Source organism: Lissotriton vulgaris, chromosome 2_1, assembly GCF_964263255.1.
Source record: "Lissotriton vulgaris chromosome 2_1, aLisVul1.2, whole genome shotgun sequence".
NCBI classification, from domain to species: Eukaryota; Metazoa; Chordata; class Amphibia; order Caudata; family Salamandridae; genus Lissotriton; species Lissotriton vulgaris.
Window position 1 is genome coordinate 1,424,562,293 of NC_141687.1, and position 144,179 is coordinate 1,424,706,471.

A 144,179-nucleotide genomic window follows, 5' to 3' on the forward strand; every position below is an offset into this window, starting at 1 on the left:
ATTAAGTGTCCCTGCGGAATGGGCTATGTAGGAGAAACATGCAGATCCATTCACACACGCCTTACAGAGCACAGATCTGCCATCCACACCAAGAAACTCAATGCTCCGCTTGTTAAACATTTTCTAGAAGCTCAGCACAAACCTGATGACATCCAATGGAGAGTGCTAGAAAAAATCAAACTTGCTGACAATAAAGGTGGATGTGCCATCCGCAAGAAACGTGAAGTTTTTTGGATTTTTGTTTTGAATACCTTTAAAAAGGGTTTAAATAATGAAATCCCGTGGGAGAATGCCATTTTTTAATGCTTCATTCCCTACCGCTTTGCAGGTTGCGGGTTTTACTCAGGTGCCCTCTTCTAGTTAATTTCCACACACTGTATCTAAATGCACCTCCTGAAATAGATAGCGAGTTAGTTCAACTCCCATTGAATGTTGAATTCATTTTTCAACATCCATAGGATTATATCATTTATCCACTGTTTCTTGAATTAGTTGGTATATGCATACGAACTAGTCATGACCTATACTTGTATTCTACCGGTCAAGACTAAACTCACTTGCCCTTTAAGAATTTCAGAACGGCAATAGCTCCTTGCCCTTTAATAATTTCAGAACGGCAATAGCTCCTTGCCCTTTAAGGTCCACACCCATGTATTTATAGGGGGACCGCCCACTATTCAGGTAATACATCCTATTCCAACGGCTGCGGGACGCCGATCGACACCTCGTGCGCGGCTCCCACAGGTTGAAGGCACGGACCGAATTCTAACGTTTTTCGGTAAGCATCGCATCTGTCCTTCAGGAACTTCAGTACAGCAACAGCTATTTGCCTCTAATGCCTATATTCGTGCATTTACAGGGAGACCGCACATCAAGCTGGTCACCCGTCGATTCACCACGGCTGCAGGACGCCGATTGTATTCTTCTGCACGGCGCTCAGATTTCTAATACACGGACCTATTTTTATCATTCTCGGTAAGCGCTTCACTGAGTTAGGCCTCTCCGCCTGTCACTTTAACAGCTCCAAGAGCACGGCGCTTTATCTTGATTAATTAAGGCTTGTATATATTTTTTAGGAAAATAAACGTGTACCTCAGCAGCAGTGAGACGCCATATTATCCTTAAAGAGACAAGCGTTTCCCTGGCGATATTTAGAACACACGGACCGAATTGTTTTCGGTAAGCAACCTTCTCGGTCCTATCATACCACTTTGCGATTGCGCTATCATGATGTGCTAGCATCGCATTTTTTGAATAATTTTTCCGGCTATTTATTCTAGGGGTAAAAATACACGTGCATATCAGTATTTACAACACATGGATAGAAAAGGAATTGTGCTTTCATAGCGGATTGAAGGCCGAAAATGCAAGTTGTATCCCTCTAATCTTAGGTAAGCGAGATAGCATGTAATAGAAAATGCAGCAGAGTTGTTAATTTTAAAGGTGACTTATAGAACTACTAATGTTGACCGTGTTCTAAATAAACCCTCCTAGGTACAGAGACTAACGCTTGCGGGATGCCATTACAATATCAGAGTTTGTGATTAAATGCAGCTCTCGTTAAGTTGAAGCCACGGCTCGCTCTCACGGGTTTCTCTGGTAAGCAATAATTGAGGTTGCTTGTACCTTATCTTATAGGATAGAAGCTGTTACTCACTCTGATACTAACATCGTTGTACATAGATTTTTTGATACCCCCATCCTTAGTTGAAGTTATTTACCTTATTTAAAGGAATCGTGCAAAATGAAAAATTGAATTTATTTGTTTCCTGATAAATTAGCGTTTCAAAAATAATAAGCTTTGATATTACATGAGTAAACTTCTACTTAGGAGTGCAATAAATTGATCCATATCTCGCCCTCCTAAAACAACGCCCTGAGCATAAGAATTTATTTGTTTGATCAACATGTTTTTCAGACTTAAAGCATCCTAAAACCAGGTGACTTGTATTTCCGCTAAGAAAACAGACGTTGAAATATTTCCAGAATTAACAGAGAACACTCATCTTGTGTCCTCCAGGTAGGAACATACTAAAGATAGTAGATTTATTTTAGCAACACCTTATGTATGTAACTACCTTCACTATGGTAGATTGCATACACTTAATACTCATTAGAGGATGACAAATATACATGTCTAATATCATCCAGACTGTGAATACCCCGGTCCTTCCCCCCTCTCCTGTCCCACCCCCCTCTTTTATTACAAACTGTGGGGCCCCATTACTGCTCAAATATACATCGATTAGTCTGTATCTGTTGCAGCTACATACTGTAACTGCTTCATTAGGGTTTTCCTCTGTATGTAAGCACAATGAGATGTTTTTAACAATTTGTTATTGGCTATGAATTTTCCAAATTAGAGTTGTGTCTAACTCTTTCTTAAAACATGTTTTGCAGATTGAATGTGGCTCCTGATGAAGGCGTTCTGATAACGCCGAAACGCGCGTCGATAAACTCTATTGTTTGCCACTGAATTTTTATGTACTCTGTATGTTTAATTGTGTGTATAATTGTTGATCCAATAGTTTCTTAGTACCTTTTGTGCATATTTTAACTATACTGTATTGACCCTGCCTTTTTTAAGATAACATTTGAATGTGTAACTTTTTTAATAAATTGAATTTGTTTAACTCTTAATTGATTTGTGTGCTTTACATACTGGTCTGCTCCCTAGTTTTATTATTGAATGTGGTTATTTCTTCACACACTAAATTAATCTGGGACCAGCCAGAGGACACTGATGGCCGTCAGGCAATGCTACGCACAACACAACATGTTGGGTGCTTTCTTGCGTTAAGTCTCCAACAAAAGCACATGAAGTGCTCTTTAACAGTAGCAAGCTGGAACCTGTCCATTCTAAGGCTTTCCTGTTGGAGAATCTTATGTAGTCCTTTTCTGGCATGAGTTCATGTAGGTGTTTCACTCTGACAAGTAGTGACTGGCTACAGCCTCTTCCTAGGACTACATCAGTAGTGTAAAGGCAGGCCTGTTGTGGCTTCATGTTTTGAAAAATATCAGCCAATCCAGAGCACTCCCGAGAAGCCTCCTGTCCCGGGGCACCTTATTTCTGTTACCTCTGCAGCCCTTTTGTCATTCATGAACTGCAATAATAACTCCTTCATGTACTGTTAACCATTTATGATCTAAACTTCATGTGTTCTATAGAGATGGGTTCCGAAGAACTAATTAACCTTAGCATGAATCTAATACTAACCCCTTCTCTGGGAAGCTACCTCTACTTGAAGGAGCTATCTTAGCATAATGCGCTACAGACATTAATAAATATTAGCGGCACAAATCACATGAGAGAGCTTATCTTGTTCTATACCATTATCTTTCCACAGTGCTTAGCGCTGCACTTGAATGTCTGTATGGTGGAATTTACTGAAAGATCATGGAGTAAAGGACTAGCCTGCAAGCCATGTTCCTGATGACTGGAAGGCATTGCAGTGATGTCAGTTGCTTGTGTCCTGGCTGAGGGATAGCTCCACTCTTGTTGTACGAAGAAACCTTGGAAGCATGAAATACTTCAGCTACCTCTGCTTGTTGTGCCATCGTTCAGGGGTGCAAGAATAGGTGATGAGCTGGCTAGCCATGACCCTACAACATTTGTGAGGCAGCAGGGAACCCATTCTAGCGGTGCATCATTGTTGGCAGTACGCGGACAAACCTCTGCGGAGGGTGGTCTGCAACTCCACCACTGCTACTGCCACAGGACCTGTGATTGTAATTTTGACCAAAATTGCTGCAAAAGCACGAGGGAAGTCGTTTATTGTGAGCGATACTGTGAGTGGGACAGTGCGCACATGCTCACGGCCATGATGGAGGAAACCTTGGAAGAAATAAATACTTAAACTAACCCTGTTTGTTGTGCCATCATTCAGGGGTACAGATTAACTTGGGCCAGTGGTTGCAGGTATGGCCCAACCACACTTATTTTTCCTTATAAGATTCTGGCTCATAGAAAAAGAGTGAAAAACACAGAAGGATGAAAGAACGAGGAAGAAAAGATTGGAAAATATCACATAGGAAGAAAGCAGAAATCTGCAACAGAGAGATAAGAGGGAGTGTCTTTTGGGAGTGTCTTGTGGTGCATTAAAGAGGCATGAGATGGAATCAAGACAAGGCAGCCTGGGTATTTGGTAGATCAACGTACAATTATGCCGCCACAGGCTTCTGAGCAAAACTTTGGGCCATGGCAGTAATTATTTTACAAATTAATCTCTGCCTTCCCATGATGCTGAGTCCTCAACTCTTTGCCTACCTCAACTGTGATCGGCTGCCTTATACTAAAATAAAAATATTTACTCTGTTAAGTGAGGTGCATCTACGAGCCTTACGCTGCTAATTCGAAAGCAATACAATCAGTGTCTGGCTATCACTCACTCAATCATTCATTTTTTTGGGAAGTATTCTGCCACCAAATAAAGGATTTTTTTATCGCACATGTTGATCCCATTTTCTACATAAGTTGTCAACATGTTTCACTGTAAAAGAGGAGTTTTCTGCAGATTCATCATCCCCAAAATGACTGATAAGGACTCACCTTTACTCAGATATACTGTGTTCCCGTTGTCAGAGCAAAGTGTTTTTTTGCCTAAATGTTAAAACTACGACTTTATTTTTGTGGTAAACAGTGACCAGGGGTGGTGTGTAATATGTGAGGATGCCAAAGCAAATGTTCAGGGTCACGATCCCCCAAATAATCACCATATCTTTATTACAACGTTCCACTGTTTGCAACTGAAATATGGCGTGCAGAGTGAAGGAGACTGTCGATGACTACTGTGTCCAAATGGGCCCCTTTTTAAGAAAAAAAGTGACACCGAGTTTGTCACCAACACCGTAGAGTCTAAAAGTGAATAGTGCTAAATGTTACAAGGATAATAGTATCAATACAGAGATATGGCCTGAGAGTGAGTTCTAAGGCTCTGTGGTCGTCAGCTCACTCTCCAGGTGATGCAGGTTCCCAAGCATCAGCAGGTGCAGAAGGAGGCCTGGTTCAACATCAGCCTCCATCCCAGTGTTTGAGGCCCATGGCCCATGCTCCACAGAGGCTTCACCCAAAATGGACCCGTCCCTCCCCGATTGTCTCTGCGACGAGGGTGGTCCTCCATGTGCCTTACTGGCCTGCAGATTTTGCAGAGCTGGCAGAGGCGTGAGTACGTAAAACAGTGTTAGCTGGTGCAAGAGGGGTGCTGGTGGCTAAAGTAATTGCAGGAGCGGTGGTAGTGTGTGTAGTGGCCGCAGCAACAGCAGGATAAGTGATGCTGGGTGCAACGGGAGTAGCAGTGACAGCGGAAGTTGATAGTGGTGCAAGAGTGATAGGTGAGATCGCATGAATCAGAGAAAATCACCCGCTTGCACTTGGATATCTCCCTCTTCATCCAGCCAACCACTTCTTGGTCATACTCACTTTTTAGGTGAGGTATTCAGCAGTACAATGCCATGGTGCATTCATGGGCCACACCTTATATCACACCGTGCAGGGATGAGGGGATATGTGGTGAGTTCATGTTTCTTCCTATGTTCCATTGAAATTGAAACACCTGGAGTGCACAGAGATTGCATGATCCTAATATTACCTACCATCGCATTTAAGCTAATTTAGTATCAAGGGCCATATGACAATGTGGGCTAGCGAGTGATTGTGCCAGCGGACTCGCAAACTATTGTGCTGGTGGCAGGGCTGTATACATTTCACAAACTGCCCATACCCCGCTACCTTCAAGGGTCTCCTAGAAGTGCAGTGTTCCACCCAGTGCATGGTATCCAATCATAGTATCATTTTATACCTGTATTGGGTCTAATTTGGCCCTCAGGGATTATGATGACTGGGAAGGTGGAGTTATGGTGCATGTTCACACCAGTCGCCTACTAATGGCTCATGGCGAAGGCGTGGAGCTTCCGTACCCATTGCAGATCTTCGAGAAACCTTCAGATGGCACCTATTTGCCACCGCTCGCTGTAATGGACAGCTTGCGCTCTAACTGACCTCTCATTGTCAGGGTTGAACCTTTGGTAGAGGATTGGTGGAAGTGTGCATGGTGCACTCACTCACCTGGCTCTTCTGCGGCTCCCCCCTCAGCATCTCCAGCAAAGCCCACAATGCAGAACAAGGCGGTCATTGCCTGGACGGTTTCCTCCCATGTCCCTTACCCTAGTTCAGGAGCTGGGCCCCTCCAGCGGTCATTCTCTTCCTCCAGTGTTTGGACAGAAGATCCCACACTTTCCTCCTGAGGACTTCTCAATGGTAGTGAGCTGTATGAAAACTCCACTCACTTAGATGGCCATACATTTCCAAATTTTGTATCTTTCTAGGTCTCATTTTCACAGTCATGCAGTGCTTAATTTGTGTTCGAAAAAATTAGGGCAATTGTGTTTTTGTAAGGAGACAACTAACTATTTCCACCACTGGTGCCCATGCCAGGGAGGCATTTGTTGGGGATTTATTAGTGAAGATCACAAAAATCCTAATGACCAGAGGTGTAGTTTCATGGGTTAGGTGGGGGGAGTTGTTACACCCCCTGAAAAATGTATTTTACAGTAAATAGTTGGATACAGGTGCTTACAGTGGGGTATGGTGAGGTATCTGTCGGATTCACCCTCGATTTTTACATGGCCACACTGACAAAGCACACACACAAACCCACACGTGTCTCTGCCTTAAAACTTGGGGGCATATTATCAAAACAACGTTAAAATGATGCTGCTTTAGTGGCAGGAAACTGCCGCTAAAGTGCTGATAACAGGCGCAATATTATGCTCTTGTGAATTCCCATAGAAGCCCAGGTTCATACCAGAACATGGGCTTCTATGGGAATTTACAAGGGCATATCAACAAGCCTATTATCGCCGCTTTAGCGGCAGTTTCCTGCAGCTAAAGTGGCGATAATTTTAACGCCGTTCTTGAGAATATGCCCCATGGTTAGTTTGAAAACTATTGCGAACCCCTAATAATCTGCACCCTCTCTCTTTCTACTGCCTCTTCAGCCCCCCTCGTGTCCTGCTTCTCATAATGTATTTTGACATATAGGCCTGCGTGATTGTTGGGAAATCTGAACCTTACACCCCCAGTCCTAATGACTAGGCTACGCCCCTGCTGATGACTGTGAGACTAGTCTTCCGAGCATGTGCGTGCACACCCACCTTCACCCATAGACTGCTATGGTGTGTGTGCACCGCTCTTCGCTGCTCTCAGGCTTCAGGTGTTTCAAGGTCTGACTCAGACTCATTTGGGAGCGTCAGAGAGAAGGTGCTTCCGGTGCTCCGTGTCCACTGGAGAGCAGAGTTGTGTTGGTGGATGACACCCATGATATTCACCTATGATTAGAACACAGCAGATCGCTTGTGTAAAAGAAAAGACAATGCACTGATATTATGCCCCCTCTGAAGAGCGAACATGGACAGAAAACTATAGGTTAATAATTGGGATTACCCCATCCCCTTGTGGGCCTCGTGGTTAATAAAACAGATCCGATCCCCAGTAACAAGTGACCGGCACAAGTTAACCACTGCCATCAGGTGACGCGTAGTTCTTGGTTCTTCTCCGGATACCTTGTCAGTCACACATGTGGCTCCTAATGTTTCATCGGGTGCTTAGAGGCCATGGCGTCAAATATCGGGGGCTGTTTATTGGGTGTGGGTTGCCCTTGGCACTGGATGCTAAGCAATTGACTTCCCAACTTGTTCCAAGGTAGGAAGTACCCCCCCCACTCAACACCCCCCGCTTGCGACCAATCTGTTTTAAAAAAAATATATCAATCAAGTGACCTCTGTCATACAGATGCATGAACACTTTAGTCAACAAATTAGATCCAATGTACAATCAGCACTCTCCCCGCAGGGATGCCAACGGTGCACACGATGGTCCTGCAAAACCTGCAAAGAAAATGCATATTAACCCTCTGGATCCCATTACGAGGTACCCACCGGGGTGGGTCCACGGTGGTAAAAAACACTCAAGTGCGGAGGTACAGAGGCCGCGTGTAGAGGCACAGCCTGCACCTAGCCTACGGTATTCTTTCATTAATCTGAAATTCTATTCTAGCCTGTTGGTAGGGTATCAGAACACAGCAGCAGTCCTCCCAGGTCCGCTGCCGGGACACCAGACCTTGCTTAGAATAGCACGGACTGGACAGAGAAGGGGCAAAGACATTGTTATTTAGGGCATCATAGGGACAGCATGGTGCTAGACAGGTTAAAATAATTTTTTATCAGAAGGGTACGTGCCCCCTTTTCACGTTTTTCGCATTTCTTTTCCTGTTTTCTTGTGCCTTGGTTCTACCGAGGCACAAGATGGCTGCCAACACTGCCTGGTTTGGAGTGTTGACAGCCAATTAGCATAAAGCTCGTGCTCGGGAAGGTACGCGTACTGTACGCGTATGGTACTTCGTCTATAGATATATATATGATTTTACTTTTGAATTTCTACCATTTAACAAAAAGCGTAATCTGCGAACCAACCTCTACCTTTTTGCCAAATTTGGTGTAATTCCATTCAGCAGTTCGGGCTGTAGCCTCACTTAAAGGTCCCTATGGAAAATTGCAAGGGGAAAACACGTTTTGGGACCCCCCTTTTTTCTCAGGCCCTGCTTCACGAATCACCCCGAAACTTTCAGGGAAGGAGCGGAGCAGAGCAGGCCATTTTCTTGGACGTAGCCTACTGTAGGTATGGACAATAATATGCAACATTGTTCAGAATTCTCGACTTTACTTAAAAGTGAATGTTTGAAATGTGCATCTTAATGGACTACAAGTCCCAGTAAACAGGGTGTGATGGTGCACTTAACACACGCCCACCGGTGGACTTGCATGAATAAATGGCCCAGAAATAAAAGGTGCATTCTCGAGTCTTTCTGAAAGCAGCCCATGAGGAAGCGGGTGGTTCCCTGAAACGCGTCGGGCACATGAAAGAAATGTGAAGTGGGACGGCGCGCTGATGTGAAGCCCGGAGGACAAAGGAATGTTGTGTGCCTCCCGAATGCTACAGGCACTTTGTGTTTTCATACTGCTGCAGCACAGCCTGGCAGTGGGGGGAGCACCATCATCTGCTGGGAGATGAACTGCAGCCAGCAGAATGAGGCTTACACTTCCAAACTGTTTGGATGGCGAGCAGAGGACTCTTTTGTGAAATTAACAGCGGGCCAAACCGCAATGCAGCCTACTATAGGTATGGACAATAAGATGCAGCATTGTTCAGAATTCTCGACTTTACTTAAAAGTGAATGTTTGAAATGTGCATCTTAATGGACTACGAGTCCCAGTAAACAGGGTGTGACGGTGCACTTAGCACACGCCCACCGGTGGACTTGCATGAATAAATGGCCCGGAAATAAAAGGTGCATTCCCGAGTCTTTCTGAAAGCAGCCCATGAGGAAGGGGGTGGTTCCCTGAAACGCGTCGTGCACATGAAAGAATTGTGAAGTGGAACGGCGTGCTGATGTGAGCCCGGAGGGCAGAGGACTGTCGTGTGCCTCCCGAATGCTACAGGCACTTTGTGTTTATATATATATATATATATATATATATATATATTCACTGAAAAAACCAAAGGTTTCACACCAGTTATAGTTAGGAATTTGCATTTAAAAAACCTATTAAATTCACATAAAAAACCATAGGTTTCACACCAGTTATAGTTAGCTGGAAATTTTACTGACAAAAAACCATTGAAATTCCCACGTTATAGTTAGTTGGACTCACTATAACTTGCACGTGCAATGCACTGCTGATGACGTCACATATTACATCACTCATGACATGGTCAGTGACATCACTCATGACATCACTAATGATACCATTCTTGTGACTTAGTGACAGATCTCCTTTCACTGTAATTTTACCCATTTCAGTTACAACAACCAATTCAGTAATTCCACCATCTATATACACATCCACTCATTCACCAACAGTTCTCTGTAGTCACTCATACATATACTCACCCATCATACGAAGTGATACACCTATACATCCTGTTACACACCGACAGTCATCCAAAAGTTACTCACACACATACTCACACATGCAAATAAACTATTGATCATCCATTTATTTGCATATAGAGCAATACACACACTACCACCTTACTTCTAATGAAAATTACAAATATTTATTCTCTTAAACAATCACTTTTCGAAACACATACTTATTTAAACAGGAACTCTTACATTCTCTTACTCTCACATATACTCACTGATATGCATCAATATTCACATATTCTATATTAAAACATATGTAGTTACTGTTAAAAACACTAGTGAGACAGTCATTTACTCACTAACATACACTTATCCACACTATTCAACCATGCAGTCCTGCACATATGCAGTCTTTAAAATACATACAAAAAAAGAGTCAGTGTAGTAAGTAATTCCCACACTAAACAAAACAGTCACTCATACTGATACTAAAAAAACATCTAATAACCCATACAGACACACACATGAGTTACTCACCAACCCATGCAGCCACTTATACACAAAGTGAAACACTGATACATATTTTTTAATTTTTAAACATTACTCCCTAATATATGTATTCACTAAAATACACTTTATAGGCCAGTTAACCAATCATTTTTTTTTAAAAAAACATCCTTTAAGACACTTTTTTAAAAATGTATTGTTCCATCGACCTTTCCAAATACATATGTAAAACATATTTATTTTTCATAAAGTCACACATTCACTGGATGGTGTCATCAGTGATCTCATGAGTGATGTCACTGACCATGTCATGAGTGATGTAATATGTGACGTCATCAGCAGTGCATTGCACGCACAAGTTATAGTGAGTCCAACTAACTATAACGTGGGAATTTCAATGGTTTTTTGTCAGTAAAATTTCCAGCTAACTATAACTGGTGTGAAACCTATGGTTTTTTATGTGAATTTAATAGGTTTTTTAAATGCAAATTCCTAACTATAACTGGTGTGAAACCTATGGTTTTTTCAGTGAATTTCATAGGTTTTTAAAATGCTAATTCCTAACTATAACTGGTGTTAAACCTATGGTTTTTCCGTGAATTTCAAAGGTTTTTTAAATGCTAATTCCTAACTATAAATCTCAGTTTATAAGTAAGACTGTTAGCGCACTAGTTGTTCTCTGGGACATTCTGTTATTGAGCTATATTTTGACTTTTTTTGGCTGTTTTTTTGGCTACGTTTTTTTTGTTTTTTGTCTCTGGTGGCCATCTTTGGGCTACATTGGGCTACATTGGGCTACATTGGACTACATTGGGCTACATTTTGGCTCTAATATATATATAGCCCAATGTAGCCCAATATATATTTTTCGAAGTTCATTTTCGTAAAAACAACGCGAGCATATATCTTGAGACATAGCAAAGACACATTGGGCTACCAGTCCCTACAATTTTGCCTATTTTTAAAAAAAATATATATAAATATATTATTATTATTATTATTATATTTTTTTGCCTTGGTGCGCTCCCGGATCCCTTTTCATTGGATCTAACTTTTTTTTTTCCTTCTGATGAAAGACCCCACCTTTTTCTTTCTTCTGACTTTGTCCTTTGACTGAGGAAGACCTGCTTGTACCTCTCTGTACAATTTTCATCTTCATAATGGCTTCAGTAGCAGCAGCAGCTGGTGCATCTGCACCACCACCACCACCACAACAACCAAAAAGACCACCACAAGTGTTCATTGGTGGTCAAGAAGAGGAGGAAGAGGAGGAGGAGGAGGAGGAGGAAGAAAGGACGAGTACATTTCTCCAAGAACACAATACCCCATACCAGCCTAGACCACACATTATTTGGGAGTTTTTTTCTCTTCCACAGGGGAAGAAAAAGGTAAATGCAGCCAAGGTGACTTGCCTAATCTGTGGCATGGAACTCTCCAGAGGGAACCCTCTCAAAAAATATTCCTTTGGAAATCACACAATGAGCCGCCACATGCAGCGCAAGCATCCTATAAACTATTCTGCTGCAGAAATGAAGGAACTGGCCAGTAACCCTTCCCCATCAACAAGAACCAGCTCAAAAAGAAAGCAACCCACTCCCTCAACACCAGAAGTAAATGAAACGATGCGTTGCGTTCTGCCACGATTTGCAGATTTCAGAATCACATGCAAATATTGTGGGAAGACCATCTCCTACGGAGAACAGAGCGTAAAGCTCATCGTCCTTGCTGGGGACAACCACAAATGCCCCAATCTACCCTAATAATTTCTTTTCTTTTTTTTCGCTCCAGTTGAGCCATTACCAATTCCCTATTTTTTCATTTCTCCCCATGAAAAATACAAAAAAAATATAAAAGTGTTCTGAAAAGCCAAAAAAAGTTCAAAATGTTCATAAAACATAAAAAAATATAAAACAACAACAAGAAGAAAAAAAACAGTTCTTTTCAGAACCACCTCCAATTTCTAATAAAAGGCTACTTCTTTTTAAAAACTGTCATTCTTTTTTCCCCATGGTAAGCTTTCCGGTACGCTCCCCGGTGCGCGTACCGGGCGCTGCCCCCACGCAAATCAAAAAAAATAAAATAATCTTTTGCCCCGCAGGGCCCTTTTTTGGCACAAACATCAAACCTAGGGGGTCAGGGGGGTCTATCCCTGCCCCCTTATTGTCATTTCCCCCTTTGTTTTAGCCACCTCTTGTGTCTCGATTTTACCGAGACACAAGATGGCGGCCGCTCCGGACTGTTTCGAATGTTTACAGACACCCGAGAGCCAATCAGCTTTCCATGCGCAAGTCGCTTAGCACGCCCGCTGCGCTCCCCGGGGCGCGTACCGGGGCGCTGCCATAGATATATATATTTTTTTGAACCTAAATTACTCAAAATCCACTGGAGCACATATCTTGAGACATAGCAAAGGCACATCGGGCTACCAGTCCCTACAATTTTGCAAAATTTGGTCGAAATCCATTCAGCCGTTTGGGCTAAAAGTGAAATCGACCGCCCTATGGAAATTAACATGGGAAAACGCATTTTGGGACCCCCTTTTATCTCGGCCCCCGCTTGACGAATCCCCCCCAAACTTTCAGGGAAGGGCCGGAACGCCGCGAGGCCATTTTTGAGGAAATTTTCAGTCAGATTCGACAACCGGCGCCAAAGTTATTCCAAATAGAATTTTGAGATTTAACATTAAAAAAAATCCTAACTATAACTACCTACTGGCGACCGCCAGTAGGTAATATATATATATATATATATATATATATATATATATATATATATATATATATATATATATATATATATATATATATGGATCCACAAATGTCCGCCAGTCTCCCGGCCACACACGGCGGCGGGCTCGAGTGAGGAGGCGATCCTCGTAATATCCAAAGAAACAACTTTTGAATCACAAAGTTGACTCGAGCCCAGGTCCTTTTTAGCGTGTTATTTATTCACACACAGAATGCCAAACAACACCCGACGCGTTTCGGTGCAGCCGCACCTTGGTCACGTGACCAAGGTGCGGCTGCACCGAAACGCGTCGGGTGTTGTTTGGCATTCTGTGTGTGAATAAATAACACGCTAAAAAGGACCTGGGCTCGAGTCAACTTTGTGATTCAAAAGTTGTTTCTTTGGATATATATATATATATATATATATATATGATCCCGTATAAAGCCAGCAGAACTTTACGCTCGGACCAGCAACACCTGACCGTTGTCCCCAGGGTCAAAAAGTCCCGATCAGGAGGAAGGAGATTCTCCGTTAATGTCGCTACCCTTTGGAATGCTCTCCCACTAGGTCTTCGCGCAGAACCTTGTCTTTTGCGTTTTCGAAAACATTTGAAAACTTTTCTCTTCTGCTAATCTTCTTTGCTTCCGCTCTGTTTGTAGTAATACTCTGTCTGGAAAAGTGCTGGGATGCTCCAGGGTAACCGTGCGCTGTACAAAACCGATTTAATAATAATAATATTAATATATATATATATATTTTCAGTCGTAAGTTTGCCACGATAAGAGAGGACCACCCATGCTGATGTGAACCCGGAGGGCAGAGGACTGTTGTGTGCCTCCCGAATGCTACAGGCACTTTATGTTTATATATATATATATATATATATATACACTCAAAGACCACGCGCAGACCTCAGCAGCGTGAAGAACCGGCCACACCAGCATACTTCAGATTCCTTTATTTGCGGCAAAATAGCATAACGCGTTTCGAGGTAACACACCTCTTCCTCAAATGCACAGCTTCAGGGGTGGGTTTGTTAGTTATTTGAAACGTAACTAGTCATTGAAGAAGGACCAATGTCCATTTGCTTAAAGAGGCAGTCTGTTTCAAAAGAGATAAAGTGTTGCGTTTTAAGGTTTAACAGTACTAATTTTACTCTTTGAACTGTTAAATACGATAGTCTCACTATAGTCACTTTAAAGTTCACCTTAATGCGCAGTACACCTTCTTCACATGATATTCGGACTTCATGCCCCACAATGCCTCTTGTTGATACTCCAATTTTCCAGCATTCCTCAATGTAGATTATGGAAATCTTTTCACGACGCTTCTCTGACACTATCCCAGCCTTTTCACGGTATAGTACCATCTTCCGGCTCCATATGATGGTCAGAGTAGCGTGGAAAAATTCGCAACCATCCCGATTTCCGCTGGTTTTTGCCTGCCTTTGAAAGGATCATCTGTGTGCAGCGCTGGGGAGAAAAACCTTCCGCAAACTCTGGCAAATTCAAAAGTTCAATTCAGTAGGTGAGGCGGGCTTCTCACCGATGCCTCTTCCATTCAGCCCTTTCCTTGACAATTGTTTCAGCCGGCGGGCGCTCAATGTTTGTTTGGCACAACTTTGCAGGAAACTTGACAAGCGAAGCGCCCTTCCAAGCGAGTTGGGGCCGGTGTCAGGTGTGTCAAGCACCTCATTAATCCACTCAAAGACCACGCGCAGACCTCAGCAGTGTGAAGAACCGGCCACACCAGCATACTTCAGATTCCTTTATTTGCGGCAATATATATATATATATTACCTACTGGCGGTCGCCAGTAGGTATATATAGTTAGGATTTTTTCTCTATGGGACTTTTGAAAATTCTATGTCTAATAACTTTGGCGTTTGTGGACGGAATCGGCTGATATTTTCAGGAAAATGGCACATTTTGTTTCTGAGCAGCCCCTGAAAATTTGGGGGGGTTTCGTCAAGGGGGGGCCGAGAAAAAAGAGGGGTCCCAAAACGCATTTTTCCCATTCATTTTTCCGTAGGGCGTTTGGCCTCACTTTTAGCTCGAACTGCTGAATGGATTTGCACAAAACTTGGCAAAATTGTAGGGACTGTTAGCCCGATGTGCCTTTGCTAGGTCTCAATATATGTGCTCCAGTGGATTTTGAGAAATTAACGTTTTAAAAAACAGATATATCTGTGACAGCGTCCCGGGTAGCGCTCCGGTTCGCGTACTTTTCGCGTAACGGAACTTTGCGAAGCGAAGCTGATTGGCTCTCCGGTGTCTGTCAACATTCTAAACAGTCCGGAGCGGCCGCCATCTTGTCTCTCGGTAGGATCGAGAGACAAGAGGAGGCCAAAACGAAGGGGGAAATTACCATAAGGGGGCATAGTAGATCCTCCCTGACCCCCTAAGTTTGATGTGGAGGCTTTAAAAGGGCCCCGCAGGGCAAAAAAAAAAATCATATTTTTTCCGTGGGGTGCGCCCGGTACGCACACTGGAAAGCGGTCCGGGGAGCGTACTATAAGGAAACAAGAATGATAGACTTTTAAAATATTGTATGTTTATTGATTGTTCGTTTTGTTGTTTTTTTTTGTTTATTTTTATTTACGTAGCAACATGTAGGTACCAATGCAGAGTCTAAAAATAAATAAACGCCGTCTCCTTTGTAGATATCTTGCAAGTTGTTTCAGAAGTTATTGTGGTATATGGAATTCATACCATAGTCTGTCTGGAAAGCAGAAACAATATGGAGGCAGGAGATGATAAAGAGATGTTAAATACACATTGGAGATAATATAGTTGGAGAAAGGAAGTAACTATGAGCAAACTTACTATGTAACACAAAAAAGTTGTACAGTATATTTTAAGTCTCACTTTATATTATATCTATTTTGGTACTATTTCATAATTTACATATAAAAAAGAATAATGTCTCAAACAATTTTTAATTTTAAAATTTAAATTTATTGTTCAGATTTTTCAAAATCTAAAAGAATTTGTAACATCAATTCATCAGGTATGTCCTCCTTTTCATTCCATGATTCATATTCTTCTACACATTCAATTAATTCTTCGTCTAATGTGTCATCCAAAAAGTCATTTTCATCCTTTTCTTCATTTGGATTGTTTTCAATATTTATTTGAAAGGAAATATTATTTTCTTTCTGTTGTGCTTCCATTTTCTTGCTGTAAATTGCATTAAAAAAAATATCAGTAGAGATAGGTTACTGTTGGGTTAAAGTTCAGGCAGGTACTATTAAAAAGTGCCTGTGATGAAGACTAAGTAAATTCATAATTATACCATAGAAGCCTAACTCAATCCATAATTATAACAGAGAAGCCTATCTCAATCTCTAACTCTTACAGCGGGACAATATATAACTATCTGAAAACGTTTTCACAAATTACCATAACATAGTTCTCATTTCAAATTTTAAAAATAACTTCTTACCTTTCAAAAACAAGTTTAAGTTGTTAATGAAAATTTTCTGGAAATGTACTTCAGGAAGTAGTAGTCAAAATGGCTGTGTTTTTCTCTCTTTCTTTATATATATTCAGGTAATAATCAATCAAATGTTAGGTTAAAAAAGTAGAAAATGAAAGTAACATTTTAATTGGTTGTCAATTCCCACACTTCCGATGTGTTTTGTGAAGTAATTTACCTCAGGGAATTTAGAGAGGTCTACATGCTAAATGGCTAAATGGAATTCCAACCAAATTTGTGAAAATGGTAGGGATTGGTATGTAGTATGAGCTAATGTATATTTGGTGAAAGTGTCTCCAGTGGCTTTTCTGTAAATTACTTTCCCACCTTTTTTGAGCGAGTGCTTGTCAGTGCGTGTCCCGGTACGCGAACCTGCAGCGTTACGGGAGTCCTCCATTTTGTGTTTCGGTAGAATTGAGATACAAGATGGAGGGTAAATAATGTTCAGAATGGGTAGAAGGGGGCACAGTAGACGTATCCTGAACCCCTAGGTTTTCTGAGGGTGGCTGAGGAGGCTCATATATGTCGAAAAAAAAATGTGAATTTTTCGCGTGGTTAGCTGCCGGTACGCGAACCGGGTAGCGAACCGGGAAGCGAACATAAGTGAAAATTAGTGAAAAAAGGTACATTCGAAATTTTAAAAGAGTAATTAAAGTTAAGGTAGCTCTGAAAAGAGCTTTTGGGTTCTGTGTAAGTTCTAGGTACTTATAAGTAGGTACCAATACACAGTCTTAAATTTTGTATGAAAACTCTGTTCCCCTCATCTGAGAAGTGCACGCCATCTCCTCTGTAGATATCTTGCATGTAGTAACGCAAGTCATTGTTGTAGATGCAGCCCATTCCATGGTCTATCATGTAAGCTGAAACAGACTTATTTACATGCTTCCTCGATTTCTCAATTTGTGGACAAAATTGATTGGACCACCTCCATTTTTGTCTTTGGCATATATTGGAATATACCAAGGCAGTTTGAGGAAAAAGTGCCATCAATTGCTCAAAGGTGTCCTTTAAGAGCATTTCCAGACCTACCCCAGTCAAAGTGCCCAAATCATTTCCTCCACAGTGCACTATTATGAGGTCAGGGTTTGGCAAATGTAAAAAGGTTTTCACCAATGGTATCAATTGGTGACATTTCAATCCTCTTTGGCCAATCCATTTGATTTCCATATTTTGTAAATTGAGGTTGTGTACATTTCTGTTATCAGCATACCTGTGAGCCCAGTGGATATAGATATGTCCAAGAATCCAGACAGAAAACATGGCGAGAGGAGGTTCTGCTGCAGTCAGATGAAGTGTGGGAATGAAATGGCAGTTGAAACAGTGGAGTTTGTAAAGAAAAAGAACTGTGGAGTTTGAGTGCTAATGATTCATTAGCAGTGATTGGAGGATTTCCATTGCTGAAAACAGAAAGTTAGGGTGCATGGATGTGTTCTTTGAAAGATGTAATTTGAATGGTTAATAAAAAATGATGTTATGAAAGATTGCAGTGGATTAGCAGGTGTACTGAGAGTTCAGAGTTCATTTGAAACATTGTTGTGTGAACTTGTAAACATGAGAGGTCTGGCAGGAGGTAGTTGCTATGGAAAAAGGGCAGAAAGGGCAGAGGGGGAAGGGTGTTGATTTGAAAAAAGTGAGGGAAGAGTTTTGATTGGCTGACATGAGAGATATGTGTGATGAATATCAGCATTTCAGTGCCTTTGTTGGTTCCAGCCTCTGGAGTGCATACCTTTTGTTCTGCTAAAGAAAAATTGGTGTGTTTCTGAGACTGTTTTGAAATTCAAAAAGCATTTGTTAAGGTGAGATATCGTTTCTTTATTTTAGATAGAGACTAGTATGCTTTTTTGAGAAAATAAGAAAGCCAGCTGTGCATTTAAAATGATGTTTTGAGTCAAGTGTTTGCATTATGTTTTCAAAGAAGATTTTGCATTCTTTTACCGATTGTAATTGCAGATAATGTAAAGTATTAGTACTGACAAGGTGTGGTTGTACATAGGAGCTGTGCTGTGTTTTCAAATTATGATCAGAAAATCGTTTTTAAGGAAAAAGGAATGCTTTTAAAATTTATGAGAATTTATTTTCTTGAGATGTGACTCCTGCAATGCGTCGCTTTTGTGGAACAGATGCATGATGCATCTGTGTTGTTTTTGCCCCTTGGTGCTCCACAGTGTACATGTTAAAAGTGATGCATAAGTGATGCAAGGGCCTTGTAAATACACCCCTATGTGTGCTTGGCCATTTCAAGTCACTTCCCCCTGGTTCAAGGGCCTTGTAAATACGTCCCCATGTGTGTTTGGTCATTTGTAGTCACTTTCCCCATGGTGCAAGGTCCTTGTAAATACGCCCCTATGTGTGCTTGGCAAATTTTGATTTTGATTGTTTGAGTTACATAGCCATGTTAAAAGTGATGGGAAAAAAGGTGCAAGGACCTTAAAAAAACGTTCTCATGTGTATTAGGGCATTTTAAGTCAGTTCCCCATGAATGTAGGTACATCATTGTTTTACATAAAAGGTTTAAAAACGTTTTTTGAAATCAATTAGGTTTCTTGATATGTACTGCTAGTGTTTCATAGGTTGTTTGGGGCATATTTACAAGGCCTTTGAGTCCCTTTGATGTAACTTTTCCAATTTTAATTTAAGACATTTCCCCTGGAGCAAGGTCCTTGTAAATACGCTCCCATGTGTGCTTGGGTAATTTAAGTATTGATAGGGTGTGCTTCTACATAGGACATAGACTACATCTGCACAATGAGATAACTAAGCTGAAGAAATACAGGTGATGTGATTGTTAAATGTGCAAAAATATTTGCACGTTTTTCAAATATATCACTTGTGTTTCCTAACATTACGAATCACATTGTGCAGATGATGTTTAGGCGTGTTCAGGGAGATAGAGGAGGTCTGGCCTTTGTTCAAGAGTGCAGTGGACATGATTCACTTCATTGGTAGGTCTGTACATGTATTATCACCTCTGTACTCTTTAACAAGCCTAAATTTCATCTGCAACCCTGAGTAGGCCTCACCTGAAACAAACTTCTAGATAGTCCACACCTTATCGTCATCCTGAATCAATCATTTAAAGTGTTAGGGGCAGATTTATGATGGCTGTGCGCCTATTTTGTGCTGCTGTTGCGTCACTTTTATAATGCAGGAGAGATTTACAAGATGCACCATGTTGCAAGATAGCAGCCGCGGGTCATGGAGGGAGTTACGGTGGGGCAGGGAGGCGGGGAGGGGGAGGGGCAGGGTGGAGGGACCTAAACACTGGCATATGGATTATTGCCGGTAAGTACAGAATTTAATGTGCGTCAAGTTTCATGTGGGCTTTTTGTTGCAGGGTGGGCAGTCATTTGCATGAAAGCCCTGTAAAACTATCACAGTACAATTAAGAAGATTTCACTGAATCATCTTTATGGCATTGCTTAATCAAATCCTTACTGTTATTGATTTACTGTTTGGTAATAGTGGTTAGTAACATTTCTTATTATATTTTACCACAGATTCAACAGCAGATTATTTAGAAATTAGACAATGCCGTCTAAGGATAGAATCCGAAAGGCTACGAAACGTCAAAGACAGCAGATTACTAAATGCTTGCAGCAGTCCTCTACATTAAAATCTCGTCAACGCACGAAGAAAGCTCCGGGTAAGAGAAAAAGAATCATTCCTTAGAAACATTTGTGGAAACAAAAGTATAACTATAGAACAAGTTTTAGTCCTGAAAAAGAGAGCCAATATAAATGGAAAGGAAAGGCCCGTCAAAAAAGTTTCTGCTAGAGCAGGAGATAACTCTGTGCATGGCAGTAGAAGGGAAAATACATTCAGGGACATTCATAAGCGAATGTTCCGCAACAGGGTAATTGTCAATTTGCTAAAACAATTTAAGTAAGGCCAACAGAAAGTGGCATTTTATAAGAAAAATGTAGAGAAAATTATTGATCAGGCTTTCGAAATTAAGCGAAAGTTATTTATTTTGGTAATTAATAGAATTAGGAAACTAAACAAGGTAATTTATGTTTTCAAATCAAATAGTAGATGGAAGAGAGTAGTTAATCGAAGTAATTTTTGTGAAGTTTTCTCAGGAGAATGGATGCATAGTTCAAATAGTGACATTACAAAGGGGGGTAGAACCCATGCAGTCGCGGGGACCTGGGCGTTATGTAGTAAATGTAAGGGGGGTCCCCGTGGAAGGAGAATACAAACAATACCAATTAAAAATTACAAAAGAAACTGAGGTGATGGTTCAAGAGCAAGAGAATGTTGTCATTTATTCAACAACATAACATGAAAATTCGTGAAACATCATTGCAAACGTTACAAGAAAAAATGAAGAAATCAGAAAGATGAAAAGGCCCCAATATGGGAAGGGGAAAGGGAAGAGTGCTCAAAAGTCGTGAAAAGGTTAGGAGTAATACACAGATTTGTAGATAACGTATGTCAATACATAAATCCAAAAGGAATTAGGAATTATCCAAAACCCAAACAGGCCCATATAAATTAAGGCCAATCTTGCAAAAGCACTTCAAGTAAGGACGTTCAACGGTCACAAAAGTAATTTAATGTGAAACAGGGATGTGCCGGACGTCCAAAAGTGAAGAGGCGTCGACGTTTCGACCCCTTTGTGTAGGCTAAATTCAGTCCTTTGCCGGGGTCTTCATCAGGACCGTTGTAAGAAGGGGAGGGACGAAAGGGGGCCGTCCTGTCTAAAAATTAAAACCAATATTAGGAATCGGTAGTTAAGGGTAAGAGCTAACACAGTCACTGTCCTGTACACCCTAAGGGTAGCTTAATTAAAGATAAACTGTTACCATGTAGTCTGGGTCAGAAGGACCTCCAGACTTAAAGGACCACGAGTTGAGTAAGTAACAAATCAAACTCAAACCCATCCAAATGCATGTGAATGCACAACTTGTTAAAAAGAGGGAGACATTAGCCAACTATGTTCGCTTAAAAGGGTGATTCACAACAGTACTCAGTTAGGGGAACCGGTACACTACCATAATGAGCAATTGTAAAAAATTGTGATTGGTTACCTTGAGTCAAAGTAACCACACGTCGTCAAAATAAACGTCAGCAGAACAGATTAACAGCGTGCTGGTGTTATAAAAACAGCTGGGCAATTCTAAATCAAAACAAATACTGTAGGTTATCAATAATTGGGACACTTATGTTACAGCCTGCCAAATCTTAGAGGATATAAAAATTACCTAAGTAGCAGTTAACCACCTTTCATCAATGAGGGAAAGTGGACATCACACTTGTGAATTGGCGAAATGGCCGAAGGATCTATAACAAGCCAAACGTGTCAAAGTATTAATTAAAGGCAATTTCTCACCAATACCGAACATGGCGGTATTTCCAAAGGGCCACATATGCAGGGATCCCTACCTTTCAGTAAACCAGGTCAAGTCTGGATGTATGCGGCGGTCATCAATTGGCTGTTACATCTAAATCAAGCCAAATGTGCAGGATATTAGATTCGGAAAGTGTGTCTAAACTACACATCGTAGTGACATTTTGGTAATTAGCCGCTCCGGCGATAATCCGTACCTTATTTGAAGTCCAAACACAGTCCGAGTGGGACGGGAATGGGTACACTCAAAAATCGCAAAAAAAAAAAAAAAAAAACAAGGTCGGCAGGGTGCCTTCACCGTTATCTAAAATGTAAAATACGGAAGGCGTTTAACTCGCTGACGTTATGGGAACGTGTACACACGCGTTAGATTACAAAATGCACAAGAGCGTGTCAGGATTACACACTTACACGGTACGCCGAGATCAAGGCAACAGAGCTTCTTGCTGCTTCGTGAGACTGCCAATCCTACTGGTATGATATTCTCTTGTAGGTATTTGGTGAATAGGTGTCCGTGTAATCTAGTTCTAATAAGTTTCTTTTCTAATCTCTCTAGCCGAGATATTTTGTCGTTCAAAGTGACATCAATTATTGGTGCAGTGGTAGATAAAAAAGTGGTTGATAAGTCTTTAGTGAGTTGGCTAATGTATGCCTCTGTATAAGATAGGATCTCGGGATCCGCCATGGTATAGTAGAGTTAATCTACAAAAACTTCGCAGGTAGGCACCTGCTCAGAAGACATTACAAAGGGGGGTAGAACCCATGCAGTCGCGGGGACCTGGGCGTTATGTAGTAAATGTAAGGGGGGTCCCCGTGGAAGGAGAATACAAACAATACCAATTAAAAATTACAAAAGAAACTGAGGTGATGGTTCAAGAGCAAGAGAATGTTGTCATTTATTCAACAACATAACATGAAAATTCGTGAAACATCATTGCAAACGTTACAAGAAAAAATGAAGAAATCAGAAAGATGAAAAGGCCCCAATATGGGAAGGGGAAAGGGAAGAGTGCTCAAAAGTCGTGAAAAGGTTAGGAGTAATACACAGATTTGTAGATAACGTATGTCAATACATAAATCCAAAAGGAATTAGGAATTATTCCAAAACCCAAACAGGCCCATATAAATTAAGGCCAATCTTGCAAAAGCACTTCAAGTAAGGACGTTCAACGGTCACAAAAGTAATTTAATGTGAAACAGGGATGTGCCGGACGTCCAAAAATGACGCCTCTTCACTTTTGGACGTCCGGCACATCCCTGTTTCACATTAAATTACTTTTGCAATGATGTTTCACGAATTTTCATGTTATGTTGTTGAATAAATGACAACATTCTCTTGCTCTTGAACCATCACCTCAGTTTCTTTTGTAATTTTTAATTGGTATTGTTTGTATTCTCCTTCCACGGGGACCCCCCTTACATTTACTACATAACGCCCAGGTCCCCGCGACTGCATGGGTTCTACCCCCCTTTGTAATGTCTTCTGAGCAGGTGCCTACCTGCAAGGTTTTTGTAGATTAACTCTACTATACCATGGCGGATCCCGAGATCCTATCTTATACAGAGGCATACATTAGCCAACTCACTAAAGACTTATCAACCACTTTTTTATCTACCACTGCACCAATAATTGATGTCACTTTGAACGACAAAATATCTCGGCTAGAGAGATTAGAAAAGAAACTTATTAGAACTAGATTACACGGACACCTATTCACCAAATACCTACAAGAGAATATCATACCAGTAGGATTGGCAGTCTCACGAAGCAGCAAGAAGCTCTGTTGCCTTGATCTCGGCGTACCGTGTAAGTGTGTAATCCTGACACGCTCTTGTGCATTTTGTAATCTAACGCGTGTGTACACGTTCCCATAACGTCAGCGAGTTAAACGCCTTCCGTATTTTACATTTTAGATAACGGTGAAGGCACCCTGCCGACCTTGTTTTTTTTTTTTTTTTTGGCGATTTTCGAGTGTACCCTTTCCCGTCCCACTCGGACTGTGTTTGGACTTCAAATAAGGTACGGATTATCGCCGGAGCGGCTAATTACCAAAATGTCACTACGATGTGTAGTTTAGACACACTTTCCGAATCTAATATCCTGCACATTTGGCTTGATTTAGATGTAACAGCCAATTGATGACCGCCGCATACATCCAGACTTGACCTGGTTTACTGAAAGGTAGGGATCCCTGCATATGTGGCCCTTTGGAAATACCGCCATGTTCGGTATTGGTGAGAAATTGCCTTTAATTAATACTTTGACACGTTTGGCTTGTTATAGATCCTTCGGCCATTTCGCCAATTCACAAGTGTGATGTCCACTTTCCCTCATTGATGAAAGGTGGTTAACTGCTACTTAGGTAATTTTTATATCCTCTAAGATTTGGCAGGCTGTAACATAAGTGTCCCAATTATTGATAACCTACAGTATTTGTTTTGATTTAGAATTGCCCAGCTGTTTTTATAACACCAGCACGCTGTTAATCTGTTCTGCTGACGTTTATTTTGACGACGTGTGGTTACTTTGACTCAAGGTAACCAATCACAATTTTTTACAATTGCTCATTATGGTAGTGTACCGGTTCCCCTAACTGAGTACTGTTGTGAATCACCCTTTTAAGCGAACATAGTTGGCTAATGTCTCCCTCTTTTTAACAAGTTGTGCATTCACATGCATTTGGATGGGTTTGAGTTTGATTTGTTACTTACTCAACTCGTGGTCCTTTCAGTCTGGAGGTCCTTCTGACCCAGACTACATGGTAACAGTTTATCTTTAATTAAGCTACCCTTAGGGTGTACAGGACAGTGACTGTGTTAGCTCTTACCCTTAACTACTGATTCCTAATATTGGTTTTAATTTTTAGACAGGACGGCCCCCTTTCGTCCCTCCCCTTCTTACAACGGTCCTGATGAAGACCCCGGCAAAGGACTGAATTTAGCCTACACAAAGGGGTCGAAACGTCGACGCCTCTTCACTTTTGGACGTCCGGCACATCCCTGTTTCACATTAAATTACTTTTGTGACCGTTGAACGTCCTTACTTGAAGTGCTTTTGCAAGATTGGCCTTAATTTATATGGGCCTGTTTGGGTTTTGGAATAATTCCTAAATCCTTTTGGATTTATGTATTGACATACGTTATCTACAAATCTGTGTATTACTCCTAACCTTTTCACGACTTTTGAGCACTCTTCCCTTTCCCCTTCCCATATTGGGGCCTTTTCATCTATCTGATTTCTTCATTTTTTCTTGTAACGTTTGCAATGATGTTTCACGAATTTTCATGTTATGTTGTTGAATAAATGACAACATTCTCTTGCTCTTGAACCATCACCTCAGTTTCTTTTGTAATTTTTAATTGGTATTGTTTGTATTCTCCTTCCACGGGGACCCCCCTTACATTTACTAGTTCAAATAGTGAGGCATTTTTTTTAATGAGGAGAGTTATTTTCAGGACAATGATTTGGTGCATGCAGTTGACAGCAGTGGTCGAGCATATGAGGTAAAAGATGGTCGTCCGGTTGAAAAAGAGAAACTTGTGTATGCAGATGCAGAAGAGGTGTTAAGTGATGAGGTTTTAGGGAGACGTCCTAAGGGACCAGTGTTCACCGGGAAGTGTAGTTCTATTTGCAGTGTGAAACAGGATTCCATCAATTTGCTTTGTGATTTTGTGCGGACATTTAATAAGAAAAGTTTAAAACAAAAAATAAAGTTGTTGCAAGAATTAGATCCTTGCAGAGTGAGACAAGTGACAGGTTTGCATGGTCATTCACTGGCTTGTCTTTCCAGGAGAGTATGCCAGAGTGTTTTTCATCATTTCAGGATGCTAGCAGTGCATCATAATAAAGTGAGGAAATTAGTTAGAATGTAGTATTATGCTAGGAGTCCGGCAATTATGCTTAAACAATTAAGCAGTGCTCTTTTGCCTGGTACTGAAGTAGATGTGAAGAATATTTGTCAAGAAATTGAGTTCTGTTACTTTGCTGGTAAAGAGAACAATGTTGAAATTGACCCACTAGAAGAAGGTAATGTGGAAGAGAGTGTACAGATTTGCAGTACACATAAGTTTCACAAGGAAATTTCCACGTTTATGGTGAAATCAAGTGAGAGGCCTAATTTCACTTGTGTGTGTTGTCGATGGACTTATTATAAGAATCAGACTAAGTTAGTGGATTTATATGCAAAAAGTGATATGGAAAACAATAGTGAATGGAAGGATTTTGTCACATACTTGATGGTAGAAAATTGTTTTGATTTGGGAGCGGACCAACGTATGTGTACTTATTGTTTTAACAAATTAAACCAAAACCAGATGCCTGCTAGAGCGGTTTATAATAATCTGGAATTGGTTGACATTCCTTCTGAATTGAAGGATTTAAATACGTATGAATTTATTTTGATTCAAAGTGTCCATCCCTTCCAGGCTATTGTACGAATGGAGCCAAAGACAGGGAAATTGCCTCCATCAGATTTACAGAGAGGATTAAAGGGAAGAGTTGTTTATTTGCCTTTAGATTTGAAGAAAAACATTAATACAATTGGAGTAGAGAAAGTGGAAGAGGAACCTCTGGTTATCATAGTTAATGGGGTTCCGACAAAGAGTAAGAAAATCTGGCAAGATTTAGTGGATGTTAGGAAAGTCAAAAAGGCAACATTGTATTTGATAAAAAACAATGAGTACTACAAGAATGTATGTGTTGCAGAAGAGGAAGTAAGTGAAGAAGAGGACAGCGATTTGTGTGCTGGACAAATTGAGAAAGTAGAAGCCTCTAAAAATGAAGAAATATTTGAACATTATAGTGTTCATCCTTTACATTCCAAGGAAGTCATGGGGAATGCTATTGAGTTGTTTCAAATGAAACAAGCCAAAGGGAGTCCCATTAGTGTTTGGGAGGAAAGTTTGGAAGCTCGATGTTTCCCACAGTTATTTCCCACAGGTCAAGGAGGAAGATATGATGAGCGACCTGTTCAAATTCCTGCTTCAGAATACCGGACTTTACGATTGTATGCAGAAGATCCTAGGTTTCGTCAATGCATTCCCTATTTGTTTCATCTACTGTTTGAAAGTGATCTCTCTGGATTGTCTTATGCAGTGAACCACATCTTGAAAAGTGGTGTACAACTGCGAAATATCTCGGCAAGGGACTTTATGGATAAAGTCAATGTGCAAGACAGTATTTTGGATTCTCATCTGATTAATCTCATGGCTTGTCAGCGTGGTACTAATGAGTATTGGTACCGCCGTCATGGTGACTTAAAATGTATGCTGAGGAACTTAGGAACTCCCACATGGTTCCTCACTCTCAGCTGTGCTGAGTACGGCTGGGAAGACTTACTTGAATTTCTACGAGAGGCAAATGGAAACATTGAAAATATCGAATTCAAGACACTAGGAGAACTGTGCTCTTTGGATCCAGTGAATGTATGCAGATACTTCAATCATAGATTTGAAGCTATGATGTCTTTCATCACGAACAAGAAAAATCCACCTCTTGGAGAGGTGTTGGATTTCTTCTGGAGAAAGGAGTATCAAGCAAGAGGTGCTCCTCATATACATATGCTGCTATGGATCAAAGATGCACCCAAATTTGGAACAGATCCGGATGACTTAGTGATGAGTTTCATAGAACAGTATGCTACATGTGCTGTTCCAAAGACAAACGAAGATAAAAGTCTAGGAGAACAAGTTTTACGGTTTCAAAGCCATCGTTGTGGAAAGTACTGTCATCGTAAATTCAGAAACAAGGACAAGTACTACACCAAATGTTGTTTTGCATTTCCACGGTCGGTGATATCTAAAGGAAGATTGAACAATTTGATGTCTTCTCTGCGACATAATGTGACGAGGAAATCACCCAAAAACACATACAATTTGAAAAGGAACGAAGAGTCCAAGTACATCAATGACTACAACCCAGTGATTTTGTCCATGTGGAATGCTAACATGGATATACAGTTTGTGGCTGACAACTGTATGGCTGTGGCTCGGTATGTGACGTCTTACATCACCAAAAAAGAAAAGACAGAACTGAAGGATATGTGGGAGGATATTTCACATGAAAAGAGCCTCAGTAAGAAGTTGTACAGTTTCAGTCTGAAGATGTTGTTGCATCGAGAAATCGGAGCTTACGAATGTTCTGACCGGTTATCTTCAGCAAGTCTCTATGCCAAATCTAGGAGTATCATTTGGGCGAGTCTTGGTCTTGCTGTAACGCGTAATCGAGTTCTGAAACCTGTACGGGAAATTGAGTATTTGGCGGAGAAGGAGCCAAGCAGTACAGATATTTTGAAGACCAACATGTTGGATACATATTATCCAAATAGAAGCAGTCACCTGGAGAATGTTTGTCTGTATGATGTTCTATAAAATTACATTTTCAAGAGGAACATCAAAGAAGATATTGATAAAGGAGTGTATTCTGTAATTGGAAGTGAGGGATGTCTGGTCAAGCAAAGAAAATGTCATTTGGTAAATCATCGAAAATTGAATTGCGAATCTCCAGAAAAAAAAGAGTTTTTCTATTTAGCTCTTTTGCAACTTTTCAAGCCTTGGCGTGCAGAAGAGGAACTGCTTGGAGATTTCCTCTGTTACGAAGACTCTTTTAATGCAGCCAAGGAGTCCATAGAATGTCCTGTTTTTCCAAAATATCTAGAAATGTTGAATGCAGAAATCGAGCAGGAAGCAACAATTGCAGCTGAGATTGCTAGAGACAGTTCTCAGGACAGTCAGAGTTCTGTTTCATTGAGTCAGGATCCACTAGGAGAACCAGTTATCGAAAATGAATCTGCCACTGCTATGATTGAAGTGGAAAGAGCCATGGCACATGCTCAGAAGGATGCGGTTAACTTAGAAGATTTGAAAAGACAACTCAACGTTGAGCAGAGGAAAATATAAGACGAAGTTACCAACCAAATTGATCATGGATTAAGTCATGAGAAGAAAGAGTGCTCATGTACGTCGTTGAAGCCTGTCCGACTGCACGTGAGTGGAGAAGCAGGAACTGGAAAAAGTTTCCTCATTAAAGCAATTTCATGTTATCTGCAGAAAAGGACTGAGTTATCGCTGTCTTGTGTTGTCACCGCTCCAACTGGACCGGCAGCACATAACATTAAAGGGATTACTTTGCATCGGCTACTGATGCTGCCAGTGGAGCATGATAACAAATTACAATACCACAAGTTATCTGGGGATGCTTGTTGTGAAGTATCTAGAGTCCTGAAGAAGATGAAACTTCTTATCATTGACGAAGTAAGCATGGTTTCCAATGTCATGCTTGCCTTTGTGCATTTGAGAATGCAGGAAGTTCTTAAAACAGAGTATGATGTGTTATTCAGTGGCAAACACATCATTGCTTTCGGTGATCTTCTGCAGCTGACACCAGTGAAAGAACAACCAGTGTTTAAACTGCTTACGCATGAAGATACCAGGAAGTGCCTAGGGAGCATTGGCAACGTTAACATATGGTTAAACTTCAATTATGCTGAGCTGCGTGAAAATATGCGTCAGGCGAAGGACGAAGTTTACAAGAATATTCTACAAGATGTTAGAATCGGGAAAGTGACTGAGCGTGGGAAAGAAGCTTTACTTGCACGATTACTGTCAAATTTGTATCCAGAAGAAGACGTTCTGCCAGAGGATATTTTGCAGAAAATTACTGAGAAGAAATCTGGGATATGTTTGATGCCAACTCTTGCAGAATGTTCCATCTTCAACAACAAAATGTTGAATTTAGAGAACCAAGAGATTGTGAAACTGGAAGCTATTGACAGAATAGAGCATATGGGAGCAACAATTATTTTGTCTGAGAATTTGAAATCTAAATTGGATTCATTAGAGAAGACTATATCTAAAACTGCGGGTTTTGAAAAGACTCTGAATGTGTGCTTAAATTGCCGTATCATTTTGGGAAGGAATTTACATGTTGAAAGAGGTCTGGTAAATGGATCAATGGGTAATGTTGTTGATTTTGAGAAATACAGAAGTAGAGATGGAATTGAATTTTTAAAAATTAAATTTGATGGTATTGAGGAAGTACAGCTAATTGGTCATTGCACAGCTACGTTTTTGCTTGTAAAAGACTTATATGTTTGCCGTAAGCAGTTTCCTGTTTGCTTGGCATATGCGGTGACAATTCATAAATCGCAAGGTTTAAGTGTAGACACTGCTTTAGTGAATATTGGCAGTTCTGTGTTCAAAGAGGGTATGGCTTATGTAGCATTGTCACGAGTCAGAACTTTATCGGGATTGTACTTGATTGACTGTGATGTCACAAACATTTGTGCGGATCTAGATTGTGTTAAGGAATACAATAGGTTAAAAAGAGAGTATGCACCACATTTGCCTCAATATCCTTTGTTTGAGAAATGTGTGGTAGGCCGGAAACAAAGAAATATCAGTAATAGTAGGGAGGTTGTAGCAAAAAGACCAAAAGTCAATGAACCGAAAATTGTAAGCAGAAATAAAATGAATTCTGTTGAAGATGTTGTTGGTTTTCAATTTGAAAATAGTTCTGGTGTCTACTGCTATGCTAATGTAGTGGTTAATGTTCTCTTTTCACTAGAGACTTTAAAAGAACAGATTGTGATCAATTCTGAAGTTTATGCTGTTTGTTGAATTCTGTGTTAGAGAAATGTAGCGCTGATAGAACAAGAGTAGAAAGTGTGTCTGAAATTTGTTATCTGTTAGACGAATGTTCAGGTCAAACACAATTCTCTCAAAATATTCAGCAGGATTGTCAGGAGTTTTTAATGTATATGCTTGATGTATTGCAAGATAAAGGTGTAGATGTAGATTATCTGTTTGGCCTTTCTTATCAATGGCAGCATGATTGCGAGAACTGTAGGCTATCAAGTACTACTAGTGTAGACTCAGAAAGATTTATATATTTAACTTTGCCTGACAGTAAATCAGTATCCTTCAATAAGCTAGTAAAGGCAGCCGATCAAAACATGGCGTGTAGCCAATGTAAGTCTGCAATGCTGTCCACGTTAATTATACAAAGTTATGGCCAGTATGTCATTTTAATGTTTCAACGATGTAGGCCTGATGGAACTAAATTGACAACTTTAATTAATAATTTTGTGGCTTCGCAGTTGTCAATATCAGGAAGGACTTTTGTAACTACAGCAATTATATATCATGATGGTCCTTCAAATACTTCAGGACATTACACAGCTTATTTAAAATCTGGAAACGGCTGGTCATTCTGCAATGATTCTGTTTTAACTTTTTAAAAAAGATTGCCTTTCCACCTTCAAAATTCTTACCTGGTGTTCTTACAACCAAAATTTTAGGAAAGGAATCTTGGGATTTCTTCTGAGGAATTTCAAGAGGTTCTAATGGCTCCTACTCTATATGGCCTTGTGGATAAGTGTAGTACAGAGCGAAAACTGTTTGTGTTTATAAGCTAATTCAAGCAGCAGATCAAAACAAGGATTAGAGGAAATGTAAGTCTGCAATGCTGTCCATATTACTTATGGAAACTTAAGGGTGAAATGTCATTTTACAATTTCAATTACATAAACTGGATGAAAAAAAGTTGTTAAGTCTAATTAAAAATGTTTTGGCTACACAGTCATCGATTTCAGGAAGAACATTTGCAACTGCAGCTATTATATATTAAGATGGTCCTTTGACAACATCAGGATATTACACAGCTTATTTGAAATAAAAAAAGGCTAGTCTTTCAGCAAACATTACCAATTGAGTATGAAGCAATGTTGCCTTTTGACTTGTTTTCTGAAGTGAGAATTTAGGGTAGGTAACTGGACTATAATGATTCTAGGTGTTGCTGTAATTTAGTGTGCTGTTTTAAATTGCTTTGTATGTCTCATTTTCCTTAAAACGATGGAGTTTATCTTTCAGAAAGTGGCGGGCAGAAAATAGTAACAGCACAACAGAGTATAAGCTGTTCATAGGACATCCTTTGATGTCATAGAAAGTAAGTTACTTTTGAGGAGTTCCTATTTCTGATTGATTATATTTTAAGGGTTTTTTAAACACAATCAATTTGATTGTGTTTTTTTTTCCCTGCTGTTATATGATGAATACCTTCAACTCACTGTTTTCAGTGAAATTTGATATATTCTGAGAACAGCAAAAATAAACCATTAAATATGTATAATTAATTTTGTACTTTGAATTGTGATTTATAATATGTATTCATCTTGTCTCATGCTCACTCTTTTTTTACTACCTTCTATTAATTTAAAAAATTTTGTTCTTTCTTACACAGATTAAAAGTATAAAAATTACAATTGACTAAATTAACGACAATTATAAGGTAAGTGTTTAGTACTCTTTACGTTACATCTCTATCAAATTTAACTTTTATTAGTTCCACTGCTTCATTTCTTTAACCTTCAGTTTCCTGCCTTTGCTACTTCCCTCATTTCTTTTTCTATTACTTACTTATACTACTCTTTCCACTCCTTTTCTCAGTCCCTCTTTCAACAGTAACTGTGTGTTACTCCCTCTATTTGTCTTTCTTTTAACATTACTCTCTGTTTACTTACTCTTCTTTTTAAAAAAAAAAAATTTTTTAGTTCGCTTCCGGTTCGCGTACCGGCGCGCGAACCGGGAAGCGAATCAAGAGAAATAGAGGTTGCTAGAGTGCTAAACATTCTAGCAATTTTTCATAAAGGGAAGGTAGTTCTGAAAAGAACTTTTTTTATTATTTTTGTTGTTTTATATTTTTTTGTTTTTTTGGGGGGGAAACAAAAATGATTCATTAGAAAGGGCTCAACACGAGCAACAAAAAAAAAAGAAAATTTATTTTCTGGGACGTTTTGTACATTGATGATGTTCAAAAGCTCTATTGATTAGAGTTACACTCCTCTCTCCACAGGAAATTAATTTGCCGCAAGTTATAGACCATATATAGTTAGGAATTACCATTTACAAAACCTTATTTTACTCACACAAAACCATTGAAATTCGCATATATAGTTAGTTGCACTAACTATATATCGCGCACCCGCAATCCACTGCTGATGATGTCACATATTACATCATTCATGACATGGTCAGTGACATCACTGATGACATCACTGATGACAACTCAAATGACATCATTGATGACAACATCCAGTGACTGTATGTTTCTGTAAAGTTAAAATATGTCTTACATATTGAAGAATGAGTGGATGTATAAGTGTCTGGATGAAGGATTTAGTAGGTGCATGTCTGATTGTATGAAAGAGTGATTAAATGTGTCTCACTGAGTGCATAGGTTAGTGACTAAACTGTCTAAATTTGTGCATCATTATATCTGTTGTTCTGTAAACTGCTGCATGTGTTGATCAGTAGCTATATGAGTAACTATATGGGTTATTGATTGGTTGCCCAAGTATTTGTATGGGAGAGTGAGTGTGTGTGTGTGGGTGGCTGGGAGGTGTGTGACTCTGTGCATAGATGTGTAAACAGTTGATTCACTAGATGTATGGGTTCAAAACTGCATGTGGAAACAGCTGTATGGGTGGTTGACTGTGTGCATGAGTGTATTGGTGAGTGAATGGATATCTCAGTGCTACATGTCAAAGTAAGTGCATTTGTAAAACACAGTACATGTGAGAGTTGACATATATAAATTACTGTGTATAAGAGCCAGTGAATGTGTGAGTGGCTGCATGGATCATTGAAAACTTGTATCAGTGATAGTATAAGAGAGTAAATATGTGTTAGAATATGTTTGAATAAGTAAGGTGTGTATAACTGTATAGCTAAGGAAATGGAGGTGTGATTGGTTCTTTGCATGACTGACTAGGTGTATGAGTAACTCCATGGATGAGTGACAATCTGTGAGTGTCTGTTTACACTGAGTGTATCTAAGGTTATATTAGAGTCTGAAGAGGTTCATCGTATTATCACATGAATGATGTCATCAGTGATGTGATCAGTAATGTTAAATGAGATGTCATCAGTGATGTCATCAGTGATGTCATTTGAGATGTCATCAGTGATGTCATCAGTGATGTCATTTGAGATGTCATCAGTGATGTCATTTGAGATGTCATCAGTGATGTCATTTGAGATGTCATCAGTGATGTGATCAGTAATGTCAAATGAGATGTTATTAGTGATGTCATCAGTGATGTCATTTGAGATGTTATCAGTGATATCATCAGTGATGTCATTTGAGGTGTCATCAGTGATGCCATCAGTGATGTCATTTGAGATGTCATCAGTGATGTCATCAGTGATGTCACTGACCATGTCATGAATGATGTAATATGTGACATCATCAGCAGTGGATTGCGGGTGCGCTATATATAGTTAGTGCAACTAACTATATATGCGAATTTCAATGGTTTTGTGTGAGTAAAATAAGGTTTAGTAAATGCTAATCCCTATATATGGTCTATTATCTATGGTTTTTTCAGTGAATTTTCAAGGTTTTGTAAATGCTAATTCCTTACTATATATGGTCTATAACCTATGGTTTTTTCAGTGAATTTCAATGGTTTTTTAATAGTAAATATCAAAAGCTGTAAAATGTATTCTTAGTTTAAAGGAAAAATATATTTTTTATGTTTTTAATATAATTTTTTTATGCATCTGACAAACCCTTACCTCCTAATAGTGCACTGTGGTGGAAATGATTTGGGCACTATGACTAGGGTTGGTCTGGAAATGCTTTTAAAGGACACCTTTCATCAATTGATGACACTTTTTCCCCAAACTGCCTTGGTATACTCCAATATATGCCAAAGACAGAAATGGAACTGGTCCAACCAATTTTGTCCACAATTTGAGAAAGCACGGAAACGTGTGAATAAATCTGTTTCTGCTTACATGAGAGACTTTAGAATGGGTTCAATATACAACAACAACTTGCGTTACAACATGCAAGACATCTACAGAGGAGATGGTGTGCACTTCACAGATGAGGGGAATACAATATTCCTCCTGAATTTAAGGCTGTGCATTTGAACCTACTTGTAGGTACCTAAATCAGCCACAGAACCAAAAAGCTCTTTTCTGAGCTACCCTACCTCTGATCATTCAAAACGTTTATCTTTTTCTAACTTTTTCACTATTTTTCACCAAAGTACGCTCCCCGGTACGCTTACCGGTGCGCGTACCGGGGGCTCCCCGCGCGAATTGTTTTCTTTTTTTGCCTATATGAGCGTCATAAGCCCCCCTCCGAAAACCTAGAGGGTCAGGAAGTGTCTTCCCTGCCCCCTTCTACCCATTCCGAACATTGTTTTCCCTCCATCTTGTGTCTCAATTCTACCGAAACACAAAATGGAGGACTCCCGTAACGCTGCCGGTACGCGTACCGGGGCGCACACCGGTAAGCGCTCGATAAAAAAAGGTGGGAAAGTAATTTACAGAAAAACCACTGGAGACACTTTCATCAAATATAGAATAGGCCCTACTACATAGCAGTCCCTACCATTTACCCAAATTTGGTGGTATTCCATTGAGCCATTTGGGCTGTAGCCCTGTCTAAATATCCTGAGGTAAATTACATGACAAAAACACATATGAAACTGTTTGAATTTTTAACCAATTAAAATGTTACTTACATTTTGTACTTTTATGTGCTGACATTTGATTGGTTAAGTACATGAATATATATAAAAGATGAGAGGGAAACACAGCCATTTTGACTAACACTACCTAAGGTACATTTGGAAAGGAATTTGACAGAAAACTTCAACTACTTTGAAGAAGGTAAGTTGTTAATTTGAAAGGAGAACTATGTTATCCACTTTAAGTTAATTTTGTAAAACGTTTTCAGATAGTTATATACTGTTCCTCTATAAGAGTTAGACATTGAGAAAGGCTTTATTTATTTAAATTATCGATTGAGTTAGGCTTCTGTGGTATAATTATGAATTTACTTAGGCTTCATCACAGGCACGTTTTAATAGTTCTACTTCCTGCCTGAAACCATACACTGCCCAAAGATAACTTCACTGTTCAATAATCACAAGTACCTGTCTGAACTTAAACCCAACAGTTCCCTATCTCTACTGATATATTTATTTTTTATGCAATTTACAGCAAGAAAATGGAAGCACAACAGAATGAAAATAATATTTCATTTCAAATTAATATTGAAAACAATCCTAAAGAAGACAAAGAAGAAATAGACTTTTTGGATGACACTGTAGACCAAGAATTAATTAAATGTGTTGAAGAATGTGAATCATGGAATGAAAAGGAGGACATAGCAGATGAATTAATGTTGCAAATTGTTTTAGATTTTGAAAAATCAGAACAATACATTTAAATTGTAAAAGTTAACATTTTTTGAGACATTATTCTTTTTTATATGAAAATTATGAAATAGTACCCAAAAAGATGTAATATAAAGTGAGACTTAAAATATACTGTGCAACTTTTTTGTGTTACATAGTAAGTTTGCTCATAGTTACTTCCTTTCTCCAACTATATTATCTCCAATGTGTATTTAACATCTCTTTATCATATCCTGCCTCCATATTGTTTCTGTTTTCCTGACAGACTATGGTATGAATTCCATATACCACAATAACTTCTGAAACAACATGCAAGATATCTACAAAGGAGACGTGCATATTAAATTTTAGACTCTGCATTGGTACCTACATGTTGCTACTTAAATTTAAAAAAAATAAAAAAAAACAACAAAAGAACAATCAATAAACATACAATATTTGAAAAGTCTATCATTCTTTTTTCCCCATAGTACGCTCCCCGGACCGCTTCCCGGTGCGCGTACCGGCCCACACCACCCCGCGCGCAAAAAAATGATTTTTTTTTTTTTGCCACGTGGGGCCCTTTTAAGGCCACCACATCAAACCTAGGGGGTCAGGGAGGATCTACTCTGCCCCCTTATGGTAATTTCCCCCTTTGTTTTGGCCACCTCTTGTGCCTCAGCCGAGGCTTGATCTCATGTCATGCAGAGAAGAAAGGAAGTGACATAAATAGTGTAAGTGATCACATGATCAGTAGTACATCCTACTCAAATTAAAGTGATATTCACCAATTCATAATAAAGGGCACAGTGCCCTGCCATCACATTGTTCATATCCCGAGCTGTCAGCTCGAATCATTTCATATCAACATTACATGTATAAATTCACTGCCGTTGTTATAATGTTATGTGCAAAAAGAGGCAAGCCTATATAAAATCTCGGAACAGTTCTAAAAAAAGTAGTTTTTTAAGAAAAAATCCTTAATTCATATATTTACAATAAATAAATAATTGGATGTTGTTTTCAATAAATATTGTTTATAAAAAACCATGAAGCAAGCCTCATGAATCCCAGAAAAAACTGACATGCATTTGAGTTTTTCATAAGACTAGGATTCTACTATTCATAACTATTGATGCAGTTTTTGAGAATTGAATATATGTGACAGTTTAATAAGAATCATACCCCAGTGGGTAATGGCAAAATCTACCATCAACAGACAAATCTATATCATGTATACTTGTTACTTGTTACTTCCTTAGGGGTCGTTAATATAACGTAAATTAAAGTGACCGTGCAACAGAACTTAAACTATTTCTCATATACTTTCATTAAAATGCAGGCTGCCGAATGAGTTCATATAGATCTTATGGCAGCTTATCGAATACACTTTCGTCAACAAGGTACATTGAAAATTCCCTCACAGAATCATAGACATGTGTACAGGTCTTCACTGCTATTTAGTCTACCAGGCTGCTTGCTATTAAGCTCGAGGATATACGGGGTTTCCAAGAGACGCAGTTTGCCATCTCTGTCTCCCCCCCCCTCCTCAATGGTAGACAGAGTCCACCAAGTAATATTGCAGCAAGTCTGGGTTACTCTGATGGCATTTCTCGAAATGTCTCGCTACTGGATAGGACTGATCCTTTCCTGAGATTGCACGCAAATGCTGTAGGATGCGCTTGTGGGCAGGAAGACGAGTACTTCCAACATATTGTAAGCCACATGGGCACAGTAGTATATACACCACGAATTCGGTTTTACACCCCAGCTGTTGTTTGATAGCAATCGGTTTGTCTTGAAAGGGACTTACATAATGGGTCTTATTAATAGCATGCTTACAGGCCTTGCAGAGCTGGCATTTCTTAAATCCTGTAATACGTTCCCACCATTTCTTGGGAACGTCCAAAGTATTACTGACAATCGCACTGCCTAGTGAAGGTTACTTCCAAAAGGTGATCTCTGGTCTATTCTTCACTAGGTCACCAATCACTGGATCCCCTTGTACAAGGTTCCAGTTTTTAGAAAAAATCCTGCGAATCTCAGCATGTTGCTGACTATATGTGACAATCGCCCTGCACTGCATTTTCTCATTGGTTTCAGCTGTAGTTTCAACTGCAGTAGTAGTGTCAGGACAACTTCCCAATATCTGTTCTCGTGTCAATTTAGTTGTTTTTCTTATGGCATCATCTATCATTTTATGACTATATCCTCTTTCCAAGAAGCGCACTTTGCATAGATTCTGGGCCAGCTTACATTCATTTTCTGTACTGCAAATGCGCTTTATTCGCAACATCTCCCCATAGGGGATGCTACGAATAAGATGGCGAGGATGGTGGCTGGAGGCATGTAACAGGGTGTTACCAGCGGTTGCCTTTCTGTGTAGTTTAGTCTCTATTTTATTCTTTTCAACATAAACTTCCACATACAGAAAATGTACTGAGTGATCACTCATAGTCGAGGTAAACTGTAGGTTTAAATCATTCACATTCAGTTTTGCAACAAAGTCGACAGCACTTTCCATCGAACCCCTCCAGATAAAAAACAAGTCGTCTATATACCTGAGGTACAGTATTACATGTTGTTCGACGATTGTTCTGTGCTGTCTCATAAGAGTCTGCTCCTCCCACAGCCCCATGTGTAAGCACACGAAGCTGGGGGAGAAGCAGGACCCCATGGCCACCCCCCTCAGTTGCTGATAGGCCTGGCCCCCGAATGTAAAGAAATTCTGTTGTAGACATATTTTCAACATTCCCATAAGCATTTTGTTGTGCTGTGTGTTGTGTATGGGACGTTTGTCCAGGAAAAACTGCACCGCCTTTAAGCCATCCGTGTGCCTGATAGATGTATACAAAGAACATATGTCCAATGTCATCAGTAGATAGTCTTCATTCCAACATAGCTGAGATAGTTTACACAAAAAGTCAGTCGTGTATTTATATATGAGTTCAATCCTTTAACCCACTCCTGTAAAAAGAAATCAATGTACCTTGATAAACTCTTGGTCGCGCTGTCAATCGCCGATATTATTGGCCTCCCAGGTGGAACAAGTGAGTCTTTGTGGACCTTTGGCAAAAGGTAAAAGGTGGGTATCACTGGAAATTCTTTTTTAAGAAATTTAAACTCATCCAATGTGATTAGTCCACTACTGCGCCAGCCCATAAGTTTGGCATTGAGATCATTCCTGGCCATTTTAATTGTAGTGATGTTCGTTTTACGGTAACAGGCCGTGTCGCTCAGCTGTTTTTCAGCTTCCCCCGTGTATTGATCACGTCCCCATAGGACAATGTTGCCCCCCTTGTCCGCCTGTTTCAGTACCAAATTATCATCCGATCTTAGTTTCTTAATCAGGAGATTATAGCACTGGTTCTGTCTTGCAATGGCTTGGCTCCTTTTGTTGGTACTGATATATAGTTTTTTAAGGTCCTCCACCATTAGATCCTGGTAAATGTCCAAATTGTCATGAACAGAGATGGGGTTAAAGGTGGATTTGGGCTTGAATGGTGTTCGGGCCGTGCTTATCCCAGTAGTGGTATTGGGCAAAGCACCAGTAGCAGTCCCATGTTGTTCATTTTGTAGCTCCCAGATATCATCGAACAATGGAGGGTCTCCTGCCGTTAGTAAAGTAGGACTCAGTGGTGTCTTTTCAGTGTCCTTTTTGTGTGGTCGAAGGTGGTGGAATTTGGTTAGTTTGAGTTTCCTCACAAATCTGTAAGCATCCATGCGTGTGCCTGCATAGTCAAAGGTTCGTGGTGGACAGAAGGAGAGCCCTAAACCCAGAATTTTCGTTTCTTTAGGGCTCAAGAGAGTGCTAGTCAAGTTTATTATTGAGGGGGTCCCTGTTGTTTGCCCCGCTTCTAGAGCCAACTATTCCACGGAATCTGCTGTTTTGTATTCCACGGAATATATCCGCATGATGGTGGACGAGGGAGAGACAGCAGCGTTGGTCATGTTAGACTTAAGCGCAGCTTTTGATACTGTGCTACATGCCACGCTGCTGTCCCGACTCTCAGACATCGGAGTGAAAGACCATGCTCTGGCGTGGATTAAATCTTTCCTTACGAAAAGATCTTTTCAGATACACTGCCCACCCTTTAAATCATCTTCTCGTGATGTGAGCCATGGGGTTCCACAGGGCTCCAGTTTGAGCCCCACCCTGTTCAATATCTATATGGAGCCCCTGGCGCAGGTCGTTGAGAACTTCGGGGTGGGCATTGTCAGCTACGCCGATGACACCCAGCTCATGTTTAAGCTCACTCCTGACACCGAGAAATACGCCTCCAATTTCTCGGACTGCATGGCTGCTGTAGCCAGGTGGATGGATAACAACTGCCTCCGGCTGAATGGAGAGAAAACAGAGGTGTTGGTGGTAGGAAATAAAACCTCTCTATGGTCGCAGGCATGGTGGCCCACAACATTGGGCGACTGTCCCCACCCTGTTGAAAAAGTGAAAAACCTTGGAATTATTATCGACTCTGATTTGTCAGGAAAATCCCAAGTCAACAAAATAATAGGCAAATGCATCGGTACGCTAAAAATTTTAAGAAAAATCATTGATCTCATTCCTACTGAAGCTAGAAAGACCATCATACATGCGCTAATCACACCTCATTTGGACTATGGAAATGTTCTCCTATTAGGACTGAACCAAAAACTTCTTCACCAGCTTCAATGCTTACAAAATGCAGCCGCTCGCATGGTACTGGGCTTACCCAAAAGAACATCCGCCAAGGCGGCCTTGTCCAAATTGCACTGGCTCCCTGTTAGGGAAAGAATCAAATTTAAGAGCCTTTGCTATGCCCATAAGATAGCCCACAACAAAGGTCCCACCTATCTAAGAGATCTTTTGACCATCCACCGCCCAACCAGAGACCTTAGGTCCTCAGGAATGTCGCAATTCAAAATCCCACGTGTCCACAAAGCGAAAATAGGCGGCCGCTCTTTTCGCTACCTTGGAGCAAAACACTGGAATGCTCTACCTATTCATCTGAGAATGGAACCCTCGGAGACTCTTTTTAGAGCTAGACTGAAAACTCACCTCTTTCCTTAATAGCTGTCTTCTCTGACCGTCCCTTATCTTTTCTCGGTGAGTTTTGTAGGCAATTAGTGCGGGGATACACAGTTGTGCAGCCAGGCGCTTTACAAATCTCTTATTATTATTATTATTATTTCTTGCTCGACCACTTCCGTTGGTTTTTCTTTGTTGCGCCATTTTTCTTTGTGGCGTATATATATATATTTTTTTTTCAGTCGTAAGTTTGCCACGCTAAGAGAGGACCACACCCAGGTGCGTATATCCAGCCACTTTAATGATAGAGGAAAGCAATATCAAACCGCTACGTTGTCATGCACTCTTTACATCTCCTTCCCGACGCGTTTCATGCAACAGCATTTTTTCAGGGGCACAGGGCATTGGTACACAGCAAAGACTCGGCTGTTCATTGATATTGACTGTTCTCCCCGCCCCGATGGGCGTGGCCACCCCCGTGGTCTCATGGAACATGTAGTGTCATTATTTTCCTCATGTGAGTCGCCGAGAAATCGTTGAATTAGACCATAGTTAAAATCCCAAGTGGGTTTGCAGTATCCAAGGTCGAAGTTTGTCATGCTGATACCATACTCCACCGGCAATTCCTGGCCAGTTTCCCTGACGTCGTTTGGCACCAAAGCTGGGCTGCAACAGCAGCGGGATTCTCCTTACGGCTCAGGCTGCACCGTACATATTCAGTCGTAAGTTTGCCACGCTAATAAAGGACCACACCCAGGTACGTATATCCAGCCACTTTGATGATGGAGGAAAGAAATATCAAACCACTACGTTGTCATGCACTCTTTAAATGTCCTTCCCGACGCGTTTCATGCAACAGCATTTCTTCAGGGGCTCAGGGCATTGGTACACAGCGAAGACTCGGCTGTTCATTGATATTGACAGTTTTTCCCGCCCCGATGGGCGTGGTCACCCGTGTGGCCTCATGGAACATGTAGTGTCATTTTTTTCCTCATGTGAGTCGCCGAGAAATCGCTGAATTAGACCATAATTAAAATCCCAAGTAGGTTTGCAGTATCCAAGGTCGAAGTTTGTCATGTTGATACCAACCTCCACCGGCAGTTCCTGGCCAGTTTCCCTGACGTCGTTTGGCGCCAAAGCTGGGCTGCAACAGCAGCGGGATTCCCCTCATGGCTCAGGCTGCGCCATAAATATTCAGTCGTAAGTATGCCACGCTAAGAGAGGACCACACCCAGGTACGTATATCCAGCCACTTTAATGATGGAGGAAAGCAATATCAAACCGCTACGTTGTCATGCACTCTTTAAATGTCCTTCCCGACGCGTTTCATGCAACAGCATTTCTTCAGGGACTCAGGCATTGGTACACAGTGAAGACTCGGCTGTTCATTGATATTGACAGTTCTCCCCGCCCCGATGGGCGTGGCCACCCGAGTGGCCTCATGGAACATGTAGTGTCATTATTTTCCTCATGTGAGTCGCCGAGAAATCGCTGAATTAGACCATAATTAAAATCCCAAGTGGGTTTGCAGTATTCAAGGTCGAAGTTTGTCATGCTGATACCAACCTCCACCGGCAGTTCCTGGCCAGTTTCCCCTATGTAGTTGACCTCACAATCAAATATATATGATGTGATATATGATAAAAACTACCTAAAAGTTATCGTTTGTGATGATGATTATCTATCTCAGGTATACATTTAATCAAATATGGCGCTTGGATTGTCAATTATACATATTTGATAGATGCATAAAGAACGTACAGTTACGCACTGAATTAAATATTCTAAAAACAAAGGACACGCAGGTAAGTGGGGTGTTATTGGTATATTTCTAATATGCAGAAGAAGTGAAATTGCACTATACGTTCCGACTTACTAAATATATGTTAGAAGTTGAAAGAATGAACACTCCTGAGAGTGTTACAGTTGAATACACGATTGTAGCGAGGATAATGTGGTATTTTCTTCGATCATGGAGTGGGTGAGAGCTTATTGAAAAAAATCCCTCCTTGCTGTAATAATAAACTGGAATGCAGGCAGAAATGAGTCACGCCCGCTTCAAGAATGCCTCGTCTGGAGTTCGTTTTCTATCTCCGTGCAGGATTTCACTGTAGACAACGTGTATACATGAAACCTTGGACTGCATTCCTTAAACATCTCAGTGTGAAAGGCGGTGATCTAATATGCACTGATCTCAGTTTGACCTACTTACCCACAACTATGGGCATCTGATACGTTTTAGGAGTTCATTTTGTGGAATGCATGTCCATGTCATGTCGGTTTTAATTACAAACCAGGTTGCTGGTAACAAATATTCTCACCTTAGTCTCAGAGTATTTATTTTACATTTCCTTAACCAGACGGTTACTTGTATAAAATAAAAACAATTGCTACAGGTGGTGACAGAGACAGGTCTGTATTCTCGTTTGCTCATATGCAACACTCCTCTTATCTTTGTCCATTCATTTTTATTCTTTCCAATGTTTTCTTTGACACGCTGGAAGGATTACAGACCACGGAAATAAATCACGCCTACAACCACAATAAAAAGGCGTGAAGCATTGTGAATTGCAGATGTTGAGAAATGTGTTCTGCATTATAAAATGATTATTTCTAGAATGGCTCCCAAAGAGAATAGTGAAAGTGTAGCAGCAGGGTATACCCTGGAACAACGCCGCTGTCATTAAATATATCAGAGAATTATAGCATTCATTTATTTTATTTATTTATGTTATTTATTTTATTTATGCAATTTTATATAGCGCGGACTTTACCCGAAGGGGTCAGAGCGCTTCACAGAAGGACCAATAATGATATACAGGAACAAAATACAAAAGGAACAAACTACAAAAGCAAACAATAAGTTACATGGATCAAAAGTGACACTGGTGAGCAACCAAAATACCTGAGGTAGCAATCGGTGCATTATAGGAGAAAAAAGTGATAAGGGTGCAGGTTACAAAAACGTACAAAATACAAGTAGAGGTATAATACTGCAATAGAAGGCAGACACTCCAGCACAATAACAAACGTTACGTAGGCAATGGTGGCACTTGTGCAAGTATCTAAAACAAATAAAATGTGCGAGGTAGCAAACAGTGTGTTACAAATCAAAAGTGACGTGTGCAAGTTCCAAAAGGGTACCATACACAGGTATTGGGATGTTACTAAACATTTAAACTACCTAAACACCCTGGGGAGGAAGTACCAAAAGCCTGGCCAATAGACTTTCCAGTAATGGGAGGTCTTCCTTCAGACGAAGGCAAGGGTGTGAGTTAGACTTGGAGGTGTCTTTGGAGGAGGAGAGCTTTAAGGTCTCGTTTGAATGCCTGAGAGGAGGAGGTGGTCCGGAGCTGAGGCGGCAGTGAGTTCCAGATTCTCACTGCGTTGCCTGAAAAGGATTGGGCCATCGATCTTTCCTTCTTGAAAGTGGGGGGTTCAAGCAAAAGATTTTCCGCATTCCGAGATGGTCTAGAGCCTCCAGAGAGTTTCAGTTTATTAGACAGGTAGCGAGGAGAGGAGGAGTGCAAGGCTTTGTGGGTGATACAGGCAGTCTTGTAGATAGCTCTAGCCTCGATGGGAAGCCAACGAAGGGAGGATAGCAGTGGTGTGATGTGGTCGCTTCTTTTAGCCCCACAGATGAAACGGGCTGCTGAGTGTAAGACCGATTTCAGAGGGACAGGTGGGATTTGGGGAGGCCATTAAGAAGAGAATTGCAGTAGTCCAGTCTGGAGAGGACCAGCGATTGCATTGCTTTGGAAGAGGGTTACGCACCCCCCCCCCTCCCTCCTGCTCTCCCAAACTTTTTGGCTGCACATGAGCATAAAAGGTTTTCTGAACACACTCTCACCCACAGAAAGACCACTCTCTATTATGTTATGTTATGTTATGTTATTAAAAATGTATAAAGCGCACATACGCCCGAAGGCTTCTTGGCGCTGGAAAGAGATAAAAAACATAACAAGGGGTGAGTCTGCAGGAATCTTTATTTCAAGTAAGCCTGTGTGAAGAGGTGAGTCTTAAATGCCTTTCTAAAGGCAAGGAGGTCCTTACTCTGTCTGAGGGCTAGTGGCAGAGAGTTCCATAGGGTAGCTGCTAAGAAGTGGAAACTGCTGCCACCTTGTCGTTTTTTCTTAAAGCGTGGTACTTCAAGTAGGTCTTTGTGGGCTGATCTCAGGTTGCGTGAGGGAACATATCTTCCAATCAGCTGCCTGATGAATAGAGGTACCTTGCCTTGCAAAGCCTTAAAGATGATGCACCCAGCTTTGAATTCGGCTCTTTGAGCCACGGGTAGCCAGTGCAGGGTCTCTAGGCCTGATTTGATCGATTCCCATTTGGGTACATTGCAGATCAGCCTGGCGGCCTGATTCTGCAAGTACTGCAGTCTTCTAAGTTGTCCTACAGGTAGGCCAAGGTATAGACTGTTTGAGAAGTCGATGTGGGAGAGGACTAGAGCCATGACCACCTGAATTAAGGCGGAAGGAGTGAGGAAATGGGCGATTTTCCTAATTTTCCTCAATTGGAAAAATCCAGAGGAAACCACGGTTCCAATATGGGATTTTAGCGAGAGGTCCTCATTGATGGTTATCCCCAGACTTTTTACAGTCAGAGATTTCTTAGGGGGGAGGCCCATATCAGCAGGCCAGAAGTTAGGGCTCCAACTGATTTCGCTCTTGCCGGGCAGGATCAACTCAGTTTTCCCTGGGTTTAATTTAAGGTGATTTGAGGACATCCAACTCTGGATTAAAGTCATAGTGGCTTGGAAGTCCTCCACAGCATTTGGGGAATTAAGAACGAAAACTAGCTGCAAGTCATCTGCATAATTGTATACAGTGACTTTGTGCTTTCTCAGGGCAAAAAGAAGGGGCCGCATATACAAGTTAAACAATAGGGGAGATAACGAAGAGCCTTGGGGCACCCCACAGAAAGACTTGACTTTGGCAGCAGAAAAGGAGCCTAAGCGGACAGACTGAGTACGTTAAAAAATGAACGATTTCAACCAGGCTAGGGCAGAGTCTCTAAGGCCTGCCTGTTCGACACGGTTGACCAGGATAGAATAGTCAACCGTGTCGAATGCGGCGGACAAGTCAAGAAGTACCAGGGCTTGGTGAAGGTTTTTGTCAGCGTTGGACCTCAAGGTGTTCTGGACGGCCAATATTACTGCCTCAGTGGAGTGACCATGCCGGAATCCTGCTTGGTTGGGTTGGAAATAGTCCGATTCCTCCACGAAATTAGAGAGGCAGTTGGTGACATGCGCCTCCAACATTTTGGATAGGAAGGGCAGCAAGGATATAGGCCGGTAGTTCGTGAGGTCCAGCGGGTCAATACCAGGTTTCTTGGTGAGGGGAATCAGTAAGGCCTGCTTAAAGCTACTAGGCACTATCCCTGAAGTGAGAGAGTCGTTGAGCAAGGGTATCATGCTGTTGGGCATGGATGGCTCGACCGATTTCTTTCATGATTTGGGGGGGGGCAGACATCCATAGGGGAGCCTGATTTGACTCTAGACAGTAGTTCCAAGAAAGTTTTCAAATCAATAAGGGGAAAAGAATGTAAAGTTGAGGGATTGAAATAGATGTCATCCACTGGGGCACAAGCTGGAAGTGTGGAGATGTTCTGTTTAATCAATAAAATCTTATCACGGAAAAAGTCATTCAGGGAATTGCATAGCGCTTGTGTGGGAACTACCGGAGGGGAAGTTCTATCGTCATTGCAAAGATCGTTTACTATCCTGAAAATTTCTTTTGACTTATTGGTGGAGTTTAGGATTTTGGATGAGTAATAGGTAGTTTTATGGTTTTGTAGAGTTTTTTGGTATGTCTTCCTAGCTAAACAATATGTGGCCCTGGCTAAAGGGCAGTACTGGGAGCGCCATGTTCTTTCCTTTTGCCTTACTTCCAATTTCAGTTTTTTTAGCTCAGGTGTAAACCATTTATGTGCGTCCGGACTCCTAGAGCTGCAGAGACGCGTAGGAGGAGCATAGATGTTAATCGCTGCAGTAAGCCATTCATTGAACCGACCATCGGCCTCCTCCACATTAGTGCTGTCAAGGGGAAGGGAGTCACCTAAAAAGTTAAGAAAGGCTGGCATATCCATAGAAGTCCATTTCCTAATGGTTTTACTAGTTTGTAACTTGAAATGGGTAGTCTTGTCTAACTGGAAGGAGAAACTTATGCTGTGGTGATCAGACCAACAGCAAGGTTTTATATCTATTGAGGATAGTGGCAAGTTCAGAGACCAGATTTGGTCAAGACTATGGCCCTTCTGGTGAGTCTCAGTGTGGATGTGTTGTGTCAGGTTGAGATCACATAAAAGTTCACTCATCTCTGCAGCTTGGGGATCCAATGATATGTTGTCAAACCAGAAGTTTAAATCCCCAACCAAAAGTAGTTTAGGGTGATTTGTGACCAACGGAGCCAGTAGCTGAGCTAGAGTGGAAGGGAATGTGGCCATGGTTTGGGGAGGGCGATATAGTAGGACCAGTACAAGTGAGCCATTGGGAGTATCTATTTTGGCGACTATGTTTTCAGTATTAGGTAGAGGCAGAGATGGAAGCTGTCTAAGTTGGAATTTCTTATTGACAATTATAGCTGCTCCTCCCCCGATTTTTCCTCCTGGGCGTAATGCTGATAGAATGTAGTAGTCTGCAGGTAGGGCAGCTAAAATGTCCGGTAATGAGTCCGGAGTGAGCCAGGTCTCTGTCAATAGCAACATATCAGGTTGTTTATCCATAAGTAGCAGAAAAATATCTGACTGGTGTTTAATCACTCTCTGTGAGTTGGTGGTGATTGTCTGGTTCCTCTGAATATCTGATTGACCCCTCTGTATATATTCTGTTTTAAGCGCATTACAACAAGGGTGTTTAAACAGAATATCGGAAACAGAAATATTGTAAGGTAAATTTCTATAGGTAAGCAAAGTTTTACTATATACAAATGCATATATATGTACCTTGATCACACACACACACATATATATATATATATATATATATATATATATATATAATCGATTTATTCTACTTTGCCCGTAAGTTGAAATTGAAGAAATGGTTCGCAACGCACCCGATTAAAGCGACAACTATTGGGATGGCACCTTCCACCAATAATCTGGACTTGAATGATGTGGAACTTATGGAGATCATTTCCTCAGGGGTGGTGGATGGTAGCAGCTACCTTTCTGATGATAGTGTTGATACCAATGTGAATCCGGGGGAGCACTTTCAAGATTAAATCCAAATTCATTCCCCAGATAGTTTGTGAGGCTGTTGAAGTATTTGAAAAGGGCGTTCTTTCTGACCTTAAAAAATTGAGATCAGAACAAACACCCCACAACAGAAAAAATCTCACGTTCGAACAACACAATGCCATCAGGAATTTAAAAACAGATGAGAGCATTGTCATCCGCAATGCGGATAAAGGTGGAAACGTGGTGGTTTTAGATAAAAATAAATACCTAGCTGAGGGACATAGGCAGCTGGGGGACACAAACTGTTACGAACGCAGCTCATTCTCAGATTTTCGAACCACTAAAGCTCTCTTCGAAGCCAAAATACAAGACTATTTAGACAAAGGCTCACTTACATGGGATGAGTATTTTTGTATCTTCTCCCGAAGATACACAAAAATGCCACTGACCCACCAGGGAGGCCCATAGTATCTTCTATGGGCTCTTTACTTGAAAATACTTCCCAGTATATAGATCACTTCTTGAGACCTTTTGTGATTGCTCTACCAACATATCTAAAAGATACTACACATTTCCTCAAAAGCATAGAGGGTATTGTGTGGGAGGATACCTACATGCTGGTCACATTGGATGTGTGCAGTTTGTACACGTGCATTAAACACAATCTTGGGCTACAGGCAGTAGGGCACTTTTTGAAGGCTAGATCCATTGCGTTTCTTGACCACTCTAACATGTTACTTGACTTGATTGATTTTTGTCTTACACATAATCATTTCATTTTTGATGAATCTATCTACCGCCAGTCACAGGGCACGGCGATGGGCACCTGCTTCGCCCCCAGCTATGCTAACATCTTCATGGGGTGGTGGGAGGAGCAGGTGTCCACTGAAATCCACGCCTTCAACAACCAAGTTGTCCTGTGGCTCAGGTTCATCGATGATATTTTTATGATTTGGAACGGTTCGGAGGAATCGGTCAGACAATTTGTGGCTCAGCTCAACAAAAACTCTATGAACCTGCAATTCACAGCTGGAATACATTCTTCCAGAATAGAGTTTTTGGATGTGCTAGTTGAAATACAAGGGACAAAAATGACCACCAGTCTCTATAGAAAAAGCACTGCGGGCAATGGTCTTCTGAATGCAAGAAGTGCGCATCCAAGAAGACTTGTGGACAGTATCCCCTATGGGGAACTTTTACGTGCCAAACGTAACTGTAGCACGAGTGAGTCATTTGAGGTCGAGAAAAAGAGAATGGTCACACGCTTCAAAGAGAGAGGTTACAACAAGAAGACCATACAGGGGGCAGTTATGAAAGCAGATACTAGAACAAGAAGGGAACTTCTTAACACCAATGCGGGAACAGAAACCGAATCCACAATCAGGTTTATAACCACATTCTCAGGCCAATCTGGGGAATTGAGGAGTATTCTTAACAAACACTGGCATATGTTACTTACAGATCCACACCTCAAACCACATGTTAAAGAGTACCCCCAGGTGACCTTTAGAAAAGGTATATCACTCAGGGATGAGCTCAGTCCTAATGCTGTGACTGGATCGAGCAAACCTAAAGAAACACCAGGATTCAGGTGCTGTAAATCCTGCAAAGCGTGCCGGAATAGCACCAACTGCAAAGAAATAACGATACCCAGTACAGGCAAGATCTTCAAGATACGTAAAACATTGACATGCAATACCATATATTGTGTATATTTGTTAATTTGCCCATGCAATAAATGGTACGTAGGGAGCACAACCCTAAAGGCTAAGGATAGGGTGCTTCAGCACATGAGGGCGATAAAAAACCACAACACACAATACCCTGTGGCCAGACATTTCTTCGAGCAGCATTACCAGAACGAGAATCTTCTCAAAATGGTGGTGCTGGACAAAGTAGATCTAGGGACTCGAGGAGGAGATAGAACTGCATGTTTACGTAAACTTGAATCAAAAATGATTATTGATTTTGAATGTACATACCCGGAGGGGCTCAATAATCATGAAGAATTGTCTGTTCATTTGGAGAAGTAGTCTCAAGAATTGAATATGGGTCAAAAGAATGGGCCATCTGACGTGTGAAATGATTAGGTACCATTTTAGATCTTTGTAAATTTTGCAAATTCTGCATGTTGAACAAAGTCTTGTCTGCATAGTCCGTTATAATATTGCGCCTTGATTTTAAAACATTCTTGTTTTTAATTAATTCACAGATACTTTGCACTTGGGGACTATTGGATATCAAATATTCCAGGATAGGATACAACAGTGAAAATTAAGATGATCTTTCGATATGATAGATGAGGAACATGAATTGCTGAAGACATTTTCTATGACGATCATACTGGTACTATGTTTATTGGGCTGCCTTGGATGAACTATTATCTGTGTAGTAGGATCAAAATATGCCCACTTGGGCGGTACTGAGAGATAAAGAGAGAATTAACACTCTATCATTAATTTGGAACATGGACTGTCCATTTGGATTACCTGTTACCACAATTTATTGTATACACTGATGAGGTCTAATAAGCTTTGTTGGAAAGTGACCATGCCCACTTGGGCGGTATTATGAGACATAATGACAATCATTTAATACCTTGTGAATACATGAGAACAGGGTTTATCCATGTGGATTTGCTGGTTAAGATGGTTAATCTTTGATCTTACACGTTTGTGCAGCCTTATTTGATTTGATTTGATTTGACTTATTGTGTCATTGACAACCAAACATCTTTTGTATCTATCCTTTTTTGAGGTATTAACTGCATATTATATTGCTTTTTGCTTTAGATACTACACCTCTCCAATATGTCTGCCATGTATTTTACACTGGGGGGTGAGTGCACTGTAGTCCTTTTTCAATGTCATTATTTGTTTTTTGTAAATAGGACTATCGTTTTGCAATCCATTACAAACGTGAGCAAGCCGTAAGGTGAAACGCGTTGTTTGTTTTTGCTGCCTGAAATAAATCTTTGAAGCACAGCAACCTTGTGTGTCGTCGTGCATTTCCTGTGAACTGGGAAATTCTTCGTAGTGATATATATATATATATATATATATATATATATATATATATATATATATATATATATATATATATATATATATATACATATATATATATACATATATATATATATTACCAACTGGCGGTCGCCAGTAGGTATATATAGTTAGGACCTAGTTTCCATAGGAAATCCGCAACATTCTATTGGGAATAACTTTGGCGCCGGTTAATGAATGTACGCGATTTTCTCAAAGAAGATGGCCCGTTACGCTCCGCTCCTTCCCTGAAAGATTCGGGGGGATTCATCAAGCGGGGGCCGAGAAAAAAGGGGGTCCCAAAACGTGTTTTCCCCCATGCAATTTTCCATAGGACGATTAGACACGGCTACAGCCCGAACCGCTGAACGGAATTACACCAAACTTGACAAAATTGTAGGGTCTGGTAAGCAGTACGCCCTTTTGGTAAAATTGTGTAAATCCTTCCAGTAGTTTTTGAGAAAATCGAATTAGAAATAATATATATCTGTAGGCGGGGCACTGTTCGCACACCGTGCGAGCACCCTGGCATGCGCGAGCGCGCCCCTGATTGGCTGGCAGTCGTCTGTCAACATTCCAAACTGTCCAAACTAGGAAGTGTTGGCCACCATCTTGTTTCTCAGGAGAACTGAGGCACAAGAGAGCCCAAAACAAGAGTGGGAAACGCGAAAAGGGGGCAGGTTATAGACCCCCTGACCCCCTAGCCCTTCTCAGGGGGTCCCAAAAGGACCCCCAAGGGCAAAATCGCGGGGTGCGTGCACCCCTTGATTTCACCCCTTGACATCAGTGATGTCATCAGTGATGTCATTTGAGATGTCATCAGTGATGTCACTGACCATGTCTTGAATGATGTATTATGTGACATCATCAGCAGTGGATTGCGGGTGCGCGAAATATAGTTAGTACTACTAACTATATAGGAGCAATTTCAAGGGTTGTGTATGAGTGAAATGTGCAGCTAACTATAACACCCCTAAAACGTATAGTTTTTTGAGTGAATTTCAAAGGTTTTTTAAATGCTGATTTCTAACTATATAAGGCCTGAAACCTATGTTTTTTTCAGTGAATATATATATATATATATATATATACGATAGCCAGTAGGTATATATAGTTAGGATTGGCTACCATAGGAAATCCGCAACATTCTATTGGGAATAACTTTGGCGCCGGTTGAGGAATTTGCGTGTAATTTTCAAACGTTTTGGCCAGCTCTGCTGCGCTCCTTCCCTGAAAGTTTCGGGGGGATTCGTGAAGTGGGGGCTGAGAAAAAAGGGGGGTCCCAAAACGTGTTTTCCCCATGTTAATTTCCATAGGACTTTTTGACAAGTCTACAGCCCGAACCGCTGAACGGAATTACACCAAACTTGGCAAAATTGTAGGGACTGGTACGCAGACGTGCCTTTACTATATTTGGTGAAAATTGCTCCAGTAGTTTTTATGAAAATTAACTTAAAAAACACATATATATCTGGGCGGAGCCTAACCGCACATCTCATGGTGAAATCTGATTGGCTGTCAGCACTTCATCCAAGAAGTGTTGGCAGCCATCTTGGGACCAATATACATGATAGCACCTCATTAAAAACATTGGAGTTAATAGAGGGTTTAAGGACTTTAGTTACATTATAAATCATTTGTTGATGGTCCCATACTCATTTTAGGAATTTTGGTGTGTTCTAAGGTGATTTTACCATGTGAAAAAGCCTTCTGCTGGGATATCATGAATCATGTTTGAAAGAAAACTATTATCTCATGCTTTTCCCACAGTGGTTTGGAAGGGGATCTAAAAGCTAAACTGAAAGCATATTTTCTGTAAATTTACAGTATCTTTCTCAGTCATGTGAGAATGAAGTCTGACATTCTCAGTAAAACGTGTACATCCAACAAGGACAGAGACTGTCAGTTGATTCCTTCGTGTTCTACTGCAGCCTCCTAGAGTGTTCTGAAGAACAACTAGAGCGCTAACAGTCCTACTTATTACAAAGGTATGGCACACCTGAAGCCATCTTGATTGGAATAAAGTGGTAACTCTTAAAACCTTTAATTTAAAAAGGAACAAAATGAGGGGGTATGCTTTGCCATAAAAAGTATGATTAGTGCTGCAGAAAGAAAAATTAGGGCACATTTTGAGTGACTTCTCTAATCCTCTTCAATTTCATTAAAAAATTCTGACATGCAATCTCCCAAGATGGCCACCAGAGACAAAACAGCCCAAATGTAGCCCAAATATCACCAGATGTAGCCCAAGTATAGCCCAATGACAGAATGTCCCAGAGTGTTCTAAAGAACAACTAGAGTGCTAACACTCCTACTTATTACAAAGGTATGGCACACCTGAAGCCATCTTGATTGGAATAAAGTGGTAACTCTTAAAAAGGAACAAAATGAGGGGGTATCTTTTGCCATAGAAAGTATGATTAGTGCTGCAGAAAGAAAAATTAGGGCACATTTTGAGTGACTGCTCAAATCCTCTTCTATTTCATTAAAAAATTCTGACATGCAGTCTCCCAAGATGGCCACCAGAGACAAAAGAGCCCAAATGTAGCAAAAATATCAGCCAGATGTAGCCCAAGTATAGCCCAATGACAGAATGTCACAGAGTGTTCGAAAGAACAACTAGAGCGCTAACAGTCCTACTTATTACAAAGGTATGGCACACCGGAAGCCATCTTGATTGGAATAAAGTGGTAACTCTTAAAACATTTAATTTAAAAAGGAACAAAATGAGGGGGTATATTTTACCATAGAAAGTATGATTAGTGCTGTAGAAAGAAAAATTAGGGCACATTTTGAGTGACTTCTCTAATCCTCTTCCATTTCATTAAAAAATTCTGACATGCAGTCTCCCAAGATGGCCACCAGAGACAAAAGAGCCCAAATGTAGCCCAAATATCACCGAGATGTAGCCCAAGTGTAGCCCAATGACAGAATGTCCCAGAGTGTTCTAAAGAACAACTAGAGCGCTAACAGTCTTATTTATGACAAAAGTATGGCACACCAGAAGCCATCTTGATTGGAATGAAGTGGTAAGTCTGAAAACATTTAATTTAAAAAGGAACAAAATGAGGGGGTTCATTTTGCCATAGAAAGTATGATTAGTGCTTCAAAAAGATAAATTAGGGCACATTTTGAGTGACTTCTCAAATCCTCTTCTATTTCATTAAAAACATTCTGACATGCAGACTGAAACATGCACTTTGAATACCAGCAGCAGACTTCCCTGGTGAGCAGTAGCTTGACTACAGTGATCTAATGAGCAACTAGAGTGCTAACATTCAGAATTTATGGCAAATGTGTGACACATCTGAATGCCTTCTTGATGGAACAAAAGTAAACAAGCATTGAAAATGCAATAGATCTCGCCCTCGTTTAAGTTAAAGCCATTCTGTTTGTAATGAGGTGGCTTTTTAGCTTTGCTTTTATTAGTGTTTTTAAAACTTTCATGTAAATAACATGCATATGTATGCATATATGTATATGTATGCATGCATTTATATTTGTATTTATATAGATATGCTGATTATATATGTTTGTATATGTATGTATATATATATATATATATATATATATATATATATATATATATATATACACATACATATATATATATATGCATATGCATATATATATATGTGTATATGTGTGCGTGTAGAGAGAGGTAGAGAGGTAGAGGTGTAGAGGTAGAGGTAGAGAGGTAGAGGTAGAGAGGTAGAGACTAGTAGAGAGAGAAGTAGAGAGAGGTAGAGAGGTAGAGAGTAGAGAGTGCGTAATAGAAAGTAGAGAGTGAGTAGTAGAGAGTAGTAGAGAACAGTAGAGAGAGTAGCAGAGAGTGAGTTGTAGAGAGTAGTAGAGTGAATAGTAGAGTGAGTAGTAGAGAGGGAGTAGCAGAGAGTGAGTGATAGAGAGTAGTAGAGAGTAAGTAGTAGAGAGCAGTAGAGAGTGAGTAGTAGAGAGTAGTAAAGAGTGAGTAGTAGAGAGTAGTAGAGTGAATAGTAGAGTGAGTAGTAGAGAGTGAGTAGCAGAGAGTGAGTGGTAGAGAGTAGTAGAGAGTAAGTAGTAGAGTGAGTAGTAGAGAGCAGTAGAGAGTGAGTAGTAGAGAGTAGTAAAGAGTGAGTAGTAGAGAGTGAGTAGTATAGTGAGTAGTAGAGAGTAGTAGAGAGAGAGTAGTAGAGAGTGAGTAGTAGAGAGTAGTAGAGAGTGAGTAGTAGAGTGAGTAGTAGAGAGTGAGTAGTAGAGTAGTAGAGAGTGAGAAGTAGAGAGTGAGTAGTAGAGAGTAGTAGAGAGTGAGTAGTAAAGTGTGAGTAGTAAAGAGTGAGTAGTAGAGAGAGAGTAGTAGAGAGTGAGTAGTAGAGAGTAGAGAGTAGAGAGTAGTAGAGAGTGAGTAGTAGGGAGTAGTAGATAGTGAGTAGTAGGGAGTGAGTAGTAGAGAGAGAGTAGTAGAGAGTAGTAGAGTCGTAGAGAATGAGTAGTAGAGAGTGAGTATTAGAGATTAGTGGAGTAGAAGAGAGTAAGTAGTAGAGAATAGTGGGGAATATTCCAAAGTTTGACACAGCCCCACTTGCACAATAAGTCCAATCAAATATATCACTTAGAGTCCTTATTGAAGCGCTGAATCTTGGTGTATATTCAAATGCTTTTATTTTCCGTAAGTTTATGTACCACAGCCAGCCGACACGTTTCATTCTGTACAACAGAACTTCTTCAGGGCGTTCTTATTTCCTTCAAGTTATTTTGGTATCTTGTTGTCATCTAACTAGATATTTCTTCCAAATGTTAGACGAGACGTAAGTACATTCTTATTCAAAGTGACTAGGTATCAGTTTTACCCACACAATTCGGGCAGACTTGAGTAATTTATAGCATCCTCAAAGTCAGTCTTTCAAAACTTCCAAAGAATAGGACATGATAATCCAAATCCAAATGTTTCTCAAGAAAAGTCATTTTCAATCGTTCGGAATATCGGCGTTTGGGCAGATATTACTCAGGGACCCCCAGTATGCAAGGGGAATTAGTCCCCCTCTGCAAACGCGCCAGTGGCCTGCGTTCCAGAGAGGTGTAAAAAGTGGCATAGCCTCATTACACCTCTGTGCAATGCAGCCCCCTGGCGCATACTGGAGGGTCCAGGTGGGCTAGTTGGCCCCCAGGGACCCCTAGTATGCAAGGGGAATTAGTTCCCCCTCTTCAAACATGCACAGGGGCTGCGTTGCACAGAGGTGTAAAAAAGGGTGTGGCCTCATTACACCTCTCTGCAATGCAGCCCCCTGGTGCATACTGGAGGCTCCTGGTGGGCTAGTTGTCCCCCAGGGAGCCCCAGTATGTAAGGGGAATTAATTCCCCCTCTGCAAACGCGGCAGGGGGCTGCATTGCAGAGAGCTGTAACAAGGGGCATAGCCTCATTACACCTCTGCAATGCAGCCCCCTGGCGCATACTGGAGGTTCCAGGTGGGCTAGTTGGCCCCCAGGGACCCCTAGTATGCAAGGGGAATTAGTTCCCCCTTCAAACATGCACGGGGGCTGCGTTGCAGAGAGGTGTAAAAAGGGGCGTGGCTTCATTACACCTTATCTGCAATGCAGTCCCCTGGTGCATACTGGAGATTCCTGGTGGGCTTTCAGGTCTTATATAGTTAGGAATTAGCATTAAAAAAAACCTTTGGAATTCACTGAACAAAACATAGGTTTCAGGCCTTATATAGTTGGGAATTAGCATTTAAAAAACCTTGCAAATTCACTGAAAAAACCATAGGTTTCAGGCCTTATATAGTTAGGAATTGGTATTTAAAAAACCTTTGAAATTCACTGAAAAAACCATAGGTTTCAGGCCTTATACCTTATACTCATACAAAACCATTGAAATTGCTCCTATATAGTTAGTTGTACTAACTATATTTCGCGCACCCGCAATCCACTGCTGATGATGTCACATATTACATCATTCATGACATGGTCAGTGACATCACTGATGACATCTCAAATGACATCACTGATGACATCACTGATGGCATCATCCACGTGACAATCACATACACCTTTTCATACACTAGTAAAATCTTTCATCACTCTTTGTAAAATACAGAGTATCATATTTGAATCCATTTTTACAGCAATACAAGTATCTAAAAACCCACTCAGTGATTCATGGATGTATACACACATCTAATCACTTACCTGTAGATTCACTCATACATGCTGTCAATGAACAATAGAACACTATCAAAAATACTTATACACCTAAATCGACATTACACACCAGCACACATCCTATTCACATATGAAGTCATCCTACTCACTTATGCAAACAATGGATCATACCTACATATTTACTTAGCTACACACTTATATAAACACAACTTCATCTATTCATTTAGATAGTAAGTCATACTTAGTGAATTATAAAATCATTATTACAAGTATAAAGTTATCCATACAGTCACGCACACAATCATTGAGTCTTATGTATACTTATTTATATACAACAACTGACACATACACTACCTTTTATTTTTCTAGTTTATTGTAAGCATGGGCGGAAAATCCGTTTCGCTCGCGGATTTTGCGGATTTTCGGTAAATTCGCAATCCGCGAGATTTGCGAATCTCCCGCAAAATCTGCAAATCCGCGAGCAGCGGATTTTATGGCTTGCTCGCACTGTTCGCGTGAGTTCGCGGCTTCCCAGTACAACTTTGCGCCCCGCGAATAAGCGCTAAATTGCAGAAATACGATCTTAGCAAAACTGAAACTACTTACCAGGTTCAAAAGTTCAGGCTCATCATTAGTAGCCATTTCCTGTAGTGCTTCCTGAGGGGCCCCTCCAGAGTTCAGTTGCCTACTTGCAACTGTTATGTGACCCAGCTCTGAACCTCAGAATAGTTACACATATGCCACAAAGGTCCTGAATTACAGCTAAGGGAGACAAGCAGGAGCCAGGCTGGAAGTTCAAATCCATTAATCAGCCCCTAATTCATTATTGTCAGTTGGGGCAGGGCAGGTGTTGTAACTAATTTTGCAACAATTAAAGCACTTAGCAAGTGCAAAAGATCACTAATCAGGAAGCACTAAGGAAGCAGGTGCCAGCTAAAAAAATATTCTGTGACACATTAATCAGCCCCAAATTAATTCAGGTCACTTGAGGCAGGGAAGGTGTGCTTTGCTTTGCCACAATAATGTACACTGACTGGACAACCAGAGGGTGCTTTGATGAAACAGAGGGTGGCATGGGTGGGCCAGAGGGTGGCATGAGTAGTCAGAGAGTGGCAGTGGTGACAGAGAGTGGCAGTGATGAAGAAGAGTGTCCCAAACAGGCTGGACACGTAGAAACAACAAGTTCGCAAAACTTGCGACCCGACAGGTAAGTTCGCGTTTTGCAAAATTGTACAAAACCCTCGCGAACTGGCAGAAACACGCGCGAACACAAAAAAAAATCCGCAAATTCGCGAGAATTCGCGGATTTTGCGAATTGCGAGTTCGCAAATCCGCAAAATTCGCGAACGCGAGATTCGCAAAAATCGCCCATGCTTAGTTTATTGGACATGTACCATTGAGAAATATATTTGCTCATCACCACACCCATAAAGATATTCACTCACCCAAACAACTGTTAGAACATGTAGTTTTAACTTCATATATCCAGTGAATCAACTATTCACACATCTTGGGCAGTCACACACCCCCCACCGAACCACACACACATTCACTCTCCAATACAAATACTCAGTTAACTAATCAATAACTAATATAGACTTTCTCATAGCTAGTAACCAACTGGAGAACCAGTTTACACAACAACTGACAAAGATATTCAAACAGTTTAGTCACTATCCACAGTATTTAGTGTGACACTATAAATTGGTCAAGTAAACAGTCAACTACACTGATACTAAATCCTCCATCCAAATATTTATTTTTATATATCCACTCATTCTTCAATGCAAATTGCTATATATATAATGCATATTTAAATAACGAAGCAAACCACATTCACTGGATGATGTCATCAGTGATGTCATTTGAGATGTCATCAGTGATGTCACTGACCATGTCATGAATGATGTAATATGTGACAACATCAGCAGTGGATTGCGGGTGCGCGAAATATAGTTAGTACAACTAACTATATAGGAGCAATTTCAATGGTTTTGTATGAGTGAAATGTCCAGCTAACTATAACACCCCTAAAACTTATAGTTTTTTGAGTGAATTTTAAAGGTTTTTTAAATGCTAATTCCTAACTATATAAGGCCTGAAACCTATGGTTTTTTCAGTGATAAATATATATATTCACTGAAAAAAACATAGGTTATAGACCATATATAGTTAGGGATTTGCATTTACAAAACCTTATTTTACTCGCATAAAACCATTGAAATTCGCATATATAGTTAGATGCGCTAACTATATATCGCGCACCCGCAATCCACTGCTGATGATGTCACATATTACATCATTCATGACATGGTCAGTGACATCACTGATGACATCATCCAGTGGCTGTCTGTTTCTGTAAAGTTAAAATATGTCTTACATATTGAAGAATGAGTGGATGTATAAGTGTCTGGATGAAGGATTTAGTAGGTGCATGTCTGATTGTATGAAAGAGTGATTAAATGTGTCTCACTGAGTGCATAGGTTAGTGACTAAACTGTCTAAATTTGTGCATCATTATATCTGTTGTTCTGTAAACTGCTGCATGTGTTGATCAGTAGCTATATGAGTAACTGTATGGGTTATTGATTGGTTGTCCAAGTATTTGTATGGGAGAGTGAGTGTGTGTGTGGGGGTGGCTGGGAGGTGTGTGACTCTGTGCATACATGTGTGAACAGTTTATTCACTAGATCTATGGGTTCAAAACTGCATGTGGAAACAGCTGTATGGGTGGTTGACTGTGTACGAGTGTATTGGTGAGTGAATGGATATCTCAGTGCTACATGTCAAAGTAAGTACATATGTAAAACACAGTACATGTGAGAGTTCACAAATATAAATTACTGTGCATAAGAGCCAGTGAATGTGTGAGTGGCTGTATGGATCATTGTGAACTTGTATCAGGGATTGTATAAAAGAGTAAATATGTGTTAGTATATGTTTGAATAAGTAAGGTGTGTATAACTGTATAGTTGAGGATATGGAGGTGTGATTGATTCAGTGCATGACTGACTAGGTGTGTGAGTAACTCCATGGATGAGTGACAGTCTGTGAGTGTCTGTTTACCCTGAGTGTATCTAAGGTTATATTAGAGTCTGAAGAGGTTCATCGTATTATCACATGAATGATGTCATCAGTGATGTCACTGACCATGTCATGAATGATGTAATATGTGACATCATCAGCAGTGGATTGCGGGTGCGCGATATATAGTTAGCGCATCTAACTATATATGCGAATTTCAATGGTTTTATGCGAGTAAAATAAGGTTTTGTAAATGCAAATGCCTAACTATATATGGTCTATAACCTATGGTTTTTTCAGTGAATTTCAATGGTTTTTAAATAGCAAATATCAAATGCTGTCAAATGTCAAGTACATGATAGGTAAAAACATTTTCGTGTTTATGCACGCTGATGTGCTTTGAACGCTGCCCCCCCTTCCCCCCCTCTTTTCTCTTAGCAGTACTCTCTCTTTGCAGATAGTGAAGGGTAGTTAACGCAGGCCTTTGCCCCCGTTGTAATCCGTCGTGCCTGCTTCTCTCTCTATTTGATTGATTGCTATCCAAGCATTTACTGTTTTAGAATTTGTTCTCTTTGGTTCATTCTGTATTTACAAACAAGCACAGAGTCGCAATACTCTGTTTAGTCTTTGCAGATAGTGAAAAATAGTTTAAAAAAACAAAAGGAATCGAGCAAAATCAGTAGGCCACTAATGGGATCTGTTTTTCACCTCGCTAAAATAGAAACATTAAGAACAACCCCTCATGAGAAATACGAAACTAGTAAGATGAACTTAGCTCCACACCATGATGGCTGCAAGACAGCTTGACTCTGCCGCCCACCCCGCCCCACCCAAAATAACGACAAACCCTATGCAAATATTATAAATATATACAACACACCAGCAAAGTAACAGGGTAAAACATTTTATTAAATAACTATTTACATAACTATTTTATACTTTTTGTTGCCCGATCCGGCTAGCTCAATCGATCGAGCATGAAACTCATGCACTCTGATAGCAAGCATTGCTGCTGATGCTATGCAGACCAAAACTGGTTTTCAGTTTGTACATTCTTCTAGATTTTTCCATCCAAGGCTGGTTGAGTTTGTAGAACGATGGCATCAGATTTTCAACATAAGGTGTGGTGGTGCGGACTGGGAGGGGGCGCTTGGCTCCTGCCCCCTCCCCAAGTAAGATTTTCATACGTGAGTGTACGTTCATGGTTTTGGTCCCTGAGTTGCTTCGATGTCACTGCCATGCTCAAATGGCATAAGTCCTGGATGTTGGGTGTCATAGTTCAGAGTTCTGAGCAGCGCTTGTAACACTGTCTGAAGCTTATTTGCACCTACTGCAGCTTCACTATTCTCAAAGTAAGTGAGGGCCGTTTGTGGACCTGACTGCATTGTTAAACAATGTGATGCGGTACCTCCCTGAACCGCTTGACGGAGGCCCCCGAGGGGCGGTGAGATGGCACTTAGCTCCTGCCCCCTCCCCAAGTCGTGTTGCCCTGGTGTAGCCTGAGATCGCCCCCGACATAGGCGGCCGGCTCCCAGGGTCCGGCTGAACTTTTTGCCTTTTGATGACTCTTCCATTCTGGACCTTGTCCCACAATCCGTTTGACCTGAAGACACGCTGTAGTGGGGTGCCCCTTTACCGTTTCAGTTGCCATTCCGCCCGCTTTTGCTACACTGTGCCTCTTCCGCCATTCAGCTGTTTACCGCCCGCTCTTGCGACTACAGCGTCTCGCTCACCATGTAGTTGAGTTGCTCCCGCTCTTGCGATGCAACGATAGACGGCTGCCACAGGATTCTCAAAATGGCGGCCGGCTCTTCAGATTTGGGCGTGGTCCACTAAAATGGCCCTGGGACACCTTGGAACTCGGACGCTTGTCTGCTAGGGCTTGGGTCCCATTCTCGAAAGCGTCCCCTCAGCCTTGAAGATTCTACAAAAGTCTTGGGGGCCCCGACTCCCGCAGGCTTATGGTGGGGAGCGGCTGCCATGATTGCTCGTGGAATGGCCAGGACTGAGCTACGAGATGGTGGTGCTCTCATGCTGACGCCAGCTTCAGTCTGAAACATCCAGAAACACTGTAGACTACCAATTCGATCAGTTCCGGTAGCGCCCCAACATGACCCGGTAGAGAAGAACTTGCCCTCCCCTCTTTGACTGATGGTTCCTGTTGCCTGTCCCTTCTGTTGTCATTTAACAGAACTTTTTAGACTGCTGAAAGGGGTTGTGTTCCGAACGCTGGTTGGTGGAGACATTTTGACTATATTCTGGACCTACGTTGTCGCGTAATGCGTTATATGACACGCCGCGTTAGCGCACCCGGAAGTGCTCCGGTGCACGAAGCGCAGCTTCCCGGAAGCGATCCGGGGCGCAGCGCGCAGTGCGTAACGTAAGCATAACAGGTCATGTGACTTGTTAATAAAACTTTTCATTGGTTCATTTTACTTTTGTTATTTTAATGATGAAAGGCTTGGTCATATGACCTAAAAATTACGCTTTTTATTGGTTTCGAACATTATTTTTTCTTAAACATATATGTTATAATGTTCCAGGCTAATGTACTTTCCCGGAAAATTTACAACTGTCCTGCAAGTAAAATATATTCCTTTTTCGAGAAAAAGGGCGTTTCTTCGTCCCATGACGGAGCCGTTGAGTAAAAGAGGCTCGGCCTGCTGTCTTAGTCGCCGATATGCCTGATTATCAGATTCTTATCGAACACTCTATGTTGCAGGAGTGGAAAACACAACTGCCCATGACCATTTATCTTTACTGCGTTCCTGCGTATTATACCTTTTATCCATCATGTAATTGGACTGCTTTATTTTACTTGCCTTTTACTGATTCGAAAACAGTGACTAAAATTAAAAACTTTACCAATGTAAATACTACTACCATGTTTTGTTTTAAAAACCTCTATTGTGAAAATGTCAGTATACAAATACGGGCCTATAACCACGTGGGCCGGCCACGGAGCAAACTGGAATCGTATATGATGAGGAGACATTTACATTGTAGAGGAACGTAACGAGCGGGCCATTAGGTTGCAAGAACTAAGGTGTCTAACAGTTGCGGAATCGGTGGCCGTACATTTTATAATTAAAGTACAACAGGGCCAGTTACAATAAAATTATCTAGATATACATTTGCGGGCAAGTACCATGAGTGACGTTAATTCGAACTTTCAATAGTACAGTAATCAATAACACATCAGAACTTAATATCAATAGGGATGTCGAAATATTCAATCAATTCTCGTCCCCGCCCGCCATGTGCTTTAAAACTGCATTCGTATCTCGTGATATCAAGGTTGTTCAACCAGTACACAACAAGGAGTTACGAGTCCCATTTATACCGGCGCCATTTTGGGCGAGGCCGGGCAGGTCCAGGATATAGTCAAAATGTCTCCACCAACCAGCGGCCGGACCAGAACCCCTTTCGGCCCTTTATGCTACAAGATGGTGTCTTTCATTCAGAAAATATTGTTGGCAGCATTTTGAAAGGAAAGATAAACAGCCGTTCTCCTAGTGAGTCTCACATTGTTACATTTAGGAAGAATGTTGAAGAGTAGTATGTTGAAAATCTGAAGCCATTGTTCTACAAACTCTCAACCAGCCTTGGATGGAAAAAAAAATCCTGAAGAATGTACAAACTGAAAACCAATTTTTGTCTGTATAGCATCAACAGCAACGCTTGACTCAGCTTTGTGTGAAGCCGCCATTTTGATTCAATCAATAGCGTCCCCCTGCACACATTCAGGGACCTAGTCGTGTCTTCAGGTCAAACGGATTGTGGGACAAGATGCAGAAAGGAAAAGGAAAAAAGTTCCGCCAGACCCCGGGAGCCGGCCGCCTATGTCATGGGCGATCTTTGGCCACACCAGGGCGATAGTGAAGCTGCAGCAGGTGCAAATAAGCTTCAGACAGTGTTACAAGCACTGCTCATAACTCTCAACTATGACACCACCTCGGTGCCATCCGGATCTTGGCGCCTTGTGCTGGTTCCGGCCTATTCACACATCGGTCCGCTACTGACACCACCTCACAGGCCAACGGGGCACCCCACGCCGACTTTCGGCGCAGCATTGTAGGATGGCCACACCAGAGCAGCAACTTTCTAAACACCACCTCGGTGCCATCCAGATCTCGGCGCGTTGTGCTGCCTTCGGCCTACTGTAGCCGCAAGTGCTGACACAACTCAACTGGATAGCGAGTGAAACACCAAGGGGCGCCCCACTGCAGCCGAGGAGCCTCCATCTTGGGGGCGACGCACAGCATCACATTGCTTTCCAATGCAATCAGATCCTCAAACAGCCCCCACTGACTGACGCGACCTCACAGGCCAACGGGGCGCCCAACGCCGACTTTCGGTGCAGCATTGTAGGATAGCCATACCAGTGCAGCAACTTGCTGGACACCACCTCGGTGCCATCCGGATCTCGGCGCGTTTTGTTGCCTTCGGCCTATTCGCACATCGGTCCGCTACTGACGCCGCCTCACGTGCCAACGGATTTTCTACGCTTTTTATAGCCCTATGCCGCATAACAGGTCATGTGACTTGTTTATAAAACTTTTCATTGGTTCATTTTACTTTTGGTTTCCTAATGATGGAAGGCTTGGTCATATGACCTAAAAATAACACTTTTCATTGGTTAAGAACATTTTTTTTTCCCAAACGATGAAAGCCCCACCTTGTTTCTGGATGTTTCAGACTGAAGCTGGCGTCAGCATGAAAGCACCACCATCTCGTGGCTCCGTCGCGAGCAATCATGGCAGCCGCTCCCCACCGGAAGCCTGCAGGAGTCGAGGGCCCCCAAGACTTTTGTAGAATCTTCACGGCTGAGGGGACGCTTTCGAGAATGGGGTCCAAGACCTAGCAGACAAGCGTCCGAGTTCCAAGGTGTCCCAGGTCCATTTTAGTGGACCAGGCCCAAAAAGGAAAGAGCCTGCCGCCATTTTGAGAGTCCTGTGACAGCCGCCGATCACTGAACCGCAAGAGTAGACGCAACTCAGCTGAATGGCGGATTTTGGCACAGTGTACCAAAAACGGGCGGAATGGCAACTGAAACGGTAAAGGGGCGCCCCACTACAGCACACGAGCCGCCACCTGGGGAGGCCCGTTCACGCCGCCTCCCCCACCCCCCGGGGCGCCCCGCGCCGTTTTTCGGAGCAGCATTATAGGATACAAAAACCAGTGCGGCAGTTTACTGGACATCACCTGGGTGCCATCCACATCTCAGCGCATTCTACTGCCTTGGAACTATTCGCACAACAGACCGCTACTGACAAGGCCTCCCCAGGGACACCCCACGCCATTTTTCGGAGCTGCATTGTAGGATACCAAAAACCAGTGCGGCACCCAGGTGACATCACCTGGGTGCCGTCCAGAACTCAGCTCGTTGTGCTGCCTTGGGACTATTCGCACAAAACACAGCTACTGACTATTGTTGCTTCTTTTTTCAAAAAAATGTTTAAATGTGTTTACTGTTTTTGTTGCATTGTATATATTTATAAGTTATTAAAGTTTTATAATCCTACTACTTTGTTGGAGTGCTATATATTATTAATGTGACACATAATTGTAAAAACTTTGATGTACAAAGAGGCATCCCTGGAATCTTCCGCTTCAGGCTCGGTCCCACACACCCTCACAGTGAGAATCCCCTACCCAAGCACAATACAGGATGGTTATCAGATAGTAGGAACCCGTATGGTGTGACGTATCTCATGGGGTGGGGGCCTTCATCTACTGTAACTCCTTTGAAGAGGGATGATTCTCATACATGCCAACATTTCAGAAGAGCAAAGTGGGAGATTTTTTAAAAAAAAATCGGGAGAATGGGGCCTTGAATCGGGTTATTGTCTTGTGTGGGCTTTAGAAGTGTGCTGCTGCAGGATCGGACATTTCAAACTCAAATGCACGTTCTTTTTCTTACCTTTCCGAAGCATGGAGCGCAATAGCAGGCAGAGAAAGGGTGATGCAAGTGTTGAACACTGCCTGGCCTTGCAAGTTGCTGGCAGTGCCCCCCCCCGTCCCCCGCCCGCTCCTGAAACAGGGCACACACACCGCCGCCCCGAGTACTTCACAGATCTTTAAAAGACCATGCACTTGTTAATGAGGCTTAAATGGTTTACCACCCCTTCTAGAGCCCCTGCATCGGCCCTCTGACGTTTCCTGGAAGAATTAGCACGTAACACAATACCAAGCCCTGTCAGCTGAAACCCCCGAGGAATCGGGTTTTTGCTTGCAGGAATCGGGAGGCGGGAGACTAGCACTGAAATCGGTAGTCTCACGCCTGAATCGGGAAGGTTGGCATGTCTGGATTCTCTACAGCTGGGGCCATAAACTACATCCGCAGAGCTAGGTGATAGCCTGGGACCGGCCTGGACAATCGGACACAGAGGAAGAGGAGTGTCAGAGGGTGCGGTAGTGAATAGGGTGAAAGGGAGGTGTCGGGCGGGCACGGGGTGTGATTCTCAGGGAAGAGCAGCGCAGATGGGGGGAGGTTTATGGCCCATGCATGAGAGAGAGAGCGGGGGTGACCAGTGCGTGGGGGAGATGCTTGCGAGGGTGGGGAGCCGTGCTGAGAATCGACGGCGTGCAGAGAGTGGGTCTGGTCAAGGCATCTAAAATGGCTGCCGTGCACGACAAAATTGTGGCATTGGAAAAAAGGCAAGATGGCGCAGACAATGTTTATCAATAAGGATTAATTAATTATAACAAAATATTTTATCGCAGTGACAAAATGGCGGTCAACACTTCCTGATTTCCATCGAATCGAACGTTAACAGACGTCACGCAGCAAAAAAAATAAAACTCTCACGCACAGCCGCTGGAAGACATGTATCAACATATATGAGCCTCCTCAGCCACGCTCAGAAAACATAAGGGATCAGGATACGTCTCCTGTACCACCTTATACCTAGTAATTTAATTAAATCGAAACACAAAATGGTGAATTCCCGTTTCGCTACCAGTTTGCGGCCCGGTTCGCGATCCGGGAAGCGCTTCTACTGTGAAAAATCAATTTTTTTTTATTTTCCCCACGGGACCCTTTAATAACCCCAACATCATTCCTAGGGGGTCAAGAGGAGTCTACCTTGCCCCCTTTCATTAAATTCCCCCTTCGTTTTTCACCTCTTCTTGTCTCTCGATCCTACCGAGAGACAAGATGGCGACCGCACCGGACTGTTTAGAATGTTGACAGACACCGGAGAGCCAATCAGCATCGCTTCGCAAAGCTCCGTGACGTGAAAAGTACGCGATCTGGAGCGCTATCTGGGACGCTGTCACAGATATATAAATTTTTTTAAACGTTAATTTCTCAAAATCCACTGGAGCACATATATTGAGACCCAGCAAAGGCACATCGGGCTAACAGTCCCTACAATTTTGCCAAGTTTCGTGCAAATCCATTCAGCCGTTCGAGCTAAAAGTGAGGCCAAACGCCCTATGGAAATTAACATGGGAAAAACGCGTTTTGGGACCCCCCTTTTTTCTCGGCCCCCCCTTAACGAAACCCCCCCGAATTTTCAGGGGCTGCTCAGAAACAAAATGTGCCATTTTCCTGAAAATGTCAGCCGATTCCGTGCACAAACGCCAAAGTTATTAGACATAGAATTTTCAAAAGTCCCATAGAGAAAAAATCCTAACTATATGTTATGTTATGTTATGTTAATAACATTTATTAGGCGCAAACAGCTGCCCCAGCAAAGGGGCGTCCTGGCGATATATACCTACTGGCGATAGCCAGTAGGTAATATATATATATATATATATATATATATATATATATATATATATATATATATATATATATATATATATATTATTCAGCAAAATTGTTTCAATATAGAAAGAAACACGCCGCACACTACTCCATAGGTTAGATTCTTTGGTTTATTTTCTGTAGGGTCCCCACCGATATTAAACTTGGCAGAACAAATGTGTTCCTCCCTCTTCAGAAAATATTATCTAACTAGGAGTAAGTGAATTACTGTTCCCAATATTGAGAACAGGTACAATAACACGCTTCAATAGTTTGTCAGCGTTTATTGTTTCTCTCGCTGCAGCTTCTAAACACACATCCACGTTGCGCACAATGCCTGTCACTTACCGGGAGTCTCCCGTAGCTGGTGGTGCCCTCCGACACGTTCAGTCGGCGCTCGACCGGTGACAAGGCAAGTACCTTTCGTCTGTGCGTTTCCCGTTGGCTCCGCTTTTGGAAAGAAGAAATCCTTCGGAAACAATTCAGATCCCGTTGTGGTTTGCCGTTCGTGTTGGCAGGATCTTTGTAATCCTCAAGGGGTTTTCAAATGTCAGTCAGTTTCACCAAACAAGCGAAGCAAAGAAGCTGGGCTCCCTCTCACGAAAAGTTTATGTATGAGCAAATGTCCCAATAGTGAGAGGAGCTCTGTAGCTGGTGCCGGCGGCGAGGTTCAGGACACCCTCGCAGGATACTATTCAGCAAAATTGTTTCAATATAGAAAGAAACACGCCGCACACTACTCCATAGGTTAGATTCTTTGGTTTATTTTCTGTAGGATCCCCACCGATATTAAACTTGGCAGAACAAATGTGTTCCTCCCTCTTCAGAAAATATTATCTAACCAGGAGTAAGTGAATTACTGTTCACAATTTTGCTGAATAGTATCCTGCGAGGGTGTCCTGAACCTCGCCGCCGGCACCAGCTACAGAGCTCCTCTCACTATTGGGACATTTGCTCATACATATATATATATATATATATATATATATATATATATATATATATATATATATATATATATATATATATATATATATATATATGAGGCTTGAACTGAGAGGGATGTGTAGGAGTGCGCAGGACTTTTTATCTACGTGCATACCTCACTCCATTTCTGCATCTTTACCTTCTACTCTGCCTGCCGTCCCCTGGAATACTCGCCAGTAGCACTGCCTTCTGGGAGTTGAAGTTTCATTTTGTGCCACCATGGTCGAATCTACATGTGACTTGGGGGCGGGAGCTTACTTACCTTCCAATGAGGGTGGTACTGGACATTTTGAAGATGCAGGTGGGGTCATCACGTGTCAGCAACAGCAACCGAAGAAGGCTTACTGCCGAAATGCATTTTGCTACGCTGTCTTTCAATAAACGGCTCCTGCACAGTTCCCTCGTGTGGCCTCTTCTCCTTTCCTAAACTGCGAGGAGTGCTGTTTTTCATTCAATTCGCGCACATGCCAGAGGTGCGCTGGAGGCTCCGGTTCTACAAAGCGGCAGAAATCAACTGGCACCTGCTTCCAAAGCATCTTTGTTTCCCGTTTCCCAGACCAATTTCTGCCCGCTTCGAGTGTGGTGTTTGCCTCAGCCTTCTGCCAGCTGGCAGCTTGTTACTTAACGAGGAGCCGGCTGCATTGCCTGTTCGGCTCGACATTTTGGTTTAACTTTTGGCTGCACTGCGCTTGAGGCTTGAACTGAGAGGGATGTGTAGGAGTGCGCAGGACTTTTTATCTACGTGCATACCTCACTCCATTTCTGCATCTTTACCTTCTACTCTGCCTGCTGTCCCCTGGAATACTCGCCAGTAGCACTGCCTTCTGGGAGTTGAAGTTTCATTTTGTGCCACCATAGTCGAATCAACATGTGACTTGGGGGCGGGAGCTTACTTACCTTCCAATGAGGGTGGTACTGGACATTTTGAAGATGCAGGTGGGGTCATCACGTGTCAGCAACAGCAACCGAAGAAGGCTTACTGCCGAAATGCATTTTGCTACGCTGTCTTTCAATAAATGGCTCCTGCACAGTTCCCTCGTGTGGCCTCTTCTCCTTTCCTAAACTGCGAAGAGTGCTGTTTTTCATTCAATTCGCGCACATGCCAGAGGTGCGCTGGAGGCTCCGGTTCTACAAAGCGGCAGAAATCAACTGGCACCTGCTTCCAAAGCATCTTTGTTTCCCGTTTCCCAGACCAATTTCTGCCCACTTCGAGTGTGGTGTTTGCCTCAGCCTTCTGCCAGCTGGCAGCTTGTTACTTAACGAGGAGCCGGCTGCATTGCCTGTTCGGCTCGGCATTTTGGTTTAACTTTTGGCTGCACTGCGCTTGAGGCTTGAACTGAGAGGGATGTGTAGGAGTGCGCAGAACTTTTTATCTACGTGCATACCTCACTCCATTTCTGCATCTTTACCTTCTACTCTGCCTGCCGTCCCCTGGAATACTCGCCAGTAGCACTGCCTTCTGGGAGTTGAAGTTTCATTTTGTGCCACCATGGTCGAATCAACATGTGACTTGGGGGCGGGAGCTTACTTACCTTCCAATGAGGGTGGTACTGGACATTTTGAAGATGCAGGTGGGGTCATCACGTGTCAGCAACAGCAACCGAAGAAGGCTTACTGCCGAAATGCATTTTGCTACGCTGTCTTTCAATAAACGGCTCCTGCACAGTTCCCTCGTGTGGCCTCTTCTCCTTTCCTAAACTACGAGGAGTGCTGTTTTTCATTCAATTCGCGCACATGCCAGAGGTGCGCTGGAGGCTCCGGTTCTACAAAGCGGCAGAAATCAACTGGCACCTGCTTCCAAAGCATCTTTGTTTCCCGTTTCCCAGACCAATTTCTGCCCGCTTCGAGTGTGGTGTTTGCCTCAGCCTTCTGCCAGCTGGCAGCTTGTTACTTAACGAGGAGCCGGCTGCATTGCCTGTTCGGCTCGACATTTTGGTTTAACTTTTGGCTGCACTGCGCTTGAGGCTTGAACTGAGAGGGATATGTAGGAGTGCGCAGGACTTTTTATCTACGTGCATACCTCACTCCATTTCTGCATCTTTACCTTCTACTCTGCCTGCCGTCCCCTGGAATACTCGCCAGTAGCACTGCCTTCTGGGAGTTGAAGTTTCATTTTGTGCCACCATGGTCGAATCAACATGTGACTTGGGGGCGGGAGCTTACTTACCTTCCAATGAGGGTGGTACTGGACATTTTGAAGATGCAGGTGGGGTCATCACGTGTCAGCAACAGCAACCGAAGAAGGCTTACTGCCGAAATGCATTTTGCTACGCTGTCTTTCAATAAACGGCTCCTGCACAGTTCCCTCGTGTGGCCTCTTCTCCTTTCCTAAACTGCGAGGAGTGCTGTTTTTCATATATATATATATATATATATATATATTACCTACTGGCGGTCGCCAGTAGGTATATATAGTTAGGATTTTTTCCCTATAGGATTTCTGAAAATTCTATGTCTAATAACTTTGGCGTTTGTGGACGGAATTGGCTGAAATGTTCAGGAAAATGGCACATTTTGTTTCTGAGAAGCCCCTGAAAATTTGGAGGGGTTTCATCAAGTCGGGGCCGAGAAAAAAGGGGGGTCCCAAAACGCGTTTTTCCCATGTTAATTTCCATAGGGCGGTTGGCCTCACTTTTAGCCCGAACGGCTGAATGGATTTGCACGAAACTTGGCAAAATTGTAGGGACTGTTAGTCCTTTACTAGGTCTCAATATATGTGCTTCAGTGGATTTTGAGAAATTAACGTTCAAAAAAAGATATATATCTGTAACAGCGCTCCAGGTAGCGCTCCGGTTCGCGTACTTTTCGCGTAACGGAACTTTGCGATGCGAATCTGATTGGCTCTCCTGTGTCTGTCAACATTCTAAACAGTCCGGAGCAGCCGCCATCTTGTCTCTCGGTAGGATCGAGAGACAAGAGGAGGCCAAAACAAAGGGGGAAATTACCATAAGGGGGCATAGTAGATCCTCGTTGACCCCCTAGGTTTTATGTGGAGGTGTTAAAAGGGCCCAGCAGGGCAAAAAAAAATTTTTTTTTATTTTTTTGCGTGGTGAGCGCCTAGTCCGCGTACCAGAAAGCGTTCTAGGCAGCGTACTATAAGGAAAAAAGAATGATAGACTTTTCAAATACTGTATGTTAATTGTTTGTTGTTTTTGTTGATTCTTTTTTTTCTTTATTGTTTAAGCATATTTTTTTATTTTGATTGTGTTTCATAATTTATTAAATTTTCTAACATTTCATCGTCAGAAATTTCATATTTGTCATTAAATATATATTGAAGTCTATGAGGGTGTAAAATGTCCTCATTTTTAAGCAGGTTATCCGCTGCTTCCACACATTGAAGTAGTTCCTGGTCCCTACTTTCATCCATAAATTCATCAATGTTTCCTTGGCTGCTCTCTTCCAGTACCATTTTAAATTGAACTTGCTGTTCGCCTTCCATTTTGCCTGAAATTTGGATTAAAAAAATATATATTACTAGAGATAGGGCACTGTTGGGATTAATTTTAGATAGGCAGTTTTTATCAGTGAATTCATCTTTTGGCAGTGTATAGTATCAGAGTGGAAGTAGGACTATAAAAAAGTGTATGTGATTTAACCAAGAGAAGCCTAACTCCATCCATAACTATAACAGAGAAGTCTATCTAAATCTATAACTACTACAGAGGGATAGTATATAACTATCAGAAAAAGTTTACCATATTAAGTTATAGTGCACAATATACTTCAGTTTTAAAAATAACAACTTACCTTCACAAACAAGTTGAAGTGTTTGGTAACTATTCAAATGTAATGTACAACAAGAAGTAGCAGTCAAAATGGCTGTGTTTTCTTCTCTTCCTTTATATATATTCAGGTATATAACCAATCAAATGTCAGGTAATAAAAGTAGAAAATGAAAGTAACATTTTCATTGGTTGTCAATTCCAACACTTCAGATGTGTTTTGTGAAGTAATTTACCTCACGGTATTTAGAGAGGTCTACAGGCTTAATGGCTAAATGGAATTTCAATCAAATTTGTGAAAATGAAAGGGATTGTTATGTAGTATGAGCTAATCTATATTTGGTGAGAGTGTCTCCAGTCATTTTTCTGTGAATTACTTTCCCACCTTTTTTATTGGACCGCTTCCCGGGAAGCGGTCCGGTCCGCGAACCAGCAGCGTAACGGGAGTCCACCATTTTGTGTTTCGGTCGAATCAAGATACAAGATGGAGGGCAAATAATGTTCAGAATGGGTAGAAGGGGGCACGGTAGATGTATCTTGACCCCCTAGGTTTTCTGAGGGTGGCTGAGGAGGACCATATGTGCGGGGAAAAAATATTTGTTTTAGAAATTTTGCGCGGTTAGCTTCCAGTTCGCGTACCGGGTAGCGCTCTTTGAGCGTATTTTGTAGAAAATTAGAGAAAAAAGTTAGAGAAAAATAATAATTGTGAGTGATCAGATGTAGGGTAGATCTGAGAAGAGCTTTTGGGTTTATGGTACATTTTGGTACTTATAAGTAGGTACCAATGCACAGTCTTAAATTCAAAATGAAAATTCTGTTGCCCTCATCTGAGAAGTGAACTCCATCTCCTCTGTAGATATCTTGCATGTAGTAACGCAAGTTATTGTTGTACAAGGAGCCCATTCCATGGTCTCTCATGTAAGCTGAAACAGATTTGTTTACATGCTTCCTCGACTTCTCAATTTGTGGACAAAATTGGTTGGACCACCTCCATTTCTGTCTTTGGCATATATTGGAATATACCAAGGCAGTTTGAGGAAAACGTGTCATCAATTGCTCAAAGGTGTCCTTTAAAAGCATTTCCAGGCCTACCCCAGTCAAAGTGCCCAAATCATTACCTCCACAGTGCACAATTAACAGGTCAGGTTTTGGCAAATGCATAAAGGTTTTCACCAATGGTATCAATTGGTGACATTTTAATCCTCTTTGGCCCAACCACTTAATTTCCACATCTTGTAAATTGAGGTTAGGTAAATTTCTGTTCTCAGCATACCTTTGAGCCCAGTAGATGTAACTATGTCCAACAATCCAGACATTAAACATGGTGAGAGAAGGTTGGGCTGCAGTCAGATGAAGTGTGGTAATGAAAGGGCAGTTTAAACAGTAGGAGTTTGTAAAGAAAAAAACTGTGGATTTCCAGTGGTAATGATTCATTAGCAGTGATTGGTGCATTTCCATTTCTGAAAACAGAAAGTTAGGGTGCATGGATGTGTTCTTTGAAAGATGTAATTTGAATGGTCAAGGAAAAAACATTTAATGAAAGATTGCACTGGATACGCAGGTGCACTGAGAGTTCAGAGTTCAATTGAAACATTGTTGTGTGAGCTTGCAAACATGAGAGGTCTTTCAGGAGGTGGTTGCTAAGCAAAAAAGGCAGAGAGGGAAGAGGGGGGAAGGGTTTTGATTTGAAAAAAATGAGGGAAGAGTTATGATTGGCTAATATGAGAGATATGTGTAATGAATATCTGTATTTCTGTGCTTTCTATAGCTGCAGTCTCTGGAGTGCATCCTCTTTGTTCTGCTGAAGACAATTTGGAGTATTTCTGAGACTGTTTTGAAACTCAAAAAGTATTTGTTAAGGTGAGAAAAGATTTATTTAATTTAGATAGAGAATAGTATGATTTAAGGAGAAAATGATGAAGAAAGCTGTGTTTTTAAAATGTGGCTTTGTCTCAAGTCATATACAAATAGATTTTGTTTCTTTGAGAAATTGTAATTGCATATTCGGTTTAGCATTCTGGCATGCAGTAATACAAGATATTGTTGTACATGGAGCCCATTCCATGGTCTCTCATGTAAGCTGAAACAGATATGTTGTGTTTAAAAACGATTTTTGAAAACAACTACATTTCTGGATATGTACTGCTAGAGCTTCATAGGTTGTTTGGGCCATATTTATAAGGCATTTGAGTGTCTATGATGTTATTTTTCCCTTTTTAAATGGAAAGCGTTCTTCATGGGGCAAGTTTCTTGTAAATACGCTCCCACCTGTGCTTGGCAAATTTAGATTTTGATTATGGGAGTTACATAGCCATGTTAAAAATGTCCCAAAAATGGGGCAAGGGCATTCAAAAAAACGCTTTCATGTGTCTCAAGGACATTTTCAGTCATTTCATCTTGAATGTATGTATACAATTGATTTATATGCTGTGCTTAAAAACGATTTTTTGAAATCAATTACATTTCTAGATATGTACTGCTAGAGCTTCATAGGTTGTTAGGAGCATATTTATAAGGCATTTAAGTGTCTATGACGTTATTTTACCCTTTTTAAATGGAAAGCGTTCTTCATGGGGCAAGTTTCTTGTAAATACGCTCCCACCTGTGCTTGGCAAATTTAGATTTTGATTATGGGAGTTACATAGCCATGTTAAAAATGTCCCAAAAATGGTGCAAGGGCATTCAAAAAAACGCTTTCATGTGTCTCAAGGACATTTTCAGTCATTTCATCTTGAATGTATGTATACAATTGATTTATATGCTGTGTTTAAAAACGATTTTTTGAAATCAATTACATTTCTGGATATGTACTGCTAGAGCTTCATAGGTCGTTTGGGGCATATTTAAAAGGCATTTAAGTGTCTCTGATGTTATTTTTCCCATTAAATTGAAGAGCTTTCTGCATGGGGCAAGTTTCTTGTAAATATGCTCCCACCTGTGCTTGGCAAATTTAGATTTTGATTATGGGAGTTATATAGCCATGTTAAAAATGACCCAGAAATGGTGCAAGGGCAATCTAAAAAACGCTTTCATGTGTATTAAGGACATTTTAAGTCAATGAGGAAACACAGGTGATGTAATTCTGAAATGAGGAAAAGAAACTCCACATTTTTCAATTACATCACTAGTGTTTCCTAAGTTTATGAATGACATTGTGTAGATGAAGTTTAGGTCTGACCACAGATTCAAAAGAGGTCTGCCCTTTGTTCAAGAGTGAAGTGGACATGACTTACTTCATTGGTAGGCCTTCACATGTACTATCTCCTTTGTTTTCTTCAACAAGCAAAAATCTAATCTGCAACCGTGTGTTGGCCTCACCTCAAACAAACAAAACAGGTGATGGGCCGAATGTGGATCAATGACACACATTCACCCCAGTCCAAAGATCTGGGCCCAAACAAACCTCTAGATAGGCCACACCTTGGGCCTCATTTATGAAAAGTGACGCATTGCTGCGTGAAAACAGCGATGCGTCACTTTTCACTGCGCACTCCTTGCGACACCAATTATGCGTCATATTTAATGTATGACGCATCATGTTGCAAGGACTTACAGATACGTCAGTATTTCTGACGCATCTGTAAGCGCAAAAGTGACGCATTGCTGGAGTGTGTCACAAAAGTGACGCATCTCCAGCAATGCGTCCTTTCACATGGGGAAAGCCCCATGTGAAAGGGCTTGCGTCAGCCTTACGCCTGCTGTGAGGCAGGCGCAAGATTTTGACGCAACAGCATCCTAAAAGTGACGCAGTGAAATCTCATAGATTTCACTGCGTCACTATTACGAGGCTTTTTGCGGGGGAACGCCGCCTCTGCATACATTATACCTGACGCAGGTATAATGTGGCGCAGGGGTTTAAAAAGTGACGCATCTACCTAGATTCGTCACTTTTTAAATATGGCGCCACAAGGCGCATGTTTTACGCCGCAGATGCGTCACAAAAAGTGCCGCATCCGCAGCGCAAAACTGACGCAAGGCCTCATAAATGAGGCCCCTTATCGTCATCCTGAATCAATCATTTAAAATGTTAGGGAGAGATTTATGATAGGTGTATGCCTGTTTTGTACCACTGTGCGTCACTTTTGTGACGCAGTGGTGGTGCAAAAGATTTGCTATGTTAAATAATAAGTAGGGTGTTAAGTTTTTGATGACTGTTATTCATTTACTGTTTAGTAATAGTGGTTAATAACATTTTTTATTATATTTTTCCACAGATTCAACTGCAGATCATTTCAAAATTTGAAAAATGCCAACTAAGAATTGAATTAGAAAGGCTAGAAAACGTGAAAGACAGCAGGATCATCTATTATTGCAGCAGTCCTCTCCCCCAAAAACGTGTGAAATCACCAAGAAAGCTCCGGGTAAGAGCACGAAATCATTCATAAGAAATATTTTTAGTAAAAAAAGTATTTCTCCCAAAAATGTTTCAGTCCAGAAAAAGAAAAGCAATTTAAATGGAAAGGAAAGACCAATCAAAAATGTTACTGCTAGAGCAAGAGATAACTCTGTGCATGGTAGTAGAAGGAAACAACAGTTTAGGGACATTCGAAAACGAATGTTCCGCAACAGGATAATAGTTAATTTATTAAAAAATATTAAGAAAGGCCAACAGAAAGTGGCATTTTATAAGAAGAAGAAAAATGTAGAGAAAATTATTGATCATGCTTTCGAAATTAAGCGAAAGTTATTTATTTTGGTAATCAATAGAATTAGGAAACTAAACAAGGTAATTTCTGATTTCAAATCAAATAGTAGATGGAAGAGAGTAGTAAATCGTACTACGTTTTGTGAAGTTTTTTCCGGAGAATGGATGCATAGTTCAAGTTGTGAGGCATTTTTTAATGAGGAGAGTTATTTTCAGGATAATGATTTGGTGTTTGCAGTTGACACCAGTGGTCGAGCTTATGAAGTGAAGGATGGTTGTCCAGTTGAAAAAGAAAAACTTGTGACAATAGAGGCAGACGAGGTGTTAGGTAATGAGGTTTTAGGAAGACGTCCTAAGGGTCCTGTGTACATTTGGAAGTGTAGTTCTATGTGCAGTGTGCGACAGGATTCCATCAATTTCCTTTGTGATTTTGTACGGACATTTAATAAGAAAATTTTGAAGCAGAAAATGAAGTTGTTGCAAGAATTAGATCCTTGCAGAGTGAGACAAATGACAGGTTTGCGTGGTCATTCACTGGCTTGTCTTTCCAGGAGAGTATGCCAGAGTGTTTTTCATCATTTCAGGATGCTAGCAGTGCATCATAATAAAGTCAGGAAATTAGTCAGAATGTTGTATCATGCTAAGAGTCCAGCAATTATGCTTAAACAATTATGTGCTGCTCTTTTGCATGGTTCTGAAATAGATGTCAAGAATATTTGTGAAGAAATTGAGTTTTGTTACTTTGGAAGTAAAGATGAGAATGATCAAATTGACCCAGAAGTAGAGGGTAATGTTGAAGATAATGTACAGGTTTGTAGTACAGATAAATTTCAGAAGGAAATTGCCACGTTTCAGATGAAATCAAGTGAGAGGCCTAATTTCACTTGTGTGTGTTGTTGACGCACTTATTACAAGAATCAGATTAAGTTAGTGGATTTATATGCAAAAAGTGAAAGGGAAAATAATAGTGAATGGAAGGATTTTGCCACATACTTGATGGTAGAAAATTGTTTTGATTTGGGATCGGATCAACGTGTGTGTACTTATTGTTGTAACAAATTAAACCAAAACCAGATGCCTGCTAGGGCGGTTCATAATAATCTGGAATTGGTTGAGATTCCTACTGAATTGAAGGATTTAAATACTTATGAATCTATTTTGATTCAAAGTATCCATCCCTTTCAGGCTATTGTAAGAATGGAGCCAAAGACAGGGAAGTTGCCTCCATCAGATTTACAGAGAGGATTAAAGGGAAGAGTTGTTTATTTGCCTCTAGATTTGAACAAAAACATTAACACAATTGGAGTAGAAAAAGTGGAAGAGGAACCTCTGGTTATCTTGGTTAATGGGGTTCTGACAAAGAATAAGAAAATATGGCAAGATTTTGTGGATGTTAGGAAAGTCAAAAAGGCAACATTGTATTTGAAGAAAAATAATAAGTTCTATAAGAATGTATATGTTGCAGAAGAGGAAGTAAGTGATGAAGAGGATAGCGATTTGTGTGCTGGCCAAATTGAGAAAGTAGAGGCCTCTAAAAGTGAAGAAATATATGAACATTATAGTGTTTATCCTTTGCATTCCAAGGAAGTCATGGGGAATGCTATTGAGTTGTTTCAAATGAAACAAGCCAAAGGGAGTCCCATTAGTGTTTGGGAGGAAAGTTTGGAAGCTCGGTGTTTCCCACAACTATTTCCAACAGGTCAAGGAGGAAGATATGATGAGCGACCTCATCAAATTCCTGCGTCTGAATACCGGACTTTACGATTGTATGCAGAAGATCCTAGGTTTCGTCAATGCATTCCCTATTTGTTTCATCTCCTGTTTGAAAGCGATCTGTCTGGACTGTCATATGCAGTGAACCACATCTTAAAAAGGGGTATACAGATGCGAAACATCTCGGCAAGTGACTTTATGCATAAAGTCAATGTCCAAGACAGTATTTTGATTCTCACCTAATTAATCTCATGGCGTGTCAGCGTGGTACTAATGAGTACTGGTACCGTCGTCATGGTGATTTAAAATGTATGCTGAGGAACCTAGGAACTCCAACTTGGTTCCTCACTCTGAGCTGTGCCGAGTATGGCTGGGAAGACTTACTTGAATTTCTACGAGAGGCAAATGGAAATATTGAAAACATTGAATTCAAGACACCTGGAGAACTGTGTTCTTTGGATCCAGTGAATGTATGCAGGTACTTCAATCATAGATTTGAAGCTATGATGTCTTTCATCACAAATAAGAAGAATCCACCTCTTGGAGAGGTGTTGGATTTCTTCTGGAGAAAGGAGTACCAAGCAAGAGGTGCTCCTCATATACATATGTTGCTGTGGATCAAGGATGCACCTAAATTTGGAACAGATCCGGATGACTTAGTGATGAATTTCATAGAACAGTATTCTACGTGTGCTGTTCCAAACGCAACGGAGAAGAAAAGCCTAAGAGAACAAGTTCTACGTTTCCAAAGCCATCGTTGTGGAAAGTACTGTCGTCATAAATTCAGAAACAAGGACAAGTTCTTCACCAAATGTCGTTTCAACTTTCCACGACCGGTGATTTCTAAAGGAAGAGTGAACAGTTTGATGTCTTCGCTGCGACATAATGTGACGAGGAAATCACCCAAAAATACATACAATTTGAAAAGGAACGAAGAGTCCAAGTACATCAATGACTACAACCCAGTGATTTTGTCCATGTGGAATGCTAACATGGATATACAGTTTGTGGCTGACAACTGTATGGCTGTGGCTCGGTATGTGACATCTTACATCACCAAAAAAGAAAAGAAAGAATTGAAGGATATGTGGGAGGACATTTCCCATGAAAAGAGCCTCAGCAAGAAGTTGTACAGTTTCAGTCTGAAGATGTTGTCGCATCGAGAAATCGTAGCTTACGAATGTTCTGACCGGTTGTCTTCAGCAAGTCTCTATGCCAAATCCAGGAGTATCGTTTGGGCGAGTCTTGGTCTTGCTGCAACGCGAAATCGAGTTCTAAAACCTGTCCGGGAAATTGAGTATTTGGTGGAAAAGGAACCAAACAGTACCGACATTTTGAAGACCAACATGTTGGATACATATTATCCAAATCGAAGCAGTCACCTTGAGAATGTTTGTCTATATGAGGTTCTACAAAATTATATATTCAAGAGGAACATCAAAGAAGATATTGAGAAAGGAGTGTATGCTGTAATTGGAAGTGAGGGATGTCTGGTCAAGCAAAGAAAATGCCAATTAGTAAACCATCGAAAATTGAGTGGCGAATCTCCAGAAAAAAAGGAGTTTTTCTATTTAGCACTTTTGCAACTTTTCAAGCCTTGGCGTGCAGAAGAGGAACTGCTTGGAGATTTCCTCTGTTACGAAGACTCTTTCACTGCTGCTAAGGAGACCATAGAATGTCCTGCTTTTCCCAAATATCAAGAAATGTTGACTTTGGAAATTGAGCAGAGGAAAATATATGACGAAGTTACCAAGCAAATTGATCATGGATTAAGTCATGAGAAGAAAGAGTGCTCATGTACGTCGTTGAAGCCTGTCCGACTGTACGTGAGTGGAGAAGCGGGAACTGGAAAAAGTTTCCTTATTAAAGCAATTTCTTGTTATTTGCAGGAAAGGACTGAGTCATCGCTGTCTTGTGTTGTTACCGCTCCTACTGGACTGGCAGCACATAACATTAAAGGTATTACTTTGCATCGTCTACTGATGCTGCCAGTGGAGCATGACAACAAATTACAATACCACAAGTTATCTGGGGATGCTTTTGGTGAAGTTTCAAGAGTCTTGAGGAAAATGAAACTTCTTATCATTGACGAAGTAAGCATGGTTTCCAATGTCATGCTTGCCTTTGTGCATTTGAGAATGCAAGAAGTTCTTAAAACTGAGTATGATGTGTTATTTGGTGGCAAACACATCATTGTTTTCGGAGATCTTCTGCAGCTGACACCAGGAAAAGGACAACCTGTATTCAAAATACTCACGCATGAAGATACCAGGAAGTGCCTAGGGAGCATTGGCAACGTCAATATATGGTTAAACTTCAATTATGCTGAACTGCATGAAAATATGCGTCAGGCAAAGGATGAAGATTACAAGAATATTCTACAAGATATTAGAATTGGAAAAGTGACCGAGCATGGGAAAGAAGCTTTAAATGCACGATTACTGTCAAATTTATATCCAGAACAAGACGTTGTGCCTGAGAATATTTTTCAGAAAATTACTGAGAAGAAATCCGGAATATGTTTGATGCCAACTCTTGCAGAATGTGCCATCTTCAACAACAAAATGTTGAATTTAGAAAAGCAAGAGATTGTGAAACTTGAAGCTATTGACAGAATAGAGCATATGGGATCCACAATTATTTTGTCAGAGAATTTGAAATCAAAATTGGATTCATTAGAGAAGACTATATCTAAAACAGCGGGTTTTGAAAAGACTTTGAATGTGTGTTTAAATTGCCGAATCATTTTGAGAAGGAATTTACATGTTGAAAGAGGTCTGGTAAATGGATCAATGGGTAATATTGTTGATTTTGAGAAATACAGAAGTAGAGATGGTATTGAATTTTTAAAAATTAAATTTGATGGCATTGAGGAAGTACAGCTAATTGGTCATTGTTCTGCTAGGTTTTTGCTTGTTAAAGACTTATATGTTCGCCGTAAACAGTTTCCTGTTTGCTTGGCATATGCGGTGACAATCCATAAATCGCAAGGTTTAAGTGTAGATAGTGCATTGGTGAATATTGGCAGTTCTGTGTTCAAAGAGGGTATGGCATAAGTGGCATTGTCACGAGTTAGAACTTTATCGGGATTGTACTTGATTGATTGTGATGTCACAAACATTTGTGCGGATCTAGATTGTGTTAAGGAATACAATAGGTTAAGAAGAGAGTATGCGCCACATTTGCCTCAATATCCTTTGTTTGAGAAACGTGTGGTAGGCCGTAAACGAAGAAATATCACTAATAGTAGGGTGGTTGTAGCAAAAAGCCGAAAAGTCGATGAACCGAAAATTGTAAGCAGAAAGAAAACGGATTCTGTTGAAGATGTTGTCGGTTTTCAATTTGAAAACAGTTCTGGTGTCAACTGCTATGCAAATGTAGTGGTTAATGTTCTCTTTTCACTAGAGACTTTAAAAGAACAGATTGTGTTCAATTCGGAACAAAGTTTATGCTGTTTGTTGAATTCTGTGTTAGAGAAATGTAGCACTGATCGGACAAAAGTAGAAAGTGTGTCTGAAGTTCGTTATCTGTTAGATGAATGTTCAGGTCAAACAGACTTCTCTGAAAATAATCAGCAGGATTGTCAGGAGTTTTTAATGTATATGCTTGATGTATTGCAAGGTGAGGGTGTAGATGTAGATCACCTGTTTGGGCTTTCTTATCAATGGCAGCATGACTGCGAGAAGTGTATGGTATCAAGTACTACTAGTGTAGACTCAGAAAGATTTATATATTTAACTTTGCCAGACAGTAAATCAGTCTCCTTTAATAAGCTAGTAAATGCAGCTGATCACAACATGGAGTGTAGCCAATGTAAATCTGAAATGATGTCAACATTATTTATACGAAGATATGGCCAGTATGTCATTTTAATGATCCAACGATGTAGGCCTGATGGATCAAAATTGTCAACTTTAATAAAAATGTTTGTTGCTTCTCAGCTGTCAATATCAGGAAGGACTTTTGTAACTGTAGCAATTATCTATCACGATGGTCCTTCAACAACATCAGGACATTACACAGCTTATTTAAAGTCTAGAAACGGTTGGTCATTCTGCAACGATTCTGTTGTAACTTTCAAAAAAAAATTGCCGTTTGACCTTAAAAATTCTTACCTGGTGTTTTTAAAACCAAAATTTTAAGGAAAGAATCTCGGAATTTCCTCTGAGGAATTGCAAAAGGTTCATGAAGTAGAGGGAATGGAAGTCTGCAATGCTGTCTAGATTATTGGTCCAAAACTTTTAATTATAATGTCATTTTAAAAATCCAACTATATAAACCTGATGCAAGTAAGTCTGCTTCATAGTAAGCAGTATCAGTGTCATAGGAAAAGTAGAACATGAGTGAGCAAGAAGGGTAAGATATTAGTAGTCCAGGATTGTGAAAGTAATCTTAAATGTTTTCTTTTTGAAAGTTGCGAACATAGAAAATGACGGGATTTGATTAGAAGAATTACAAGAGTTGTGAATCGCTGCAACATGATTTGGTCAAGTGGAAACATGTGGTAGAATGTGAGAAGTCTTTTATTGTATGTAACATATTTTTCTAAACGATGGAGGTTTTCTTTCAGAAAGTGACGGGCTGAAAATATTTACAGCACAACAGAGTGTACGCTGTTCGTAGGACATCCTTCGACGTTATGGAAAGTAAGTTAATTTTAAGGAGTTTTGAATTCAGATGTCTTAGGTTGTATGGGTTTTTTAAACACAATCATTTTGATTGTGTTTTTTTTTCCCCGCTGTTACATGATGAATACCTTCAAGTCACTGATTTAAGTGAAATTTGATATATTCTGAGAACAGCAAAAATAAACCATTTAACATGTATAATTAATGTTCTACTTTTTGTACTTATGATATACATTTAGAAATGTGAGGTAGATATGGAGAAACTGAGGCTTTTGTAAGTGTCAAAGTTAATGCTTACAGTGCTGCACTTCTGGGTACTGTTTTTTTTGAAAACTGAATAGGCCTCACCTCAAAGAAACCTCTTGAAAGGACACATCTTATTTGCATCCTGAAACAATCATTTAAAATGTTAGACACAATTTTATGATGGCTTTACATCTCTTTTGCGCTACTATTGCATCACTATTGTGAGACATCAGCAGTGCAAAAGATGCACCATGTTCCAAAATAGGCCTCAGTTTTTCAGCATTAAGATACCGTTTGTTTAAAATATATATCTTTAGGATTGTGTAGGGGACGTAGAGAAGCAGAGGCTTCTGTAAATGTCAAAGTTGTTGAAAAACTGTTTGTTCTTGAACCTTTTCCCTTGTCTTTTCTAATTTTTAAATACATGTTTTAATATTTTTGAAATGTTTGTTCTCTCTTTTACAGATTGAAAGTATGAAAAAAGAATTGAAAAAGTTAACAAGAATTATAAGGTAAATGTTTTCTACTCTTTCTACCCGCAATCCACTGCTGATGATGTCACTGACCATGTCATGAATGATGTAATAAGTGGACATGACTTACTTCATTGGTAGGCCTTCACATGTATTAATGCATACACTGCTGCACTTCTGCGTTCTGTTTCATATGCTGGACTACATCTGCACTATGAGATACCTAAGCAAAGGCAACACAGGTGATGTGATTGTGAAATGAGCAAAAGAAACTCCACGTTTTTCAATTACATTACTTGTGTTTTCTAAGTTTACGAATGACATTGTGCAGATGAAGTTTAGGTCTGTCTATGGACACAGAAGAGGTCTGGCCGTTGTTCAAGAGTGAAGTGGACATGTTTTACTTCAATGGTAGGCCTTCACATGTATTATCTCCTCTGTATTCTTCAACAAGCATAAATTTGATATGCAACCCTGAGTAGGCCTCACCTTAAACAAACTTTTGGAGAGGACACACCTTATCGTCATCCTGAACCAATCATTTAATCTATCACATTTAACATCTATTAGTTCTAATTTTTTAAAACAAGAACAGTAAGTATAAGGGTAGGAAACAGACAGTTATGTTACAAGAAAGACAGCTATAGGAAGTAAACAAAAGATACTGTTACTGGCAATCCACTGCTGATGATGTCACTGACCATGTCAAGAATGATGTAATATGTGACATGATCAGCAGTGGATTGCGGGTAACAGTATCTTTTGTTTACTTCTTATAGCTGTCTTTCTTTTAACATAACTGTCTGTTTCCTTACCTTATACTTACTGTTCTTTTTTTAAAAAAAAATTTTTGGTTCGCTCCCGGTTCGCGTACCGGAGTGCGAACTGGGAGCGAACTAAAAGAAATAGAGGTTGGCAGAGTTTCAAAAATTCTACCAATTTTTTTTATAATGGGGAGGTAGTTCTGAAAAGAACTTTTTTTTTGGTTTTTGTTGTTTTAATTTTTTTTATTATTTTTCTGAACATTTTTTAATTTTTTTTTGTATTTTCTGAACATTCTGATATTTTTTTGTTTTTTTTGGGGGAGGGGGGAAACAAAAATGATTCATTGAAAAGGGCTCAACAGGAGCAACGAAAAAAAGAAGAATTTATTTTTTGGGGCGTTTCGGGCAAACATGATTAGTAATAGCTTTCACAATTAGAGTAATGCTACTTTCTCTGTAGCAAATTATTTGGTTACAACGCACGCACACTTGCTTCACTTCCCCAAAGTTCATTTGAATGTTAGGGACCATCTCCCTCGCCTCTGGTCCCGACACTTCTTGAACCACCGATCTTCTTGCCATCGCAGGGGGATTTTGTTGCTCATCTTGAAGCTGGGCAGCACTATAATTGTTTGGGTGCCACCTACTCATATGCCTATGCATAGTGTAATTGCCAAAGCTGTACTTCTTATCAGTCCCCCTTGACAGTCTTTCTTTGCATATACGGCAAAACACATATCTTGCATTCACTTTTTTTTGCCCCTCAGGAAATGTAAAAAATTGCCAGATGTAGTTTTCTTTTCGATTATACCTCCTGGGCTCCTCTGGCAAAAACTCTGGCTCTTCCTGCTCATCCTCCTCTTCCTGATCTGCCTCTTCTTGTAAGATTACTTTAGCAGGTGGTCCTCTCTTCCCATGAGGAGGTGGAGGTGGTGGTGGGGGTCCACCAGCTGAAGCAACTACTGAAGCCATTGCTCAACTATGAAAAAGGGTCTTTCTGTCACCAAGATGAAAGTCAGAGTGAGGAAAGAAGGAGGGGTTTTCATCATTTGGGAAAAGCAAAAGTTCTAAACCAATGAAAAGTGTTAATTTTAGATCACATGACCTAGTATTACATCATTAGGAAACCAAAAGTGAAATGAACCAATGAAAAGTGTTATTACCGAGTCACATGACCTGCTGTGTTTACGTTTCGCGCTTTGCTCCGCTTTCCAGTCCGCTTCCGGGTCCGCTAACTTGGCGCGTCAAATGACGTATTACGCGACAACGCAAAACGTCATTCTAACGTAACAGTTACGCTAAAGGAACGTTTACCGGTTCGCGGACCGAGTCGCGGCTTTAAATTGAGCTAACGGGAAGCTGACCGGTTCGCGGACTGGGAGCGAAACAAAAAATTTTTTTTAAAAAAAATTGTATCAAAAACATGTAAAATATATTTTGAGATTTAAAGAAGAATACATTTTACAGCTACAGATATTAGCTTTTAAAAAACCAATGAAATTAACTGAAAAAAACATAGGTTATAGACCATATATAGTTAGGAATTAGCATGTACAAAAGCTTGAAAATTCACTGAAAAAAACATAGGTTATAGACCATATATAGTTAGGAATTAGCATTTACAAAACCTTATTTTACTCACACAAAACCATTGAAATTCCATATATAGTTAGTTGCACTAACTATATATCTCGCACCCGCAATCCACTGCTGATGATGTCACATATTACATCATTCATGACATGGTCAGTGACATCACTGATGACAAGACTGACAAAGGGGAAATGGATTACCAAGATGTACATGTGAAGGTAGAGAATGGAAACCTCCTCCCCTCTTTGCACAGGAAAGCTACAGCAGGGAATAGACTCCTCCATGCCAACAGCCACCACCGACCCGAATTAAAATGGAGTATCCCCTATGGTGAACTGATCAGGGCCAAACACAACTGTAACACCGAGACCAGCTATGAAAAAGAGAAAGAGGTTATGACCCAGAGATTCAGACAGAGAGGCTATCCAAATAGAGTTTTGAGTGCAGCGACCAAAAAAGTTGAATCAAGAGATAGGGCTTCCCTGCTCGTTAAAAGACCAGGAACCAAGGAGGGGGGGAGTGAGATCCGCCTGATAACAGAATACAACGTGGAATCAGACAGGGTCTGTGAAACTCTCAAAAAACATTGGCATATAGTCAAAAACGACCCAGTGATAGGAAACACAGTGAGTAAAGTCCCACTGGTTACCTACAGGAAATCTGGATCCTTGAAAGACATGTTAGTTAACAGTTACATGGGTGGGAATAAGCGACAGACTTGGATACAGCAAGAGAAGGGTTTCTTTAAGTGCGGGAAATGGAAGGCCTGGAGCACCAGCAAACACAGGAAAACGTATCCTTTACCTACGGGCAAAACAGGCGACACCTCCAAATTCATTAACTGCAACTCTGACTACTGTGTGTATGCCGTTGTATGTCCGTGTGGAAAAATGAACGTGGGTAGCGCAATCTTCCCTGCGAAAAAGAGAATCTTAGAGCATATCAGAGCAATTAAAAACTGTGATCTGAGCTACTCCACTGCTAAACATTGGTTGAAACATCATGCCAAAAATGCTAATAACCTATATTTCTTTGGTGTTGACAGAGTGGCTGCAAGTCCCCGAAGGGGGGAACAGAGAGAAACAACTGCGAGTGCTGGAGTCCAAGTACATCTTGCTCCTCGACACAAAGAACCCCTTCGGCCTCAATGAGGACGAGGAACTCTCAGTCCACATTGGACAAGTACAACTTCGAGTTCTGGACTCTGTCTTTGCCTTTTACAACTGATACTGGATTTCTCTGTACATACTGTGCGGCGGGGAGGGCTCTCCACCGCAAAAGAGTGTCAGCAGGTTGGAAATTTTCAGGTAAGGCCCTGCACCCATATATGTCATCCTGAATTCTAAGACATGGGTACTAATTCTTGTCTTCCCCCTACCCCCTTCCCCTTCTCTCATTCTCTCTCTCTCTCTCTCTCTCTCTCCTGAGCCTCTAAAACGCACCCGGCCCCCCTCCCTATATCCTCCTGCTATCTCCCTCCTGAAATGATTGATAAGGTTGTTTGACCTTCTATAGCTATCATAGTGCCCCATTCTCAGCAACATAACTTAGCCTGTTTATATATGTAAATAAACTGCCCTTTTTTCTTCCTTTTTGTAAATAACCCCTTCACCTCCACCTACCCCGCATGACGGGCACTTGCCGTCATCTACCCTTCCACCCCTCCCCTTTCAAGGCATCAGCACTGTCTTGCTTCATGGGGGACAGAGCACGTTATGAACGTTTCTCTGTTCTCGTTTATTTAACTTTTTACTTTTCCCTTCTGTAAATAGCAATAGACTTTTTACCATTCCTGCTTCAAAGTCCCTATGAAATGGCCACGTGGCCACTATTGTGCACAAATATATATGGGCATTATACGTACATTTTTTACCCTTACGAGTTATGTTATGAGTTTATATTATTTTTAAAAATGATCTGGTAAGACCCATATTACCATGTACTAATGTATAAATTTGATTTGTGTTTAAATTGCAACATGTGCATTAAGCTTTTCACATTTTCAATGTAAATAATGGAAGCGAGTCTGTTTTCACAAACACGATTCTTATAAGTCTTTCTTTCATGTTAATTGTAAGGAATGGTCCTACTTCTATGTTTTGTATATACTTTGTTCATATTGGAGATCACTGTAGGTGAATCATTGGCTTGTGACTAAGAGCTTTCGCTCGAAACTCGTCAGCCGAAATAAACTAAAATTACACAGCAGCGTGGAGTGCGAGTCTCGTCTTTCCTGCGGGATACTACACTGACAGGGAATCCTTCACTCATATATATATATATATATATATATTATATATATATATATATTCACTGAAAAAACCATAGGTTATAGACCATATATAGTTAGGAATTAGCATGTACAAAAGCTTGAAAATTCACTGAAAAAACCATAGGTTATAGACCATATATAGTTAGGAATTAGCATTTACAAAACCTTATTTTACTCACACAAAACCATTGAAATTCCATATATAGTTAGTTGCACTAACTATATATCTCGCACCCGCAATCCAGGTGAAGCGTGAAGCGTAGGTTCACTTTGTTGGAGTGCAAGCCTGTGAGGAACTGATCTAGGTCAAATTCACTCCTCCCCCAGATCATAAACACATCATCTATAAAACGGGTCCAACAAACCACATGCTGCGTCAGGGATTCATTCGCTTCACCCCACACAATTCATTCCTCCCACCAACCCATCATCATGCATACGTAGCTCGGTGCAAAGCAACTTCCCATGGCGGTACCAAACACCTGTTTGTACCACTTGTCATCAAATAAAAAGAAGTTATTGTTCAGGCACACAGTCAATATTTCAATTAGCATATTTGTCTGGTCATAGACAAAAACAGACCTGTCTCTAAAAAAATGTTTGCACGCATCAATACCATCATCATGTTTAATATAGGTGTAGAGGGACACCACATCAATTGTCACTAGTATGAAATATTTTTGCCAGGTGATGCCCTCAATTTTATTCATAAAGTCCGTGCTATCCCTGCAGTATGATGGAAGGCTTAATACGTAGGGAAAAATAAATGAGTCTAGGAAAATAGAGGCATTCTCCAACAGACTGCCGTTGGCCGAGACAATAGGCCTGCCTGGGGATTGGTGCTGTTTTTGTGGATTTTAGGTAGCATGTAAAAACATGCTACAGTTGGAAGTTTTTTATATAGGAATTTATGTTCCTGATCGCTAAGTAGCTCCTGTGCCCTCCACTGGTCAATCTTACTGTAAAAATTGGCATCTGTTTCATCATACGCAGTTCTGCTGGACTTTTCATAGTTGCCTGACAGGGAGAGTTGTTTTAATGCCTCCTGTTTATAAAGTTTAACATCCCACAAAACCACATTTCCTCCCTTATCTGATGGCTTGATAATGATGTTAGGGTCGCTGTTTAGTGTACCTAGAGCTTTTCTTTGCGCAGGTGTGAGGTTATGTACATGTTTATTCGAGGTTTGGTTCCAGATCGTCATGAGTTCTTTTGTAATCACCTCATGAAAGGTGTCCAGATTGTCATGTGGCAAGTTGGGATTAAAAGTGGACTTGTGTCTAAATTTGGTGCGGACTGTACTGGAGGTTTCTATATATATATATAAATATATTCACAAATCCATGGTTCGGTTTCCCCCGCAATGGCGCTGCTTAGCGGTGCGTCGCTCACCGCGGCTGAACCAAGCCGCCAATTATTCCAACAGCGTCGATCCCTTCAATCAACAAAGTGAGCCGCCACTACCAGCCAGTAGATTTGCTAAAAAGCTTTAATTTGCACAGAAATCCTGTGCAAATTAAAACTTTTTGGCAAATCTACTGGCTGGTAGTGGGGGCTCACTTTGGTGATTGAAGGGATCGACGCTGTTGGAATATATATATATATATATATATATTACCTACTGGCGGTCGCCAGTAGGTATATATAGTTAGGATTTTTTCTCTATGGGATTTTTGAAAATTCTATGTCTAATAACTTTGGCGTTTGTGGACGGAATTGGCTGAAGTTTTCAGGAAAATGGAACATTTTGTTTCTGAGCAGCCCCTGACAATTTGGGGGGGTTTCATCAAGGGGGGGCCGAGAAAAAAGGGGGGTCCCAAAACGCGTTTTTCCCATGTTAATTTCCATAGGGCGGTTGGCCTCACTTTTAGCTCGAACGGCTGAATGGATTTGCACGAAACTTGGCAAAATTGTAGGGACTGTTAGCCCGATGTGCCTTTGCTAGGTCTCCATATATGTGCTCCAGTGGATTTTGAGTAATTTAGGTTCAAAAAAAGATATATATCTGGGCGGAGCCTAACCACACATCTGATCTGATTGGCTGTCAGCACTTCATCCAAGAAGTGTTGGCAGCCATCTTGGGACCAATATACATGATAGCACCTCATTAAAAAGCATTGTAGTTAATAGAGGGTTTTAGGACTTTAGTTACATTATAAATCATTTGTTGATGGTACCATACTCGTTTTAGGAATTGTGGTGGGTTCTAAGGTGATTTTACCATGTGAAAAAACCTTCTGCTGTGATATCATGAATATTGTTTGAAAGAAAACTAATATCTCATGATTTTCCCACAGTGGTTTGGAAGGGGATCTATAAGCTAAACTGAAAGCATATTTTCTGTAAATTCACATTATCTTTCTCAGTCATGTGAAAATGAAGTCTGACATTCTCAGTAAAACATGTACATCCAACAAGGACAGAGACTGTCAGTTGATTCCTTTGTGTTCTACTGCAGCCTCCTAGAGTGTTCTAAAGAACAACTAGAGCGCTAACAGTCCTACTTATTACAAAGGTATGGCACACCTGAAGCCATCTTGATTGGAATAAAGTGGTAACTCTTAAAACATTTAATTTAAAAAGAAACAACATGAGGGGGTATATTTTGCCATAGAAAGTATGATTAGTGCTGCAGAATGAAAAATTAGGGCACATTTTGAGTGACTTCTCAAATCCTTTTCTATTTCATTAAAACATTCTGACATGCAGTCTCCCAAAATGGCCACCAGAGACAAAAGAGCCCAAATGTAGCCCAAATATCACCCAGATGTAGCCCAAGTATAGCCCAATGACAGAATGTCCCAGAGTGTTCTAAAGAACAACTAGAGCGCTAACAGTCTTACTTATGACAAAAGTATGGCACACCAGAAGCCATCTTGATTGGAATGAAGTGGTAAGTCTGAAAACACTCAATTTAAAAAGGAACAACATGAGGGGGTTAATTTTGCCATAGAAAGTATGATTAGTGCTTCAGAAAGAAAAATTAGGGATCATTTTGAGTGACTTCTCAAATCCTCTTCTATTTCATTAAAAACATTCTGACATGCAGACTGAAACATGCACTTTGAATACCAGCAGCAGACGTCCCTGGTGAGCAGTAGCTTTACTACAGTGATCTAATCTGCAACTAGAGTGCTAACATTCAGAATTTATGGCAAATGTGTGACACATCTGAATGCCTTCTTGATGGAACCAAAGTAAACAAGCATTGAAAATGCAATAGATCTCGCCCTCGTTTAAGTTAAAGCCATTCTGTTTGTAATGAGGTGGCTTTTTAGCTTTGCTTTTATTAGTGTTTTTTCAACTTTCATGTAAATAACATGCATCTGTATGCATATAAGTATATGTATGCATGCATTTATGTTTGTATTTATATAGATATACAGATGATGTATGTTTATATATGTATGTATACATATATATTCACTGAAAAAACCATAGGTTATAGACCATATATAGTTAGGAATTAGCATTTACAAAACCTTGAAAATTCACTGAAAAAACCATAGGTTATAGACCATATATAGTTAGGAATTAGCATTTACAAAACCTTGAAAATTCACTGAAAAAAAACATAGGTTATAGACGATATAATGTTAGGAATTCGCATTTACAAAACCTTATTTTACTCACACAAAACCATTGAAATTCCATATATAGTTAGTTGCACTAACTATATATCGCGCACCCGCAATCCACTGCTGATGATGTCACATATTACATCATTCATGACATGGTCAGTGACATCACTGATGACATCACTGATGACATCTCAAATGACATCACTGATGACATCACTGATGACAACATCCAGTGACTGTATGTTTCTGTAAAGTTAAAATATGTCTTACATATTGAAGAATGAGTGGATGTATAAGTGTCTGGATGAAGGATTTAGTAGGTGCATGACTGACTGTATGAGTGAGTGATTAAATGTGTCTCACTGAGTGCATGGGTTAGTGACTAAACTGTCTTAATTTGTGCATCATTATGTCTGTTGTTCTGTAAACTGTTGCATGTGTTGATAAGTAGCTATATGAGTAACTATATGGGTTATTGATTGGTTGCCCAAGTATTTGTATGGGAGACTGAGTGTGTGTGTGGGTGGCTGGGAGGTGTATGACTCTGTGCATGGATGTGTGAGCAGTTGATTCACTAGATGGTTTCAAAAGTGCATGTGGAAACAGCTGTATGGGCGGTTGACTGTGTGCATGAGTGTATTGGTGAGTGAATGGATATCTCAGTGCTACATGTCAAAGTAAGTACATATGTAAAACACAGTACATGTGAGAGTTGACATATATAAATAACTGTGCATAAGAGCCAGTGAATGTGTGAGTGGCTGTATGGATCATTGTGAACTTGTATCAGGGATTGTATAAGAGAGTAAATATGTGTTAGTATATGTTTGAATAAGTAAAGTTTGTATAACTGTATAGTTGAGGAAATGGAGGTGTGATTGATTCTTTGAATGACTGACTAGGTGTGTGAGTAACTCCATGGATGAGTGACAGTTTACACTGATTGTATCTAAGGTTATATTAGAGTCTGAAGAGGTTCATCGTATTATCACATGAATGATATCATCAGTGATGTGATCAGTAATGTCAAATGAGATGTCATCAGTGATGTCATCAGTGATGTCATTTGAGATGTCATCAGTGATGTCATTTGAGATGTCATCAGTGATCAATCAATCAATCAATGACACTTGTAAAGCGCGCTACATACCCGTGGGGTCTCAAGGCGCTGGGGGGGGGGGGGTGCCGCTACTGCTCGAACAGCCAGGTCTTCAGCTTCTTCCTGAAGGAGAGGTGGTCTTGGGTCAGGCGCAGGTCGGTCGGACGGGAGTTCCAGGTCTTGGCGGCCAGGTAGGAGAAGGACCTTCCTCCTGTCGTCGCTCTTCGGATGCGGGGGACGGCGGCGAGGGCGTGGTTGGCTGATCGGAGGTGGCGTTTGGGAGCGTAGAAGTTGACTCGGCTGTTGAGGTAGCTCGGGCCTTGGTCGTGTAGGGCTTTGTGTGCGTGGGTGAGGAGGCGGAAGGGGATTCTTTTGTTGACGGGGAGCCAGTGAAGGTCTCTCAGATGTCCGGAGATGTGGCTGGTTCGTGGGATGTCGAGGATGAGTCTGGCTGAGGCGTTCTGGATCCGCTGGAGTCTCTTCTGGAGCTTGGCGGTGGTACCGGCGTAGAGGGCGTTGCCGTAGTCCAGTCGGCTGGTGACGAGGGCCTGGGTGACGGTCTTCCTGGTCTCGGTGGGGATCCACCAGAAGATCTTCCGTAGCATGCGTAGGGTGTTGAAGCACGCCGAGGAGACGTTGTTGACTTGCCTGGTCATTGAGAGGGAGGAGTCCAGGATGAAGCCCAGGTTGCGTGCATGGTCTGTCGGTTTGGGTGCGGTGCCCAGGGCGGGAGGCCACCAGGAGTCGTCCCAGGCGGAGGGTGAGGGGCCCAGGATGAGGACCTCCGTCTTGTCAGAGTTCAGTTTCAGGCGGCTGGTCGTCATCCACTCGGCTACCTCTTGATGTCATCAGTGATGTCACTGACCATGTCATGAATGATGTAATATGTGACATCATCAGCAGTGGATTGCGGGTGCGCGATATATAGTTAGTGCAAGTAACTATATATGGAATTTCAATGGTTTTGTGTGAGTAAAATAAGGTTTTATAAATGCGAATTCCTAACTATATATGGTCTATAACCTATGGTTTTTTCAGTGAATATATATATATATACATATATATATATATATATATATATATATATATATATATATATATATATATATATATATATATAGGCGCCTTGATACCTGAGGGTTATTGTTTAGCGCATTATAAATCCCTTTCAAATCAAATCATAAATATATATATTTCAACCAGCGGCTCCCCCCTTCCTCCTTTCCTGGAAAGCCAATTGAGTCGCACACGCTGCACTGAAATGATGTTTCTTTATTGAGAGCAGTATCGGGCAGACATGGATTTTGCAGGTAACCTGACGTGTTTCGTCGACGGCTGTCGACTTTTTCAGAGGTGTTTTCTGCAAGTAGGGGGCTTGTGTGGAATCACCTCTGTTCTTATAGTTGCATGGCTTGCCCTCTAGTGGACGCTTGAAAGCGCTTGCACAGCATGCTGGTTTCGGTAGTTCCACTGCCCTCTCCTTCCTTACTGCCGAGTATTTGTCTGTCTCTCTCTGGAACCTGAGGTGTCCAGATGTGTAGCTCCTCTGCTAAAACTCATTTTCAAAGTTTATAGAGGCGACATTCCCCACTCTGGTGTAGGGCGGCTGCCAGTTTCCCTTGCCGTTTTACCGGGTCTGAAGAGGTGCGTCCATATATAGATATATATCCAAACAAAGACTTCCCAACACTCTCGCGCATACCGGCCGACAATGCCGAGAGAAGAAAGGGAAACGGAGACTAGAAGTTCGTAGTTGAAGAGCAGGTCTTAATATTATTCCAGCCTTAAGTCAGACGCGTTTCGAATAACTCAGTATTCTTGTTCACTTTTCTTGATGTCATCAATGTCATTTGAGATGTCGTCAGTGATGTCAGCAGTGATGTCACTGACCATGTCATGAATGATGTAATATGTGACATCATCAGCAGTGGATTGCGGGCGCGCGAGTTATAGTTAGTACAACTAACTATAACGGGTGAATTTCAATAGTTTTATACGAGTGAAATGTGTAGCTAACTATAACACCCCTAAAACCTATGTTTTTTTCAGTGAATTTCTAAGGTTTTTTAAATGCTAATTCCAAACTATAACTTATCTGAAACCTATGGTTTTTTCAGTGAATTTCAAAGGTTTTTTTAAATGCTAATTCCTAACTATAACATGTCTGAAACCTATGGTTTTTTCAGTGAATTTCAAAGGTTTTTAAATGCTAATTCCTAACTATAACATGTCTGAACCCTATGTTTTTTTAAGTGAATTTCAAAGGTTTTTTAAAAGCTAATTTGTTAATATTTTTATTGTTTTTTTAATATTTTCTAACGATATTTTTTTATTTTTAGATGTTATTTTTTAAATTACATTACACATTTTTTTAATAAATTTTTTTACATAAAAATATTGTGTTTTCATTATTTTATATTGTTTATAATATACTTAAATCATTTTTATTCTTTTTTTTTGCAGTTGCGCACCCTACGAACACCCTGCTCATTTACTGCGCAAAACATGTCCGCCATTTTAGGGTCGCTGTCCAGGATCCGCGTAGGGTGTGCGACGGGTACAACTTTTCCCACCCTGTTGCTATGCGACTTGTGCGCGACGCCTTGTGCATATGCGAGATGTACGTATATCGCGACGTGACGGACGCGCAGTAGCGCGTGACGTCATATGCTATCAGACACGGTGTGTGCAAGACTTTAGCGATTTATTCAATGTTGAAAAACGTATTTATATATATTTAATATAAATATTAAGACAAGAGATTATCTGAGGTTATTATTTTAATAATTTTCTTTAACTTTCTTAAAAAGTACATCACTGTTTTCCTATGGGTGGAAATTCACTTAGCAGGTAGATAGTGTTATCGTTACCTTTTCTTACTCAGTGGTGGATCCTGGATCCAGCACTGATGCATCTTCTCTAAACAATTGAAAGAATGCAGATTACCAAAGACTCGCAAAAGCCCACTTTAAAAAAATAAATATCTGTAGAATGCATGGTTCATACATGCACCCAGTGATTTCCCCCCCCAAAAAATAGGGGCACTGGGAGACCTTGTGGGACCCCCTGAGGAGACCTAGAGGATCAGGGTGTGTCTACCCTCCCACTTTTCACGTTTAAACACACATTTCACACGCTTCTTCAGCCTCCCTTGTATCGAGACATAAAATGGCTGCCAACAGTTTCTAGTTTCGAAAGTTGACAACCACTTGACAGCTAATTAGCCTTTAGCGCGTGATCGAAAGGGTGCGCTTATGTTACGATGACAATAGGCGGAGTATACGTGTTCAATTTTTTTATGGGAAGTGGGCCGCGTGGCCCCCCTCCCGTGCCCAATTCCGGGCACCGGGGTCCCTAGCCCCTGGGGCATGGCTAGTTATATATTAGTATTTTATGGAGGAGGGCTGCAAAGCCCCCCTCCTGAAGCCACTTCAAGACCACGGGAAATCCGAACTCCACCTATGTATGTACCCCGTAGGAGTTGCCTTCACTTTGTGCATGCATGTTTGTGGTAGCGCATGTGTGTTAATGTTACGCATGCACACAAAACGTCCTACCGTCTGGCTATGTACCCCTAACGTATTTCATTTTATGTGCGCATCTCAATTACAACATGCCCAATCACAGCTCTCACACCCAGTGACATCATGCTCAACCAATCATCCTTCTGCAAAGCATTTGTAAGCTGCCAACCTTCTTGAACTTTTCCTATTCCGCAGTCACAGCTATTGAGAGTGTCCGTATCCACTTTTTTGTAGGTGAGCACTTTTTTTAGAGTAATTAAATTAAGTAATCTGAACAATCTTTAAATACCGCGTAAATGCAAATTAATGTTCAATTTGACAATGTTGTTTTTAAGCACGCTTTCCTGCTTTTTTATACCGTTAAAGTTTACTTCGTAACTTTTGTTTCTGGGCAAATCACTTAATCCTGGTGTGTTTGTTTAATTTGCCAAGCAGCACGTGGTCGCTCTTACAGCAGTGTGCTACATGCTGTTCAAGTGAATGCAATGTAGTTTTTCTCGTGTAAATAGTGCGTCACGTGCCCCATGCATTGCAAAAGTAATGTTTTCGGTAATAGTGTATTTTAGCACAATTTCCAGCTCTTCTACCTCAAATACTTTGCCTTAGTAGGTGATGTTTCTGGGAAAATCACTTAATTCTGTTGCCTTTCATTATTTAAGTAGTGCGCCACGTGCTGCTTCCTCCCCATACAATGCACATGTAATCGATTGGTCAAAGTTGTATTTTAGCACGATCTCTTTATTTTTTCATAACGTTAAACTTGGTTTCCTATCCCTTGTTCTGTGCAAATCTCTTAATCTTGCTGTGTTTGTTTAATTTACCAAGTGCCACGTGGCCACTCCCGTAGCAGTGTGCCACGTGCTGTTCAAGTTAATGCGATGTAGTTTTTCTCATGTAAGTAGTGCGTCACGTGCTCCCTGCATTGCAAAAGTAATGTTTTCGGCAAAAGTGTGTTTTATCACGGTTTCCAGCTCTTATAACTTAAATATTTTGCCTTGGTAGGCGATGTTTCTGGGCAAATCATTTAATCCTGCTGCATATAATATTTTAAGTAGTGCGCCACGTGTTGCTTCCTCCCCATGCACTGCACATGTAATCGATTGGTCAATGTTGTATTTTAGCACACTCTCCATGTTTTTTAATAACCTTAAACTTAATTTGCCCCCTGTTCTATCTCATTATACAGATATCTCAACCATGATACGTACTGGTTGCCACAAGCTGTCCTGCCCATACACTATACCACGTGGTGGTGAACAACTCGACACACTAGATCCGCTGACTGCTCTCCATTTGTTATCAGCCGAAAATTGCAATGTTCCTAATGAAGTTAACAGGTTTGACTTCAACATTTCATGGTAGAAATTCATTCTGACATAGGCATTTGTGTATTTCATGTGTTAGCAGATAGATAACTGTGTTATTGTCATGTTTTACTAGAATTCGTAGGCATTCTGAAATCAACCAAACGTAAAAAAGCATGTCCTCCTGATTTTATTGCCCAAATATGTGATTTAAAATTGAACAATGTATGAGTTATTTTTTTTCTTGCTTCTATAAGTATTTTTATAAAATATAAATCTTATAGACGTTTCTTTCTGAAACCCATTTCTCATTTAAATGCTTGTTACACGTTTTCAGCCTGTACTTCAGATACAAAGTAAAAATGTTGTTTTAAAATGATTTTTTTTTAAACTTGTCTTTTAATTTTCCTTGCTATTTAATTCTCAATTTCTAGATCATGGAAGTCCAAAAAGGGTTCTATCAGATCAAGCCCAGGAGTTTGTGAATAAAGTGAGTGACCAATCTCGGCATAGCATTTGTATAATGCAATACTATATCCTATTTTGCTGTCCAAATATAACCTCTGATGGTTAATTTTCATACCCAATCCTATTGATAACAACTGTTTTTATGAACAGTAAAATTAAGCTTGGACATATGTACAACATATACTCTTTTTTCAGTTACCACAATGTTACATCTTAATGTTGCTCTTATAGTTAGGTCCAGTTTTCCCTGTGTGTGGAGTGGCCTTAATATCGCCGGGTGTGAAAGGGCCTCTTTTAAGGTCTCTGTCAGCCCTGAGTTTACGCTCTCTGGGATGGTTGTGTATCGTCCACCGGGTAGCAATGTGGTGTTCAGAAATGCTTTCCCCCACACGGTTGGCACTTTGGTCACCGATTGTGCCAACTTTTCCATCATGGGTGATCTGAACCTTCATTTCGACACCCCTTCCAATCTGACGGTACGCAGCATTTCCTCAGACTTAGAGGCCCTTCAACTCTCCCAGCTGGTTTCCCAGTCTACCCATATTGGGGGGCATATTCTTGACCCCTTCTTCACCAACTTGCCGGAGACTAATATTACATCTATCTCTCTGGTAGAGTGGACTGACCATTTCCTGGTGTCCATTCTTTGTCCTATATCGGTTACTCCCTCCACCTCTTCAGCTAGACGGGTACCTAGGAGGCTTTGGAGCAAACTCAGGCTAGAAGACTTCCATTGTCTTCTGTCAGAGGAGCCGCTGGGTCCATTGAATGGCGTAGAAGAGGGATATGACCTCTTCTGCTCTTGGCTTACTAGGGCTCTAGACACTCTGATACCTATCGTATCGACTAAAATCAACACTAGAGAGTCGAGTCCCTGGTACGATGGCGCCTTACGTGCCCTGAAGGGAGCCTGTAGACGGGCGGAGAGGGCATGGCGGAAGACGTATGGGGCTGATTTAAAAGCTGCATACGCCACGTCCGTCAAGCTCTATCATCGGGCTATTTGTCGAGCTCGAGCGGCATTTTATGCCGCAGAATTTCGAAACAGCACTAACACGTCGAAGGCCATCTTCAAGGCCGTGAAAGATCTCATGGCGAAGCGGACTACCTCTATGTCCGTGAGCTCCATCTCCCACTGCGAATCCCTCGCTTCTTACTTCTTGGGAAAAGTCCAAGCGATCTATCGGACATTCCCCAGCATAGGGATCGGTTTGGGAAGTTCCAATGGGACACCTCATCAGATCACCCTGCTCTCATTCCCCCTGCTCACCTCGGATGGGTTTGACAAACTTGCGCTGCAAGTGAAATCTGGATCTCCATCTGATCCAGTAAGACCTGCTCTCTTTCGAGATCAGACCTTTATGGGACGCTCTGCTGTGTGTGCCCTTGTCAACCTCTCCTTGGGGTCGGGTGTAGTTCCAACTAAGTGGAAGCAGGCGGTGGTGTCCCCAATTATCAAAAAACCCTCCTTGGACCCGTCTAAGCCTGAAAGTTACCGTCCCATCTCGCTGCTACCCTGGCCGGCAAAGATTACAGAGGCCCATGTCAATCTGGCCCTGTCAGAACATCTAGCCCAGACCAACGCCCTCGACCCCACACAAAATGGCTTCCGTGCTGGACACAGCACGGAGACCGCTCTTCTTGTGATGGTGGAACATCTCCGTGCAAGGTTGGATGCTGGTCAAACGGCGGCGCTGATACTGTTAGATCTCAGCGCCGCCTTCGACACGGTATCCCACAGCATCCTCCTGCATCGGCTCGAGGAGATTGGTATTGGTGGCCAGGTGTTGCAATGGTTCCGCTCCTTCCTCGACAATCGTTCCTTCTGTGTTGCCATCCCTCCCTTCAAATCCAACCTCCAGCCTCTGTCCATGGGGGTCCCGCAGGGGTCCTCGCTGAGTCCCACGTTGTTTAACCTTTACGTGAGACCGCTGGCTGATGTCGCGAGGCAGTGGGGCCTAACTCTGGTCTCATACGCCGACGACACACAGCTGGCGGTCACTCTCAGCGGGGACGCGGACCAAGATGCCCCCAGGTTTCAGGCTGGACTGAAGGTGGTGGCAAGCTGGTTGACAGGAAACTGTCTCCAGCTCAATGCCACTAAAACGGAGGTAATGATTGTCGGAAGGGGAATGGAGCTGTGGGGTGACCAATGGTGGCCTCCAGAGCTGGGACCTACCCCGACCCCGGTATCGGAGGTGAAAAATCTGGGGGTCTGGCTGGATGCAGGCCTTACCTTCGTAGGACATACTAAAAAAACAGCAGCCTGTTGTTTTGGTCTGCTGAGAGCTTTAAGACCAGTACTCAAATTATTTGATGCCCCAACCAGACAGCTGGTAATCCAGGCAACTATCATCTCCCGCCTGGATTACGCTAGCTCTCTTCTGGTCGGGGCCAACCAGGCTGAGTTAACTCGCCTGCAACGGGTCCAAAATGCTGCTGCGAGAGCGATTGTCGGCCTGCCAAGATTTTGCCCGGTGGCGAGTGTCCTTCGCTCCCTACACTGGCTTCCAGTGAGGAAGCGCATTCTCTTCAAGGTCCTTTGTTTGACCTTTAAGATCTTGAGAGGTATAGGCCCTGAAATTTTGTCCAGCTGTCTTTCCTTCTATGTCCCCACTCGTACCCTCTGCTCTCAAGGCCAGGCCTTTGCTGTAGTCCCTAGATTCAGACTCTGCCACATGGGGGGTCGCTCCTTCAGCGTAAAAGCTGCACTAACCTGGAATTCTCTCCCGGTTGAAATCCGTTTGTTAGAGGACCTTATGACCTTCCGGAGAGCAATAAAAACTTTTCTGTTTTAGCTGCCCCTATTATGTCTTATCTTTTCCTGTTGTGTTATGTTTCTTCTTGTCTATGCGCCGGGACGCTCCTTGGCTGGAGTAGCTGTGCCCACAATAAATTATAATAACATAACATAACATAACATAAGTCAGCAGCAAGTTATCAACATTGAAGAAAGTATATCCTCCTGTTCATTTCACCAATGTCTCAAATATGGCATGAACTAGTTGTATGAAGCCAGAGAGAATCACAAATTTTTAACGGACAACTTTAAGGTAAATACTCACAATACGACTACTCGACGAAGTTAAAAAGTAACAGATATAAGTACTTGATGGATTTTCGGTGGCAGATAATCTCCAATTCACACTTGTACGGATGGGTCTGATACAGGGTAGATCTCTGTATAACTAAAGGATGATTAGGTATTAGGATGGCATACAGAGCTCCCAACTTTCTTTTTTTCTTAAAGGGTTCCAATTTGGGGACGAATATTAGGCTGTGCAGTAGAGGTTGACGGTGTTGCTCCACTGGTACTTGGGCCTCCTCCTGAAGCAGGAGGAGCCACTCTCAATCTCCTTAACTCTTCCCTTGCAAAGTTGACCACATTCTTAGTCTGCAAGTGCTTCCACATACTTGCAGTTCCACACCAGTCCTCATTATTGGGGTCTCCTCTTGAAAGCAGTCTTGCGTATGCGGCAAGTAACTTTTCTTGCATTCACCTTTTTTAAGACTTGTGAAAATTAATTTCAAAACATTCAATACATATGGTGTCACTATGCATTGGGTCAAATGCTTTATTAAAAATATGCAGAACATGTTCCCTTTAATGTTTTTAAGGTCTTTAAAAGAGAATTTGAAAGGAGAAAGTAGGAGATGAATAACAGAGGTAGGACGTTATATCTCAAACTGCAAAAATTGATAAAAAGGGTGGACCAAAGTCTGCATGTACAATGCCAGTGGAAGCATTTCAGGCACACTGCAAACATTTAAAAAAATATAAATATTGTCAAGTGTTACTTTGACTTGTACTGTTTGACCTCATTTAGTCACATCAATCTAATTTTAAACACTAATTTTCTTTTTTGTTTTGCAGATTGACTACAATACTTTTTTTGGAGTCCATATTATATGTTGTTTATTATATTGTTTTGTTAGTTATAGTTCTAGTTATTTATTGTATTGTTATCAGTTATTGTTTCAATAAAAGTTAACAAAAAAGTACATACGTCTATTTTTTGTGTGGAGGTAGCAGTCATCAATAGAAATGATATTTATAATTTGAAGTATAATTCTGACGCTAACTCATTAGCAACATAGTGTGGTGAACTTTTAACGTCTGTGCTTACGTACGTGTTCCTTGGCTTTCTGCCTGTTACTTTGGTAACAGGCAGAAAGCCTTTTGGGGGTAGGGTTAAAAGTTACTGGCCGTACAAAAACCGTTATATTTACCCAGGATCTTCTACATCACAGAAAGGAAAGCAAAGTAAAACAAAAACACTGTGTACCAGATTTACAGCCCCCTTGTACCACTTTCGCGTCTAACACCCCCCTACAACATTACAAATATGTGGTCTTCAACAACCCCCCTCAAGCCCTGGCAACCACCACCCCCTGAAATTTGTGTATTACGGGAGGCAAACTGTGTGGCATCTGTTTATATTTATTGACATGCCACCCTGCATGATGCACTAGTAGGATTCAGGAGGCCTTCAGCCCCTGAATCCCTCATGAACTCATGAACTTTAGACTCTGCATCGGTACTTACTTGTAATTACTAAAATATTTCAATAAACACAAGGGCTCTTCGTAGAACCACCCAACATCTATTAATATAAGCTTGATATACATCTAAAAAATGTATGCTTCTTTTTTTTTCAGCGACCATATGCGCGGATCCTACGTGCATCTCGCAACTTTTTTTGCAAAAAAATGTTCTTACTTTTTTTGCCCTAAGGGTCCCCACTGTCACCCCCTGAGCAGGCCTAGGGGGTCAGGGTGTGTCTAACCTGCCCCTTTTCACGTTTTGCCAACATATTTCACAGATTATTTTACCCTTGCTTCTACCGAGGCACAAAATGGCTACCAACAGTTCCTTGTTTTGAATGTTTACAACTGCTTGACGGCCAATTAGAATTCAGTGCTTGATCGGCACAATGCGCTTATCCTACGAGGCCAATTCTCGCACAATCCGCGGATCCTCCACGCCCATATATATATAAATGAATTTAACTGTAATTTTCAAAGAAACTACTGAACAGATTGACACAAGTCGGAACTGAGGACTACCTCTCTGCCAAATTTGGTGTAATTCTGTTCAGCCATTCGAGTTGTAGCCGTGGCTAAACATCCTATGAGAAAATGCATGGGGAAAACGTGTTTTTGGTCTCCCCCTTTTTCATGGCCCCGCTTCATCAATCACCCCCAAACTTTAGGGGAAGGAGCAGAACTGAGCTAGCCAAAAGTTTGCAAAATTTCAAGAAGATTCATCAAAAGACGCCAAAGTTGTTAGCAATAGAATGTTGCGGTTTTCCTATGGATAATAGGTCCTAACTATAACTACCTATATATATATATTACCTACTGGCGGTGGCCCGTAGGTAGTTATAGTTAGGACCTAGTTTCCATAGGAATTGATTTTATTGTTTTCCCAACAACTTTGGGGCCGGTTGACGAATCTTCGCGAAATGCTCAAAACTAGTGGGGCGCTCCGGTCAGCTCATGTCTTGAAAGTTTCGGGGTGAGTCATCAAGCAGGAGCTGAGAAAAAAGGGGGTCCCAAAATCGTTTTTCCCATGTTATTTTCCATAGGAAACTTTAGACAAAGCTACAGCCTGAACTGCTGAACGGAATTACCCCAAATTTGGCAAAAAGGTAGCCCTTGGTTTAGAAATAGTCCTTTTTGTTAAATGGTGTAAATCCATTCAGTAGTTCCTAAGAAATTTGTAAAAGAAAAAGTTTCAATATCTATGGCCGCGGTGGGTTCACGAACTCTCCTGAGCACGAGCTTCACTGTGATTGGCTGCCAACACTCCAAATCAGGAAGTGTTGTCAACCATCTTGTGACTTGGTAGAACTGAGTCACAAGGAAACAGTGAAACACAGTGAAAAAACAAGAAAAGGGGGCAGGAAGAAACACCCTGACCCCCTAGGCCTGCTCAGGCGGTCACACAAGGAATCCCAGGGCCAAACAAAGCATTAAAAAAAAATTCTCAGCATGTTTCGTGACCCCAGTACGAATTCAGGCGAGAAAGTTTTAAAAAACGAAGCACTGGCTCCTGCGGTTCGTTAAATTTAAGCACCCGGGTGGGCCAGGTCCTGGGGGCACAGAAAAAATACGTTGGGGGGTCCCAATCTCCCACCTCGCTGCTCTGGGGACCGCAACCTCACTGGGGCTACTTTTATGAGATGCGGGGGGCACGCAGCCCCCCATAGCCCCGGGACCACCACCTCCGGGGCTTTGAAAATTAAGGGAGGGGGCCCCCCTCTAGGAGCCCTTGATGGCCCTGGGGACTGCCACCCCCAGGGCCAGCTCCTGCAGTCCTTACAAAATCCAAAGCACATTGCTTTTCCACAAAGGGAGCTGCATGCTAGCAGCACTCCATGTGCAAAAGCAATGCCGGCTTCGCAGGAGGCGGGGATCCAGCGGGACTGTGGGGGCATTGGAGCTCTCCATATTGTCCCCAACAGAAAAGGCTGGCCCCGGGGATGGGGTTGCTGGGGCCAGAAGTGGCCCAGGAGGGGGGCCAGGCAGCCCCCCTCCATCAATAAATAAAAAATAATTTTAAAAAATGAGGCACAGCCATGGGGGATGGGGTCCCTGGGCAACTAGAGGCCTAAGGAGGGGGGCCACACAGCCCCCCTTCTTTAGAAAGAATAAAAAGAATCAAAATGTGCCCATACACCGGGGGATGGGGTGCCTGGGGTCGAGAGGAGGGGGGCCCCTGTGCCCCCTTCCCGTTTAAAAACAAAAAATGTAAAAATGCAGGCCCTGGAGAATGGGGTCCCCAGGGCCCCAAATAATGTAAAAGAAGGGGGGATACACAGCCCCCCCTTATAAAATAAAATAAAGTAAAGAAAGCTGGCATCGCTGCGGAGGCCCAGCCCCCTAACTGCAGCACTCAGCAAACGCAACCCCATGCCACCTAGCCCACCAGGTACCTCCAGTATGCACCAGGGACCTGCGTTGCAGAGAGGTGTTCAGAGGCCACGCCCCTTTTTACACTTCTCTGCAATGCAGCTCTGTGGTGCTTACCGGAGGTACCTGGTGGGCTAGTTTGCCCCCAGGAACCCTCAGGACACAAGGGGAATGAATCCCCCAATTTACAACACGCCAGGGGGCGTGTTTGCACAGTGGTGCAGGGAGGGGGCGGGGCCTGACATAGCAAATGTGCAAGCGCACCCCCTGCAAAAACCACAGTTGATGGACAGAATGCAGAACAATGTCATACATTCACCCCAGTACAGAGATCTGGGCATAAATCCATCGTTTTTTTGCACTCCACACCACCCCAGTTCAGACAATACGCACCCCCTGGCACCCCCTGGCATATTGCAAATTGGGGGTTTAAGTCCCCTTCAACCCTGAGGGTCCAAGAGAGGGTAAACTAGCCCACCAGGTACCTCCAGTATGCACAACAGAGCTCTTCGGCACTTACTGGAGATACCTGGTGTGCTAGTGGGACCCAAGAGACCCTCGGGATTCAAGGTGACTTAACCCCCAACTTAAAACGTGCCACAGGCGCGTTTGCACACTTGTCACATCAGGTCCCGCCCCCTCGCTGCACCTCTGTGCAAACGGGCCCTGTGGCCCGTTTTAAGTTGGGGAATTAATTCCCCTTTACTCCTGAGAACCCCGGGGGGGCCAACTAGCCCACCAGGTACCTCAAGTAAGTGCCACAGGGCTGCATTGCAGGGAGGTGGTCTGAGGCAATGTCCCTTTTTACACCACTCTGCAACGCAGCTCTGTGGCGCTTACTGGAGGTAGCTGGTGGGCCCCCAGGGACCCTCAGGACTCAAGGGGATTTAATCGCCCAATTTACAATGCACCAGGGGGCACGTTTGCACAGTGGTGCAGGGAGGGAGCGCCGCAGAGTTGGCTGGAGAGAGGTAAGAAAAGGGGCGAGGCCTCAGACCACCTCTCTGCAATGCCGCTCTGTGGCGCTTCCCGGAGGTACCTGGTAGGCTAGTTGCCCCCCAGCCCCCTCAGGATTCTAGGGGAATTAATCCCCCAACTTAAAACCCACCAGGGGGTGCGTTTGGACATTATGCAATCACTCCACGAAAACCCAAGGACTTAAATATTCACTATGCACTCTCCTTGCCGAACTCTAATCATCCAGTCACTACCAAGGTACCCATGCAGTGACCCAGGCACTAACACATTCACTGCTACAATCCCCTGAGCACTACTGATACAGTCCAGCCATCGCCCTGTCAGTACCCATGCACTACTTCAATCACCCAGCCGCCAACTTGTACTTATCCAATCACTCCGCCAAAACCCAAGCACTTATAAATTCACCATGCACTCTCCTTGCAGCACTCTAATCATCCCATCAGTACCCATGTACTTATGCAATGACCCAGGCACTAACTCATGGCAAACACAGAGGCAGTCATGCTAATCACAGGGGTACCCCAATGCATAGTGTTCCCTAGTGTATGTATGTGTTTTCACTGTATTCTAAGTTTCATTTGGCATAGCACTGGCTCTTGGCCTGGTTAGTCAGAGTCAGTTACCACCAGTACCTATCCTCAAAAAGTTGGGCGCACAGGAGGACGTTCGGATCCTCTGTTGGTTCTTTCTGCACATCTCTTGCTTCTTCCTGCACGTTTCTTCCTCTTTCTGGACTTCTGTTGCCTCTTTCTGTGTTTTTCTTCCTTTATCTTCACATGTCCTACCTTTGCAGGCATAGTTAGAAATTAGTATTTAAAAAACCTTTGAAAATCACAGAAAAAACAGAGGTTTCATGGACGTTATAGTTAGAAATTAGCATTTAAAAAACCTTAGAAATTCACTGAAAAAAACACAGGTTTCAGGGATGTTATAGTTAGTTGGACATTTCACTCATACAAAACCAAAGAAATTCAGCCGTTATAGTTAGTTCAGCTAACTATAACTCGCGCCTCCGCAATGCACTGCTGATGACATTACATATTACAATATTCATAACATGATCAGTGACATCACTGATGACATCTCAAATGAGATCACTGATGACATCACAGATGACATCATCCATGTGATAATCTGATGCACCTCCTCATACCCTTTGATGTTGTCAAGAACTTGAAGTGAAAGTTTTACCACCAAACTTGCACAGGAACAGAAGTTGCTAATTTCCCTACTCCCTCCAAAAGATACCCAAGAGTCTGTTTAATAACTTAACTCTCAAGAACCTTTCGGGGGAAGAGGGGGTGGATAAAATAAGAAACAACAGAAGAGACTGCCCTGGAATTGTTCTTTCTGCTTCTCTTGCTTAGTCCATCCCGCAGACTGAATACTTCTGAGAAACCCTGAATGATATCGAAGACAAATATTAATAAACTTCCTAATCTACACTAACTATTATTCCTATTCTATTTTACTTCATACCTAAAGTTCCAGCTAACTTGCTTCTCTTCTTTCTTTATTCTTTTCTTTTATTCTCTTGTTCTGTTCTTTGAAGAGATATATCTGATAAACAAAAAATGTGATTACCTTGTTGTCTAACTCTTAGTGCTAATAATTCAATGTGCTATTAAACTCTTACCATCTCCTTTTTTTCAGTTGTTTTTAAATCTTCCAAAATCTTCTTGTATGAGTGGTCGTAGCTATCCTATTCTATTCTAACTAAATTTATAATCTACCTTAATTACACTATTTACCTATTTTCTAATTGTCTTTTTTCTTTTTTACAGGTTGCAACATTTAATATATAACAATTTCAGGTAAGTTATTTTTCTCTCTTGGAATATCAAGTCTGTTTTAACATTTAGATTGCTATTCACAGTTTAATGACATTCAATCACTTATTTCTCTGTTTCCTTTCTCTGCATTCTGCTGCCGGTGAAGACTTCGGTAACAACGCATCCTGTGTTGCTGACAAGCGTGAGGAGTGGCGAGGAATGAGGAAATGCCTCCAGGGCTCTGTACGTTCACCTGTGCAGGAAATTCTTGGAACACACCTGAGAGAGGTGAACTACGAACAACGAGCGTTGGAGAACAAAGGGTTAATGCAAGAAACCCGACGCAAGTCTTTTGGGGGCAAGGAAATTCAAGTTAGTAACGGAGCGAGGGTCCATTCACGGAAATTAATCTAGTGAAGTGCGCAGTTATAATTAAGCAAGCACTTCACCAAGACTCCAACACCTCTGGGGAAATCAAACAACTAGACCACAACACAATCTTCTGAATCAGCGGCCATCTTTGAATTCCGCTTGTGATTCAGTATACTCCAGTGATTGATGAAACAGCGTTTTTTTTGTCAAAACTGCGTTGTTTGGATCTCAGGACACACACAACGTGAATGGATTTACTAGGAGGTCTGATAGATACACGCACTCTAAAATACATACTACCATTTTCAAAACCACAGACACACCAACACCAGTTAGTACATACGCACTCACTAATTCCTAGGTCTACACACACATCCACTCATTCATGCATACATTCACTCAAACATGCAGTCAACCATCTATACAGCATTATCATATGCACTCACATACCTAAACAGACACTCACACTCGGCCACTCATCCATAGAGTTACTCACACACCTAGTCAGTCATGCAAAGAATCAATAACACTCCCATTTACTCACCTATACAGTTATACACACAACACCTCACTTATTTAAACATATACTAACACATAAATACATTCTTATATGATAACTAACACAAGCACACTCTGATCTATACAGCCATTCTCACAATCACTCAGTCTTACATATAGTCATTTGTACCTTCAAACACTCATATATACTGCCTTTCACATGTGCAGCGACTCACGAATGTACCACTGAGGCATCCATTCACTCACCAACACTCTCATACACACACTCACCCATCTATACAGCCCTTCACAGATGCACTCTTGTACCCAAACACCCAGTGAATGATCCTCTTACACATCTATGCACAGAGTCATAGTCCCCACCTACCCACACAGACACTCAGGCACCCATACAGATACCCAGACAACCAACCAATAACCCATCTAGATCCTCATTTATCTACTCACCAACCCATGCAACCGCTTACACACCAACTTATAAACTAAACTGTGTGAATGTTTGTATCAGTCACTAGCCCATGCATTCAGTAAGACACATTTAATCACTCATTTATACAGTCAGTCACGCACCTACTAAATCATCCATCTAGACACTTATACACCCACTCATTCTTCAATACTTCAATAATTCTTGGCATATATGTAAAACATATTTAAACTTTATAGAAACACACAGTCACTGGATAATGTCATCAGTGATGTCATTTGAGATGTCATCAGTGATGTCACTGACCATGTCATGAATGATGTAATATGTGACGTCATCAGCAGTGCATTGGGAAGGGGCAAGTTATAGTTAACTGAACTAACTATAACGGAAGAATTTCTCTGGTTGTGTACGAGTGAAATATTCAACTAACTATAATGTCCCTGAAACCTGTGATTTTTTCAGTGAATTTCTAAGGTTTTTTAAATGCTAGTTTCTTACTATAACGTCCCTGAAGCCTATGTTTTTTTGAGTGAATATATATATACATATATATATATATATATATATATATATATATATATATATATATATATATATATATATATATATATATATATATTCACAGAAAAAACCATAGGTTATAGACCATATATAGTTAGGAATTTGCATTTACAAAACCTTGAAAATTCACTGAAAAAACCATAGGTTATAGACCATATATAGTTAGGGATTAGCATTTAAAAAACCTTATTTTACCCGCACAAAACCATTGAAATTCCATATATAGTTAGATGCACTAACTATATATCGCGGACCCGCAATCCACTGCTAATGATGTCACATATTACATCATTCATGACATGGTCAGTGACATCACTGATGACATCACTGATGACATCTCAAATGACATCACTGATGACAACACCCAGTGACTGTATGTTTCTGTAAAGTTAAAATATGTCTTGCATATTGAAGAATGAGTGGATGTATAAGTGTCTGGATGAAGGATTTAGTAGGTGCATGACTGACTGTATGAGAGAATGATTAAATGTGTCTCACTGAGTGCATGGGTTAGTGATTAAAGTGTCTTAATTTGGCAATCATTATTTATGTTCTTCTGTAAACTGCTGCATGTTTAAATCAGTAGCTATATCATTAACTATATGGGTTATTGAATGGTTGCCCAAGTATTTGTATGGGAGACTGAGTATGTGTGTGGGTGGCTGGGAGGTGTATAACTCTGTGCATAGATGTGTGAGCAGTTGATTCCCTAGGTGTATGGGTTCAAAAGTGCATGTAGAAACAGCTGTATGGACAGTTGACTGTGTGCATGAGTATATTGGTGAGTGAATGGATATCTCAGTTCTACATGTTAAAGTAAGTACATATGTAAAACACACTCCATGTGAGAGTTGACATATATAAATAACTGAACATAAGAGCCAGTGAATGTGAGAGTGGCTGTATGAATCATTGTGAACTTGTATCAAGGAGTGTATAAGAGAGTAAATATGTGTTAGTATATGTTTGAATAAGTAAGGTGTGTATAACTGTATAGTTGAGGAAATGGAGGTGGGATTGATTCTTTGCATGACTGACTAGGTGTGTGGGTAACTCCATGGATGTGTGACAGTCTGTGAGTGCCTGTTTACACTGAGTGTATCTAAGGTTATATTAGAGTCTGAAGATGTATTATCACATAAATGATATCATCAGTGATGTAATCAGTAATGTCAAATGAGATGTCAGTGATGTCATCAGTGATGTCATTTGAGATGTCATCAGTGATGTCATCAGTGATGTCATTTGAGATGTCATCAGTGATGTCATCAGTGATGTCACTGACCATGTCATGAATGATGTAATATGTGACATCATTAGCAGTGGATTGCGGGTCCGCGATATATAGTTAGTGCATCTAACTATATATGGAATTTCAATGGTTTTGTGCGGGTAAAATAAGGTTTTTTAAATGCTAATCCCTAACTATATATGGTCTATAACCTATGGTTTTTTCAGTGAATTTTCAAGGTTTTGTAAATGCAAATTCCTAACTATATATGGTCTATAACCTATGGTTTTTTCTGTGAATTTCATTGGTTTTTTGAAAGCTAATATCTATAGCTGTAAAATATATTCTTTATTAAGTGACGTATCACGTAGCCCGTGAGACGCCTCATGATGCATCGCATAACCGTGACGTATCGTCTCTGCAGCGCAAACCAAACCCAAAACGTAAGCGCGCCAGAACACGCTTAAAGATATATATATTTTTTTTTAACCTTAATTAGACAAAATCCACACGTGCACATATCATAAACGTTCAAAAAACACAATATGTCGGACTCCCGTTACGCTGCCGGTTAGCTGCCCGGTTAACGTACCAGGAAGCACCTTTACCGCGAAAAATCGCAATTTTTTTTTCACCCCCCAGGGAACTTTAATAGCCCCCTCATCAATCCTAGGGGTTCAGGAGGGGTTTGCCTTACCCCTTTCATTCATTTACACCTTTTTTTTTTCCACCTCTTGTCTCTCGATCACACAGAGAGACAAGATGGCGGCCGCTCCAGACTGTTTACAATGATAACAGCCAATCAGCTTCTCCTCAGACTTCCGTTACACTGCCGGTTAGCTGCCCGGTTCGCGTACCAAGACGCGTCTCTACGGCGGAAAAACCGGTTTTTATTTATTTATTTATTTTTTTTGGGCCCAGCGTGGCTCTATAATATCCCCTCATCAATCCTAGGGGGTCAGAAGGGGTCTACCTTGCCCCTTTCCTTCATTTCCCCCTTTGTTTTGGCCTCCTCTTGTCTCTCGATCCTACCGAGAGACAAGATGGCGGTCGCTCCGGACTGTTTACAATGTTGACAGCCAATCAGCTACTCGTCAGACTCCCGTTACACTGCCAGTTAGCTTCCCGGTTAGCTGCCCGGTTCGCGTACCAAGACGCGTCTCTACGGCGAAAAAATCGGAATTGTTTTTTTTTTTTTTTTGGGCCCAGCGTGACTCTATAATATCCCCTCATCAATCCTAGGGGATCAGAAGGGGTCTACCTTGCCCCCTTTCCTTCATTTCCCCCTTTGTTTTGGCCTCCTCTTGTCTCTCGATCCTACCGAAAGACAAGATGGCGGCCGCGCCGGACTGTTTAGAATGTTGACAGACACCGGAGAGCCAATCAGCTTCGCTTCGCAAAGTTCCGATACGCGAAAAGTAAGCGGACCGGAGCGCAGCCCGGAGCGCTGTTACAGATATATATCTTGTTTTAAACGTTAATTTCTCAAAATTCACTGAAGCACATATATTGAGACCTAGCAAAGGCACATCGGGCTAACAGTCCCTACAATTTTGCCAAGTTTCGTGGAAATCCATTCAGCCGTTCGGGCTAAAAGTGAGTCCAACCGCCCTATGGAAATTAACATGGGAAAAACGCGTTTTGGGACCCCCCTTTTTTCTCAGCCCCCCCTTGACGAACCCCCCCCAAATTTCCAGGAGCTGCTCAGAAACAAAATGTGCCATTTTCCTGAAAATTTCAGCCAATTCCGTCCACAAACGCCAAAGTTATTAGACATAGAATTTTCAGAAATCCCATAGGGAAAAAATCCTAACTATATATACCTACTGGCTATCGCCAGTAGGTAATATATATATATATATATATATATATTCACTGAAAAAACCACAGGTTTCACACCAGTTATAGTTAGGAATTAGCATTTAAAAAACCTTTGAAATTCACTGAAAAAACCATAGGTTTCACACCAGTTATAGTTAGGAATTAGCATTTAAAAAACCTATTAAATTCACTGACAAAACCAGTTATAGTTAGCTGGAAATTTTACTGATATAAAACCAATGAAATTCCACGTTATAGTTAGTTGGACTCACTATAACTTGCGCGTGCAATGCACTGCTGATGACGTCACATATTACATCACTCATGACATGGTCAGTGACATCACTCATGACATCACTGATGACACCATCCAGTGAATATGTGTCTTTCTGAAAAATAAATATTAGTGAGTAATGTTTAAATATTTAAATATATATATTATTGTTTCACTTTGTTTATAAGTGGCTACATGTGTTGGTAAGTAGCTACATGCGTATGTATATGGGTTATTAGATGTTTCTCTTAGTATCAGTATGAGTGTCTATATGGTTTGGTGGGGGTATTACTTAGCACATAGATGCATGAGTGACTGACTCGCTGTTTGTATGTGTTTTGAAGACAGCATATGTGCAGGACTGTATAGATGGATGAGTGTGTATATGTGTATGTTAGTGAGTGAATGACTGTCTCACTAGTGTCTTTATCAGTAACTACATATGTTTTAATCTAGTATATGTGAATATTGATGTATATAAGTGAGTATATGTGAGAGTAAGAGATTGTAAGAGTTCCTGTTTAAATAAGTATGTGTTTCTATAAGTGATTGTTTAAGAGAATAAATATGTGTATTTTTCAATACAAGTAAGGTGGAAGTGTGTGTATAACTCTATATTCAAATAAATGGATGTTCAATAGTTTATTTGCACGTGTGAGTATGTGTGTGAGTAACTTTTGGATGACTGTCGGTGTGTAACAGGATGTATAGGTGTATCACTTCATATGATAAGTGAGTATATGTATGAGTGACTATATAGAACTGTTGGTGAATGACTGGATGTGCATATAGATGGTGGAATTACTGAATTGCTTGTTGTAACTGATATGGGTATCTCCATTTTTTTTTAAATTTCAGTTTCTATTTTTGAATATGTGTTTCAAGGGTTACATTACAGTGAAAGGAGGTCTGTCACTATGTCACAAGGATGGTGTCATCAGTGATGTCATGAGTGATGTCACTGACCATGTCATGAGTGATGTAATATGTGACGTCATCAGCAGTGCATTGCACGCGCAAGTTATAGTGAGTCCAACTAACTATAACGTGGAATTTCATTGGTTTTATATCAGTAAAATTTCCAGCTAACTATAACTGGTTTTGTCAGTGAATTTAATAGGTTTTTTAAATGCTAATTCCTAACTATAACTGGTGTGAAACCTATGGTTTTTTCAGTGAATTTCAAAGGTTTTTTAAATGCTAATTCCTAACTATAACTGGTGTGAAACCTGTGGTTTTTTCAGTGAATTTCAAAGGTTTTTTTAATGCTAACTCCTAACTATATAAGACCTGAAAGCCCACCAGGAATCTCCAGTATGCGCCAGGGGACTGCATTGCAGAGAGGTGTAATGAAGCCACAACCCTTTTTACACCTCTCTGCAACGCAGCCCCCGTGCATGTTTGAAGAGGGGAAACTAATTCCCCTTGCATACTGGGGGCCCCTGGGGGCCTATTAGCCCACCTGGAACCTCCAGTATGCGCCTGGGGCTGCATTGCAGAGGTGTAATGAGACTATGCCCCTCGTTACACCTCTCTGCAACGCAGCCCACTGCCGCGTTTGCAGAGGGGGAACTAATTCCCCTTGCATTCTGGGGGCCCCTGGGGTCAACTAGTCCACCAGGAGCCTCCAGTATGCACGAGGGAGCTGCATTGCAGAGAAGTGTAATGAGGCCACACCCTTGTTACACCTCTCTGCAATGCAGGCCACTGGCGCCTTTGCAGAGGGGGGACTAATTCCCCTTGCATACTGGGGGTCCCTGGATCATATCTGCCCAAACACCGATATTCCGAACGATTGTAAATGACTTTTCTTGAGAAACATTTGGATTTGGATTATCATGTCCTATACTTTGGAATTTTTGAAAGACTGACTTTGAGGATGCTATAAATTACTCAAGTCTGCCCGAATTGTGTGGGTAAAATTGATACCTAGTCACTTTTAATAAGAATATACTTATGTCTCGTCTAACATTTGGAAGAAATATCTAGTTATATGACAACGGGATACCGACATAACTTGAAGGAAATAAGAACGCCCTGAAGAAGTTCTGTTGTACAGAACGAAACGTTTCGGCTGGCTGTGGTACATAAACTTAAGGAAAATAAAAGCATTTGAATATACACCAAGATTCAGCGCTTCAATAAGTACTCTAAGTGATATGATTTGATTGGACTCATTGTGAAAGTGGTGCTGTGCCAAACTTTGGAATATTCTCCACTACTCTCTACTACTTACTCTCTCCCACTCTCTACTACTCACTCTCTACTGCTCTCTACTACTCACTCTACTACTTACTCTCTACTACTCTCTACTACTCAGTCTCTACTACTCACTCTCTACTACTCTCTACTACTCACTCTACTATTCACTCTACTACTCTCTACTACTCACTCTGCTACTCTCTCTACTGCTCTCTACTACTCTCTACTACTCACTCTCTACTCTCTATTACTCACTCTCTACTCTCTACCTCTCTACCTCTCTACCTCTACACCTCTACCTCTCTACCTCTCTCTACACGCACACATATAGACATATATGCATATATATATGTGCATATGCATTTATATATATGTATGTGTATATATAAAAAAAACAACTAAACATTTTTTTTTCTAATCAGCTACTTTTAAAACTGTCATTCTTTTTCCCCATGGTACACTCCCCGGTACGCTTACCGGTGCGCGTACCGGGCGCTCACCCCGCGAAAATCAAAAAAATTTTTTATTTTTTTTTTGCCCCGTGGGGCCCTTTTATGGCCCCCACATCAAACCTAGGGGGTCAAGGGGGGTCTACTCTGCCCCCTTATGGTCATTTCCCCCTTTGTTTTGGCCACCTCTTGTGTCTCGATCCTACCGAGACACAAGATGGCGGCCGCTCCAGACTGTTTCGAATGTTTACAGACACCCAAGAGCCAATCAGCTTTCCGTGCGCAAGATGTTTCTTTTTAAATTAAATGTTTTAAGAGTTACCACTTTATTCCAATCAAGATGGCTTCAGGTGTGCCATACCTTTGTAATAAGTAGGAGTGTTAGCACTCTAGTTGTTCTTTAGAACACTCTGGGACATTCTGTCATTGGGCTATACTTGGGCTACATCTGGTGATATTTGGGCTACATTTGGGCTGTTTTGTCTCTGGTGGCCATCTTGGGAGATTGCATGTCAGAATTTTTTAATGAAATTGAAGAGGATTAGAGAAGTCACTCAAAATGTGCCCTAATTTTTCATTCTGCAGCACTAATCATACTTTCTATGGCAAAATATACCCCCTCATGTTGTTTCTTTTTAAATTAAATGTTTTAAGAGTTACCACTTTATTCCAATCAAGATGGCTTCAGGTGTGCCATACCTTTGTAATAAGTAGGACTGTTAGCGCTCTAGTTGTTCTTTAGAACACTCTAGGAGGCTGCAGTAGAACACAAAGGAATCAACTGACAGTCTCTGTCCTTGTTGGATGTACATGTTTTACTGAGAATGTCAGACTTCATTTTCACATGACTGAGAAAGATAATGTGAATTTACAGAAAATATGCTTTCAGTTTAGCTTATAGATACCCTTCCAAACCACTGTGGGAAAATCATGAGATATTAGTTTTCTTTCAAACAATATTCATGATATCACAGCAGAAGGTTTTTTCACATGGTAAAATCACCTTAGAACCCACCACAATTCCTAAAACGAGTATGGTACCATCAACAAATGATTTATAATGTAACTAAAGTCCTAAAACCCTCTATTAACTACAATGCTTTTTAATGAGATGCTATCATGTATATTGGTCCCAGGATGGCTGCCAACACTTCTTGGATGAAGTGCTGACAGCCAATCAGATCAGATGTGTGGTTAGGCTCCGCCCAGATATATATCTTTTTTTTAACCTAAATTACTCAAAATCCACTGGAGCACATATATTGAGACCTAGCAAAGGCACATCGGGCTAACAGTCCCTACAATTTTGCCAAGTTTCGTGCAAATCCATTCAGCCGTTCGAGCTAAAAGTGAGTCCAACCGCCCTATGGAAATTAACATGGGAAAAACGCGTTTTGGGACCCCCCTTTTTTCTCAGCCCCCCCTTGACGAACCCCCCCCAAATTTCCAGGAGCTGCTCAGAAACAAAATGTGCCATTTTCCTGAAAATTTCAGCCAATTCCGTCCACAAACGCCAAAGTTATTAGACATAGAATTTTCAGAAATCCCATAGGGAAAAAATCCTAACTATATATACCTACTGGCTATCGCCAGTAGGTAATATATATATATATATATATATATATATATATATATATATATATATATATATATATATATATATATATATATATATATATATATATATATATATATATATATTATATATTGCAGGCTTGTTCTCCGTCGGCTCCCCCTCACTCGCGACAAGGTGCTGCTCAAGCGGGGTGACGGACACCATGCTGGTTCCTTACAGACCAAAGCTATTTATGTACAAAAAGTACGCAGCACTCGCAGGGACGAGTCCAATATTCTTTATTGGGCTAACACACTTGTAAGACGCATTTCGGCAACAGCCTTCGTCAATTAGAGGCCGGAGCCACCATTAGGCAAGGTTTAAGTACATCCACTCATAAACATAAAGAAAGGACACATTTCTTGCATCAAAGAAAGCCACCATTACTAGGTGGTGTCAATCCAGTTTAAGTTCACTGTTTGGTATTACGCCCTGGATGGGCAAACACAAATAGCAATGCAAGCGTCTTAAAAATATATACATTTTCAAAACAAACAAAATAATTCAGCCCTGGATGGGCTTAAACCCAGAAGATGTCAGTTACGCACAATAGTACACTCAATTACAGGGAGATTCATAAATGGACAGCTAACTCCTCTCCGCTATTCAAACCTCCTGGTCTTTTGGTTTGGTTCTTAATTATGTGTCGCAATTCCAACCTTCGTAGCTTGAGTAACCTGTTCCCTCCTCCTATATCTGCAGGCACCTGGTCCATACAATAGAAACTGAGAAGATCTCTGTTGCTTTGGTGAAACACCTAAAAGTTTCTCGCCACTGGGCATGTGGGGTCCTTATTCTGAATGGCCCTGAGATGTTCCAAAATCCTGATCTTAGTTGGATGTGTGGTGCTCCCAATATAACGCAAGCCACACGGACATACAAGACAGTACACCGTGTGGCTTGTGTTACAATTCATTAAACTTTTGATCTTCTTAGGTTCCTTCATCCCTGGTACTAGGTAACTAGACACTTTTCTGCTGTTTCTACAGGCTTTGAACTTGAGGCATGGGTAAAATCCCGCCAATTTTCCAAATATATATATGAAGTAAGTCGTCACCAACAAAATGCTCCTGACTTGAACAATGACAAAGAGCAGACCCAGGAATCAGTGCAGAATCAAAGCGCTTTATTTTCAGCCAGCCTGTCCGCCATAACGCGTTTCGCTTCCCCTGAAGCTTGATCACATGACATATATATATCAAAACAATTCTCTTGCAGGCATAGAGTGACACATAAATTATGCAAAAAAGGAGAGAACTCTGGGTAGTTCCCAAGTTTAGGTGGAAGGCAGCACCTGTATAGAGCATCCTCAACACCAGCGACACTCTAAATTTGCTCACCTCAAATGTCTGCTTTTCTATCAAAGTTTTTAAACATAGGATTAGCACAGTGCTATCCACGCCGAGATAGAAATGGACAGTCTTTTGCCATTTGTACAGCAAAGTATTTAAGCATAGGATTAGCACAGTGCTATCCACAGCAAGCTGTAAAATGACAAAAGCCATTTACCACTCCAGGCACAATATTACAGCTTTGGATTAGTAAAATACCATCCAAGCCAACCTGAAATGAATAAAAGCAACCCCTGACATGTGTTTCGCTCTCATTACAGCTCTTCAGAGAGGTTTAGCTTTGTCCAGACATAATGGAGCACCCAGTATACATGTTTCGTTGCTAAGTTTTCTCGCAACTTCATCAGGGCTAGTAGGGGTTCTATATTCTCAATCTTCACTCTCACATGTTCCCAAAACCTGATGGTTGCGAGAAAACTTAGCAACGAAACATGTTGGCAATGAGAAAATAATTATGGTATATTGGCAACCATTTTTAATTGGGAGGGCTTGGAATAAAATTGAATGGCTAGCAAGCCTTACCAGGTTTTAAATATGAAAACTATTTTCACTGGTTTTCACTGGGGTTCTTTGAGCACGTACACATTTTTCAAATAGTGGGCACATTGGCTGCGTTCACTATTTCTTCACCACACAATTATTGTTTGAAAAAGGGAACACATTCTTTTTCTTTTTTCACTCACAACAAAGAGAGAGCGACTAATGATGAGAAGTATTTTTTACTAGTAAAATCAGACCTGTTATGATGTTCTTAAAGTTAAAAGTGCACCGTGACCAAACATAGTAGTGTTAATTAATACACTAGGAGGGGTTAAGAGAAGAATTGTTACAAAATCCTGAGATTGTGTCGATTTAGATAGGTTTAATTAAGGTGAGGCCTTCTATTGTTGTTATTTACATGGTCTATTTACCAACTCCAGAAGTCGGTCCTGGAGTACCTGATTTCAAACTTTATTATAAAGTGTCAGAATTACAATGGGTGGCTAGTTCTCAGACACATTCTTTCACCAAACTAGTTGTGTCCTGCAGACTTCACAAAAGATAGGTCCATTAATCTATTTATTAGACTGAAAACGTCATCTAAGCATACACTTTACTGATAATCATGGCACAGTAAAGTTGGGTTACATGCTTGATGAAATGGTTCCTGGATGCCCTAAATACTCCTTATACTCTGATCAACAAATAGCCTGAGTTTAATGGACCAGAGTAGAGGTCAAGCTATAGGAAGAGACAGGAATCAGACAAAGATGTTTGTGAGGTGTCCAAGATGGGAACAATCAGACCATTTCAAGAACCATTACAAACATTTGAGGTGGCAACAGGTCACTTCCTCGGTTACTGGGAGGTAAGAGGGGTGTTACATGCAATCTTGGGAGACACAAAGGAAGAACCAACCACAAACATAGTACTGATAGTCCTCTTGATGTTGGGGGGGGTGGTAGGAAAGCAGTAACCTTATGATATTCAGCATTAAGAGAGGCTACCTAGAGAGAATCAAACAATCCACAGAACGCTGGGCTGAAGACAAAAGCAACAACCCAGCGAAAGCAATGGAAATTGTCTTTAAATGAATTCTCGAAGGGTACTAGAGATGTTAGATTTGAATTAATACAATTTAGAAAACTGTACAGAACCTCACTCCAACGGCAGTGGGAAAGCTATTTCCAGGTACATTCAATTTGACTCCAAGTTGTGGAGAGGGGGAAACAGGATTTACAATAGGGTTAATTTCTTGCCAAATCATAACCAAATATTGGGGGGAAATGCTGGTGATTATCGGGGAAGTAACAGAGAGAACCGGTGTGCTGAACTCGAAAAAGTGACTACTGGACCTCATCCCTAGACACATGAAGAAAGCACAGCTTTGGAAATCCATTAGAGCCCCAACGATAAAGAAATGGGAATAGAGGCAATCTGCTACCAGACCAAGAGAGTACGAACCTGTACATGAAATGGAATGGGAGGGAGATATAGAAGGAAATAAATGGCATTAGTTTGGAATGCATTGGTAGGGGCACTAAAAATTAGTAACATGATAATAGACCCCCATGAGAAATGAAATACCATTAGAAATTCCTTGTTCTTTAAAGGTCATGCTTGGTGCACACATTGATGTATGAATTATAAGGACAACTACACCCCAGCAAATGCGGGAACCCCATAACGAATAGAGATAAGGCTAGAAAATGGTCAAATAAGGTTAAAGGGCGACTAGACCCAGACAGCCTTAATATTTGGCACCACAGTATTTAGTAGCAGTAGCAGCGGGCATTTAAGGGAAGCCTTGGGCCTCTGCACTTATTTCTTTACTAATTTTACACATTAGTAGTCCTCTTTTAGAGTGTATGAGAGTGTTTTCTTGCAGGGAAGCACTGAAGAGGTATATGCAGAATACTAGTGGTGCTCTCATGCACAGGTGTGAGTTGTGGACTTATTTCCTCTGCTGCAAAGACTCCAAACAACAATGAAGTATGTGTTAAGTGCCAAGTTTATTCTCCGGCCTTTCTCTGGTTTACTGCCATTGGGAAGCCTATAAAGCCCTCCATAGCCAAGACCCTGCCTACATGACCCACCGCGGCACTTCCATCAGCCAAATAGGAACTTCCGTTCAGCACACCTTGCTCTTGCAGAGATACCACCCATACAATGCAGCTGCACTGAAGGCGCTCCTTGTCCCGCCTCGCCGCCAAAGCCTGGAACAATCCACCCTCCACCTCCCCACTGCACCATGGTTGACTGCCTTCAGGAAGAGACTCAAGACTTAGTTCACAGGAGACCAGCAGTAAGTGCCTGGATACCCCCCAGGGTGACAAGACGCGCTCTATAAATATGACTTGATTGATTAATTGAATCTCAATAATTAGAAGTGCCAAGGCATTTGGGAGCATTTTGTGGGCACCTGTTGACCATACTTGAGTGTATAATTGCACTTCTTAAACATATCAGTGCCGTTCTTCAGCATAAACTGTCCCTCTCCATTAAATACAGTCAGAATTCTGCATATGATGGCATTTCATGTGCATGCTATCACCAGACTGCGTCCTATAAAGAGAGTTCTTGGGCACACAGAGGCACGTCATGAGATTATACCTGCAGTTCTTGAAAAGATTATGGAAATTCTTGGGTGCCTGCTGATAGTGCCTGTGAATATGGTGGTTCCCGCTGGGCCTTTGGAAGCAGTCCAAACATGTAATGGCTGCATGGCAGAATAATATAGCAATTGATGGGCATCTAAAGGCAAAATCTGATTATTTGATGTTGTCTACCACGACAACAAAATAGAAGCACATAAACAATTGACACCGTTACAAGTACACAAGTAGACTCTGTGGGCATAGGATAATGGACTGTGCACTTAATGGATGCACCTACCCGGTTGTATAACTTTTCAACGCATGCTTTTAACACGCATGCCTTTACAACGCAGGTATTACAACGCAAGTTGTTACAACGACTTGCGTTGGGGGGCGCTGGATAGTGGAATAGTTTAATTTTCTATTCCAACTCCAGTCCCCGTGGATAGTAGGGAAGGTGTTGGATAGAAAATTAAACTATACCCTATCCAACAGCACCCTCCAGCGAAAGTTGTTGAAACAACTCTCGTTGTAATTCCTGCGTTGTAATGGTAGTGCGTGGTAAAAGTTTCGTTGTAAACGATGTTCCCCCACCTTTCCACAGAAACATCAAAACGTTTCTACACCAGAAGTTTGCAAGCACTGTCAGGTCATACCTTAGGGACACAGGTCATGCTCTTTGTGCATCCTACAGGTACACTGAACTTTAGCAATGTTTTCTGTATTGAATCAGTGCAAAGATGCACAGTAGCAGGCCATATACTAAATTTCCTTTCAGAAACACTTCACAAGATGTGCAACCTTTGAGTGCTGGCTTCTTGAAGAGAATAGGTGGGTCTCACATTGCTGTGAACTGTCAGTACACACCATACATTCAGTAAATACGAGCCGCACCCTTCAGCTTCAGGCACATACCACTGGGAAAGGGAAGACCCTGCCCACAGCTAACGATTTTAGGCAGAATTTAGAGGTTGAATGAGATTTGATATGGAAAATGAATGCAGAGAATACCTATTGTGAGAAACCGTTTAATTTACACTGTTCCATTGATATTTTGAAGATTGGCATTTACCATTGGTTATGGAACAATTCATTACAGGTATTGTTTTCAAAATTGCCCTTTTCCTATAGTTTCTGTTTTTAAAGCTAAAGGCCTTTAATCTTGCAAATGAATTGTCTCCTTTATTTTTTCCACATGGTTTACCCAGATCCTTCTCTCCTTCTCTTCATTTGTTGTGATATCTGTATTTTTAACCTTGTTTCTCCGGAGTTTAGCCCCAAACCTTTTTTTCTTCTTCTCACAGTCTTTTTCCTTGAGGCTGGTCTAACTTGGGATTGTTTTTACTCCAACCCCCTTCTGACAATAGCATCTTAAATCCAGCTCTAGCCATCTGTGTTTAGGTGTGGGTCTTTGTTGCAGCATTCAAAACAGAGGAAGCTCATCCATTCCAAGAATGATGACACCATGAGCATATTTAGGAGGGCCAGATGTGTACCCCTCTCTAAATTTATAAGACTAATAGAAGTAATAATAAATGTTATGATGGGAGGATAGTGCGGTGATCAAGTACCTGGACTTAGATCATTTTAAGGTTAGCACAAACCCACAGTTGTGTGCCTAAAACCTACAAACTGCAGCAGCACCTCTGACGTGATCACCTTTTTCATAATCCTTTAGCCATCGGGTAACCTCATCCTTAACAAAGCCAGAGTTCTTCTAACTAATCTCCAATATAGGAGCTAAGAGAGATACAAACATAATACCATAATAAAACGCATCAATTCAATGTAAACAAGGATATGGGTCCAACAAACTGAAATAGAGCACCCCGATAGCTGCTTGACTGAGCAGAAAAAACAAACAGGACACAGGTTGGGAGACTCTTCTACACTATTGGCCTTGTTTCTACTCTAAGGCTAAAACGTCCCTGAGGGTATAGATGACATAGACAGAGTAACTGTATACATGAGCACAGGTGGAATCCTGAGATTTAAAATGCAGAACTAAGGCATAAGGACAATGTTCATCATTGTTTGCAGTTCCAATATACGATTGGCTACAAACCCAAGCGAGAGAACTTCCTCAAGTGGAAACAAAGACTATATTTAGCAGGAATAATAACTAAATAGGAGATTTGAAAGCAGCAACAATTGGCTTACTTTGAAGGAGGGAGATCCCTCCAAGAGATACATCACTGGCAAGGTGCCGGCAAAAAATCTACCTCAAAAGAACACTGCAAAGAATGTCCTTAAAAGCCACATTTTGGCGTGCATGCAACAATGAGAGTCAAGAAGGAACCACGCCATTTTGTATGATCCCGCACTGCCCTGTGTTACCGTGTGTCATGGCGGTGTTACATGGATGGAGCATGATCATTCCTGTGCATCAACCCATATATTTTGACCCATATTTACTAAAATTGGTAAGTCTGGACTTGGCCCAAAATGGCATGCCTGCCCAAGACTGTCATAACAAGGAAAAATATTTGTATTTCTCTTTCTTACTTCCTCTTTGCATACATACTGCATTCTGAAGCACATATATAAAGATGAATACGCCTCTGAGAGGTATCCCTTCCTGAAGAAAAGCTATTGTGACCACAACGCAGCCACCTTTGTGTCATGGTGCAAAGGTGCCTAAGTTGGTGCTAGGCAGGCAATAGTGTCCCAGAGCCAGGAGAGAGCAAAACTGCTCCATATCTTAGCACATGCGTATCTATAGCACATTTCTGCTCTCTCCCATTGATGCAATGGAACAGAGCAATTTCTATTGCTGTGTTGTACTGCGTCAAAGTTTAGTACATCTCCACCTGGCTTAAATGGCTAAAGGCTTGGGCCCAGGTTTACTAAGCTTTTACCTTGTCTTTGCCAAGTCTCCACCTCCTCCATGTCTCCTTGCCTTTGCAAAGTCAAGTCTCCACCTTGTTTTAATTGCTAAAGGCTTGGGCACAGATTTACTAAACCTTTTCCTTGAGTCATACAAGGCAACGCAGGGCAAAGGAAGGGCTTATTTGTGACTTACAAAGCTACACAAGACCGGATTTGCATGAACTAGCATGGCTTTGTAAAGTAATGTATCGCAGCGGAGCAGCTTCTTCTGAGAAGCAGTGCGTTTCTTAGTGGTAGGCTTTACATGGGAGGAGCATGGGCATGCGCATGCATTCACCCATGGATTTAATGCAATTTAGTAAGGTTTGTAAATATGGAATTTCATGAAATTGGTACGCCCACCTCAGAGATGTGTAAAAAGGAGAAATATGTCAAGTTCTCTTCATTGCTTCTTTTTTTCTGTGAGTGCTGCATTCTCCACCACACATTGGAAGAGAAATGGTTAGTTTTTGTGCAGGAAGATATTTCTTCCTGCACAAAAACAATACTGACCATAATGTAGGCACCCTTACACCATGGTGCAATGGTGCATGTGTTGCTGCTAGGCAGCCACTAGTGCCCCAGCACAGGGAGAAAACTAAAGAGCGCCATATCTTAGTGGATATGGTGCTGTTCAGCTCTCTCGCTTTCAAGCAACACAGTGCATCAAGTTTGCTTGCTGCTCTGTGTTGCATGATTTTTTGAGAAATAGTACTCTTTGGGGTCTATTTACTATGGTTTAAAAGTGACACAAAACGAAGCAAAATCTTTTTTTACTAATTTACTTTCTAGTACAAAATTTGTTTAGCGCTGGAAAACACTTTGCACTGCTTTACATTACTTAGTGCCTAGTGGATTACCATGGGCGGCGCATGGACATTCCCATGCAACCACCGAAGGTTTCTGATGCTAAACCTTTTTTACTTAAAAAAATAGACTGGGTTTAGCATGAGTAGATAGCCCCCATTTCAAATAGAAGCTATAAAGGAGAAATGCTTTAACTTCTCCTTCCTTTTCTGACTTTCTATGTATGCTGCTCTGTACAGTACACATTAAAAGTGAGGATGTGGGGTAACGGCCAGAGCTGCCAACTTTGGAGCTGGGAAACCAAGTTTGAGTCTCAGCGCGAACTCAACATCCTGTGACTCTGGACAAATCACTTAATCTCGACGTGCCTACCGAAAATGAATGTGTCCTTGTGTAACGTAGTTGGTGCTCATGTAAAGCGCTCCAATACCTTTGGGTCAGGTTTGTGCAATATAAAACTGCAAAAAAACAAAGTTTAATTTTAGTCTAAGCGTAGTACTTTGTACTGGAAGGCCAACCTTCCAGTACAAAACCTATGCTAGACTCACGCAGACACCCTTGCACTCTGGAGAAATTGTGTCTTTGCAGCACACAGCAACTAATTTCAGCGCAGTTTCTAGGGAAAGAGGAGGACAGTGCCATATTTCTGTAAATATGGTGCTCTCATGCTCTCTTCTTCTCCCACAATGCAGCACAGCTTTTTTGGCAATATTTTCCATGTCTTAGTTCCCTGCTGTCCATTCTACACAGTCTGCCTACGGCGGGTGTTGTTCAGCATTACAAAGGTGGATTGAAGGGTGCATAGTTGGTGCATGATGTTTGTGCCAGGACCCAGAGCTGCCCACATCAGATAACTCTGGTCAATGGTCTGGGTGGCCTGTGAGGTTCTTAAAATGCATGCCCCATTAAACTGTACACCTTACATGTATATCTGCAAAAGCTATACCCTACCCACTTTAATATGATTATTTTGCATGGGAATCCTTGGGTAAAGCAGTCTGTAAGCATGGAAAGGTTGCTTTCAACAAAAGGTGAAAGTGAATGTTTTCAGCCTTTGTGGAATTAAGCAGCATAGCAGTTAAATAGATTGTCTTATTGTCCTTGACACAGAGTACTTTCTCGTCTGCATCTTCACGTTCACTGAAGAAGTAGCCAGACCCCCTGAGAAGGAGGCGATCTCGAGCGTGTCAACGGTCCTGGGGAGGTAGAAGAAAATTCCACATGGTTTGTGGGTGTGTTTTCAGTCACATCCATTAGTTTATTAATAGAGAGGAATATTTTCTCCGGTATTTTCAACATGACAACCACCTTATTTCTCTGATGTGGTGTGTGCGCACAAGAAAAGCAAATTAACATTGCTTTTAGAGGAAAGTGTTATTTGAAAACCTGTTAAGGTGATGACGCACACTCCTCAGTCCATTTTATATGAGGTCGTCCACTGCACCTGTGTGGCTATTAGCTGCAGCTATGATTGTCCAAATAAGAAAAGGTACCTGGCGTTGAATTTACACGTCAGCCACTAACACATGACTATTCAAAGTACATCAGACAACTTGTCATTTTTAACTGTTGAACAATCTATTATCCTACTCAATATATTACACTTGAAGAGTATGTGCGTGTGTCTGTGTGCACGTGTATGCGTGCATTCATGTGTGTGTGTGTGTTTATGTAGGTAATGCTGGATGGTGAGATGTTGCACACATTTGATTATGTCCCTTGCCTCTGCTCAGAAGTGTAAACATGCATAAATGTATCACCACATTATCGCCCCAAATAATTACTTACTAACTGAAGCTCACAGAAACATGCATTGCATCTATAGAGAAGTTAAGATTGTCATATGCAGAATAGGTGGATGCTGAGCAACATCTTGCTGAATCATTTCCCTCAAATTAGCTTTCTGAACATGTTAAGCGGGTGAGTCATATGCAAATCCATTTATTCGGTTTTATATTTGTAAAAATGTGATGCATAGCACAAATTATACTCAAGTGCATCTTGACAGTGCAGCGAGATTCTTAAAGTGTTGCAAGTCGTAGAAATTGAAGGCCGTTTGTTGGTGGACATAAAGGCTGATTTTTACAAGTCTCCACATTCTAAACTGTGATACTCGTTACATGGCCTGTGTGCCACTTCACTTCCTGCCCAAAACTAGGGGTGGACAATAAATTCCACTCTGCCGGCAGAGTTTGCGGAGTTTTGACCATTCTGTGTTATGCTTGTAACACGGTGTTCCGGCAAATCCCTGCCAACTGCAGCAATGTTTCCATGCGTGGCTTGCCAATGTGGAGTTGGCAAGTGCGAGTACGAATTGGAGTCTCCTAGCGTGATTTTCTGGAGCTAGGATGGTACCCGGGGAGATTTTCTCAACTCAGGCGCAGGGGCGGCTGGTGACATTTGAAAGTGGTGGGGCGTAAAGTAATTTGCATATTGCACCGCAGCGAGCGAGCGCAGCGAGCGAGCCCGAACCACCTTGCATCCATCCATACATCATTCATGCATCCACCCATCCATCCACCCATCCACCCATCCTGCATCCATACATCATTCATTCATGCATCCACCCATCCATCCATCCACCCATCCATCCACCCATCCATCATCCATCCTGCATCCATTCATGCATCCACCCATCCATCCATCCATCCTGCATCCATCATTCATTCATGCATCCACCCACCCATCCATCCTGCATCCATCCTGCATCCATCATTCATTCATGCATCCACCCATCCATCCACCCATCCATCCTGCATCCATCATTCATTCATGCATCCACCCACCCATCCATCCTGCATCCATCATCCACCCATCCATCCACCCATCCATCCATCCACCAATTCTGCATCCATCCTGCATCCATCATTCATTCATGCATCCACCCATCCATCCATCCATCCACCCATCCATCCTGCATCCATCCTGCATCCATCATTCATTCATGCATCCACCCATCCATCCATCCACCCATCCATCCATCCACCCATCCATCCATCCACCCATCCATCCATCCACCCATCCATCCTGCATCCATCCTGCATCCATCATTCATTCATGCATCCACCCATCCATCCATCCATCCACCCATCCATCCTGCATCCATCCTGCACCCATCATTCATTCATGCATCCACCCGCCCATCCATCCTGCATCCATCATTCATTCATGCATGAGGGCATACCGATATGTTGTGGGTATTAAATTGCTTAATAAACGACAATATTGGAATTAGAATTAGTAGAGGGGATCTTATGTTATCATTACACCTGTCAAATCGTACGCCGACGATACCCAGCTAGTGGTTTCACTGGCCCAAGAGAACGGTGGGCAAGCCTCGGCCGGCCTGCTGAACTGCCTGGAGAGCGTGAGGGAGTGGATGACCAACTCCTCCCTCAAACTGAACGGTGGAAAAACTGAACTTATGCTCCTAGGCCCAGCCTCACCATTACCCTTCTCTTCCCTATGGCCCGCCGGTCTAGGAGCACCTCCTACCCCCAAGGACAGTGTTAAGAGCCTGGGAGTTTGGTTAGACCACAAACTCTCCTTCTCCACTCAGGCCACCAAGTTGTCTGCCACCTGTTTTGGCCTATTAAGAACGCTGAGGAAGGTCCTTCCACTTTTACCTCTAGATGCCAAGAAGGTGGCGGTACAAGGCCTCATCCAGTCCCGTTTAGACTCAAACAACGCCCTATACCTGGGGGCGCCTGAGATGACTCTCCGAAAGCTGCAGGTGGTACAAAACTGCGCAGCACGTACCATACTCCAACTTCCACGGTCTCAGTCTGTTAGACAGGGACTGAAAAGCCTACATTGGCTGCCTGTGAGACAGAGAGTGGCATTCAAGGCTCTGTGCATCACACATCGGGCTTTTTGGAAGACTGGATCAGCAATCAACACCAGCCTTATCACCCCTTACCACCCTAATAGGAACCTCCGGTCTACCGGTGCTTTTCTGGCAGCGGTACCCAGAGTAAAGAGAGCTAGGTCCGGGGGCAGGATGTTCTCACTGAACGCCGCCAGGTTGTGGAATGCACTCCCCCTTGATCTTCGATCCACACCTGACCTACTCCCATTCCGCAGAAAACTGAAAACCATACTATTCAGGAAGCCCTTCTAGCTCCTCCTGTGTTCCGTCACGTCTCCGTCTAAACTCAGCGCTTGGACGCCCCTGGGCAGCAACTGCGCTTAATAAATCGATAATAATAATAAATGACTGCATTGTTACTTCATTCAGTGTGAAATGAAAAATTACATTTCTATAGCGCATAACTACCCGGAGGCCTCGCAGCGCTTTAGACTGATTACTGTGTCGGACCTACGGGTAGTTAGTACGCTTTTGCAAACAGGTAGGTCTTTAAGGCCTTCCTGAAGGACTGTAAGTTACTGTCTTCTCTCAGGGTCACAGGCAGAGAGTTCCAGAGCCTTGTCGCTGTATGGCTGAAAGAGCGGCCGCCCCATCTGGCCCTCTTGACTCTGGACGAAGTTGCCAGATACAGTGTTCCAGAGCGAAGAGCTCTGGAAGGGGTGTAGAGTGACGCTAGAGGATGTAGAATGGCCGGGCCTGTTCGATGAAGAGATTTATGAAGAATACACATGGCTTTAAACTGTGCTCGGGCAGCCACCGGGAGCCAGTGGAGATCTTTTAGCGCCTTCCTGGCGGACTGCCAGCGAGGGATGTTAAACAGCAATCGTGCGGCACAGTTTTGGGTGACCTGGAGCCTGTTGACCACTGCCGCAGGGGCTCCCAGATATAACACATTTCCATAGTCCAAGCGGGAGAGTACAAGGGCCTGCACCATGATCCTCCTCGCCTGGATTGGGAGCAAAGGGAGCACTTTGCGGAGCATTTTCATCAGCCCAACGCAGGTGGAGGCAGTTTTGCTGGCTTGAGCTGAGAAGTCCAGTGCTTTATCGAGCCAAATTCCCAAGCTTTTTATCAGGGGCTTAGGGGGAGGGGGGACACCGAGACATGAGGGCCAGATGGAAATTAAGTTGGTCAAAGGAGAGTTGCCCAATAACATGATCTCGGTTTTCTCCCCATTAAGCTTAAGGTGGGAAGAGTGCATCCACTTAGCAACAGCCTCTAGACAGGGGCCTAAGTTGTTAGAGGAGCCCTCCCCGTGGTCCAGGGAGACCACCAGTTGGGTGTTGTCAGCGTATGTAATAATACGCACACCGAACGGGTGGACTATCCCTTCTAGCAGCTGCATATAAATGTTAAAAAGGGTGGGGCTCAGGGAGGAACCCTGAGGCACACCACACCTAAGCGGATGCTTTGATGAAACCCCCTCGAACACCCGAAAGGATCGCTCGTTCAGGAAGGAGGTCAGCCATGCAAGGGCCGCGCCCGACACACCCATGTTCTTCAGACGATGTAATAATGTGGCATGGTTAACTGTGTCGAACTTGGCACTTAGATCGAGCAAAATAATGGCTGTTTTTCCTCCCTGGTCCATTATGGCTCTGGCTGCCTCCGTTACTGCCAGAAGGGCCGTCTCAGTACCATGCTGCGGACGGAACCCCGTCTGAGAAACACGCAGTAGGCTGTTAGACTCCAGATAGTCCACCAAGACCTTGTTGACATGTCTTTCCACCAATTTACTCATCCAAGGGAGTAAGGATATTGGACGAAAATTGGACAGGTCATTCTGATCCAGATTTGGTTTCTTTAACAGGGCCCTAACCATCGCACACTTCCATGGGGCTGGGACAGAGTTGGAGGAGATGGAGGTGTTAAGGACGTCTAAAATGTGCGGGCCAATAGTGTCCATCACTTTAACTAGGGCCTGTGGGGGGGCCGGGTCGTTCGGGGATCCAGAGGTAACTTTGTGGACCAATGTATCCAAAGAAACAAGATCCAGGAGGGGAAGGGTGGCCAGTGAACAGGACAAAGGTAGGTCGAAATCTGACATAGAAGTCAGACCCAGGTCATTCCCCCCTGTTGGAAACAGGGAGTATATTGTTTGGATTTTTTGAGAGAAAAAAGTGGCAAGATTATCGCAACGAGCCTGCGCACCATCCGCAGCTGGAAGCTCCGGGGGAGGAGAGATTAGAGATTTTACGATCTTAAACATTTCTCTAGGAGCATTCACTGCCTGAGTGATTTTAGTTCCATAGAACTCTGCTTGGGCGATTTTTATTTGATTTTTATAGGGCCTAATTGTAGTCCTGTACTCTGAACCCTTCATCTGAGATCGATCTTTCCTCCAGGCTCTCTCCGCTTTGCGGCATCCTTGTTTCAAAGTTCTGAGAGAGGGAGAGTACCAAGGAGCCACTTTAGGTCTTTTTATAGCTTGCCGAGAGCTTTTCGGAAGAACTTGGTCAAGAGTCTCAGAAATCCAATTGTCAAAGTTGAGGGCTGCCATATTGGAGTTGCTCGTTTTTGGAGGTGGATTTTTAAAGAGGGCTTGTTCCCATTTAAGGGGCGATAAGGAGCTCCACTTCCTACCCCAATATTTCTCATGGGTTTGTGGTGTAGGGGGGGTGCCTATAGGCCAGGTAAGTGTGTTTAAGAGTTTAGTGAAAAACGTTTTCTGCACAGGAAAATGTATGTTTATTTCGGTTTTCATACTTTTACAGACTGTCTTTCTCTGTTCTAAGTGAAATCTTTTGGTCATCTGCCTGGGGCTTCTTATCTCTGTGTTCTGGGAAGTGCGGGTGGGTTTTCTACACAGTAATATAAGGCCACAATTGTTATATGGGGCCTCCTCCTGGCATAACTTGTGGATTCGCCTCACAGAGGCTGCTCATTTCCACCTAGCCTTTCAGCCTCTACTTAGATGTATTTGTATAGTGTATACAAGCGCACAGGCTACCCACAGACAATGGAAGCTTGTATTACAATCACAGCTTCCTTTCAAAATTTGCGAAAACTGATAATCACCCGACTCCAGGTTTACTTCAACACACTTTTTTTTTGCAGTGGGTTCCCCATCATGCGTGAACTCAGGCGAGGTATGCGCTGTTGTGCTCAACGCCGCAGGAGGTCTGAGCTGAGACACTGCTGGTGCTGTGCTTATTTCTCGGTTTCTATGTAGTGGGCCTCCTGGCGCTGAGGCACTAACAGTCAGGATCAGCGCAATGTGCCTGATCGAGACAGTGCTCAGGAGCGCGGCCGGAGCTCCCGGACTTGTGTTCTCCTCTCACCCCACCTTGCCGTGGTAATAACTCAATGCTTTTTTTGAACCACCTTTTCAGTATATTTGCCACAAACACATTTCCACATGAAACACGGCACGTGTGCCCTACGCCATTGGCAGCAGAGTGGTTGAAGTGACAGGAGTTGACTGACCAGCCAATCCTGGCGCTGTATGCCAGGATTGGCTGGGGGGGGCACCATGACTCCTCGCCCAGTCGCCCTGTGTAACCCCGGGGGCTGCGGTATGCCCCCTGGTCCTCTCTCTAAGGGGGAATTCACAGGAAAACGATCTGCGCATGCGCGGGCATGTTTGTGCCCAAAAATACACTTGCGCAGCTGCAGCAGGCCCATCCTCCCCCCCGCGCCCTCCGGGAAAGTCGGGTGTCTCCCGGTTTCCCGGCCGGCAGATAGCGCGATTTTTAAAAAATATTTGTATTTGGCTTTTAGTGACGACGCGGTAGGTCCGTGGGGCTTAGTGGGGCTACGCCCCTACGCTCCAATGGACGCACCGCGCCTGCTCAGGTGGTGACAGGCAGTCGCGACCATTTATGGTGAGAAAGCTGTTGCTCGAATAGAAGATAAACTGTAGTGGCAACAAAGAAACAGTGTCCTCTGGCACACAGCGTTATTCCATTTGTGCTGATTTTGCAGTGCAAAACAAGCTCCCAGCACTACAAATCAGTGCAACATGCCTATTCCTCCCGCTCGCAGAGTGTTTATGTAAATCAAAGGAATTCCGGAGTGAAACCCTGTGAGTTCAGATCCCCCCTAGCCAAAAGATCATTCTAGGTCCCGCTGGTGGTGGCCTTACTTACTAAGCTGCCACCTCTGCTTCTGATCAGTTTTCTGTTGCACCCACCGTCTCTATGGCAGTGCCAACATGCAGAAGGTTTCTATTTTGCCACTCCTCCTCCACAGGAAGATTTTGGGTCTGTGAGCTGGCCCTGGAGAGAGAAAAAGTTAAGCATGAAAATGAGGAATGGGGGTGGGAGAGGGAAGAGCAAATAAGAGAGAAAGATGGAGACACGGAGAGAAAGAAGAGGGACTGGCTAACAGAGAGCGTGACGGCAAACGACCGATAGAAAGACTGACAGAGAGGGGCGTGGCTTGGACGGCAATGTGGACGGTCGTCTGAGTCCGTCGGTCCGTATCCCTGAGAATAAACCAACCCGCCAAACTAGCCAGATCCTGCCTCAAAGCACGGAAACAGGCAGGGGAAGATCTAGGCAACAAGAAAACCGACGGAAAAGAAGGAAAAGCAGCCACAACACCAAGAAATCTGCCCTTACTTTCATCACTGGGCAGCAGCAACAGGAAGGACAAGATGCGCCCTGAGGCTATTGGGGAGCCACCGGGGAAAAAAAACCAACAGAGAGCAAACAGAGGAGGTACCACACCATTGTGCCATCACCCCCCGGCAATCGGAAGCGGAGACCCGCACCAAACGTGCCAAAACTCATGCCACTCCGGTATCCGAAAAAGAAGTAGCAAGGTGAACAACGCCGGTGACCGGCACAAAAGTACAGCAAGTGGAGCAAGCCGCAACGGAGGGGACCGCTCAACGACACATCGAGCCAACCAAGGGGAGACTTACCGACTGGGTAGGGTAAAACCGGAAGGAGCTGTAGGAGAGGGCCCCATTGCCGGAAGTCTTCACCAACTCCAGGCGGAAGTGGAGGACCGGAAACAGCAAAGCGGAAGGGCGGCCATCACCGGAAGCTCCCGCACAAACGAAGAAGGCTACGAGAATCAGTACCGGAGCCAAAAGCGCAGGGGCTTATTAACGGCGGTGCTAAGCTGCACCGTGCGCAACCAGGCAATACAACTAAGGAAGCGCCGGTGCAACTGAGCGACAACAGGGAGACTCCACTCCAAGTAACTCTGGGCACGTACAAGGGGAGAAAAAAAGGACCCTTCCCAGGCGGAACACAGGCGGATCACAGGCGAGCAGAGGCGAGGAGAGAACGCAAACCCAGCTTGTGACAGCGTCCTGGCCCAGTAGATTGGAGGAGGTGGGGATTACCCCCTGGGCGGTGGAGCGAGGAGTTGCAGAGCAGAAAGAAGGTACGAGAGCTGGCAACCACAACCAACAGTCCGGAGGGGGTGAGGCCAGAGGGCTAAAAGAGCGATCGAGCAACTCTGTCCAGCGAGGTGAACCGAGCGCTGGCAACCACAACTAAGAGCGTGGAGGGGTGAGGCTAAGCCTGCCCCACACACAGCTCCGAGTAGCTGCCTGCCAGACTACCACAGGGTGTACGCACTGTGAACCACCGCCAGATCGAGCCTGCCCCTACCTGGGGAAAAGACACATAACCCATCGCTCTGAGCTCAAGCGGTGGAGTCAAGCCAACAAAAATCCTACGACTGCCACCACTCAGAGGCCTTTGACCCTTAGACAACACAGCAAGCCTTCAGGCCCCAGTAAGGGGCTAAGAAAGGGAACCCAAGGGCGCATGGTGTACCAAGAGGGCATAGAAAGAAGAGGCACGAGAACAAGAAGGAGCGTCGGCCCTAAAAGCCGCAGAAGCACGCTAAGTGCCCAGAAGGCGACACAGAGGGAGGCGAAGGTAGCGCCCGAGCAAGGGGCAAGAAGCGGAAACCAAAAGACGCCCGGGGGATAAATAGGAAGCAGTAACACAAGGCACGAGAACACAAAGTAAGCGCTAGCCCCAAGACCGCAGAACAGGAGCAAGGAGGGCATACTGGTTTTAAGGCGCACTAGCCAACAAGGCAAAGTGGAAACCGCCCCAAGCAAGAGATCATGCAGAGGCGCACCGGTGATGGAGATTAACACACCAACCAGTGCTCGATAAGACCACAATCACAATCGTCCCAACCAACATCTCCTCAAACGCAAGACGCAAGACGCAGAGCGCCGCGAAATCAAGGAGCAAGAGGCCTTAACAGCCGCGAACGAGACAAAGCACACGCTGGCAGGGCCTAAAGCAAAGACCAGAACAAGGCACATCAGAGAGCCCAGCAGATATAGATCTCAAGGGATTTACGCGCCGGCGTCAAGGGCAACAAGCTTACCAAAGGTGGTCCAAGTAGAGGGGCGGCTAGGCAACATTCTATCTAGAAGGGGCATTGGAACAATGGCGGGAAACGAGGGGAAGACGGTGGGTGATCAAAAAAAGCCCAAAATAGACAATCAAGGATCCCCATTGAAAACTAAAGGTGAAACAGCCACCCTAGAGATGATCCTAAGGAGAATAAACTAAGGCAATGAAGTGGCGAAAGAGACAAAACTCAAAGTGGAGAACATGCAACTTGAGCTGGCGGCTATAAGAGCGGACCTTCACAAAACCAACACAAGAATGGAAGCAGCAGAAGGCCGAATAAGCTCAGTGGAAGACGAAACAGGTGAGAACACCAAGGCCATAGCAGAACTGCAGAAAGCCACAAAAGCCATACAAAAACAGCTAGCGGAGAAGGACGACAGGGCAAGAAGAGGCAACGTAAGGATCCTGGGCGTACCAGAAGGGGCAGAAGATAAGGCGGGCTCGTGTGCAGCCATGCTAGAGGAGATGATCCCCCAACTCACAGGCATCACCTTCGAGAGAAGGTTCGAGGTGCAAAAGGCCTACAGAGTACCAGCAGGAAAACCAACGACAGGCAAGGGGCCAAGGGCAATAATATACAACCCGCTTAGACTAAGCCAAACAGACGCCATCTTTGCCTTTGCCAGGAAAAATCAGAACCTGACGTGGGCAGGAAGCAAGATCGTGCTGACCCAGGATTACTCAAAGCCAACGGTAGAGTCAAGAAAAGGATTTCTGGCCCTCAGAGAAACCCTGCGTAAAAGAGGCGCCACCTTCAGCTTCGTTGGTCCTGCCAGGTTCAAAGTAACAGACAAATGGAAAACAATGATTTTTAAATGCCCAGGAGACCTAAGGAGCTACCTGCAAGGGCCGCCGGTGGAAGAGATGGAGGAAATCAAAAGCCCCGGAGCAGCGAAAAGAAGTGCCTCACCAGACGTGAACCGACAATCTGAGTAAGACGCACTACAAACTACAAAATACAAAATACAAGACAACATATCTACCTCACGATACCCAGGACAGATAAAAAGGAGCTAGAACTAGACACAATGGCCTGGTTGCAGACCCAAGCAGATACAACAAGGCTAACCAGCGGACTGTGGCATGTCCAACGGACCACAGGACAAAAAAGGCACAAATCGAACAAGCCAAGACGATGCGACAGAGACATAGGAAGACCGTGCCTTTTTCTCTCCTACCTCAAAGGCTATACCAAAGGAAGAACACAAACTCTACCTCAGGGATGATGCGGGACAGAGGAACGTTGTTGTCGCACACCCACTCAGCAAGTAAGGGAGGGCGGGGGCGGGAGGGGAGGGTTGGGTGGAGGGGGCAGGGGAAGCGGGGGAGCGGGGGAGCGGGGGGAGCGGGGAGCATATACATGGGCTTACTTTCTATCATCTTCTCTTCTTCTACTATTTCTCTCTCTATACACTCACATCTAGGAACAGCAAGCGCAGGCGTAGGGACATGGATCCACACACAATCCTGAGACCAGAAGCACACAGAGCAGGGCCACACGGACCGCGAAATACAAAGCATCATAAATGACAAACAGCAACCAGAGTAGCATCGCGACTGACATTAAGATAGTGTCCCTAAAAGTCAAGGGTCTTAACAGCCCGGTGAAAAGGAGGAAGGTGCTCGAACACCTTAAGAAACTAAAAAGTGACATATATGTGCTCCAAGAAACGAGATTAGAAGCAGCGGACATTAGGCGCATCGGTGCCAACTGGATAGGCGAGGTGGTGGGATCACTGGCACAGAATAAGAAGAATGGGGTAGTAACAATCATCAGCAAAAACTCCAAACTAGCAGCGGTAGACTCACAAGCAGACACCCAAGGAAGAACCCTTGTGACCACTCTTAGAAGAGCGGGAGAGACATTTCATGTGGCAAACATATATGGTCCCAACACCGAAGACAAACCATTTTGGGAGGGGGTAGGAGCACAACTACACACCCTACCGCTGGGCAACCTGCTGATCGTCGCAGGAGATATGAACCAAGTTCTTGACCCAGCGATTGACAAGCACCCACACAGACCAAGTCAATCAACAAACAATCCCAACATCCTGAAGAATCTAAGCTCCAAACTAAGACTGAGAAACCCATGGTGCCTAAGCAACCCAGATGCCAGAGAATACACATTCTACTACAACCCACACAACTCATACAGCCAAATAGATTATATCCTAATGTCAGAAACACACACCCACCTCATAGACCACACAGAGATAGGACCCAGATCAGTATCATATCACTCGCACATAAGCCTAACCCTATCTGGCAAGCACAACGAAAAGCCAACCCGCAGATGGCGATTCGATGACAGTCTACTCCAACACATCTCAGCGAAAGCCGAGATAGAGGAGGCGATAAAAGAATACATGCTAATGAATGACACACCAGGGACAAACAGGGAAGTACTATGGGACGCCCTAAAAGCCACCATCCGGGGAACAGTCATGACAGTTAAGGGCAGGATGAACAAAGAAAGGAACAAGAAAATTGAAGACCTAGAGAAAGAGATTAAAAAGCTGGAGAACAGCCACATAGCCAGAATGGAAGATAAGAACACACTCAAGAACCTGACCAAACGGAAGTACGAACTTAATAGAATACTGAGTGAGCGAGCAGGGACCTGGATTAATAAATACAAATCTATTAACCTCTGCACTACAAACAAAGCGGGCAAAAACCTAGCATCCTACCTAAGGGGAAAACAGAAACAGCACACAATAGGGGCCATCAAAGATAGACACAGCAAGTCCCAGACTGCGAACAAAGACATCCTAGAGGTCTTCAGAGACTTCTGTGAGGGACTGTACACCAAAGATGAAACGTTAAAGGAAGATGGAGGCAAAGAGCTGCTAGGAAGCATAACCACACCCACACTATCAGACCGGGAACGTGACATCCTAGAGCTGACCATAACGGAGGATGAGATAGAGAAAGCCAAGGCAAGCCTCAAGGACAATAAGGCACCGGGGCCAGATGGTTTCACAGCCGGCTACTACAAGCAGTACCTGCACATTCTCAAACCCACAATGAAACAGGTATTCACGGATTGTGTCCAGACTGGACGCATGACACCCTCAATGGTGAGGCAAACATAATTGTTATACCAAAGGAAGGGAAGGATACAACTGAGGCGAAGAATTTTAGACCGATCTCCCTCATAAATGTAGACTGCAAGATCTACGCCAAAATACTTGCTAATAGACTCAACGCATACCTACCCAAACTTATACACAACTCTCAAGTAGGCTACCTCAAGAACCGCATGTCCCACGACAATACGAGACTACTATGCCACATAATTAACCACTCCTCCCAAAGTAGCAATGCAGCAGTCATGATAGCCCTGGACGCCGAGAAAGCTTTCAATAGGGTTTCATGGCCATTTTTAGATCAATGCATGGGGAAATTCGGGTTAGGACCAAACTATAGGAAGATGGTGATGGCTCTATACAACAACCCCAAAGCGCGGGTGGTGGTCAACGGAGGCACATTGAACATACTCAACCTGGGCAGGGGAACGAGACAAGGCTGCCCACTTTCACCAGCCCTATTCCTATTAGCCATAGAACCGCTCCTCACGATGATTAGAACGAACGAAGATATAGTGGGTGTGGAAATTAGCAAAATTAATGTACCTAAGCGGCGTTCATTTGCCCTCTCCCGTCCCCCTCCCTGTAGGCACCACGTATACCCTGAAATGTTGACCGCATCATTCTGCCAATGAAAGCCCGTGCCCATATGTACATGACAGCCATTTTAGGCCATGGCCTCTCTGTCCGTTTTTATAAAATCCCCGGCTTCCCTCCTGCGTGCATTTGAGCACCCCCCTCCCACTCTCACATGCATAGACCATGAAACCCAGCACTCTGCGCGACCCTGCTATGAAAGGCAACCCTCCTGCTTGACCCAGGCACCCCCCCCCCCCATTTCCCTCTTGAAGAAGCATCCTTCGCCTCAGCTGACATAGCCCCCCAGCTGTATCTGACTGCCCCTGTTCTCTCATGTACGGGTCATAAGACCTCTCTCTCTCTGTGCGACTCTGACCCTGCGCGCACCCTGACCCCCTCCTTCTCCCTCACATGGACAAGTCATAAACCTTCCTCCTCTGCAAGACCCTGTCCTTGGGAGTCACGGCCGCGCCTGACCAAACACCTCCTTTCCTTCCATGAATGCCCCTCTGTTGACAAGCCTTCCCTCCGCGCTCGATTGTCCACGCGGCATGAATACCACTCCTTTGATGACCTCTTCCCCCGAGTCCGGCTGACCACACATGTCCGAGGCCATCGCCTGAGCCGGGAAATACCATTTACTGCCCTTATTGTATGAAGTCACTCCTCTTCAAAGGATCCACTATTGATCCTGGCCACCCCACCCCCTGGGCTATGATCAGGCGCACACATCCTAAACTGTTGACGGAACACTTAGCTGCGTGATTACCCTCCCCTCTTATCAGCAGGTCAAGGGTCCCTATTGTGAACACATGTGGGGTAGGATTGACACAAGGATCATGGGGATGTATTTTCCTTGTTACACAATATCATGATTGTAGTGCCAAGTGTTCTGCAAAGTATAAAAGACAGAGTCTCAGCTCACTTGTTAGAGCACCTCGAGACGATACCTTGTTGTCTGATCTGATGTGTTCTGCTCCGTCGGAATAAACTCCTGTTTCCTGCCTTCTGGTCTCCGGCGCCTGCCTCATTGCTTGGTAAATTTGAATGGTACAAGGGCGGTTAGCGCCGGGCAAATCTTGAGAAAGGTCCTAGCCCTACCTTTTTCTACAATTTGGCGTCCCAAAGCGTGGGGCCCATCAGCGACACGTGGATCCAGTGGGAGAGGTCCCGATGACAGAGTGAACGACTGCAACGATCGGGAAGAGCTCATGTCCGATAGACCCTCGTCTGACAGCCGATCATCCGACCTTCACTAGTTCTGAACAGACCTCTCTCGAGTGATCTACGGTCCTGACTGGGAACCATCAGGAGTGCCGCGAACACCACGAAGGAGAGAGGACGATCGGGCGCTGGATCCAGAGGACAGGAAACCGTCCATGCGGTCCGGGTAAGGTCGTGTAAACACGACGAATTGAGGAAAATTGTTTTTGTTTGGATAATACTAGTATTACGCTTTGTTGAAACCTCTGGAGATTCGCTGTCTGCAAACGGGGAAAAACAAACAGGCTCTCTCTTTGCAAACAGTGAAGGATAGGTAACGCAGACTTTTGTCCCCATTGTAATCCGTCGTGCCTATCTTCCTCCCCCACTGTTTCCCGAACTGTCGTTCGTGGATTATTGTCTGGAGATTCTTTGTCTGCAAACAGGGAAGAACAAGGTCTCTCTTTGCAGGTAGAGAAAGAGTGGGTAGCGATAACTTTTCGTGCCCACTTATTCTCCCCACTGAATTGTTTGATTGGCCGATTATTCGGTATTGGTTCGTTTGAGGTATTCACCGCCGCCAAACAACGGAGAATAGAAATATTCTGCCTAGTCTTTGCCCGCTGTGATAAGATAGGGAGTGCAGACTTTTGTCCCCGGTGTAAACCGTCATGCCTATCTTCTCCCCACTGGTTGGTAGCCTGTTTAGCCCGGACCGCTTATTAGAGATGAACCATCCAGCTCCACTGGAGGGCACCCCTAATAAGGACATGTTCACTAAGCATGGACTAGTCGCTATAGCTTATAATAGGTTATGGCATAAAAATACAAGAAAAGGAGTTGAGCGAAATCAGTAGGCCACTGAGGAGTTATCAACTTCGCTAAAAATAAAATAAGAAACGCTAGAAACAACCCGTAATAAGAAACATACAAATGGCGAGGGAAGACAAGTTTGACAGCAGGCAAGCCACGAGGTAGCTAGGTTCCGTTGCCTATTCCTGCCCTAAACATGTCTGCCTCATTGCCCGCCACGCCCAAATAACGATCACATGAAATAGAAACAATCCGATAGGTACCTACCCTCATTCCGGAAGCTCCCAAAGTGCAACAGGTCCGCGGTTACGCCCATCCGGAAGGCGAGGCCTCGAGGCACGAGGGGCTCGCCTGACCACGGTCGGGAGGAGATGATGTTGGGCAGGCGGTCCAAAGAATGGCAGAGTCCTCTCCTTCTCTCCTCTTCCGCTGCCCTGCAGGCCACGGGGGGGGCTGTCTTGCTTCAGCCACCGACCACCCCCCCCCTTCTGTCTCTCGCCTGGTCCGACCCACGAAGAAGGCAGAAGCCGAAGGCGAGAATGGCGGCGAATCAAGTAGTCCCGCCACATGTCAAATTCCCTGGATAGTTACAGGTAGTGCTGCCACATGTCGACGTCTGGACAGTTGCAGATAGTCCCGCCACATGTCAAGGAAAAGGGGGGGCTGTCTTGCCTCAGCCGCCGACCACCCCCCCATCTTCAATAGCCAGCACGGCCAATATCGAGACGACGGAGCCGAGTAACGGCGCGGGGTCGCTGGAAGGGGGAGGTGACGCGAACGAGCCTCCCCCACCTCCCTCCAGGTGGAGGCTTCCAGCGACACCCCAATGCTCTTACTTAAAGAGGGTCAACATCATAAAGCGGTCTTCTGCCCAGGACGGGCACCCGCTCCATGCCTTCTCCCCTCAACCTTGAAGATTCTATAAGAGCCGGGGGGCTCCGATCCCTCCGCATGGGTGCCCCCGCCCCCTTCACTGGGAACCACGACACCGGTGCAACTCCTGCCGGCACCAGCCTCGGATTGGAAATGGCTAAAATGAAGTCACGGCACGGGCTTGTTCAGTTCCGGAGGAACGCCAGGATGACCCGGTAGGAAAATTATTGCCGCCCTTCCCACTCTTTTGACTCATGGTCCACATTTGCTAAACTATTAACCACATAGCGCAAAACTTTTTGAACTACCAACGGAAAGTTCTGGGCCAACCACGCGAGACTAGAGACTCTCTGACTGTACTGGAACTTGCCTGACCCCACCTAAAATGGCGCCGCCGCAAAATGAAACGTACTTTGAATAAACTTTGTTGCACCCAGGTTGCGCAGCTTGTTGTCCCGAGATCTATGTGCAGTTTTTGGGATAATGAAAGTAGATATGAAGGGCGTTGAGTATGTGCTTGAATAATGAATTGACTTAGGGTGGGTACTGATTATGATTTGGAAAATGAATTGGTGTAACTTAGATAACGAATGAGTATTGGATAAATGAATTTTTGAATTAATTAAAAATGAATTCTTGAACACGCATCATGCTTGCTCTGTAAGGAAATTTTAATACGATTTTATTTGCACTGCTGCACTTTATGCAATGAACTGCCACCAATTTCGTTTATTAAAAGTATTTTGAAGAAGAAAGCATGGTCGTAGCAGTTGCATTAATGAGTTTTGGATGCCTTACTACTGTGAGCGAAGAG